Here is a 121757-nt window from a genome sequence, read left to right as displayed (position 1 = left end):
CTTTTAGAGTTCTGTGGCTCTCTCTTTCTCTCTCTCTCTCTCTATATATATATATATTTTTTTTTTTCTTGGCTGTGCCACGTGGCTTGTGGGATCTTATTTCCCCATCCAGATATTGAACCTGAGCCCTCAACAGTGAAAGTACAGAGTCCTAACCACTGGACTGCCAAGGAATTCCCTATATATATACTTTTTTTTAATTGTGGTAAGATACACATTACATAAAATTTACCAACTTAAATGTCTGTGGCTATATATTTTTGAAATAAATATATTTGTGAGGGTGCAAATTATTACATTAAATTTTTTATTTTTAATAATCATTTCATAATATATACATATATATCAAATTATTATGTTGTATACCTTAAACTAAAACGATGTTATACGTCAATTAAATCTCAATAAACCTAGAAATTTTTTTTTTGGCACGCCACACAGCATGCAGGATCTTAGTCCCCGACCAGGGATCAAATCTGCACCCCCTGCAGTGGATGCGTGGAGTCTTAGCCACTGGACCACCAGGGAAGTCCCAAACCTGGAAAATTTTTGTTTTAAAATAGGGAATTAACTGCATCAACTCCATTCACTTAACAGACAGTGATTAAGCATTTACTCTGATAAGCGATGATAAAGATTTAGATAAGAGATATTCTTACAGTCTAGTAAGGGAGACAAACAATTCCCGGATTATGTGATAAATACAATGATAGAGGTATACATAGTATACCATAGGTACATTCCTGCATTCAGCATATACTTTAGGCCCCAGTTATTCAACAGGGAACCAAACAGTAATGGTCCTTATTTTTAAAAGAGAAAGAGATGACAGTCAAACAGAGGATACAAATAAATGTATTATATGTTAAGTGTCAAAACAGCAAAAGCATGGGCTGCTATGGGGACACAGAGAATATCCATCTAAATCATATCAAACTGGCTTTTTTCACTCCCTGGCTGCCTGAGGACCAACTGCCATCATGAATGACACTGTAACTATCTGGACCAGGAAGTTCATAACCAAATGACTACTTTAGCAGAAACAACTGGTCACTGACGTCCTTCTTCCTGGGAACACAACAGTACCTAAGACAGAAATTCGAGAAAAACTAGCTAAAATGTACAAGACCACACCAGATGTCATCTTTGTATTTGGATTCAGAACCTATTTTGGTGGTAACAAGACAGCTGATTTACAGTTCCTTAGATTACTCCCCAAAAAATGAACGCAGACATAGACTTGCAAGACGTGGCCTGTATGAGAAGAAGTATACCTCAAGCAAACAGCAAAAGGAATGCAAGAACAGAATGAGGAAAAGTCAGGAGACTGTAAGGCCAATGTTAACGCTGGTATAATGTGAGCTGGAGATTGGACACAGGTGGAGTAGATTCTGCAGTGACTTTATCTGCAGCGATTGTGAAGATTTTTCACAAGAGGATTGATAAACTAAAAATTTTTTTAATCTAAATTTAAAAATAAATAAAATCAAACTGGGGAGTCAAAAAGGCTTTCCAGAGGAGGTACTGAAGTTTTGAAAAACAGGTAGACATGAGCTAGTTGAAGCGGGGGAGAACACATCCTATGCAGAGAGCAGAGAGCACACGTACCAAGGCACAGGGATGGGACTGATCAATGTGTGCACAGCTATTTAGAAGTTATTTGTTATGGCTGCAGGGAAGGAGGTTACTTGTGGTTAATGGATGAGAAATGAAGCTAAAAATGTAGGCAGGAGCCAGAACTTAGTGTCTCTTATGCTAAATCCTAGCGTCACTTCCTGAATAATCCTTACCTTTCACATAAAAATAAGTAATGTTCACTGAGCACTTACTATGTATGTGTCAGTATCTGCTCGACGTGCTTTACATGTATTAATTCATTTAACCCTCACAATAATTCAGGCAGTAGATACTATTATTATGCCTTATCTTACATGAGAGGAAACTGAGGAGCAGAAAGGTGAAAGAACTTGTCCCCAGTCACACAGCTGTATGACTGGCAGTCTAATTCCAGGGGCCAAACTATTAACCACTCTGCCTCTCATTAGTATGTGATGCTTCAAATATTTAAAACTTTAACTTTTTTCAAGGTTATTTGGAGGCTATAGATTCTGCAATATTTCTTTTTATTTATTCTTTTTGCAGACAATGCTCTTTAAATTGTTTTTTAATGTTTTTATATCTGAAGGTAGTAAACAGCTTCACTATTTTCTTTTTCAGTTTTTTTTTTTAGTGATTGCCTATTTATTCTTTAAGTGAGCTTCCACAATAATTTTGTTGAACTAAAATTTGGGATTAGAGGACTTTGGTTAAAAGTGCATTAAATGTATAAATTAAATTGGAAATGACTCAATGTTTCGACCCAAACAATTATTCAATGTTTCAGTGTTATATATTTCTTCGTTCATTTTTTTAATTTATAAAGACATTTTTATAATTTTCTTAAAATAGATAGCATTTAATAAGATTATTCTTAGATGTGTTGTAATTTTCGTGGAAGTGTAATATCTTATGTTTTTTAATTCTTTATTTTGGACATATAGGAATACTATTTATTTGTCCATAAGATTGTTTTTCCTGAAATGTGAAAAATAAAATTACCACTCAAAAACTATAAAAATAGAAAAGGTATACACTTTGCTCAATAATGTCCAAAACATTCAGAAGAAATTTGGATCCATATGAAAGGCTACAAAGAAACTATGGCATTTTATTCACTGTTGATGTGTGTTTGTTACACATTGGAACTATTGTCACATGCATTTCCATCTAATTTTTCCAATAATAAGAGAGAAGGTGACGTGTTGGTGAGTGTAATAGAGCCCCCTCCCACAAATTACGTTGTTCTCCATGACCCATCCTAAGTCTCACAGTTCAAGCTAATCATTGACAGAGCTTTACAATCACAAGCTTTTTTACTGAAGCGTTGATAAGACAGTCGAGCCGCTAGTGGCAAATGAAGCCAGGCTGTGAGGCATGATCTCCAGGGAATGAATGGATTTTCTTCAGCACCGATGAAAGAAACATACGCTATAGGAAAACAATGTCCAGCGGGGGACTGCAAAGATCTGTCATCCTGTCAGCATTTATTCTCCTTCGAGCTGTTACTGGATTCTCTGGAGACGGAAGAGCTATATGGTCTAAAAATCCTAATTTTAGTCCGGTAAATGAAAGTCAGCTGTTTCTCTATGACACTTTTCCTAAAAACTTTTTCTGGGGTGTTGGGACTGGAGCATTTCAAGTGGAAGGGAATTGGAAGACAGACGGAAAAGGACCCTCTATATGGGATCATTTCATCCATACACACCTTAAAAATGTCAACGGCACAAATAGTTCCAGTGACAGTTACATTTTTCTGAAAAAAGACTTATCAGCCCTTGATTTTTTAGGCGTTTCTTTTTATCAATTTTCAATTTCCTGGCCAAGGCTTTTCCCCGATGGAACAGTATCAGCTGCTAACGCAAAAGGTCTCCAGTACTATAATACTCTTCTCAACGCTCTGGTACTTAGAAACGTTGAACCTATAGTTACTTTATACCATTGGGATTTGCCTTTGGCACTGCAAGAAAAATATGGGGGGTGGAAAAATGAAACCATAATAGATATCTTCAATGACTATGCCACATACTGCTTCCAGACGTTTGGGGACCGAGTCAAATATTGGATTACAATTCACAACCCATATCTAGTCGCTTGGCATGGGTATGGGACAGGTATCCATGCCCCTGGAGAGAAGGGAAATTTAGCAGCTGTCTACACCGTGGGACACAACCTGATCAAGGTACTGTACAGATGACTTCTTATTATAGCTTCAGAGGATAAAGAGCAGGAGTTTAAAAGAAACTCTAAGAAGTGTATCTTCCATTTAAATAACTCTTTTTATTGAAATCAACTCTATCAATTTTAGTCTAATTCACAAGTTCTATCCTCAAATTTCATTCTTAGTGTATGTTTTATCTATCTAAGCTATTTTTAATGTGTTAATCCAATTATTTTCCTTAAATATTGCACTTCTTAAATTAACTATTTTAAAATCTACTGTTACACATCAGAGCATGAGAATGTGAGTTTCCTTTCATTCTGTGGAAGACCAGTCCTTTATAAATTTAATTGTTGAAACCCTTTTCTGACCACATGCAACAATTTCAAAATTTTATGTTAAGGCATGACCAGTTCAAATATGTATTTGTTGTTAGTCTTGCTATTCTTAGTGATATTTAGAAATAGTGAGCTAAATAAATGTTAGCTAACTGATGATACACATTAAATGCAGGCATTGAAATAAATGTATTTCACAGTTGGTTTTATTTGTATTACATGGCAGGAAAGATGAGATTATTTGTTCTAGGAGCTAAAATTAAACTAGTAGCATAAAAACTGGGAAGAATATGCTTTAAGTGTTCTAAAGGAGCATATTTCAAAAGCTAGAGTTTATGCTGGGAAATGCTAAAATGATTAAAACAATAGTGAAAATGTAAGCAAAATAATAGCTAATATTTATTGAGTGCTTACTATTTACCACAGACGACATTAAGCATATTACATGCATTATCACATTTAATCCTCATGATAACCTTATGAACTGGGTCCTATTATTATCCCCATTTTAAAGATGAGCAAACTGAAGCTTAGTGAGATTAAATAACTTGCCCAAGTTTACAGAGTAAAATGAGCTGTTGTCAACATGGAATTTATAAATTACAGCATTAGTAAACATTGGATGCCTCTATTAAGAATATTTTTAAAAGAGCAATCTTTCAGGAATTTTCAAGAGATTTCATCTCACATTGAGGCTAATATCTAGAATCAGACTTCACTTTTTGAGCTAAATAGTTTGCCTGGGAAAAATAAATTACCCTGGACACCTGCTACCTTTTGAAAATGAAAAAAGCTTTCCTAGTAGGGTTTCATAATGTGCTACGAGACATAATTTGATTTTTTAATAATCAAATGTTAAATATATAGAAACAGAAAAATGTATAGGAACATAAAATTACCCCATGTCTAAATTTGCACATACAAAATATGTTAATCCTTCTTTTCTTTTTGAACTTTCTGGATTATTATACGTGTGGTTCAGTCACATCTGCCCTTGCAGTTAACAGATTGCATTACAATCTCAAGGTCATTTACATAGCTTTGAATATAGCTGTATATAGAACATATTATTAATATGTGTGTATACTGTGATTTGGCAAATAGGCCTCAAGGGGAGAAAAATTATAGCTATTAACTATGAAGGTTATGGTATACATTTTAGAAAAAATATTCCTTTTATTTAGTTCTTTCAATTATTAAAACAATACATGCTTGTGTAAACGGAGAAACATCAGATTGTACCAAAGGGTACACAATGAAAAGGTTTAATTTCTCCCTCCCTCTCCACCTGATAATCCCAACCTCAAGAAAACTAGTATTAGTAATATTTTATATAGTCTTTTTAAAGTTGTCTATGCAAATACATGCACATATATGATTATTCAACTTTTGTGTAAAGAAAAATATTCTAAATTGTTAAAAAGTTTTTGGTTACCTGGAAAAATGTTCACAAGTAGAATTATCATGAAGAATATGTTTCAGTGATTCATTTAAAGCCTTATAAACTGACTGATAAAAATACACAAGAAAAAGTTATAACTAACAAATAGATACTGCTTCCGAACCTATCCTATCAAAGCTATATTTTCAGATGTTTGTCATTTTCCTCTAATTTAAGATAAACTCTGCCTCTAACACAAGATTAACACTCTCTGATAGTAGGATAAATTTTATAGTTTTAAATTGATGGATTACATTTTAAAATTATTATGTTTTCCAAATAATTTCTTTCATCCCTTTAAAGTTTCTAAATCACAAACCTACATAAGGAGCATGAGGGGTCCCTTGTAATTAGTCAGAAAGTGAACTCTGCTGCATAACCCAGTGGCTTACAGCACCAGAGAGAAATCTTGCAATAGTCTGGCTGCCTGAGGTGAACTAGATTTTCTCACTTGCTCCCTCTCTGTCCTCCTTCTGACATAGAAAAGATTAATTTGATATTTTATGCTGCAATGAAGTATTTCTTCCTTATTATGCCACCTTGTGACCCAGAAGAAGCATTCTTTAGGACTAGTTTTTTGTCCAAGAATATTTATTGAGTTAAAAAAACTAATATAAAACTAAATTCATGGGTGGTTTATAGACCACTTTATTCCCCAATCCTCAGATATTGAAAAGATTTCACAGCAGCTATTGCAATGTTTCTAGTTCCAGGATGATGCTGAAAACGCCATCTCAGTCTGAAATGTCCTGGTTTGCAGGAAACCTAAATGGTCTAGGCAGTCCTGAGACTGACCTGGAATCTAGACTCCACTTTATGCAGACTTGGTGGCACCTAGAGCAAGTCTCTCAGGTAGAAATTTACCATAATCACCCCTACTAATAGATGCTCCACTCTGAGTTTTTTACAATATTTGGAACAGAAAGAGGGTGACTTTTTTGGCCTTAACCAACTCTAAGCACTGTAATCATAGCTTAATATACTATCTATAATTTTTTTTCTTTTTTTTTTTTTGCGGTACGCGGGCCTCTCACTGTTGTGCCCTCTCCCGTTGCGGAGCACAGGCTCCGGATGTGCAGGCAGGCTCCGGACGCGCAGGCTCAGCGGCCATGGCTCACGGGCCCAGCCGCTCCGCGGCATGTGGGATCTTCCCGGACGGGGGCACGAACCCATGTCCCCTGCATCGGCAGGCGGACTCTCAACCACTGCACTACCAGGGAAGCCCTATCTATAATCTTTACAACAACCTTGCCAGGTACCTATTATTATCTCCATTTACAGAGTGACATTTCTACCAAGCATCATGTCACTCCCTTGCATAAAATCCATTAGTGGCTTCCCAAAGTTTTAGGGATAAAGTCCCAAGTTTTCAGCAAGATCTTCAAGACACAACCCTGGCCTCCATTCCCTCCTTCCTGACCATCCCCATCCCTCTCCCATCCCCATCACTAATGCTGACCCCTTGTACCCTACACCCCACAATAATGCACGACTAGGAGTGCCTTAATTTTACCTTACTATTCCTCTCCACTCAGCCTCTACTAACTCTCTATCCAGCTAGAACACCCTCCTTACCCCATGCTTTATCCATCTACTGTCCTTCAATACTCAGTTTAGGCGGTCACCAGCTCTAAGTTCTCCTTAACTCATTAGGGTTAGTGTCCCTCCTGAGGGCTCCCATAATAAAATGTGCTTGCTTTTATCATAGCAGTCTTTTCATATGGTACTTTTCCATCTCCCCCAACTAGCCTGAGAGTTCTTTGCAAGGAGAGACTATTTTTCATGTGTTTTATGTTTCCAGCACCTAGCACAGAATATTAGGTACATGATAGGTATTAAGATTTGTGGAATGAGTGGTTTAGGATTTCTATCTTAAACCTTGTAATGAAAGAACCAATCTCAAGTTCAAAATTCATATTTCATTGCATTCTTGCTAATTCTTGAAATATTGCTTATATTAATCCAGTGGTGTGTTTATAAGTTAGGACTCTTGGTTGCAAGAGACACAAACCTAATTCAAGTTGGCTTAAGCAAAAATGAGCATTTTCCTGTAACCAGATCACAGGGATGAATGGACCCAGTAACCAGGACACTCTCAGAAGCCCTTTATCTCAGTCTCTCACGTCCATTCCTTCTTGTGGGTTCTCCTCATTCTCTCCTTTGTAGAGGAGAGTTCTCTCTCCCAAGTCCAGTTTTTAAAACCCCAGAGACAGATCCTAGCCTGTTTGGCCTATGCACTCATGCCTCAGAGCAGCAGAGCCACAAGTTTTCACATTAGTAAAGGCAGTAATGGTGTCAGTTTTCATTCTATTTTTAAAGCAGTAAATATGCATAATAACTGAAATTTATAGATTCCATCCCCTCCTCCTTAAAATGAAATATCTGAGAGCCTCTGAGTAAACATGCAGGGAGGTTGGAGGATATGAGATTGCTCATAAGATGGTAACTCATTCAGTTTATTACTCCAGTAAATACTGCCAGCTTCCATGATAGTTCTGACCACTTCATGGCTTTAAATTATTATCTTTCATAGATGTGAACTGTTTACATAGTACCAGGATTTCTCAACCTGGGCACTATTGACATATTGGGCCAAATAATTCTTTCTTGTCGTGAGTTGTCCTGTGCATTACACGACGTTTAGCAGCATCCCTGGCCTCTGCCCCCTAGATGACAGTGGCACCCTCCTCCACAGGGTTACAACAACCAAAATTGTCTCCAGACTTTGCCAAATGTCCCCTGGAGTTGGAGGCGGGGGGCGGGACAAAATTTCTCCCCCTTCCCTCCCATGAAAACCACTGACTTAAACCTATAAATTGGCAACTGGTTAAAGACATGAAGCATAAAAAATAAGATGTTTGAAATAGAATCAGTATGAGGGACATAAAATTGTCTCAGTTTTACAAAATTGCCTCAAGGAGATTTTCACCAGACCTGTAAGTCACATACATAGACTCTAATTTATGCCATATCAGGATGTTTTTAGAGAACAAACAATTCTTTAAAAAATGTTAAATGAGGAAATAATGTTGATTGTATCTAATTTGGCTTTTCACACTTTGGGAATAAAGACTGTTCCTACTAACTTTGTGTTATTTGTAAAATACTTGAAAGAGTTGCCGCAAACTATTTCTCTTATATAGTTATTTATGAACAAAACAGTAAACGTACTTTTTGAAAGCTTGTACTTTTTTTAGAGCAAAATTCAAGAATTCAAACAGAATGTTATAGAAGCAATATTATAAATATATAAATATTTATCCATTTTTGATGCCATAACACTGTGTTTCACAAAGTTTGGATATTTTGTGCATCACTTCATGCTGGCTTTTTTGCTGGCTTTTTTGTTTGTTTGTATATCCAAGTACCACATGCACTATTATTTATTAAAACATTTTTCTTTAAAAATGTTTATTTTGGGCTTCCCTGGTGGCACAGTGGTTGGGAGTCCGTCTGCCGATGCAGGGGACATGGGTTCGTGCCCCGGTCCGGGAAGATCCCACATGCCGCGGAGCGGCTGGGCCCGTGAGCCATGGCCACTGAGCCTGCGCGTCCGGAGCCTGGGCTCCGCAACAGGAGAGGCCACAACAGTGAGAGACCCGCGTACTGCAAAAAAAAAAAAAAAAAAAAAAATGTTTATTTTGAGGGTAGTTCCCTGGTGGTCTAGTAGTTAGGATTCAGTGCTTTCACTTCTGTGGCCCGGGGTTCAATCCCTGCTCAGGGAACCCACAAACCGTGTGGCCAAAAAAAAAAAAATGTTTATTTTGAAAGGAATTTTTATATCCTATTATACACGAAATACCAGTATTTTCTAATATCCTTAAAATAAATATTTAAAATAAAAAAATGTTCAACTTTGTTCTGCCCAATGTCATGTCCCATACAAAAAGAGGTAGGTGTACCAGGCTTGGAAAAGACCACTGAATATGTAAATTTTATTCTGCATTTTAGTATATATTCAGTCGTAAAACCAAACACATTGTGTCATTTAAAAATGTGTCATAAAATGCTTTTTCTTATGTAATTAAAATAATTTTAAAAATGGGCTTCCCTGGTGGCGCAGTGGTTGAGAGTCCGCCTGCCGATGCAGGGGACACGGGTTCGTGCCCCGGTCCGGGAAGATCCCACATGCCGCAGAGTGGCTGGGCCCGTGAGCCATGGCCGCTGAGTCTGCGCATCCGGAGCCTGTGCTCCGCAACAACGGGAGAGGCCACAACAGTGAGAGGCCCTCAAAAAAAAAAATAAATAAATAAATAAAAATAAAAATAAAAATGTAAAAATATTTATTAAATGGGGAAATGCCAATACTTATGTTTATGTATATGAGTATTTTATATATGAGTATTTTATTTTCTGAATATTTTAAACTTTTCAGTACAATCTTTAAAGAAATAGACTTATATAAAACAAAATATATGTCAACACTTGTTTGTATACCACACACAAATAATGCAATGATTTTTTAAATTCCTCAGGGGCTCAAGAGATTGCTTAATACTGTGAAAGAGGGTTTCAGGACAAGAAATGTTGGGAAACTCTACTCTAGGTCAAGGCCTCATCCATTTGTTCCTGAGCCTAGAATAAGACTTGATTTATTCCCTATTTTTCCACCTCTTTGAGGAACTCTGTCTTAGTATTTACTGGCGTCATTCTCTCAGAGAAGGTCACACGAGTCTGCATATGTATTAGGTGTTCAATAAATGATATTAATTATTTTCTATTTAAGGGAGGTCTGCCTTGCCCCAGAAAGTATTTAAAATTGTAATTGAATAAAAGTGGACTTCAGACACACACACACACACACACACACACACACACACACACCAACCCAGATACTGGCATAAATATATAGTCTTTTCAGAACATGCAAATCAATTTCTGTGTATACCAGCTTCTATTAAAAAGTTTACATTGAAAGCCCATCTTGAAACAAGGTGCAGAATGTTGATCATCATTAAAGCTGAGAGATGTATTTTGAGGGGTCATCATACTATTCTTTCTATTTTTACATGTTGTGACAAAAGCAAAAAAAAAATAAGATAAGAAAGTAATGAGAATATTTTGTATTTTTAAAAGAAAAGAAAACAATCATCTTTATATAGTACGTTTCTTAAAGACTTGTCGAAATTCTTAACCAAAATTTAGTGCTAAAACTGCAAAAACAGCTGTGAAAAAGCCACCATTCAAATGATTTATAGCTAAGCCTTCTTTGGCAACAGACAGCTGCAGCTGCTTTCTTTTTTCTTTTTTATAAATTTATTTATTTTTTATTTACTTATTTTTTGGCCGCATTGGGTCTTCATTGCTGCACGTGGGCTTTCTCTAGCTGCAGCCAGGGAGGGTTACTCTTCATTGCAGTGCAGGGGCTTCTCATTGCGGTGGCTTCTCTTTTTGTGGAGCATGGGCTCTAGGCGCTCGGGCTTCAGTAGTTGTGGCACGTGGGCTCAGTAGTTGTGGCTCACCGGCTTAGAGTCGCTCCACGTCATGTGGAATCTTCCCAGACCAGGGCTCAAACCCTTGTCCCCTGCATTGGCAGGCGGATTCTTAACCACTGCACCACCAGGGAAGTCCCTGCTTTCTTGAACAAGAAGGCTGCAGTGTTTCACAGGCACATTTAAATAGATTAAATGTCATTTTTAAACCTCTTTGACCCAACCCCCCTACCAATATCTTTAAGACTAAGTGTAATATTTTGAAATGGAGTTTCTAGCTGGAGCATTTTTAGCTTGCCTTGGTTAGACAGAAGCAAAATCTTCAAGGATCGTCTGAAACTTTCTTTTTCCATGAAAAAAAGAGGAATTTTAAAAAACTCCCTTATTAAAGTTGGGTTGCAAGACAATAACATATTAAAATTAATTTTTGCTAAATCTTGTAGCTAAAAAACTAGCCCAAGCTTTTCTGTCAGTGAGAAAGTTAAAAAAAAACTTATGGGCTTCCCTGGTGGCGCAGCGGTTGAGAGTCTGCCTGCTGATGCAGGGGACACGGGTTCGTGCCCCGGTCCGGGAAGATCCCACATGCCACGGAGCGGCTGGGCCCGTGAGCCATGGCCGCTGAGCATGCGCGTCCAGAGCCTGTGCTCCGCGATGGGAGAGGCCACAGCAGTGAGAGGCCCGCGTACCACAAAAAAAAAAAAAAAAAAAAAACTTACTTGCTACCTTCCACCATGTCCCCGCCAACACCAAAAACAAGCAAAAAATGAAAAAGAACACAGAAATGGGGAGCATAAAGGACAGAGATTGGTCTTAAGTCTTAAAATGGAGACGAGACAATTATTACAGATAACTTTTTGACATTCTATCATACTATTCTTAATAACTATTATTATAAGTAGAATTTTTTTTCACACACCTAATATATTGTCAGAAAGTGTACTAGGTACTTTTCATATGTTAGCTCATTCAATTCTCACATCAACCCTGCCAGGTAGATATTCTTATAGGCATTTTATAGTTGATGAAACTGAAGCCCACAGAAATTTGCCTGAGGTTACAAAGCTGTACAAGTGTGGGTTTTTTACTCATAATAAGTGTCAGATCCAAAATTTAAATTTCATCTGTCTGAATCCAAGCTAGCAAGGTTTAATGACATGAATCAGCTACCTAGCCTCAGTGAAAAACAATTTACAGCCTACAACTCCATTGCAGCCACTTGTGTTGATGCAGACTCAATAGATATTTGACTCATATTCCCTATTTAAAGACCAAAACAATCTATGTATATCCATTCATCTGTCAATGGACATTTAGGTTGCTTCCATGTCCTGGCTATTGTAAATAGTGCTGCAATGAACAGTGTGGTACATCTCTTTTTGAATTACGGTTTTCTCAGGGTATATGTCCAGTAGTGGGACTGCTGGGTCACATGGTAGTTGTAGCACATATATATGATGGAATATTACTCAGCCATAAAAAGAAACGAAATTGAGTTATTTGTAGTGAGGTGGATGGACCTGGAGTCTGTCATAGAGAGTGAAGTAAGTCAGAAAGAGAAAGACAAATACCATATGCTAATGCATATATATGGAATCTAAAAAAAAAAAATGGTACTGACGAACCTAGTGGCAGGGCAGGAATAAAGACATAGACATAGAGAATGGACTTGAGGACACTGGGAGGGGGAGGGGTAAGCTGGAAGGAAGTGAGGGAGTACCACTGACATATATACACTACCAAAGGTAAAATAGGTAGCTAGTGGGAAGCAGCAGCATAGCACAGGGAGATCATCTCAGTGTCTTGAGATGACCTAGAGGGGTGGGATAAGGCGGGTGGGAGGGAGACGCAAGAGGGAGGGGATATGGAGACATATGTATGCACATAGTTGACTCGCTTTGTTATACAGCAGAAACTAACACAGTACTGTGAAGCAATTATACTCCAATAAAGATCTATTTTTAAAAATCTATCTACATGTTTTATTTGTCCACAAAACCTGTGAACAATTTATCACTGACCCATACATTAACCATTAGTTTTTTCCTTTGTCCCCATGATTTTACTTTTTATTTGCTCAAAACTTTAGCGTCCCATTAAAGTGCTGTTAAATCACATACGTGTGCCCTTGGCAATACCATCTAAAGTTTAAAAATGTTAAAACAATCATTCATTTAATTAGCTAATGCATAGTACATATATATATATAAAAATACATATATATATATATATATATTTTTTTTTTTTTTTTTTTTTTTTTTTTTTTTTGCCACGCCACACAGCTTATGGAATCTCAGTTCCCTGACCAGGGATTGAACCCGGGCCACAACAGTGAAAGCCCAGAATCCTAACCACTAGGCCACCAGGGAACTCCCCGTCGTACCTATATTATTATCCCAACTCATCTTCATTAGGACCTAAGACACCTCTAACAAAATATAGGAAATAATGATCAAACAAGTTAACACTAGTATTCTTATAGATGTTCCTAATCAAATTTGAATAAAAGGTAAAAACAGCTTTTGGATAAGAATTGCTAAAAAGTTTCAATAACCAGAATACCATTGTTAGATAGAAGAGTCATGTAAAAAAAAACTATTTGTAGATGGCAATTGGTATTTTATAACCTTCAAGAGAGCAGTATTTACCTTTTCTAATCATTAAGTAGAAAAAGTTATACTTCAGTGAATGATTAACAGGTTTAAATAAATGTAATTATAAATGTTCAGAGAATAACATTATGATCGTATTTAAACAGCTTAATTTGATATGAACACTCTCATACATGGAAAATTAGGCCCAACTGGAGAACAGAAAATATTGTAAGTAGTGGAAACAGTGCTAGATATGACGAAATTATGAACTGAGCGAAACTTCACACTTGTTTATAATATAATACATGTATCATTTAATTGCATGTAAAAAATCTTACTGAGAAAACTCAATATTAGAAAATAGTCTATGTTAAAAAGGAGTAATTAAAATTATTGAACATTAACAGCAATTCTGTTGCTGAAAAGTAGAGGGATGCTGAGAATAGATCACAACCTTCTAACTTACTAACCAATAAACAGTGAATCACAGAAGTAATTATAGTGATTTCCTGGATGATCTAATAGTGCTACTTGTTTGGGGGAGCCTTAAGGCTGATGAAAACCAGGATCTTTTAGTATTTGGAGGATTCCATTCATTGGTTCTTTATAGCATCATATCTTGACCAGAGATTATGTGACTGAATCTTAAATAAAGAGCTGGGTTTACTGTTATCAGTTCTTCTTCCGTGTTAATCACGTGTGTATTGTACGCCTCCTCCTTTTACCTTTGAATCTCAACGTATTATTCCGGAGTAAAAATATATAATGAAATCCAGAATAACAGAACTTTTATTTTTTTTGCGGTACGCGGGCCTCTCACTGCTGTGGCCTCTCCCGTTGCGGAGCACAGGCTCCGGACGCGCAGGCTCAGTGGCCATGGCTCACGGGCCCAGCCGCTCCGCGGCATGTGGGATCTTCCCGGACCGGGGCATGAACCCGCGTTCCCTGCATGGGCAGGCGGACTCTCAACCACTGCGCCACCAGGGAAGCCCCCAGAATAACAGAACTTTTAAATTAAGTTTCTTTTTTTTCCTTTGAGATTTTTGGAACTTCAGAGAACGTGAAGAGTGATAGCATAGAGCAATTAAAGTCACGGACAGAAACCATCTGTTTCCACCAATTCTCGCGACTTTTTTAAATTTCAAAGATAATGCATTTTTACTGCAAAACATTCAGACAACACAGAAAGACATAACGTTAAAACGGAAAGCTCTCCTCTTCTCTCCCTCCCTAATCCCATACCCCAGAAGTAACGACTGCTAGCAGCTCGTTCAATGTCCAGATAGTTTTCTATGTATATATAAGCATATACATATAGTCATTGTTTTACAAATTTGAATCATATTACTACCTTGAGCTTTTGTTATCATTTCTAATTAATTGAAATGTAGACGTATACTGTTTTTCTTCTACTTATTTCTATACTTCTCTCTCCTACTAGAGGTCAGAGTTCATCTGAAGGCAGGAGGTGTCTTGTTAATATTTTTTCTAAGTGCCTCCTAAGGTGACTTGCTTTTTTGTTTTTAAGCAGTCTCCATAGAGACTCTCAAAAATTGCCAACGCCAACTATATTTCAAGTCTTCATGGCAGGGTATTAGGAAATTTTTCAATTAGCAATAATCATGCCTCGGATAAACCTCATTGGCTATGATACTGCCACTGCACAAAGCTGCCTTGTATTTGCTAAATAAGTGTTTGTAGACTTGAATTTAAGCAATCAATCAACATAAATGAATGAAGAGTGAAGAAAAGGATAAAATAATAGCCATGGGTTGAGGCCTTCCCTGGTGGCACAGTGGTTAAGAATCCGCCTGCTGGGGCTTCCCTGGTGGCGCAGTGGTTGAGAATCTGCCTGCTAATGCAGGGGACACGGGTTCGAGCCTTGGTCTGGGAGGATCCCACATGCCACGAAGCAACTGGGCCCATGAGCCACAACTACTGAGCCTGTGTGTCTGGAGCCTGTGCTCCGCAACAAAAGAGGCTGGGATAGTGAGAGGCCCGTGCACTACAATGAAGAGTGGCCCCCGCTTGCCACAACTAGAGAAAGCCCTCGCACAGAAACAAAGACCCAACACAGCAAAAATAAATAAATTAATTAATAAAAACTCCTACCTCCAACAAAAAAAGAAACGCCTGCCAATGCAGGGGGCGTGGGTTCAAGCCCAGGTCCAGGAAGATCCCACATGCCCCAGAGCAACTAAGCCTGTGCGCCACAAATACTGAGCCTGAGCTCTAGAGCCCACGAGCCCCAACTACTGAGCCCGTGTGCCACAACTACTGAGCCTGCGTGCCACAACTACTGAAGCCCGTGCACCTAGAGCCTGTCCTCTGCAGGAAGAGAAGTCAGCGCAATGAGAAGCCCACACACAGCAACAAAGAGTAGCCCCCGCTCGCCACAACTAGAGAAAGCCCATGTGCAGCAAAGAAGACCCAACGCAGACAAAATAAATAAATTAATTAATTAAAAAAAATAGCCATGGGTTGAAGGAAAGAGATAAGTAAGAATGATTTCTCTAAACTTGATTTTGCTGATGTGTATAATTTCTTGAAGGGGAAAAATAATTAAGCAGAACAGAAGGTAATGCTGATGAACTGTTTGACTGGGGACTGAGGGGGTTGGATAAAGGCGTAATCAAAACCATGACTCTTAGATTGTCTCTTAGAGTGTTCCTGGAACCCAAACACTGTCAGATGGCTTTCTCAATGTACTGGCCCTTGTTTTTGTGCCATGTCTGTTACATACCCTTGCATTTGCACAGCCTGTTCAATCACCTTTGAGTCTAAGATGTAAAAGTCTGTTTCAAAAGCTCATAATTTAATTTGCATCATGTCCAGAAATCACAGTGATCTAGAAGCTGAAGGATTTAGTTCTAATTCTGGCTTTGCACTAACTGAGACCTTGGGCAAGTCACTTCTTATTCTTTTTTTTTTTTTTTTGGCCGTGCCATGCGGCTTGTGGGATCTTAGTTCCCTGACCAGGGATCGAACCCTGGGACCCTGCAGTGGAAGCGCAGAGTCCCAACCACTGGACTGCCAGGGAATTCCCAAGTCACTTATTTCTTTTGCTTCAGCATCTTATCTATAATAGAGAGTTTTTAAGAATTGGACCAAATGATCTCTAAAGTCCATCTTCTACCTCTAATTAGCAAGCAAGAACACAGAACTTGGAGCAATACAGCCTGGGCTTGACTTAGCTTATGAACAAGCTACCTAACCTCTCTTCCCTCTCCTATAAAACGGGAATAATAATAGTACCTACCTCTCAAGATTTAAATGAGGATTAAATGAGATGGTACATGGAAAGTGCTTAGAATAGTGCTCAGCACATTTAGCACTAAATATATGTTCATTCTTATTACTGTTTATATTGTAAATTTTCTATGGTTCTGTAATTTAACCACTTCTGTTTTATTTGATCATGAAAGTCACTCATCTTTAAGGACCATTTAATTATGATTTGTTCAAAGGTGATGCTGAGCTAACTGCTATGCAACCACAGCGTCCCTGCCCTTTCAGTCTAATATTGACAATGGTGTAAACATCACCATCCTTGGTCAAGACAGTCAAGTGTAGAAATGGTTCCTAAGGGACTCATTTAGCCTCTGACACCAGTAAGGACAATATCCAATGTCAACATCGCTGGTTCTAGGAAAGAGGTACAGGGAATTACACATAAATGTTACATGCTGTACTAGACACTTAGACAACTACATGGTTTTCTGAATACCTCAAATTTGCTGGCAGGTCCTCCATGAACTTTCTAGGTGATCCTAAATTCCAGACACGTATAGATATTTTGTTCTCAACAGGTGAGAGTGGGACCCTCAATCTAGGACTGTTTAGTTCTTTTAATAACCAAGTACAGCCTAAAGAAAATATAATTTTAAAACAGTATGCTGTGGTTCAAGTCAAATGGCCTTTCCCCAACATTCAAAATTTAGAACTGGTGGGACATACAGAAAGCACGATGGTTTAGTATAGTGATCAGAGAGGCCTGGATTCACATCCTATCTCCACAGCTACCTAGCCTCTGTGAACTTCAGTTTCTTCTCTAAAATGGGAAAAATAAAACCTGCTTTGCAGAGGCTGTATTATCAACAATGTATGTCAGGTCACCAACAAACTAGCTGATCCATAGTGGGCATTTATTCAACAAGTATTCTATGCCAGGCTCTTCCCTGGACATCTGTATGTATAACTGTGAACAAAAGAGATACAGTCCCTGCATTCAAGAAGCTCCTAGGCCAGGAGTGGATCTATGTTGCATGGGCCTGAGACTTACATAAGGAAAAAATTCAAAATTATGGACACAAAAGTTGGTACAAAAGTAAACATCTATTTAGAATGAGAAAAATATTACAACAAATTACTGTGGTCTTGGAGATTCAGATTCCTTATTTTCTGAGGTCTCTTCAAGGAATTTATCAGAAATATCGATACTTTCTTAGAAATGTTTCCAATCACTACCTGGCTCCCCACCCTCCCAGCACATTTCATGGGGACTCAGGCGAGTGAGGAGTACTGAAGTTTCAGCTTCCTTAGGTTCATGGTCAGTCTGCCTTTGTTGCAGGCCCCAAAATGGTAGGTCTTATTTTTGTTTCTGTACAAATTATATTGTTTGTAATTTTCAAAGTGGTTTCTATATTGACTATCTTTAACTTTTTATTCCTAAATCCTGAGGAAAGGCTTTAAGTCTCCAACCCAGGCCATGTTAGCTTCAATTATACTTGGAGATACAGTCTTTTTGCATTAAAAAAATTACTAATAGGATCACTATTGTTAATTTAGTACTAACAGAAAGCTTAAAATGTCATTTCACCTTCTGCAAAGTTGGCTTGCAAATGTTCTCCTTGGGTAAGGAACCTGAACTTCAGTAAGGTACCAATTTACTGATATTGATTTCTTCTAAGTGCCCTTCTAATATCTGGGGAAACCCACAGATGCTTCTTTTAATAAATTATGAACTTTATTCTAGACCTTTTTCCCATTGTGTTGCCAGGTTTAGATTCTGGCTCAGGCATTGGTTTAGTTTAGTAATATTATACTTGAAATTAGAATTCTATAACAATAATAGGACTTCTTTTAAGGAACAAATATATTAGGGTTTAGTTTTTACATGATTTCTATGTGGAAATCCTGACACTAGGCAAATTGATAATAATCGATGATTTGTTAGAATAAGTTGAAAATATAATGATTGAAAAGAAAATAGGAGGAAAACGAATTTTAATATGATCATTACTGAGTTAGTCCAACCATAGAAAATATGAATTCGAACCATTAAAAATAGAATGGGTAAATATTTTCTTTATGAAAGGTGGTAACTTTTGTTAATATTTAAATTCTCTCCTAAGAATAATGAGGGTAAAATATTGTTTCCAAGAGTTTCAAGATTGTCAAAAAAATAATAAGAAAATGACAATCACATAATTTTTTTTTAGCAATGAACAATAAAGTTCACATATCTTAAGCACCCAATAAATATTTGTGGAATGAATGAATGTTAAGTAATCTGGAAGAGCAGCAATTGTAACTAGTAGAAAACTTGATACTTAATATAAAGAAGTGCTGAGTAAATTAAATAATAAATCAAACTGAAATGAATCCTAGCCCAAATGAACAATGAATAATTTTGATCAGCAGCAAAAAAATAAATGAGGACAAAGCGGACAGCTGCAAGCCTTGAGAGGTCAGGGAGCACCATCTGTGAACACCCCTCATGCCTACACAACTCCCCACCATTCTGCACAGTAAGTTAAATAATTTTCAGCTCGCTCTTTCAAAGTCCTTAAAATTTAGGTTCATGTGGTTTTCATAGGGTCTTTACATGTATTACCTCATTCCATCTTCACAACGATTCTCTAGAGTGTTTATTTTTAGCTCAGTATAATGAAGGAGGGAACTGAGGCTGCTAAGAGGGAAATGACTGGTCCAAGACCGTAAAGCTAATTAGTAGGAGGGCCAGTACTAGAGCCTGGGTGTCCTGCTTTCAAGACCCGGGACCTGTCCCCTGTGGTACCAAGTAGGTGAGTAGCACTTTTATATCATTCCTGATGGCCAGTTATCCCCCAAAAGAGCAATCAATGATTCCAAGCAGGTGGTCAGAAAACACTCTCAGTGAAGGACAAAATGTATGGAAATCAATTTGGAAACGTGCAAAACAATTCAAAAAATAGGTAGCTCATTCCTGGGATTAAAAAAAGGAAAGGATTTAAACAAATTAAAGGCTATAAGACCAAAGTTAGTTACTACATTATTTATGACAGGAAAGAAGGAAGGCATGAGGAGAGAGAAAGAGAGAGAGAGGAAGGAGGGAGGGAGGGAGGGTAAGTAAAGGGAGGGAAGAAGGAAGGGAAGATGGCAGGAAAAGAAAAACAAGCTAATTTTTATCAAAAGAGGGAGATGACTAAGTAAATCATATTTCATCAGATTGATGAATCGTTATACTAAGATTATTATGAAAACTAAAAATAACATGGAAAATGTTAGAGTGACTTTAGCTGGGAAATATATTTGGAAAAGTTGGGGGGAACACAGAAATATGAAAACAGTTTGCTCTGTGGAGTTTTAAAGTATATTTTCTTTAATGATTTTCATTTAATACTTTATTAAATAGCTTTAGCAATAAACAAGTTTATAGTTCACATGAAAATATTTCAGCCAAAACGTGGCTTTAATTCATGCAGATTTGAAAATTTAACAAAAATTTAATTTTTGACAAATGATTGGGTGTTCCTTAAATACAGACACGTGTAATGCGCTAGGTTTCTTCAACGTACGCCTTCCAAAGCACTGCCTTCCACCCGTGTCCCTTCCACCACGTCTCCCTGACCTCTGACCCCTTCTTCATCTTTGTTTCTAAAGTTGTCCAGCTATCTTATTTGCCTCCTATCATCCACAGAACTTATCTGAGTCTGGACTTCCAGGGGCATCAAAGAACTGCTACGTTAGATTAGAGGAGGGAACAGAATGAGATATTAGGCCCCTGGCTGTCTCTCAGTGACATTAGGTCCTGCTATCTGCCTCAAAAAGAAAAAGCTGACTTCCCCTTTAAGCTACTGAATCTAAAGAACAAAGGTTGAAGCTCCCTTAAATCAATCATTCCAAAGGTAGACGGCCTTGTACAAGATAGAGGGTAACCTTGGAAAATCACAGAATGACTGTTGTGTAAGGTTGCAGGGCCCAGGTTGCACTCCCCCGCCAACCCCAGTTCAGTTTCCCTAACAGACCTCCTTTATGAGCGTTGGACCAAAGCACACACATAGATACCCCAGTTTCATCAGGAGTTATGTCAAACTCACTGCCTCAGAGCCATAGTTTTTACCTTGTTACCTGGCGAACAGATCAGGTTATAACTACAAGTGCTGCACAAAGAACCTCCCCCACATTCTCCACATGAGGATGGAGAGGCTGTCTTCAGCCCAGAGCAAAGATAACCCTAGATACCTTGATAGCCTATGCAAATAGCAGCAAAGGTGAAAGAGACACTGTGAAACACCAAGGTCAACTTGGGGCATAACAACACATGTATATATAGATATATGGAGAGATACATATCTCCAGAAAACTCGGTTGGAAAGCTATTGCAAAGGTACATGTCTGTCATCACAGCTTAGGTCATCTTTCATATAGTTACAGAAATATGCAATAGAATATCTATTTCAAAGAAAAGCCCCCCTGCTTTTTTTCCCTATTAGAACCGGTTAACAGCTATTAGGACTGGTTTAATACATTTATACTAATTTCATCTCACTCTCCCTTTAGTGTCTGATGGCATCATATTCACAAGGCAGCTAGTTTATGGCTCAGAATCTTACGTGTGTTTAGTGCTTCACAGTTTACACATAAGAGGTGCACACCCACCCTAAAGAGGTGTACTGATCACTCACTGCGGCTTTTATGGTTGAAAGTGCTGAGGCTACCAAGGGATTAAGTGACTGCTTAGAATAAAGCAAAGAATGCCTCCCTGTGAATTCTAGTAATGCATGATTGCTTTTGTTTCAAATCAGGAAAAATGCAGTTAAGAGTTTCTGCTGTGTATACACTACCAAATGTAAAATAGATAGTTAGTGGGAAGCAGCCGCATAGCACAGGGAGATCAGCTCAGTGCTTTGTGACCACCTAGAGGGGTGGGATAGGGAGGGTGGGAGGGAGACGCAAGAGGGAGGGGATATGGGGATGTATGTATATGTATAGCTGATACACTTTGTTATACAGCAGCAACTAACACACCATTGTAAAGCAATTATACTCTAATAAATGTGTTTAAAAAAAAAAAAGACTTTCTGCTGTGATTCCAGCCCCAGAAAAGTCCAGAAAGAGCTGCTGAGACCACTTAAGGTGGAATCTGCCCTGGGCGGCCCTGAGATTCCTTTCAGAAGCTGAAACCTAGGGGTGGAGGCAGGGGAGAAGGCTACAGCCTGAACACTTTTCTGAGAAGGATATTCTTAAGGATGTTTGGGAACGTTTGGGTGCTAAGTGGTTCCAGGATCTTCCGATGAAAATGGAGTAAGAACAGGTAGATAGAGGTAATACCTTGAGTCATGTACTTCTTCAGAAAATCTTTCATGGAGTTATTTAAATTAGCTATTCTTGCATAAAGCAAGGAGACACCAGTTTTGAAATCCTCAGCCCTTACATTAATGTCTATCTTTCCCCACTTAACAGAGTTTATGGAACGTTTTTAATGTCCACAGGATCTATTAGGTTTGAGCCATTGCTCGTATTTTTTTGTTTTTGACCTTCAAAAAGGCACTTTTAGATAATTCAGCCCAATATAAAACATCTCCAATGAGCAAAAGGAAAGCTAAAGAACAAGACTGAAAGCAGACTTTGTGGGTTACAAACAGTAAGGGTTTGTGCCCTTGTTTTAGAAACACCCAATTAGAGGAGAAATTGGCAGACCTGGGAAGAGCCATTAAGAGACAAGCAAGTCAGGTGCTGAGAGGAGGAGAGGCGGATACGTAAAGGAACAAGCTCTGGCTGGCCAGGCAGGAAGGAGACCTTGCACATTTAACTGGCCTTTAGTCCTTAACTGGAGTCCTCAAGTTAAGAACCATACAGCTAGCTCATGGTTCTTTATTGAACCATGCCTCTGCCTTAATTTAGTGTCTTATTTTATTCAGTTTTATATGTTTCTCTTTCATACATTTTAGTCTTATTTTCCCATTAAGATTATTGGCTCCTGAGAGCAAATCCCTGCACCATTTATTTCAGCCTCTCAGGGCAGGGCAAGACAGGCAATGAGTCAGCGCTCAGTAAGTACCCATTAAATAGACTGGAAACTGATCGCGAGGCTCTGTTTTAAGTGAACACAACAGGAAATGTAAATTCCAGGGGGACCAATAATAATAACATCCATCTTTAGGCAGTAGCTCCTAGGTGCTCTATTCTATGCTACATATTTAATATGTACATAATGCTCTACATCTAACAACAACTTTACAAAGGGTATTATTATTTTTAACTTCATTTTACAGCTGAGGATATGAAGAGATTTCACACAAGTTAAGTGCCTTATCTAAGGCTACTATAGTTAGTACCTGAACTTCAAGCCCAACTGTGCTGACGCCAAATCCTACACTATTTCCACTGGTTTTCTGAGTTGTGCCATGCCTGCCACCCTTTTATAATAATAGTAATAATAGCTAAGGCTTATATAGAGCTATACTGTGTGCCAGCCACTATTCTAGAGTGCATTAATTCATTCAATCCTTACAACAAGCCTAGGAGGTGAGCTCTATTATTATCGATTTACAGAATATAGAAATTGTATTATCCTGGACTTCTAAGTTAGGGCCAAAAGAAGACTCTGTAGAACAATGAAAGCGCACTGCTCTGAGTCTTTCTATGTAGAGGAAGAAACCCTATAATCCACATAGTGTCTCACCTGTACCCAGCCCCGAGAGAGCCTGGAAGGGAGCCAGGGAGAGGAGAAGTAAGATGGAGCTGGGACAAGAGCTCTCTGCCTGCCTCTCGGTAATCCTATAAGGGAGGCTTTAGGATGGAAGCACAGGGGAAGTGAACAGAGAGCAGACTTTGCGGTCGTCAGGGTTCCCTGGCAGCTTTCCCCTGCAGCACCCGACGCTTCACTAATTTGTCCATGAGAAGACCTTCTATCAGCCAAGTCACAACCCCGTGAGTAAGGACAGTAAAGATTAATAATATTTTCTTGTTCTTAGGCTCATTCAAAAGTTTGGCATAACTACAATAGAAATTTCCGCCCACATCAGAAGGGTCAGTTATCAATCACGCTGGGATCCCACTGGATTGAACCAAACAGATCAGAAAACACAATGGATATACTCAAGTGCCAACAATCCATGGTTTCTGTGCTCGGGTGGTTTGCCAACCCTATCCACGGGGATGGTAACTATCCAGAGGTGATGAAAAAGAAGTTGTTCTCCATTCTACCCCTTTTCTCTGAAGCAGAGAAGAATGAGGTGAGGGGCACAGCTGACTTCTTTGCCTTTTCCTTTGGACCCAACAATTTCAAGCCCTACAACACCATGGCTAAAATGGGACAAAATGTGTCCCTCAATTTAAGAGATGTGCTGAACTGGATTAAACTGGAATATGGCAATCCCCGAATCCTGATCACTGAGAATGGCTGGTTCACAGACAGTCATGTGAAAACAGAGGATACCACAGCCATCTACATGATGAAGAACTTCCTCAACCAGGTTCTCCAAGGTTGGTTGCACATTAGCTCAAAACAACTGTCTTGAATACTTATGCTATAGGGTATTTAAAGTCACCTTTGAATATATGATTATTGTTGTTACGGTCATTGCTGGACTTCTCTATTTTCCAATGTTGACAGAATTTTTTAACGTTACTCTCGTCCTTTTTTCTTTATAAATGTATTTATTTATTTATTTCTGGCTGCGTCGGGTCTTCATTGCTGTGCATGGGCTTTTCCCTAGCTGCAGTGAGCGGGGGCTACTCCTCGTTGCGGCACGCGGGCTTCTCATCGCGGTGGCTTCTCTTGCTGCAGAGCACAGGCCCTAGGCGCGCCGGCTTCAGTAGTTGTGGCACGGTGGCACGTGGGCTCAGTAGTTGTGGCTCACGGGCTCTAGAGCGCAGGCTCAGTAGTTGTGGCGCACGGGCTTAGTTGCTCTGTGGCATGTGGCATCCTCCCGGACCAGGGATCAAACCCACATCCCCTGCATTGGCAGGCGGATTCTTAACCACTGCGCCCCCAGAGAAGTCCCACTCTCGTGTCCTTTTAAATAAAGGTCTGAAAACAATAATTTTAGACTGTAGATACATCCTTAATTGGCAACAAGATGCTGTTTCATTCCTTTTAAAAGGACATAATGCTAAAGGAGACATGTCAAAAGTTTTCTAACAGTAGTACTTTAGTCTAAGATGCTGAAAGCTTTTTTTGATTGTGCTCCTTTTACTCTACTACATGACTCAATGACAAAAAGTCTGAAGACAAAGAATGAGCCATGAATGGCTAAGGTGAGCAACTTCTATTGTTCTTGGATATTTCTCTAACCCCTGCCCATCCCCTCATTCCTTTTCCTTTACTCAGGTAGTGACATCTGCAGGTGGCTGACTGAAACGATGGAGCAGAGGACAAGCTCGAATTATGACGTTCTGTCCCCTACAGAGTTGGGCTCCATTTCTCTCCTATGTAAAGGAATTCTCAGTGGATCTTTCTACAACTCTGTAGCTCTCTTTAGAAGTCACAAGCTTGGAGGGAACTCCCTGGAGGTCCAGTGGTTAGGACTCGTGGCTTTCACTGCTGAGGGCCCGGGTTCTATCCCTGGTCAGGGAACTAAGATCCCAAAAGTGGTACAGCATGGCCAAAAGAAAAAAAAATGTCACAAGCTTGGAGAAAAATTCCTGGTTCTGCAGAAGAGAGTGTTCAGGGAGGGTCCTCAGGGAGAGCAAGACGTACTGTCCCAACTTGCAGGAGGAGCACATGGAACAGAGCCTTGCCCAGCCACGGGGCACATGCACATGGGGGCCTCCAGAGCAGAGAACTCTGCCCACAGGGCCTGGGCCAAATGCCAAGCACTTTGGCAAAAGTGGTGTCATTCCCCAGGCGTTACCATTCCACCACTCCTCAGGACCCTACGACAGCAGAGAGACTAGAACCAGGGCCTGCTGAAACATACTTATTTCATCGGAACCCCTTTTTTTAGGCTGTGCCATGCGGCATACAGGACCCCAATTCCCCGACCAGGGATGGAACCCACGCCCCCTGCGATGGAAGCACAGAGTCCCAACCACTGGACCACCAGGGAAGTCCCACATCAGAATCTCTTGACATCAATTCCCTTGACATTGACTCCACCTTTTAGGAAAAGAATATCAGTGATAAAACCCCGAAAGTGCAGAAATGAGACATTACCATGAGAAAATGAAAGTTTTTAAGAAAAATGGTTCATGATTGATTGGGGTATTTGTTGTTTTTATTGCATATTTCATTTTTATCTAGTTCCTAAAAGTAATTGAATTTAAAGTTAGAAAAGTCCTGAGAGATCATCTTTTCCAAACTTCTATATTTACAAATGAGGAAACAGAGATCAAGAAACTTGCCCAATAGCCCCGTCCCAGGAGCACAGGAGAGCAAGCCCTCTCCCCTCCTGCCCCTCGGCCCAGTCAGTTCTTGTTCTCTTACATCACTGTGCTTCTTTCTCCTCCTTAAATCTACATTCACATATGCTCATTCTCAAAGCTGATATTTCAGTCCCTGAGGATTGTTTCACAGAAGATGGTTTGTCCACAAATGGGAACCAACCCAAGGTTGAAATGAGAAACTCTTGGTCATGAGCAGACATCTACATTGGTCCCAAAGGGCTCTGGAAATTATCATGCCCTCTGACACAGATTTTTTTTTTAACTATTTCAATTCAGTATTTTACTTTTTTTTTTCTTCTTATAAATCCTCAACTGCTTTTTATTTATTTATTTGTTTATTTTTGGCTGCGTTGGGCCTTCGTTGCTGCATGCGGGCTTTTTCTAGTTGCTGCGAGCGGGAGCTACTCTTCTTTGTGGTGCACAGGCTTCTCACTGCAGTGGTTTCTCTTGTTGCAGAGCACGGGCTCTAGGCACACGGGCTTCAGCAGTTGTGGCTTGCGGGCTCTAGAGCACAGGCTCAGTAGTTGTGGTGCACAGGCTTAGTTGCTCCGCAGCATGTGGGATCTTCCCGGACCAGGGATCGAACCCACGTCCCCTGCATTGGCAGGCAGATTCTTAACCACTGTACCACCAGGGAAGTCCTCTGACACAGATTTGCACACTAAGCCTCAGGAATATTTTAAATTTTATCCTTTAACTGTGTCATTCACTTGGGAAGACCACTCTAGATGAAAATAATTGCCCCTTTTCAAATATAAAAATAAATTTTCTGTTTGATATATTGGGCCTGCGAATTAGGAAAAAGGTTGGTTTCACAATATGTTGCCCCTGGCATGTCATTAGTGAAGTCGTAAACATGAACCAGAGTGTGTAGTCCTCTGAACATCTCTGCTTTTTTCCTTCTGTGCAGCAATCAAGTTTGATGAAATACGAGTGTTTGGTTACACTGCCTGGTCCCTCCTGGATGGCTTCGAATGGCAGGATGCTTACACCACTCGCCGAGGATTATTTTATGTGGATTTTAATAGTAAACAAAAAGAAAGAAAGCCCAAGTCTTCAGCACGTTACTATAAACAGATCATACAAGACAATGGTTTCACTTTGAAAGAGTCCACACCAGATGTGCAGGGTCAGTTTCCCTGTGATTTCTCCTGGGGCGTTACTGAATCTGTCCTTAAGGTAAGTGGCTACTTACAAATTAACTATAAAGTGGTGCAAATAGTACACAATATTTTCTTTCACTTTACTCAGTGACATCTAGGAGATAACTGTCAGACAATATCAAATACCATGATCACCTGGAGGTTATGAGGGGAAGTTGGGGAAAGAGGAAGGAAGAGGAAGAATTCATGCTTACTGAGAGCTTTTCATACTGCCCTCAAGTTGTATACAGTCTAGAGTGAACTTACAGTCATTTTTGTGAGAGGCATTTGTTAGTACTGTCAAAATTAAAGGAAAATAATTTTATAGATTTTTAAAAAAATTTTTTTGGCTGGGCTGCACGGCTTGCAGGATTTTAGTCCAGGGAATGAACCCTCAGCAGTGAAAGCACGGAGTCCTAACCACTGGAATGCCAAGAATTCCCTAGATTTTTGTTTTGTCAAAAGCAAATTGTTAGTGGCCTTTTATTTCAGTGATTCCTCTTATTTGATAAATTTGGGTTATTTGCCTTATGAAGTCTTTATACCCCAGTGGGGCCTCCTGACTTGTCTCATTCCTCACCTTCTTCAGATGTTTAATCAGATGTCACCTTCTCAATAAGGCTTCCCTCCACTCCAAAAAGCATAACTCCATCACTATCAGTGCACATTCCCCCTTCCTGCTCTATTTTCCTATATAGCATTCATCACTCTCTAGCATACTATGTACATTACACATTTCCCTTTTTTCTCCAGCTGTACTGAGATACAATTGACATACGATATTGTGTAAATTTGAGGAGTATGACGTGTTGATTTGACACATTTATATATTACAAAATTGTTACCACTGTGGCATTAGCTATCACTTCCATACCATCACACGCAATTCCCAGTTCTTTTTTTGTGGTAAGAAAATTTAAGATCTACTCTCTTAGCAACTTTCAAGTATATAATACAATATTATTAACTATAGTAACCATACTGTACAACAGACCCCCAGAACATGTTAACCTTTTTTTAAAAAATGTTTTCTACATACAACAGTTTTCTTTTATTAATTAACTTATTTATTTTTGCTGTGTTGGGTCCTCGTTTCTGTGCGAGGGCTATCTCTAGTTGTGGCAAGTGGGAGCCACTCTTCATCGCGGTGCATGGGCCTCTCACTGTCGTGGCCTCTCTTGTTGAAGAGCACAAGCTCCAGACACGCAGGCTCAGTAGTTGTGGCTCACGGGCTTAGTTGCTCCGTGGCATGTGGGAACCTCCCAGACCAGGGCTCGAACCTGTGTCCCCTGCATTGGCAGGCAGATTCTCAACCACTGCACCACCAGGGAAGCCCCGAACATGTTAATCTTATAACTGGAAGTTTGTGCCCTTCAACCGGCATCTCCCCATTTCCCCCACCCCCAGCCCCTGATAACCATTTTACACATTTTTCTTACTGATCACCTGTCTTCCCCTACTAGAATGCAAACTTTCTCCTCAAGAGGGTGGAGAGGTTTGAGGCTTTGTTGCCTGCTGTATGCCTTACTAGAGCAATGTCAGGCACATGGCAGGTGCTCAATGCATAGTGCATGAATAAGGTCAACTTTTAGAGCCAGGTGAGCCCTTCGAAACCTCTTACTCCAAATCCTTCATTTTACAGCTGAGGAAAGTAAGACCCATCAATTAATAATTGAGCCCTGGGCTTCCCTGGTGGTGCAGTGGTTGAGAGTCCGCCTGCCGATGCAGGGAGCACGGGTTCGTGCCCCGGTCTGGGAGGATCCCACGTGCCACGGAGTGGCTGGGCCCGTGAGCCATGGCCGCTGAGCCTGCGCGCGTCCAGAGCCTGTGCTCCGCAGTGGGAGAGGCCACGGCAGTGAGAGGCCTGCGTACCGCAAAAAGAAAAAAAAATAATAATAATTCAGCCCTAAGTGACTTGCCCAAGGTAACACAAATAGCGGCAGAACTGTAGCAGGCAAACTTCAAGCCCCCAGATGCACAATGCTCTTTCCAAAATAATAACTATTTTTTGAAGCTCCTACTATGTACCAAGCACTTAACCGCTGTATGTATGTGCATTCTGTCTACTTAATCTTTTTTTTTAATTTATTTATTTTTGGTTGTGTTGTGTCTTTGTTGCTGCGTGCAGGCTTTCTCTAGTTGCGGCGAGCGGGGGCTACTCTTCGTTGTGGTGTGCGGGCTTCTCACTGCGGTGGCTTCTCTTTGTTGCAAAGCACAGGCTCTAGGCGTGCAGGCTCAGTAGTTGTGGCGCAGGGGCTTAGTTGCTCCGCGGCATGTGGGATCTTCCTGGACCAGGGCTCGAACCCAGGTCCCCTACCTTGGCAGGCAGATTCTTAACCACTGCACCACCAGGGAAGTCCCTGTCTACTTAATCTTAAAACCCTCATTTTAAGGGACACAGATGTAGAGAACAAATGTATGGACACCAACGGAGGAAAGTGGCAGGGGGGTTGGTGGTGATGGGATGAATTGGGAGATTGGGATTGACATGTATACACTAATATGTATAAAATAGATAACTAATAAGAACCTGCTGTATAAAAAATAAATAAAATTAAATTAAAAAAAAAAAAAAAACCTCTTTTTTTTTTTTTGCGGTACGCGGGCCTCTCACTGTTGTGGCCTCTCCCGCTGCGGAGCATAGGCTCCGGACGCGCAGGCCCAGCGGCCATGGCTCACGGGCCCAGCCGCTCCGCGGCATGTGGGATCTTCCCGCACCAGGGCACGAACCCGTGTCCCCTGCATCGGCAGGCAGACTCTCAACAACTGCTCCACCAGGGAAGCCCCAAACCTCATTTTATAGGCAAGGAAACTGAAGTTTAGAGAGGTTACATAACTTGTCCGGGTTACCCAGATTTGTCTGTCCCCTGACCATTATGCTATAAGACCCCACAATACCACACTATTACCTGTATTCTAGAAGCATATGGAAAAACAAGATGTGCAAGTGATAGAACCAGACAAAAGGGCCCAAACCATGAGTGGGCAAAGTTATGAATCTCAACCCCTATCGATATTTAAATAAGACTTTAGTAAAGGCTCAGAGGTGATAAAAGGGGGAAAGATACAGAGAGTAATATAAACACAGTGACTCACCTTCAGTTTGTGTTCCCTGGAGAGCCACCTACTTACCCAGTGTCTGTCTCCTCCTCCACATGGCACAAGCAGGCCATCTTTTCCATACCACTTCAAGTAGGTTTATATTTTCCAAAATTCCAGACCCAGCAAAGAGAGGCCTCAGGGGAGACAAGAGTTCCAGCCTATACATGACCCAACCTGTAAGTTCCTGCTTCCTCTGAAGACCCATCTGTTCCCCAGTGTTTGACACTGTGAATGTCTGCCCCCTCTGAGGACCCTACTCCTATTACTCAGAGCAAGAGCTGATCACTTGGGTCAGGGGAAAGTAATTCTGTGATCCATCAGGCCTGGGTTGCTTGCTCACACCTGGAGCCCATCAAGGAGTCAGCGTCCCTTGAACTTAAACCAGGAGTGAGGATGAGTGGTTTGCCAAGAAAAATTAGGGTGCGTTTTGAAAACTCAGCCAGATGATGGGTAGGCAAAAGAGTAGATGTTCTCTATAGGAAGACTTATAAAGTGAAAGTAACATTTTAAAAATATTGCTATGCCTACCCACACACATCTTATTTTCCTCCAACCTTTTTTTCCTTCAATATTTTTTTTTCTTTGGCGGTACGCGGGCCTCTCACTGTTGTGGCCTCTCCCGTTGCGGAGCACAGGCTCCGAACGCGCAGGCTCAGCGGCCACGGCTCATGGGACCAGCCGCTCTGCGGCATATGGGATCTTCCCGGACCGGGGCACGAACCCGTGTCCCCTGCATCAGCAGGCGGACTCTCAACCACTGCGCCACCAGGGAAGCCCATCCTTCAATATTCTTCTCCAACATTTTGTTTTGAAAAATTTCAAACTAGTACAATAAACACCCATAGTCCCTTGATCAAGATTGGCTGATTGTTAACATGTTGCCATGTTTGGTTTATCTCTCTCTCTTTTAGAACCATTAAAATGTTGCAGACATCACTATACTTTACCCCAAAGTATTTCAGCATGTGTCTTCTAAGAACAGTGACATTCTCCTATCTCATACTATTATCATACTCAGGAAATTTAATATTTATTCAATATCATCCAACATACAATCCATATTCAAATTTTCCTAAATGTCCCCAAAATGTCCTTTATAGATTAAAAAAATTTTTTTTAAATCATGAACAAGGAACACATATTTGTTGTTGTGTATCTTTAGCCATTTAATTCAGAGCAATCCCCCTAATCTCTTGGTATTGACATTTTTGAAGAGTTCAGGCCAGATGCTTGTAGAGTGTTTCATGGATTTCTCTGTTTCTTTATTAGATTAGTTAACCATTTCTGGAAATAATACTACATAGATGATGTTGTGTATTTCCCATACATCAAATTAGGAGGCACATAAAATCAGTTTGTTTCATTACTGAAGACATTAGTTGAAGTAATAGTCACCAGATTTCTTGGTTCAGGTGGCATTTGCCAGATCTCTTAACTGAAAAGTACCTTTTCCATTTGTAATTAAGAATTAATCTGATGGTGATACTTTGAGACCGTATAAATATCCTGTTCCCCAACAACATTTAACCAATGGTCTTAACATTGATACAATAACCTTGCCTGAATTAATGATTACTTTGTAGATTGCAAAATGGTGAATTTCTAATTAGATTATTCCTCCTATATTTATTAGGTGAATTCTTTAAATTCAATGTGTTATAATTCATTGTTGTCATTGTTTCATTGGGCCTTTTGATACTCAAATTTTCTCAAATTTGGCCAATGGGACTCTTTCAAGCTGCTCCTGTGTCTTTTTGACATTTGCCTTTTAGGTTTTAAGCACTTCCTTATTTTTCTGGCACAAGATGTACCACCATCACTTCATTCTTTTCCTGCCTCAGACCTGGAAAAAGCCATTACTCCAAAAATCCCAGGATCCTTTTAGTGGAAAATAGAACTTTAGAACCAAGCTCTGGGAGCCAGGGTTGAGATCAGGGTGCAATACTTTAACTATACCTATTGGCAGATTAATCACACACTGGCTAAGACTAATGCTTTCTGGAGATTTTTTAAAGTAAGACAGATTTGGGGAATTCCCTGGCAGTCCAGTGGTTAGGAGTCAGTGCTTTCACTGCTGTGGCCCGGTTCAATCCCACATCAGGGAACTAAGATCCTGCAAACCGCGCCTCCGCCAAAAAAAAAAGAAAGAGATTTTTCATTTGATCTTGCCTTACCTTATGGCAAGATTTCCCTTTGTAAATACCCTTTCAATATCATGATGCTCTACGATTTCAAAACACTGAAACTGACCATCTAGGCTAGGAGGGTTTTACTCAAATAATTATATACAGATTTACCTTAATGCTCACATGATCAATGTTCTCTCAGTTTAATGTTCTAGATAACTGGCTGGCAGATGGCAAGTGGGAATGATATGATTTTGTAATTAGACTATGAAAGATGACACACGAGAAAACAATTAGAGGGAAAATATTTACCAAAGGTTAATTACCCATTTATTCCAGGTGTATTTAAATTCAGTCATGGGAAGAAAAAGCACTTTAAAACAAGTTCAGAACTTTTACTTTTTTTAAATTAAGCTTGAATTTGGATATGTTTTTCTTAAGCCCTTTTCTGTTTTAATTTAGACTCAAGGGGCTAGCAGGCAATTATTGCAAGGAAAACTAAACCCAAGTTATAAGTACCTTATGTTTGTAGAGTGCTTTAGAGTTGACAGAGCAGTTGCCCAGATCACACCTGTGAGGTGCGTGAGATTGCTCTGTCACTATACAGAGTTGCCAAGCCTTGAGTTTTAAAGGGACAGAATTAGAACAGGAATCCAGGGCTCTCTCCCTGGTGGAGGGGCAGGGAATGGGATGCCATCAGATGGAAGAGTCAACTTGGGAGTTTCTGATGGTTATTTTAGGGTCCTCTCTTTTCATAGTTCAAGTACCTTATGTAAGGAGGGTGTGGAGTATTCTCCCTTTAGATGAATAAGTGCTTTGTTCTCACAGGCACATGGGTGGGGGAGAAACAGAATGATGCACATGCGATATCACTTGGACTTTTCAAATAAGGTGCGTTAGAGAGATGCCTTCAGCAAATGCAAGGGGTCATTCCCCACCCTGTCCCACTGTCCTCTTTTAGGAACCGTGGCTGGGGTCAACCAGCCCCCTCTAACCCCAAGTGCCTATCTCAGTGAAATCCTCGACAACTGGAATGTTAACTTCACCTTCAATTTATGGCAGGGTTTGGAAGGTCCATCTTTTGTGACTCCTTTTAACTGAGAGGACTAAGCCAATTTCCTGATGCATTTGAACAGAATCACATGAGAGACCCCCACTACATTACTGGGTTTTTAGGACCGACATACTGGAAAACAGCTTCTCAGTGTTTTCTTTTTTTAAAAATTAATTAATTAATTATGGCTGTGTTGGGTCTTTGTTGCTGCACACGGGCTTTCTCTAGTTGCGGCGAGCGGGGGCTACCCTTTGTTGCAGTCAGTGTGCGGGCTTCTCATTGTGGTGGCTTCTCTTATTGCAGAGCACGGGCTGTAGGTGAGCAGGCTCAGTAGTTGTGGCGCACAGGCTAAGTTGCTCCGCGGCGTGTGGGATCTTCCCAGACAAGGGCTCGAACCCATGTCCCCTGCCTTGGCAGGCAGATTCTTAACCTCTGTGCCACCAGCAAAGTCCCTTCTCAGTGTTCTCTGAAAGACAACTTGTTTTCCAAGGCAAGCCCTGGGTGTAGTTCCTTCTCTACATTTTCTGGTCTCCCCAGTAAATTTCAAGGGCTGAGAGGGAGGATAACTCATCAGGCCTTTTTTCTGACATCACCAGAATAGCAGGAAGACATATGTTGTTATGAAGGACATGTGCATCATTTATTTTCTCTGTTGTCAGTGAGAGGCAAAATAAGATCAGGCTCTTCTTCTCAGAGGATGTATGCCGAGTCTGTCTGCCAGGGTGTGCTTTACCTGAATGTGCTTGTTTTTCACAGCCAGAGTCGGTGGCTTCCTCCCCACAGTTCAGCGATCCTCACCTGTATGTGTGGAATGTGACGGGCAACAGACTGTTGCATCGAGTGGAAGGAGTGAGGCTGAAAACACGACCAGCTCAATGCACGGATTTTGTCAGTGTCAAAAGACAGCTTGAGATGTTGGCAAGAATGAAAGTCACCCACTACAGGTTTGCTCTGGACTGGCCCTCAATCCTTCCCACTGGCAACCTGTCCACGGTTAACCGACAGGCTCTGAGGTACTACAGGTGTGTGGTCAGTGAGGGACTAAAGCTCAACATCTCCTCAATGGTCACGTTGTACTATCCAACCCACGCCCACCTAGGCCTCCCCGCACCTCTGCTGCACAGCGGAGGGTGGCTGAACCGGTCAACGACCAAGGCCTTCCAGGACTATGCCGACCTGTGCTTCCAGGAGCTGGGGGACCTCGTGAAGCTCTGGATCACCATTAACGAGCCTAACCGGCTGAGTGACATCTACGACCGCTCTAGTAACGACACCTACTGGGCAGCCCACCACCTGATGATCGCCCACGCCCTGGCCTGGCACCTCTACGACCAGCAGTACAGGCCTGCGCAGCGTGGGGTTGTGTCGCTGTCTCTGCACTCGGACTGGGCCGAACCCGCCAATCCCTATGCGGACTCGCACTGGAAGGCAGCCGAGCGCTTCCTCCAGTTCGAAATCGCCTGGTTCGCAGAACCCCTCTTCAAGACCGGGGACTACCCGTTGGCCATGAGGGAGTACATCACCTCCAAGAACAGGCAAGGGCTCACGCGCTCCGCACTGCCTCAGTTCACCGAGGAGGAAAGGAGGCTGGTCAAGGGCACTGCAGACTTCTACGCCCTGAACCACTTCACCACCAGGTTCGTGATGCACGAGCGGCAGAACGGCAGCAACTACGACGCGGACAGGGACATCCAGTTTCTGCAGGACATCACCTGCCTGAGCTCCCCCACCCGCCTGGCCGTGATACCCTGGGGAGAGCGCAAGGTGCTGAAGTGGATCCGGAGGAACTATGGAGACGTGGATGTTTACATCACGGCCAGTGGCATCGACGACCAGTCTCTGGAAAATGATGAACTCCGAAAATACTACTTAGAGAAATACATTCAGGAGGCTTTGAAAGGTGAGGTTTGGGGGCTGTTTCACATACAGTGAAGTATGACATTCCCAGATAATACGAACAGAAGAATGAGGGGAACAGGCTCATTAATGACAGACAGTGTCAGCTCATTATGGGAAATTTGGCAGAGAAAAATATTTTTAAAAACCTGAAATCCAGGGAGATCAGCTCGGTGCTTTGTGACCGCCTGGAGGGGTGGGATAGGGAGGGTGGGAGGGAGACGCAAAAGGGAGGGGATATGGAAACATATGTATATGTATAACTGATCAAATTTGTTATTAAAAAAAAAAACCTGAAATCTTACACCCCCCAAAAAGTGCCTAGATTCGTGCTGACTAGATATCATTAATACAATTGAGCTCATACTATAATATAGTCTTGTAGCCAACTTTCTTAATATCACATTATAAATGTGTTGTCATTAAAAGTTCCTTGTTAACATTTTAATGGTTGCTTAATATCTCATTATAGGGACATACCTGTGTACTTAGCCACCCCTCTAATGTTTGATACTTAGGTGTTTTTTTAACTACTAAAAAATAGGTATCTTTGTATAAATTTTTGTCTTTATTTCTAATGATCTCCTTGGGATGGATTCTCCAACATGGAATTATTGGATCATATATTATAAACAGCAGTGTTTGAGAGTGCTTATCTCACATACTCCTCCCAGCATTGGTTAATATCACATTTCTAAAAAATATTATTTTTAAATGTTCATGATCAATTTGTTAAAGCTGCAAAAAGTTCCTAGAAATTTATTCATTTATCTGACAAATATTTGAGTACCTAGTATGGGCAAAAACTGTTCTGGGCACTATGCCACCACTGAACAAAAATAAAGATTACCGTCCTTTATGGAGCCTATATTTTTCTGGAATAAGTCAACAAACAAGTGTAACATATAGCATGTCAGGGGTGAAAAGGTCTGTGGAGAAAAAACAGCAGAGAAGAGGGTGCCTCAAGGTGGGAGACAGGAGTGGTTACAATTCTAAATAGAGTGGCTAGGGAACCTCAAAGATCCTCAAAGACAAGTGAGGCAGCAAATCGATAGTTACTTAAAATGTTCCAGGTAAGAGCAAATGCAAAAGCCCTGATGTTGGAGCATGCCTGGCCTATGTGAGGATCAGGAAAGAGGTCAGGCTAGTTAGAAAATAATGAGCAAGGGGGAAAGTAATTGAAGATGAGGTCAAGGAGGTAAGGGAAGAGGCAAATCAGGTAGGGCTTAGTAGGCCATTGTAAGAACTGTGGCTCTTTGAGTGAAATAGGAAGATTCTAGGAGGCTTTAAACAGAAGGGTGACATGCTTCAACTCACACTTTAGAAGAATTACTCTGGTTACTCTTTGTGAGTACACTGTAAAGGAGCAAGAATTGAAACAGGGAGAATTGCACTGGTCAGGGTAAGGGTAACAGTGGATTGGATCAGGCTATTAAGAGTGGAAATGGTGAGAAGTGGCCAGGTTCTGGATGTATTTTGAAGGCAGTCAAACAGGATTGGATGTGGGTATGAGAAGATTCCAACATTTTGGCTTGAGTAACTAAAAGGATGAATGGCCATTTATCAGGATGGGGAACAGGTTTTCGGAGATGAGTTGTTTGTCGTGCACAGGTTAAGTCTGAGATGTCTTTTAGACGTCCAATTAGAGATGTCAAGTAGGCTAACAGATATGAACCTCAGGTTCAGAGGAGAGGTCTGGGGCTGAGACACAAATTTGGGAATCAAGAGCAAATGGATGTATTTGAAACAATAAAGCTGACAGAGATCATTAAGATAGCAAGCATAGAGAAGAGGGCTGAGCCCTGAGAAACCAGTTAAAAAAAAAAACAGACTGAACAGGAACCAATGCGGTAAAAGATAACTAGAGGAAGATGTGCAACCAAGGGAGGTTGTTTTTGCTTATTAAGATACCAAAGTTATAGCATATTTATATGGAAATGATCCAGTAGTGAGGGAGAATACATGAGAAAAGAGAAAGAACACTGGAGCGATGTTCTTGAGTAGACAAGAGAGAATAAACTTAGTGAATGTGTAAGTGGAGAAGTCAGCTTCCTCCAGGAGCATGAATAGGTCATCCATAGTAACAGGAGAGAAAGCAGAATACCAGTGCAGATGCCAGTAGGTGGGTAGATGTGATTATAGGAGACTGAAGTTCTCCCCTGAGAGCTTTAGTTCAGCGTAAGTAGGGAGGAAGGTCATCACTTCAAAGCAAGGATGACAGAGTAGGGTCTATCAGTTTGAGGACAGAAATACGGTGTGGAAAAGTTGAGGAGAGGGCTTCCCTGGTGGCGCAGTGGTTAAGAATCCACCTGCCAATGCAGGAGAGACGGGTACAAGCCCTGGTCCGGGAAGATCCCACATGCCGCGGACCAACTAAGCCCGTGCACAACTACTGCGCCTGTGCTCTAGAGCCCGCGAGCCACAACTACCGAAGCCCGCCCTAGAGCTCGTGCTCCACAAGAAAAGTCACCGCCGTGAGCACAGGCACCGCACAGGCACCACAATGAAGAGTAGCCCCCACTCACCGCAACTAGAGAAAGCCCACATGCAGCAAAGAAGACCCAACACAGCCAAAAATAAAAATAAATTTATTAAAAAAAAGTTGAGGAGAGCTAGAGTCAGTGGCTGGGGAAACCAAGTGTAGTTATTAGGCAGCACGAAGGGCACATGTGAGATTTAAAACCAGGCCAAATAGGCAAGATTTTTCTGCTTTTGACACCAGGAACAAAAGTGACAGTAAGTCCTTTGAGCTTCATGGCTCCAATTCTTAAATCTGCTTTTCCTCCAGGTGTTTTTGTATTATAGATCAAAGTTTTACTTCAAATTTCTTTTTAAAGTTATAGCATTACACATATTTTCATCTTCTTAAGATCATAGAAGAATGTCGGGCTTCCCTGGTGGCGCAGTGGTTGAGAGTCCGCCTGCCGATGCAGGGGACACGGGTTCGTGCCCCGGTCCGGGAAGATCCCACATGCCACGGAGCGGATGGGCCCGTGAGCCATGGCCGCTGAGCCTGCGCGTCCGGACCCTGTGCTCCGCAACGGGAGAGGCCACAACAGTGAGAGGCCCGCGTACCGCAAAAAAAAAAAAAAAGTCAAAAAAACCTTTAATGAAAATCACATTTTATGGGCACGAGTTTCAGACTGTTTCAGTGAAAACTAAATTCTTATTCAAAGATATTTTATAGTCCACTTGTGATTAATAATGTTCATTTCTGATATTTTTCAGCATACTTGATCGATAAAATCAAAATCAAAGGCTATTATGTATTCAAACTGACTGAAGAAAAATCTAGACCCAGATTTGGATTCTTCACATCTGATTTCAAAGCTAAATCCTCAATCCAGTTTTACAACGAACTGATCAGCAACAATGGCTTCCCTTCTGAGAACAGCAGTCCTAGATGCAGTCAGACTCAAAGAAATACAGAGTGTATTGTCTGCTTCCTTCTTGTGCAGAAGAAACCGCTGATATTCTTTGGATGTTGTTTCTTCTCCACCCTGGTTCTACTTTTATCAATTATCGTTCTTCATAAGCGAAAGAGAAGAAAATTTTGGAAAGCAAAGAACTTACAACACATACCATTAAAAAAAGGCCATGAGAGCTCTTAGTTAAGCTGATCCTACAATATTTCTGTCTGCATGATGTAAAAGTTTAAAAATTCACTCCAGTTCCATATACTGGTAACTTACAGAAGATACGCCTATATTGTAGAAAAACGACAGTTTTGAGATATTAGTGATAGCCAAGGTAATGACAATAGATGTCTCCACTGTGTGGTTCAAATTTTCCCTTATGTGTTAACTTCAATGAATTTAGTTCTTGGATCTAAGGTAAAGGCTTCCCTAGAAGGTAAGGTATGAGGATTATCTGATACATTGCTTCATGGAGTTTGATGAGCTGTTTCCTATCATTACTCTACAGTTTTTTTCTACTAATACCAATAGCTTCTTATGATAAAAGAAATTGTTTTGAAAATAGTGCAACTTTGTTAAGACTCCATACCAGAGATTTAACTCAACACGGGATAGTCAGTGATAAATTCTGTCACTTCTAACAAGGTGCTTTCCCCTTTGGTCAGGGTGTTTCTCAAATGCAAAGAAAAAATAGGGTAAATAGTGCTTGTCTATAGCCAGTTACAGTATAGACTAGCACATCAATCCCTTAGTTTTTCTCAATAAAAATTAAATTAAGCACTCACAAAACATCTAATCTTGTGAGGTCTTTTCCAGATGATTTTTAAAAAATAACATTTAATTTCCAAAACTCATCTCATGTTAAAGATCAGATGACTAACATTAAAGAGAGCTAGACCCAACTGCCTGTGATGACAGGGAAGTCACTCAACCTCACCGTACACATACAGCAACTTCTTTAGACAAACTGACATTATTCTTCACTTGAATTTTCTGAGGTGACAAGATGTAGCATACTTAGGAAAACTAAAACATTCTAAAAAGACGAAAAGTTTTAAATTATCAAGTTACCAAGGGACCATTTATCCCATAAGACTTGCTCTCTCCCCTGAAGTGCTTCACTGTTCTGACACATGCACACAGAGACCTCTCAAGGGGTAGACTGCAGCCATATCTGGACCTCTCAACCGTGTCTCTTTGGACACAATTCAGAATGTTGGTGGTCTGCATGAGTTGACACTATTCTTACACTGCAACTTTTTTTTTTTTTTTTTTTTTGCAGTACGCGGGCCTCTCACTGTTGTGGCCTCTCCCGTTGCGGAGCACAAGCTCCGGACGCGCAGGCTCAGCGGCCATGGCTCACAGGCCCAGCCGCTCCGCAGCATGTGGGATCTTCCCGGACCGGGGCACGAACCCGCGTCCCCTGCATCGGCAGGCGGACTCCCAACCACTGCGCCACCAAGGAAGCCCTACACTGCAACTTTTGAAACTAGGATTAAGTAAATTCTTAGACCTGAATTTGCAGTTTGACTTTCTTGAACTCTATGCTTAATATTCATTCACTGTATTCTCAATGTTGGAAGAAAACCTGAATCTAAACCCATTTTTTTTTTTTTTTCTTTTTGCGGTATGCGGGCCTCTCACTGTTGTGGCCTCTCCCGTTGCGGAGCACAGGCTCCGGATGCGCAGGCCCAGCGGCCATGGCTCACGGGCCCAGCCGCTCCGCGGCATATGGGATCCTCCCAGACCGGGGCACGAACCCGTATCCCCTGCATCGGCAGGCGGACTCTCAACCACTGCGCCACCAGGGAGGCCCCTAAACCCATTTTTATACACATTCTTTCTTTAGGTGAGTCAGTATTTAAATAACTAACCATTGTCTACTCTCCTGGAATTTTGACTTTAAGAGTCAAAGGAGGGACCTCCCTGGTGGTGCAGTGGTGAAGAATCCACCTGCCAATGCAGGGGACACAGGCTCAAGCCCTGGTCTGGGAAGATCCCACATGCTGCAGAGCAACTAAGCCCGTGTGCCACAACTACTGAGCCTGCCTTCTAAAGCCCGCGTGCCTAGAGCCTGTGCTCCGCAACAAGAGAAGCCACTGCAATGAGAAGCCCCTGCTTGCCACAACTAGAGAAAGCCCGTGCACAACAAAGACCCAACGCAGCCAAAAAATAAATTAATTTTAAAAAAAGGAGCAAACACTCATTAAAAAAAAAAAAAAAAAACGAAGACCAAACGCAGCCCAAAATAAGTAAATATAAATAAATAAATCTAAAAAAAAAGTCAAAGGAAAGCTCTTACTTCCTACATAACTGAGATACTAATTGGTAACAGCATTACGTTTCAAAGATACAAATAACTGGTCAATTCAAACAAATGCAAAAGTGATGAGACATCAATTTGCTATCTCTGGCTGGCCAAACTCAAATAGTAAAATTTGGCAGATGTGTTCTTCTATATTCTCCTTGCTCCAACTGCACCCCTCCTTCAAACTTAGCAGATTTTAGGTTATGCTTTCCAAGGAATTTTTTGTATTTTCTTTTTGAGAACCACTTAGTTATTGGGCTTGAGGCTATACACAATTACTAGTCAATTATTTTAATTTTATGGATTATCAGTTGAGCAATTCATCAACTCTTTAACCTCTAACGTCCAAGGTTTTGAAAAACAAATGCATATCCAGTCATAGGAATAACAAAGCTTTAGAATTAAGATCTTGCTTTTATGGTCCCTACTTTGTGTTTTGACTAAAGTATCTTGTATTGTTTGTAACTCCACTAAACAGCATTATTTTGTCTTTACATTTAGTGCTTAAGACTTATGACCCCCTTTTTTAAACTTGTTGCCTTGCCATAAATTCTTGCAAATAGTAAAGTCCCTAACCCAATGCTTACCTCCTTCCCTTTTTTTTTGCCACTTGGTAATTATTTTACTTTTGGCCACACCATATGGGAATTAGTTCCCCAACCAGGGATCAAACCCACCACCCCCTGAAGTGGAAGTGCAGTCTTAACCACTGGTTTAAGCCACCATCCTAGGTAAACATTTAAATCTGGCTCATGATCAATTATATTTACTATTCAGGTTTTTCTTAAACTCATTTTAAAATCATAAAGGGTCAATTAGGAACTGTTGATAGCTTTTGACAGGGTAAGATCTTTAAATTTAAGCTTTTCTGAGACTTGGAAGAAAATCATCTTAAAATGTAGCTTGTGTTACTTTATATATTGTTACATTACTGTTGTATTCAATGTAACAAACCTTTCACTAAAAAGTCTGATATATATGGAAATATCACAACTATGGTGTTTAAAGAGCCTCTGGAAAATGAGGTCAGTACATTGTGACTAGGGGTTTAATCCTCGATGTAATTTATTCCAAATAAACTGGTTTATGCTGATTATTTATATTCAACTAACAATCTGGTCAGTTTTAAGAACTGTGGAATGTGAATGGGTTTGGTGTTGTAACTGGGTTCTGCCCCAACAATGCCTCCCCCATCCTCCCAAACTGTGTGCCAACTGGGTAACTTACTCCTGAGTATGTTTTCTGATTATACAACATGGACTCCTACACCTCAAAATTGAAAAAACACACACGTGCTTATCCATAGTAAACAGAAAACGTGGAGGTCTTCCCTGGGGAGAACTAGACTTTCATTTACCACACCCAAGTTACTGAATGGAAATAACTCCTTAGCTACAACCAGACTGCAATAGTTATGCTGTGAAGGTCTCACACCACCCACTTCACTCTTGGAGAGCATCACACTTACTCCCACAGCTGCTACTACTGCCTATATGCTGACACCCTTCAACAGTAACACCTCTCTATCCCTCTGCAATATTGCCACTTGGAGATTACTTTCCTCAACCCTCAAATTCTGTCAACACCTTCCAAAACATCTTTCTAGTCCCATTACTATTACTGAATCTGCATAACTTGAATCTCCCTGGCAATCTGGGAACCATTCACTCAGCAAACAACTAAATGCCAGACATTTTTCCAGGTTCTTTACTTGGAATATCCCAGTGTAGAAAAGACCACATCCTCATGAAGGTCAGACTCCAGCAGGAAAAAAGCATACAATCAATACACAACAAAGTAAACTATTAATATTACATTATAAATACTATGGACAAGAACAAGTGAAGCAGGGTAAGGGTATGCTAGGATGGACATGAGGAATGAGCACAATTAATAGGATGGTCAACGTAGGCTTCACTGAAAACACTGGACTATAGACTTGAAGATAACCTGTCACTCCAAAGGGAAAGACAACTTGAAGGCTTTAAGGCAGTGGTATGGAGGAGCAGGAAGGTCAGCTCAGTCAGTGTGGTCAGAAAGGTTACGAGGGAGTTTGAAAAATGCATTCTGGCTACTGCTGAGAACAGATGGGGGAGGGAGGAGCAAGGGTGGATCAGTTTAAAAGGTTTTGGCTTCATCTTCTAATAGTGAAAAATTTCAAAACATTCTGCAAATAGGAATAGTATAATGAATCCCCATCATTCAGCTTCAACAAATATCAATGTATTGAAACCCTAGACCTAGAACCCCAATGCCTACCCCAAACTTCACCTAAAATATTTCAAAGCAAAACTTGCATTTACAATTTCATCCATTTCTTAAATACTTAACCATTGTTATCAAACCAAAGATTAACTCAATATAAAAATTCATTTCATTTATCTAAATGAAGATCTTCTAAGATCCTTATGTTCCAAATGGGTTTTATTTTTCCTTGCTTAGTCCCTGAACATACCTTACTTTGAAGGCACAGCCCACAGATTTTTCTAACAGACTAGACACACAGGATGTTAGAGAAATCAAACTTGAATGTTAAGTTTTGCCTGAGAAATCATGAAGTTGGAGTTTCTATCAAGGAAGAGATTTAGAGGCGATCCTATTGAGTTAAGATAATCTAGTATGGTAGTGTATCTAAAGCATGACACATGGAATGAAGAGACTATGGAAGGGTTATAAGTTTTTTTTTAGATATCAAGGACTAGGACATAGGAGTAAATGGCTGAAATTATGCTAAAACAGAGAACCTTGGGCCACAGCAACCATGTTTATCATGAATATAAATTAACTCTATCTTCTAATTCTTACTAAGACTGTATCACTAATCAGCTGCTTTTTCACACACAGTTACTGTGACTCAGGCACTTGCCCTCACAAATATTCAAATTCGTGCCTCTGCGAAATTACACATACCTTCAGGACATCTCCCAAAGTTCTTCATCCAATAATGAACAACCACAGTGTCGCCAGTCACTGGTACCCATATTCCTCTTGCCTGAAATACCCTTGCTATTCCTTCAAACCACTTCTCCCATTAAGTCTTACTAAAAAAACCCTCCTATTCCTTCTGTTATTGTCCTTAGCACACTAGAATTTACCTAGCTGCTTACTGGCCAAATAGTTGGAAAGGATAATCAATTTAAGAAAAAGTCCCAAGTCAAAAGAGCTTTTATTCATTTTTAAAATATTACATGAGCCTGGCCTCTTGCAGTTTCTGTAACTGGATCACTGTAAAAAGAAATGAAAATGTCAGTAAATCTCCATCAATATCCTTGCCCAGAAAAGTTCTACTCTGAATCATCTCAAACATACTTTAAGATTATGACTTACTGGTTCATAGTAAAAATGTGTCAATTCTATCTCTTATTCTGCCAAATTTACTGTTCCAGAATGCAGCTCTCCATTTTCTACCTTTGCTACACCTCCAGTTTAAGTCTCTTAATCAATTAAGACCCCCAACTAAAGCAGTTAATGAAATTTATATGGACATTACAAGAACCTACCTCAGATCTTATTCATCAGCCTGCTGAACTGTTCCTTTTTCAGAAACATAGATACCATCCAAAAATTTTCTGATATCCTTATTTTTAACTGTTGTGGCTTGCTGAATCAAAGCAGCTGTAAGAGTGAGAAAGATAAGGCAATTATTTTATCAGCCAAACCCAAATCATAAGTATTTTATTATATGCTATATACTTAAAACCCAAGTATCCTTGGGATAGTTTATTAGAGTCCCACAATTAAAAAAAACTCACCAATCTTTTTGTCTATCTCATTGTTTTGCTTTCTCTCTCCTTCCCCGCAATTTTTTTTATTTACAGTTACTTATGTTTGATTGCTCTATTAGAGGTATAACAAATTAAACTTGAGTCTTTTTGTCCCTATTAATATCCAATGTACTTAAGAGTCTTTTCTTTTGTGCCTTCACATGTCTAATTGTTTTTCTGTACAGAGTTCCTAGGTCTGTTTTTAATTGACTGACCAGTGTCTTTACAAACTCCCCATGGAACACTGTAAGTAAAATAAACGGATGAAAAAAAAAGAAAAAAGCTCACTAAAAGAACATATACCATGTATTCAACTACAAGATTTAGGTAAGATTTTATGGGTTCAATCAGGCACAGTAAACACACAAACCTGAATTTGACACAAGTTCAATGTCATTTCCTTCAAGAATCAACTCATCTTTCTGGGCTTGAGATACTGAACAAGCAACACCTAAAAAGGTAAGAGAGCATGTGCATAGTGTCAACATAAGATTTGTAGCATATTTAAAATATTTAAATTAAGTAGCAATTTATTCCATTTAAAATTCCACACACCAAAAGAAATTGTTTTGTAAAAGAATCTGTATTATCTGGGCCAATCTTGTATTCCTGCTTGAATGAATCTGTCCCAGACTGATTATAGACTCCGATTCAATTAAGGAGTACAAGAAAAAGGTATTCAGCTAGGATTTAGCTGTACAAAGATTTGTATCCAGTCTTACTTCTATTGTATATTTGGTATCCCTTAAAGCTCATTTTTCACCTAAGGGCTCTCATTAAGTATTGCTGACCATAGCAACTATCATGTAATATTATTGTAGAGCCATTAATTGGTACAATCCCTTCTTCCCACACCCCCAATTCAACGGCATCAAAAAGCATCGAGAGCACTAAGTTTTAAAACTTTCTAATGCTTCGGTGTTAACTATGCATCAGACAAGAACTATTTTTAAAACGCATTTCAATTTGAAGTCATTTAATCATGAGATGTTCCCAATTTTCCAGATGAGTAAAATGAGCTACATAGAGGTAATCTGCCCAAGGTTGCCAGTGAGAGCTGAGACTTGAAACTAGGAAATCTAGGTATTAACCTCTATTCAAATGGTCTTTTTTTGGATTTCACTTTGCAAAACCAATCAAAGCTCCCATGGCCTGCAAACTACCCCAAATGCAAGTCTTCAGGAACCACAACTGGTATAAATATGATACAAAGCCATAATCAAACTGGATAATTCTGAAATAAATCTGGTCTTATTTTTAGTTAACCCAAAATACCAGCCTTCACAAGTAGAAAGAAAATTTCTAAACCATACCTGGCCTCATCCGAACCCTGCGGATGTATTTTTCACCCAAAAAATTTCGGATTTCAACAAGAGAACCATTCTCCTGAATAACAACGTTGATGGGGAAGTGAGCATACACAGACCTCATCTTGTAACGGAAGCCCTAGGTTAAATAAACAAACTATTAGCAATGCTGAGAAATTTGAAAGATAGGATTTCCAGTTTTTCTCTGAAAACCAAGTAAGAGTTGCCCTTTTATAGGGAACATTTACATATTTCTCAAGGCTGTCTCCCTCCCTGCACCTAGAAAAAGATGACCAAATCTCTAGAAATTACCAATGGAGACTTTAGAGGAAAATTTCCTCCTTCCTGACAAAAGAAACTGAAACAGTTCTCACGCAGCACTCATTGTCAAGGTTTTGTAAAATGTATCACCTATACCAAGCCTTACAACAATTTTACATACAAACATGTGTTTGTGTCTCCTCACTGGACTGTGAAGCTCCTTAAGGAAGCATGTATTTTACCACCTGCTATGCCCACAGTAAACAATGCTAGTTTCCCAGTAAAGGAGAACCCCAAAGCCCTTCATCTTGGACATCAAGCTAACATACTGAGTTACTAAGGTACGCCAGATCGCAAGAACTGATGACACCAAGACAGGCCTCCCGCCCTCAAGGAACCTAACCTGGTATGTTTTTAAGGAAATGGACAGGGAGCTCAGAAATTAGACCCACCTTTTTCTATCCCTAAAAGAGGTCCTGGTGGTGACAAGCATAAAATAAGAAACCAAAGCCTACCCTGTATGTTACATTTTTTATGTAAAAAAAAATGCACCCCAAAGGTGAGTCCTATTTTGTGTGGAAAAAACACCATCAGCATACTGTGAAGACCATCTGGTCTTTACTCTTATCTATCACTCAATCTTTACTCACATCACTTAATCCTAAGACCCAGGAATGCCTATTAAACACATTTGCCAAGATCACTTTTTCCCAAGTACTTAATAAGTACACATAACTCACTAAGTTACATGCATAATCTATTCTCTGCGGCAGACATTTATGTTGCATACATAAGTCACAGCTGAGAAACCTCCCCTTCCAAAACAAAGTAGTCTGGTTAACCTGCTTACCAGTGTAACACCCTTGATCATGTTCTGTACATGACTACAGATAGTGCGAACAGTGGCCAGTTCCTTCCTATTCCCCCACCATTTGTCAACCCGGAGCTGTAACAGAACAAAAACTTTAGAAAATTCTTTCCAGTAGTAAGTAGGCTTGGAAAAAAGTCCATTTATGCACAGTAAGTACTCTAGATTCTAGTATTTGCCCAAATTAAAGCACACGATTTTCAAGGAAAAATTAAACCACAAAGCCCTCAATTAACATTTTCGTTACTGTACATTACAGGTACACTACTACTTCACAAAGGAATGACAACCCAGAACACACGTTTTGTACAAGCTACATCAAACTTCACTCCTGGAAAACTAAAATACCAGGTTTAAAAGACCTACTTCTGCGTTCCTAAGATTCTTACAAAACAATCAGAAGAAAAATAAACTTAACTTGTAACAGCATTAACACCTGATACGAATGACAACTACTAGTACTGATCTTTTATAACCCACTCTGTTCAGAATCTCGTTTTCCAATTTCACTGAAGCAACAACACCGAAACTAGTTACGCTTCTGGACACCAAATTTTAAGTTAAAACACTTAAAAATTCCATAATTTTAAAAGCAACCCAATTTGATGCTCTTAAATCACAACCTTCCAAACAAGTAACTGAAGTGTCAAAAAACAAGAACAAAAACTCACCCTCTTCTTTTTCTTCCCAAGGAGACTGAGTTCTACATTGATGTGATTGAAGTCCCTCCGCAGGGTGCCTCTGGGGCCCTTCACAATAACTGTGCGTCCCTTCAGAGTAATGTCGACTAGGAGAGAACATATTCGTGAGGCCTCGGAACAAGGTATAGAGCATGTAGTAAAGATGTAAGAAAAATGCAAGTACCAAGTCTCGTACCATTTTCTGGAATGTCGACAGTCTGATTGCTGAGAATGGTCTTCATTCTGAAACACAAACACTTGGGGTAAGAAGGCCGCAGAGGACCTGTTTTCGACCAAACTACGATGCACGGAGCTCCACTCCTACCGGAGACCGCAGGCAAAAATCCCGGGAAGGATACGGGAGGACCAGCACGGAGAACGGCCCCCACTACGCCCTGGCCTGGAAGGAGCAGCTCCTCGGCGGATGTTATAAGCCCAACGGGCCAACTCCCGCTCATTGCAACCCTGGGACTCCCCATCAAGCCGGCGCCATCCCGGCAAAGCTGAGGAGCGGGAGTAGGCCTAAAAGCCCAGCACAAGGCTCGAATCCCATCGCCACCAAATTCATACGGCGTTCGCCGCGTGGGGAGACAACCAAAATAAGATTTCCGAGGGCCAGACTCGCGCCGCTCGCTTTCCCTGAGCCGATGGCTTCAGATTCCCAAGGCCCACCGATTACAGTAACCAAACTCACCTCGCAGTAGATGCGGCAAAGAGAGAGCGTCTTTCGTCATCACGCTCTTATAGGCCGTAAGAGTACTGCGTATGGCGTCATAAGCGCGCGACGCTACTAGGCTAAAGCAGCCAATCGCGGAGCAGCGCAGGTTCCGCAGGGTCAGGTGTGGCTCGGGTAGTCGGTCGTAAATCGAATGACGGTTTTTCCATCTTTCTTTTCCCGGGAATTAGTGGTCGCTCGGCCCTGCTAGAAAAAAAAGAGAGGGATGTCTCTACGCTGCAGGGGCGTGGTCCGCACCGTGGGCCCCCGGGTGAGCTGCGGGGCGAGCAGGGTGCGGGCGTGGGGTGGAGGGGGCTCCCATCCCTTAAGAGCGCCCAATAATGCCAGCACTTACTGAGTGTTTAATTCGAGCCAGGTACTGTTCTAAACATTTTTCTTGTGGTATCTCATTTAATTCTTCCGACACCCCCACGAGGTTAAGTCTCTGGTACTGGTTTGTTTGTAGGTCTCTCTGGCTGGCACTGAGAGCTTTTTTTCTGCGTATCAGTGATTTGTACTTTGTATTTATTGGAGCGTTATAGGAGCACTGCGGTGAGCACTCCAGATTACTACTTTGTGTTGAGCTCTTGTGTACTAGACACCAGTTTGGGCAATTAGAACCCAAATCTATGCTCTAGACTCGAGCGGGAGACCTGGGCAAGTACAATAGCAATCGTGCAGCATTAATAGGCACTGTATATATATATTTTTAATTCTTGAAGGTTCTTTTGCTTTATAAGTACTGACTCTTGAATTTTATAGTGTTTTGGCTGTCTTGTCCGTGTGTGTTCAGATCTAGAAGCCAATAGCTTCTTATGGTCAAATACATATTGAGTGACTTCCTTCTTTAAACACAGAATGTAACCTAGAAAATTAAAGCATTAGGTTTGGTTTCCCTTCTTCAAGTTCTGTGAAACTAGTTGAGCACTTACCTCTACGTTTTAACACGTATGCTTCTCCAAAGTGCAAAGCAGAGAGATTTACTTCAAATTTCATTTAAACGTCCTTGACTCAAGTCAGGAATAGAAAATTCAAAGCTGTAGCGTCTTCTCACTTACTGCAATTTAAACCTGAAAAACAGACTTTTAGTACCTAAATGGGTTACATGAAAAGTGTGGCATGTTAGCCAGTTCCAATGGTTTCCAAATCTATTCTAAATCCAGCAGGAAATGGTCAGCTCCCATTCTCCTTTAGGTTTAGTTTGTTCCCCTTGGGTCCTCCTTAATCTTAGATTCTCAGCTCCTACACAGAGCTTGTAAATAGTTTGACATAATTTCTGACTCAGTTCTCTGGGCTTTACCCTTCCTTTTAGGTATTAAAATAGGTTAAAACTAAGTTATTCCAAACCCCACTAAATAAATGTCATAATGAACCCTTTGTTTAGGTATTTGGAAGATATTTATGCAGTCCAGTCAGAGAAGTAAGTTCCTTGCCAGATAAAAAAAAGAAATTTTTACAGAATGGACCAGACCTTCAAGATTTTGTATCTGGTGATCTAGCAGACAAGAGCACCTGGGATGAATATAAAGGAGACTTAAAACGTCAGAAAGGAGAAAGGTAATTGAAAATTTGAGGTAATTTTAATGTCCCATTTCTTCATAGTGCATCATTTTCAGATATAACCAAGTCCTAGGATATATTTTTAATCAGCTTGTTAAATTTAGCTAAAAATCATTAGAAAGAAGTGATAACAAACATAGAATAGGTGAATAGGTGAGATTGTTGGAATCTATTTCTTTTCTCTCTGCCCTCTGACAGTTTTTCTGCAACCTTCCTAGGACTTAGCCATCCTACACCACCATCTCCCATTTTCCATCCAGAAATAAATTTCTTCAGAGAGCAAAGATTATCACCTTGTTACTAGTCTATTACACTTTAAAGTTTTTCATTGTTACTGGGTGTCGGTGATCTAACTTGTTGCTTCGCCTAGTCAATGTACATATGATCTATGGATAGCATGCCTTAGTTTAAAAGAATTGTAAGGGAATTTAGTGCAGAGAGCAAATTGTATTGGGAGATAGTTTACCTAGCAACTTCTAGATCACAAGTGGGTGGAAGTCAAAGGGAACCTGAGGAAATGTAGTCTTCACTCCAAATTTTAGATTTTTTTCCACTTAATAACTATCAAAATCTAGAATGTAGAGTAGAAAGTTCACTTGTGGGGTCTCTCCTTAATCTGAACAAATATAGAACTTTTTGTCAGTATTATTTTTTAGGGAATGAGATGTTCAAAAGCTTCTTCATTTTTTTAGTGGGATGGTGTTACTCTGTGCCTTTGCAAGAGTAGACATGAGCACAGTGCCCTGCTAGACACAGTTATAGATGTTTTCTAAAGTGGTTTGAGCAAATCTAAATTTCATTCTCTGTTATTACTCCTATGGCAGAATTTAAAAGAGTTAATCCAGGATTATGGGGGGAAAATTCCTAACTAGGAATTGTAATAGAGCAGAGTAACTTCAAAGCTGTGTGATTATTTGGGAACATACTTGTTAATGTATAGTTATATTTGGCTTTCCTCAGGTTAAGACTACCTCCATGGCTAAAGACAGAGATTCCCATGGGGAAAAATTACAATAAACTGAAAAATACATTGCGGAATTTAAATCTTCACACAGTAAGTTATCAGAGGGTTAAATATCCCTCTTTACCAGAAGCCGTAATTTTTCCATATATATATAACTTAAAAATTAATAAAATACATATCAAAAATAGCAAGGAAAGTAAATAAAGATGTTTAGTGATACATTACTCTCAGTAATGGAAATACATTTAAAGATTATTTTCCCTGCAAAAGAAACAAAAAGTAATTGTATTTTTTAAACTTTCATTTAATAGTGCAAACAAAAATATTTTTTTCTGCAATTTCGGGAATGAGGGTTTTTGTGTGTTTTATATTACAAATTAAGTACATGCTTGTTGGAAAGGGTATATTAAATGTGAAGCATCCTATATGCAATCTCAAATGTTTAACTGTTACACCACTTTAACTGTTCAACATATACCCTTGCAGACCTTTGTATTTGCACATGTAAAATATATACATTCATATAGGTTTTTTTTTTTTTTGGTTTTTTTAAATTTACTTACTTATTTATTTATTTATTTATGGCTGCGTTGGGTCTCCGCTTCTACGTGTGGGCTTTCTCTACTTGTGGCGAGCAGGGGCTCCTCTTCGTTGTGGTGCGCGGGCTTCTCATTGCAGTGGCGGGGTTCGGGGCTCTAGGCGCCCGGGCTCAGTAGTTGTTGCGCACGGGCTCAGTTGCTCCGCGGCATGTGGGATCTTCCAGGACCAGGGCTCGAACCCGTGTCCCCTGCATTGGCAGGCAGATTCTTAACCACTGCGCCACCAGGGAAGTTCCTTCATATAGTTGTTTTTTGTTTTTGTTTTTGTTTTGCGGTACACGGGCCTCTCACTGTTGTGGCCTCTCCCGTTGCGGAGCACAGGCTCCGGACGTGCAGGCTCAGTGGCCATGGCTCACGGGCCCAGCCGCTCCGTGGCATGTGGGATCTTCCCGGACCGGGGCACGAACCCGTGTCCCCTGCATCGGCAGGCAGACTCTCAACAACTGCTCCACCAGGGAAGCCCCCTTCATATAGTTTTTAATTTAAAAATGGAATCCTAATATCTATATACTTTGACAGTTTTAACAGCATTTTTGAATAGTGAATTTCTTCATAAATAGGCTGTGAAGAATGGATAGTGTAAACATGCCTGATGACTAATTTGCTCAACTGGTAAGTATTTTCAACCTGACTGTATTCAGTTCCCTTTTACCCACAGGTGTGTGAGGAAGCTCGATGTCCCAATATTGGAGAGTGTTGGGGGGGTGGAGAACATGCCACTGCCACTGCCACAATCATGGTAAGCCCAGCCTCAAATTCTAAAGTCTAGAGACTGAAAGGAAACGTTTTGTGTCTTTCTCCTACAAATGTACTTTATGAATCTCTGATCAGATTTCTTGTTACATATGAGTTTATGAGAAATGTGGGAAAAAACCCAACAGAATAATCCAGCCTGTTATGATCTCACCCTTCTCTGAATAAGTCTATTATTGATTCTTCCATCTACCTGATGGTTAATCATGTGCTGCCTTGAGAAATCTCTTCTATTAATTTTTGGAAATGTTCTTCATGTTGGCTTAACTTGTTATTCATTTTGCCCCTTAAATAATAAGCATTTATTTTTCTCCCTCATGGGACTTTCAGTTGGCCCGTGTTCATCTGTTCTTGACTGGGCTAAGTTGGACTCCAGGAAGTTAGGCTGGGTTCAGGTCTGCTCTAGAGAGCTTTATTCATGGACCGGTGGCTTTCCAAGGCATATTCTTATCATGGAGGATGGAAGGAGCACAAGAGGGCAAGCCAACCATTCATGCACATTTGAGGCTTCTGCTTCGTCATGGCTGCTGTCATTCTATTGGCCAAAATAAGCCACGTGGCCAAGCCAAGCATGAGTGGGAGTAGAGACATAACTTCCTCCCCAAGTAGGCAGGCCCTGCAAGTTACATGGCAGTGGCTGAGATGTATAATCTTAATATGATAGAGTAAGAAATGGGATTAACAATGCAATCTACCATATTATTTATACAGAGGATTTTGGAGATTGAAGTATTGGGTTAAATATAAATTATGTGCAACTGAAAGTTCATACTTGTCTGGGGAATGTCTGATAAACTGTTGAGTTATATCAGCAAGAGACTATTTAGACGAGGAGCTGGGGATTCTTATGAGATAGAGCTCCTTCTGGAATAATACAGAGCCAACCAGAGAGCTTATCTAAGTTATGCAATGTCAACTCTTGAAGGAAGGAGTGATTCTGAATACTCCATGATGGAACTCTGGTTTTATCCCTTGCCTTTCCTTTTCTTTAGTTTTACCATATATGTTTGTATTCCTTAACTGTATTGTTTAGCTTTGAATGTTTTAAATTTCTTAAAAACAGAATCGAAGTTTATACATTCATTGCAGTTTTATTCCCTTAACATTACATTCTCTAAGTCATCTGTTTATTTGATTTAAATTGTAACATCTCTATTCTAGTTGATGGGTGACACATGTACAAGAGGTTGTAGATTTTGTTCCGTTAAGACTGCAAGAAATCCACCTCCACTGGATGTCAATGAGCCCTACAATACTGCAAAGGCAATTGCCGAGTGGGGTCTGGATTATGTAGTCCTGACGTCTGTGGATCGAGATGGTTAGTGCATCATCATTACCTCTTCCAGAAATTGGCTCTTATTAAGTTATGACATCATCTTAAGCAGTGGACTCTTGTTTTTAGATATGCCTGATGGAGGAGCTGAGCACTTTGCAAAGACTGTGTCTTGCTTAAAGGAAAGGTACTTACTTGTGTTTGCATTTGCTTGTGTAATTTAAGGACTTTTGTTGATCCATGTAAATTCAGTTTATTTTAGGTCTTTACCTTAAAGCAGTGGTTATTAACCTTTTGTGGGGATTATAAACCTGTCTCATAATCTGCTGGAAATTATGTGGTCTTTTCTCCGGAAAAGTCATATTCAAACAGATACACGTTCGCAGAAATTTTAGGGATGTAGGGACACAAACTTATTCATGGACCTTTAGTCCATAGAACCCCTCCTTCATATTTGAGTATCAGTTTAAACTTTGAGTAATTTTATGAGAAGTATAAAACTAGTCTTCCTGGCACTGATTTAAATAAACCATCATCTAGAAGAAGTTAGGATGAGATAAACTCCCACACTGTTAAAATATGTAATCTTGATATAAATTTTATCACTATTGATATGCCCTGGGAATTTTACCCATAACTCACATTTTATTAACATGTAAATTCTATGTATTTAAAAAGCATTTAAAAAGGAGTTTGTTTCTTTTTAATTTATTTATTTATTTTATTTATTTTTGGCTGCATTGGGTCTTCATTGCTGCACGGGCTTTCTCTAGTCGTGGCGAGCGGGGGCTACTCTTCATTGCGGTGCGTGGGCTTCTCATTGCGGTGGCTCCTCTTGTTGCGGAGCACGGGCTCTAGGTGCGCGGGCTTCAGTAGTTGTGGCACACAGGCTCAGTAGTTGTGGCTCACGGGCTCTAGAGCGCAGGCTCAGTAGTTGTGGTGCACGGGCTTAGCTGCTCCACGGCATGTGGAATCTTCCTGGACCAGGGCTCGAACCCATGTCCCCTGCATTGGCAGGCGGATTCTTAACCACTGCGCCACCAGGGAAGCCCTATGCTTATCTTCTACAGCTCAGTACTAGTCTAGCACCCTCAGTAAATGTTTTTTCAGTGATTCCCCCAATATTTTCTATTTTATTTTTTTATAGTTCATTTAAAAAAAGTTTTGTTTGCCACCCCCAAAATTGATCTCACAAACTACTAATGAGTCTCAACTTGCAGTTAAAAAAACAGTGAGTTATAAGATGTGTTCTTTGAACATCTCTTGTATCCATGGGAGAGTGTGTATGTGGTCCTTTCTACATCTGTTCTCGCATGAAACAGCTCCAAAAAAACTTTGCAGTTGGGTTTGTGAAAAAGTTTTAGTTTCCCAGTCATTTCTACTACTTGTCAAAGGGAACAGCTTTATGACCTAGTTCATATTTTAATGCTTGAATGCATAAATATAGCCAGAATATAAATAGGAGGATTAATGTTTAGCTTGTATTTCATTTAAGCAAAGCTCATGACTCAGCAACTCAGAAGATAGTTTTTAAAGGTCAGAGCACTTGTGAAATATTTGTCTAGAGGACGGGAGGAGAATTCATGAATTTTAAAAGAATGCAAAATTAAAGGAATTAATATTTGCATTCACATAAGAGATATCCCAATTTATTTTCTAAAAAAAATACAAAGGTTATTTTATATTTAATGTTTTATATTTGTATTTTAATTCCTTTAAACAATTTTTAAATACCTACTTAATTAAAATTCTATATAATCCCAAAATTTATTCTGATCATTATTTACATGCAGATGTGTTTAAACCACAGTGTGCATATTATTTGATGTTATAGATTTGTTTGTTTTTTTGGGGGGTTTTTTTGTTTGTTTTTCATTTAACAGTTCATATATAAACATTTGTGTGTTCTTGCTATTCTTGGCAAGGTTCTAAAGCTTACCATGTTGAAACTGATACTGAATGAGTACTGGTGACTTCTATTTTGAGCAACAGTTATGTCAGTTCTTTTCCTCAGTTTGATACTTATCTCTTTTTCACCCTAGGAATCCAAAAATCCTTGTGGAATGTCTCACCCCTGATTTCCGAGGAGATCTTAAAGCAATAGAAAAAGTTGCTCTGTCAGGATTAGATGTGTATGCACATAATGTAGAAACAGTTCCAGAATTACAGAGGTGATTTCATATACAGAGTAATGTTGGGAAGTTTGGAGGGTCAGAATCTGCTATATTTTCTCACTTGTTTCAGGGGAGAACTTTGTAATTTGCTTTTATAAAGTGAACTCTTTTTAAACAAAAACAACATATGTCTACTGCAGAAAAATTTAAAAATGTAGCCAACAAAAAGAGTGTAAACATCACCCATAATATTTCCACCTAGTAGTATCAATTACTAACATCTAAGTGTAATATATATACTTATATATTTATATATGTGTATATATGTCTTGGTACACACACACATAATCAGCATCTTTTTTTTCTTTCTTTTTGTTTTTGTAAAGTATCATTGCAGGTGCCAATGAGCTGTTTTTTTCAAAGAACAGTTTTCAAAAAAAAACTTACTGAAGAGCAATTGCTTTGATTGTAGTTATAAAAAAAGACTTTTAACCATCCATTTGGCAATAATATATGCAGTAAATGATGCTGAAGAAAAACCTAGTACACTCAGATGTATTTCAAATCTCTTTTAAAAAGTAGATACTATGCTGTCTTACTTTTCCTAATAATTTTAGTAGTTAGGAATAATTACAGATTGTTATTCTGCATCAATAAGTACATTCATATTTCAGAAAAATGAAAAAATTTGGGCAAGATTAATAATTCATTTTCATTATTTTAGTAAAGCATTTGATAGTGATTTTATTAGGTTCTACACATTATTCTGTGTTAAAGAAAGAAGTAGGATAAACAATAACCAGGATTTCCACTAAATTATAAATATATTAGGGAGCATGACTTGAATTCAGTGGAGAAATAACTTCCAAAAAGTAATTCCCTTATTATCAAGTGTGTGTGTGTGTGTGTGTGTGTGTGTGTTTTAATATTTATTTATTTATCTTGGCTGTGCCTGGTCTTAGTTGCTGCATGAGGGGTCTTCATTGCGGCATGCATGTGGGATCTAGTTCCCCGACCGGGGATCAAACTTGGGCCCCCTGCATGGGGAGTATGGAGTCCTACCCACTGGACCACCAGAGAAGTCGCAGTGATTATTTTTAAATTCATTAATTTGTTTCCTCTGTTCCCTGTGAACTGGTCACTGATTAAAAACAACAACCATAACAACAAATCAATTACACAAAATAAAGGTACATTAGAATTCAAATGAAGGCTGATTTAACATCACCAACTTTGTGTCCTTTGGGCCTTATCCATTTAAGCCATGGTGGTTTAGCCCCTGTTGAAGTCTAGCACACAGCCTGTTCCAACCCTGTCATATCTCATGATACCACCACCAGTGGGTGCCAGTTTCTCTGTTTTCATTTAAAAAACATTATCCGGGACTTCCTGGTGGTACAGTGGTTAAGAATCCACTTACCAATGCAGGGGACACGTGTTCAAGCCCTGGTCCCAGAAGATACAACATGGCTGCGGAGCAACTAAGCCCGTGCGCCACAACTACTGAACCTGTGCTCTAGAGCCCATGCTCCGCAACAAGAGAAGCCACTGCAATGAGAAGCCCATGCACTGCAACAAAGAGTAGCCCCCACTCCCCACAACTAGAAAAAGCCCACGCACAGCAACGAAGACCCAACACAGCCAAAAATTTAATTAATTAATTAATTTTTTAAAATAATAAATAAATAACATTATCCTTTGCAGTGAAATTTCCAGAATGTATTTGGATGTATTTTTTTACCTAAGAGATGTCAAGCTATATACTTACCAGCAGAGGGCAGCTTAGTCTTTAGAAATGAACATAAAAGTTTGATTCCTCTGAAATGGTTCATGTTAAATAGTTTTTTCTTTGTTCAGTATCGAGATTTTCTTCCACTTTTTTCCCCTTCTCTCTTGACTACTCTTCTAATCACTTATTCTCAGCTTCGGAATCCTGGTTTCTCAATGAGTAATTCATAAAATGAATTACTTCATTCATTACTTCCATTCTCATTTTCTCTGCCTCATGCTTGAAAGGCCTGAAAAGTCAACATAGTTGGGGGCCTAGTGAAGCTTGATTTTCTTTCCTAAAGGAGCACTTAGACATTTATGCAAAAATGCTACCATTGAACCATATGATGTAGCATGATGTCCAGAATGTACTTTTCTGGTCTTTCAGGTTGCTTGCATAATTATGTACTTAGTTGAGCTTGTGGTTCTTGCTGACAACAGCTTTGCTGTTTTCAAGGAAGGTTCGTGATCCCCGGGCCAATTTTGACCAGTCTCTACGCGTACTGAAACATGCCAAGGAAGTTCAACCTGATGTTATTTCTAAAACATCTATAATGTTGGGTTTAGGTGAGAGTGACGAGCAAGTATATGCAATGATGAAAGGTAAAGAAATTGAAAATGAAAACTCTTTTCCATTTAATTTGAGTAATAGCAGGAATCCCACTTTGAAGGACCTGTTATGTTTTCTCCATTGTCTCAGTGAAAGTGCCAGTGAGAACAAACATATAGTATATGTTGTAAACAGCAGCATAGAAAGGAAAGGAAGTATGTTTTCTTAAAACTTTATGGAATGATGTACAGGATGCTCAGGATATGAAATTTGCATCCCATTTTATCTCTTACCCTTTCATCAGCTAAAAACATGATTTTGTCCACTTTTCTTATTCACTCATTAGACAGTCTTTGAGTCCAGCCAGGTACCAGGAGCTCTGTCAAGCACTGACAATCCAAAGATGACTAGGATGAATTCAGGCCTTTGAGGAAGTGCTTACTTATAGAATTGTTACATAACATGGTGTGCTTTGGACTTCGCTGAACCTTAGTCCATTAAATCCATTTGCTTTGTGATTCTTGTGCTTCTTAAATTTTAAAATATAAAAGCTTTTATTTTACCTGAAGATCCTTGGCTAACTTACAGTTATTTATTGGTTCAAAGAGTAATAAGTTCAAATAATAATTAAAAGCTGCTCTTTACAACAATGCATGCAGTTAGCATTGTAAAAACATCTGCTAATGTAATGTGTGCTTTTTTTCCTGTAGTACTTCGTGAAGCAGATGTGGACTGTTTGACTTTAGGACAATATATGCAGCCAACAAAGCGCCACCTTAAGGTACAGCTACCATAAATTGCCAAATGTTTAATGGTAATTTGAATTAAATCTTTATTTTCTTTAGGTAAAATTAAGAAGCTACTGGCTTTTTAGTGTAGTGTTCTATGTATATTTCTAGGTTCCAGTTTCCATTTTATAATCTGCATAAAGCAGCTACACTGGCACTTATTTGCTACCCCCAAAATTGTATAACTTAAGTGACCTACAGGAAAAAAATTTTTAAGTTGGGAAGTTGTGTTCATTCACACTTGGTGATCTTGTGATTTGTTTTAGAATTATATGAGAGCCAGAGGTGAAGTAAGAAAGAAAAGTAGGTCTCCCTATTTCTATATTGGACATTTATTCATTCATTTAAAAAACATTTCTTGAGTAGTGACCATGTGCCAGACACAGTGCCGAGCAGAAGATACAAGATGAGTAACACAGTCTTGTCCTTAGGAATCTTTTTTTTTTTCTGTCAGGAATCTTATAGAAATAGGTGTGATTAATTTTTGATTGTACTTGTTGGTCAATAAAGGAATGATACAGATACATAATCTCTACAAATAATCTCATTTTTTTTCCCTTTTGGAATAGCTAATATAATTCCAACTTGATATGTTTCCCCTCCTCTCTAATTTTACTATAATTACGTTCTGACCGAGTAGCCAACAAGTAGATTTTTGTATAGAACAGAAATGATTTAGGAAAATTCTATAATCTAGAATTAATTCTTTAAATCTAGGTTGAAGAATACATTACTCCTGAAAAGTTCAAATACTGGGAAAAAGTAGGAAATGAACTTGGATTTCATTATACTGCAAGTGGCCCTCTGGTGCGTTCTTCATATAAAGCAGGTAAGTTAGACTGCAGAGCATGGTTCTATTTAGTCCGTAATTTTCCACATTAAAATGATAATAGCTGTGGTTGTCTTTTGTGGGGAAGAAAAAAAAATTTTTTTTTCTGAAATATCTTTAGGAACTTTGCTCCATAAGTGTAAGTATCTATTTGACAACATTGCTGCTTGCATTAATATCTTTGTGTTTTTCCTCCCAGAAGCAACAGGGGAAAAAATCCATAAGGTTATTTACCCTATGGAAATGTTTAGTGTAATTTTACTATCTACAGTGCAATTATTTATTTTAACTTATTAATTAATTTATTTATTTTTGGCTGCATTGGGTCTTCGTTGCTGCACATGGGCTTTCTCTAGTTGGGGTGAGTGGAGGCTACTCTTCCTTGCGGTGCATGGGCTTCTTACTGCTGTGGCTTCTCTTGTTGTGGAGCACGGGCTCTAGGTGCACAGGCTTCAGTAGTTGTGGCGCACGGGCTTAGTTGCTCCGCGGCATGTGGGATCTTCCCCGACCAGGGATTGAACCCTGTCCCCTGCATTGGCAGATGGATTTTTAACCACTGCGCCACCAGGGAAGTCCTACAATGCAATTTTTTAACCTCTGTAATTTCAGCTCTTATTTTGATCAGTAGCTTGAGCTGACTTATAAAAATAAAAGCCAGTTTCTTTTTTTCTTTTTTTAATTTATTTATTCATTTTTGGCCGCGTTGGGTCTTCATCCCTGCACATGGGCTTTCTCTAGTTGCAGCGAGCGGGGGCTACTCTTCATTGTGGTACACGGCCTTCTCATTACGGTGGCTTCTCTTGTAGCGGAGCACAGGCTCTAGGCACACAGGCTTCAATAGTTGTGGCACGCAGGCTCAGCAGTTGTGGCTCACAGGCTCTAGAGCACAGGCTCAGCAGTTGTGGCTCATGGGCCCTAGAGCACAGGCTCAGTAGCTGTGGAGCATGGGCTTAGTTGCTCCGCAGCATGTGGGATCTTCCCGGACCAGGGATCAAACCCGTGTACCCTGCACTGGCAGGCGGATTCTTAACCGCCGCACCACCAGGGAAGTCCTGAAAGCCTTTTTCAAGAGATAAAGTCATGTGGTAATGGCCATTACAAGAATCAACAGCTAGTTATATTTTGGGTATGTCCAAACCATGTTATACTATTAATGATCTTTTAAATGACTGTTACATAGTGGAGTCTAAATCCTAGATATGTTAAAAGTAGGCATAAATTCTATTTGTAAAAATTAATGTTCAGATGTTAGTAATATTCATTGTGTTCCTGTAAAGAAACTGAAGACATTTTAATGAACTAACAACAGCTTATCTTAGTTATAAAATCCAAGAATTTGATTCAGCACTGACTGACAGGATGTGGGAATTTTGGAAACCAATAATGATAAGTGATTTATTCTTTAAGGAGCACTACTGGCAAGCTAAAAATATATATAAAGGATAGGACCAACATCAGCTTCCAGGGTGGTCAAAGTAGAATAATGTCATTTGAAAGGACTTTTTATTTTGTTGGTTTGGGTTTTTTTGTTTGCTTTTTGTTTTGTTTTGTTTGTTTTTGTTTTTGGTAAGGAAAATTTCTAACAATTATGAGGAAGTGAACTATAAACTTTTTAATTCCTTTAAAATTACCAGTAAAAGGTCAAAGTCTTAGATTCAGATGATGGATTAGGATCTGATAATATGGTTCTACTCTTACCAGATCTAGATGAGGCATGGGGCAGCACGGATTATTCTCTCCATTACTTGGCAAGGTTATGAGCCTTAGGATTCTTGGTGATTGTGTACAGATACAATCATCACAATTCTACTCATGTATTAAGATGACAGAGAAGTTCATCAGACTCCTCATAAAGTCGGGCCTGCAGTGCAGAACTCTGCCAATAAGCTTTGAGCCGTGCTATAACAGTGATAGACTAAGTGGAACCTAATGACCTGAAAAGTGAAAGTGCCCCCTCTAAGCAGCTAACTTAGTACACAGGCACATCTTAGGGGATGGAGAGAAAGCAAGCCCATTATAGATGAGAGCTCTTGCTTCCCTAGAGGGGAATAAGCTAAAGAGATGCCATCAAATGAATCTGCTCAACTGCAGCAAGGTCTGTTTTATAAACATCAGATCCAGGCTAATAATGTAGCAGAATTAATCTCTGAAATGAATTGTGCCAACAGCAATACTTTGTCGGTAATGAGGAATAGATTGTGCACATGAAGTGGAATAAATGCACAGAAGCAGCCCACAGATACAGTAGGGTCACCCTTTATAATATTTCTTTACTAGAAAGAGTAATGGTAAAAATTGTAGTGATAGAAAAAGTTTTTTAAGAATAATGACTAGGGACTTCCCTGGTGGCGCAGTGGTTAAGAATCCTCCTCCCAATGCAGGGGACACGGTTTCAAGCCCTGGTCCAGGAAGATCCCACATGCTGCAGAGCAACTAAGCCCATGCATCACAACTACTGAGCCTGCGCTCCGGAGCCCGCGAGCCACAATTACTGAAGCCCGGGTGCCTAGAGCCCGTGCTCCGCAATAAGAGAAGCCACTGCAATGAGAAGCCAGCGCACCGCAACGAAGAGTATCCCCCACTCGCTGCAACTAGAGAAAGCCTGCGCGCAGCCACAAAGACCCAACACAACCAAAAATAAATAAACTAAATAAATAATTAAAAAAAAAAGAATCCATCTGCCAATACAGGGGATGCAGGTTTGAGCCCTGGTCTGGGAAGATCCCACATGCCGCGGAGCAACTAAGCCCATGCGCCACAACTACTGAGCCCGCATGCTGCGACTACTGAAGCCCACGTACCTAGAGCCCGTGCTTCGCAACAAGAGAAGCCACCGCAGTGAGAAGCCTGCGCACCACAACAAAGAGTAGCCCCCGGTCGCCACAACTAGAGAAAGCCTGCGCACAGCAACAAAGGCCCAATGCAGCCAAAAACGAATAATAAATAAATTTATGGGAAAAAAAGCTCTTTTAAAAGAAAAAGAATAATGACTAAGCATTATGGTTGAGGAAAGGACCAAAGATATGGGGGATATGTGAAGTTAGAAAATTATTGCCATTGAGATTTGAGAAGAGAAAAACACCAATAAATACAAAAGTCTTCTTTAAAGGGAAACACTGAAGTATAATTATTCTGAAATTTACTTTAAATTGCTATTAATGTATTTTTATTTTTCCTAAATAGGTGAATTTTTCCTGAAAAATCTAGTGGCTAAAAGAAAAACAAAAGCCCTCTAACACTTAACAAGACATTCAAGATCACAGGAATTTTAAAACTTTGACTCCAGTTGGTAACAGAAGTGATGGCAGAATGCCTAGACTTCAGTGGATATATCCCAGTCTTTTTGTTTTACGAAAAATATCAGTAAGCTGTGCATATTTAATTATAATAATTAATTTGTCTTTTAGCATATCTTCTTTGTCCCAGTAAACAATTGCTTGTTATGATGTAATCATGAAACATCTTTGTAAGAGTTTACTGTTAATAGTGTAGTTTAAACAATACATTAAAAACTTCTAGAAAATCTTTTAAGCCTCTATACATCATTGTCACGTTTCATTTCTGAAAAATGACATACTGTGATGAAACAGTCAAAATAGATTGGGATTGCATCTGTTTACTTATAAGTAGCATATGTCCTTTGCATAATAGCGTAACATCGTTGGAATAATGTAGAAAGGCTTAAGAGTTTCAGTGTTGACTCTTCACATTGATATGACTACTTTAGACCTACAGAAGAGTTTTATGCTGATTGCTTATTTAGGACCTCTATTAAATCAAGACCATGATGTTGTCCAAGATGGGGAAATATAACCTAAAAATAAAATATTAACTCTCATTTTATAATAGTTTGCTACATCACATGCACTATCCATTTGTTCCTTTCATTCCTCACACCACTCTGGTGAGGTGGCTGTGTTCTATCATAGTAATGACCTGAATGAGGCATTTCTTTCCTAAGTACTAGAACTCAAATTCATCTTTTGACTCTGAATCCTGTTTTTCTACTACATCTCACAAAGGAAGTACTTAGATGGCAATATTGTAAAATATGTAATTTAGATAGCCGATTCTGTTTTGAAGTTTTAAATATGTGAACTAATTTTTTTTATAAAATGCATAACTTTGAAAATTAGTTACATTTTAATTTAACTCAGGGAGCCATATATACTTTGAATCACTTTCCTTATAGATCCTAACAAATTTTGCTGTGTAAAATAAACCCCATCAACTTTCCATTTTAACATCTCTGGCAACTACCCTCCTTCAAAATCTATTATTTCACCGGAAAAATGGATTACTTTTCAGACTCTGATTTTGTAACATAATCTAATGTTTCCTAATTTTGCACAGTGTAGGCAGTTGGTAATGAAACATTTTAGCAGAAGAGTCATTTTGTCAAATGAAATGTTTGGTATCCCAACGTAAAATAATTTAAATGGCATTTTATTAGCACAAATGTATGTTAAGGTTTTAGATTTGTAACAACTACACATAAAAATAGTGAATGATAAGATGAAGCTGTTTTGATACATATGTGGAATTGGGAGTCATGGATGACGTTTGCAGTCTTTGTCAGACCTCAACAGTCTACTTCTTTGTTTTATTTTGGTTATATAGTATTGAGAAAAATCCTGACTGATACAGCTAAATAATGATAAATTATTTTAAAAATTTAAAACATCTTGCAATCTCAGCATACTCTCCAGTTAAATTTAATCCAAAAACCTGAAAGATAATTAGCAGGAAATGTTTGTTTCAAAGTGGAATCAAAAATAGTATCTTCTGAATTTGTTATTCATTCACTCATTAGAATATGTGACCAAATGCCTGGATCTTGCTGGACATTTGAGTGTAGAGAGTGGGTGCTGTAAAGGTGTAGTCCCTTGCATAAATATACAAGAATGGACAGGCTTGAATTTTAAAAGGCCAAGGCAGAGTTTTGACCTTCCTAAACAATGATGCATTAAAAGAAGTGTATTTAAATGCACAGACATGGCAGGTGGCCTATACAAAATTTCTTGATCGCGCAGCACAAGTTAATGCATCAGTGGTCTCCAATGTGTTAAAATCTGATACGTGCCCATTTCAGTATGTCTGATCTTTTTCTTTCTGTAGCACCAATAGTATTTTTAAGAAAGTGAAAGTGACAAATGCACATGGTTTTTAAGAAATCAATTAGTACAGGGGTCACAGTCCCCTTTCCAGCCACTGAATCAGCCAACCCCAATTCCCTGAAAACCCAATTCCTGTTTAGTGAGATATCTTTATTATTATTATTATTATTTTTGACCGTACCATGCAGCTTGGGGGATCTTTGTTCCCTGACCAGGGATAGAACCCAGGCCCCAGCAGTGAAAGTGCCGAGTCCTAACCACTGGACTGCCAGGGAATTCCCTGAAAACATCTTCACTTTAGAGATATTATTTGTATTACTGCATTAAGAAGCATGAGCTCCAGTGTACTTAGGCAGAAAAATGGGAATAACACCCCAAAGAAAGATTCAGAGTATGAGTAGAGCAAAACAGCAGGAGCAGCCACTGAGAGAGATTTGAGTACATGCCCTTCATCCTTGTGGGGACTCCCAGCTACTCAGAAGCCACACATACATTTTAACATACATTTGTGCTAATAAAATACCATTTAATCTATTTTGTACTGGATTTCCATGAAATTTTAATTTGATGATGATTCTCTTGCTAAAATTTTGGCCACCACATTTTAATTTTCAAGAGCAGCTCTCTGATTTTTTTCCCCCCGTTTAAATAGCATTCTGTTCTTGTTTCCTACTAAAAGCTACAAGTTCTTCCATTTTTCTCTCTGAGGATAGTGTCATTCTCTGCATTGAGCATTGTCTCTCTTTCCTTTTTTTGTTTGGTCTCTGCCTTTTGTTTGTTTTGGTCTCTGCCTTTTGTGTTAAAGGCTCTCCTTCATCTCCTTGGCTGTACAGACATACTGAGTGATGAGCCACTCTAAAGCTATTTGGAAGCTGGGGTGGGGGAAGCTGTCTAATTGATAGAGCTCCACTGGAGCGTGTTTGGGGCATGAGCTAGATTTCTCAATGAGTGACTCCCAAATGTCAGGATTGAAAATAATAATTATAATCCTCAAGTCTTCTGCCTTGAGGGTTATAAACTTGGCTGCCTGCTTACTCAGAGCCAGATGAGTAAAAGCAAGCTGGTTAGGGGAGCGTGGGTCTCTGTTCCATAGGCAGGCTTTTATTTAGTTTCCTCGTTTCCAGTCTGGCAACTTACTAACACCCTCCCCAAGACTGAAACTTTCTAATTCTATTCCTCCTGAAAATAAACCTCTAATATCCCATGAGAGTAAGGGGTGGGAAAGGGAGTTTCTTGGTGTGGGTAGGGTAGAGACTTGGGTGCAGTCAACTCTTCCTTATACAGCCTTCCATCAAAGTCCCCTGTTTTTAGCCCCACACCTAAACCCCACCTGTTGTGGTAATGTGGTGCCTCTAATTCTTGTGATCTTCTAAGGGACCAGTTACCTACATCTAGAAGGCAGTCCCTTATGTGGGCATTGAAGTTTCTGCTTGCTCTTTATAGTAAGTTACTTAGCCTCCCGTGGTCCACCTTCTAAAAATTGTTTGACATCTCTCATCTACTGGTGCCTCCTTTCTCATTCTTTGTCCTTATCTATTATTTACAGCTTTCTTATTTCTTTACTGCCGTTTTAGTGAGATTTCAGAAGAGAATGAAAATAGTGCATGTGGTTAATTCAACGCACGTAACCCAAAAGTCCAGACAGTGCTTTGACTTGCTGGCTTTGCTTTAGGGCAAACTTGCAGACAGCTGGTATTGGACTTAGGGTTTGTTCTGGTGGAGAACAGTACTCATTGTTATAGTTTTCCCCAGGCAGTCGAATCAATTTCTTTAGAGAAGAAACTTCACCCTGCCTCCACCTACCTTTTTTTTTCTTTCCCCTTGACCCTGGGGGCTGGAAGATGTAATCACATGGGTGTAAATGCCAGGCTGCCTGTCATTGTGCCTCTAGAGGTGGATGAGATGAGAAGGTTGACTGTTCAAGTTAAAGACCTACAGTTAAGGCCCTGGTGGGTGCCCCTCTCTCTCCCACCTCCTTTTGGGTAGAGCCTCTGCTGTTCTGCTGGGCAGGGCCTCCTCCTCTGGCCCTCACATCAGTATTCCAGGAAGCAACTCTTCTCTTTAGTCCGTATACATCTATCCACTCAAGGCTTTTCAGAAATTATTAAATTTCTTGACCACTGATGGCCCCCTCCTATTCTCTTTGCTTTATTGGATTATGCCTTTTCCCCCTCACTGTAATTTTAATGGTGTCCTTAGAAGGGAGTGGATATAAATGTGTGCTCAGTTTGCCATCTTGACCAAGAACTCTACTTGCTGTCTTTTTAATAGTAGCTTTGTAGATAATTTTACATATATAATTATCTATGTGTGTATATATGTATTTATGTTTATATTTAAATCAATCATTTGCTGAATCCCTGAAGCATCTCTATAGAGATGCTTGGGTCAGTCATGGTTTGAAAATCATTGGTAGAGAACAAGTAACATTTAATATTCACTTTACATCTATATGTTTTCCATTATGTATGCTTGCTCATTAGTGTTAGAAAAACTAACAAACACTATGTTTAGTGTTACTAATTAAAATACATCACCTACCACTGTTTCCTAAACTCCAGTCATTCATGTAAAACCGTCACAAATTTTTGCCCTACTGGATGGGAACTATAGTATTATACATATATATATATTTTTTACAATTGACTAAATTTCTAAACTTAAATTCCTTTAAAATGAAACTTCATGTAGAATATTTAGCTGGCGCATGGTTGATTATCCTACTAAAAATTATATTTCCCAGAGTCCTTTGCAGCCGGTTGTGGATATGTGACTAAGTTGGGACCGATGGTATGTGAGAATAAATGATTTGTGCTACTTCTGAATGTGCTGTTAAAGGGTGGGTCCTACTTTTCCCTTCTCTTTCCCCTTCCCTGCTGGCTGGAATGAGAACATGATGTTGTAGCTGGAGCAGCCATCTTGAACCATGAGATAGGAGACTTGTGTAGAGGGTGGCAGAGCCCAGGTAAAGAAGTCTGAGCCTCTGATGACTATGGAAGTGCTCTCTCTGCCAGCCGTGGACCACTGACGTGGACTTCCATGTCTGAGAGAAATAAGTTTCCCTTCTGTTTAAAACACTTATCATTTTTGGTCTCTGTTAGAGCAGTCAAGTTTATGTACTAACTAATATAATTTGTAAGTCATGTTTATTCTAATGCCTTTAAAATAAATGCCTATTAAGAAAAATGTATGTTCACCTAAAATAATCTGCCTTGTTACTAGTGGTATATTGTAAAATGCAAATCTACAATGAGGGATCTTTTGGACTATATTCAGGAAAAGGAAGGGAGGAAGACAGCAAGAGGTCACTGTATCCAACTTATCCTCTGAAGTTTAAAGGTCCCTTGTAAGTATTATTTTGCAAGTCTGGCACTAATGATATATTCATGCCTGGGTTTTGGTCTAAAACTTTAATACAGTGTCAATGTATGAATAAACTAGATGGTAACATCTAGTTTGGGGCTGCAACTCTGGAAAGCAAGTTTGAGTCTGTCCTTTAGTGTGACTAACAAACATCTTTTTTTTTTTTAAGAAAATGACTGCATTTTAAAAAAAACCTTTGGTGATTCCATTTATCATTTTTTAAATTTTTTATTTATTTATTTGGCTGCGTTGGGTCTTAGTTGCGGCACACAGGATCTTTGTTGTGGCGTGCAGGCTTCTCTCTAGTTGTGGCGCACAGGCTCTAGAGCGCACGGGCTCAGTAGTTGCAGCATACGGGATCTCTAGTTGTGGCGCAGACTCAGTAGCTGCGGCGCGGACTTAGTTGCCCCACGGCATGTGGGATCTTAGTTCCCTGACATGGGATCGAACCCACGTCCCCTGCATTAGGAAGGCGGATTCTTAACCACTGGACCACCAGGGAAGTCCTCCATTTATCATTTTAACAATTCTAAAGTTTACACTTCAGTGGCGTTAAGTACATTCACAATGTTGTGTAACCACTGGTGTCTCCATTTTGACTATTAAGTGAAGCCCAAACTCAGCCTGAAGTTCAAGGCTTTCTACAATCTGTCCTTAGTCTAAACTTCCAGTCTTCTCCAGCTGTTCCTCTTCATGCTCCCTTCAACCCCAAACAAAAAGCAACTTGCTTTCCCTAGAACCAGTCTGAATTTTCCTGCAGGCGTCTTTTTGCTCCCATTGCTTTTGCCACTGACGTGGTCATTTGACCCACTTTCCGTATCAAGATCATGTTTGTCTGTTAAGGCCCACTTCAAGTGCCCAGATAGCATTTCGTTTTTTTTTTGTTTTTTTTTTTTGCGGTACGCGGGCCTCTCACTGTTGTGGCCTCTCCCACTGCGGAGCACAGGCTCCGGACACGCAGGCCCAGCGGCCATGGCTCACGGGCCCAGCCGCTCCGCGGCATGTGGGATCTTCCCGGACCGGGGCACGAACCCGTGTCCCCTGCATCGGCAGGCGGACTCTCAACCACTGCGCCACCAGGGAAGCCCAGCATTTCGTTTTTATCATTTATGGCTATTTTCATATTTGGTCAGTTATTTCTGCATGTGTCTTAGTTTCTCCACAAAATTGCTCTCATTCATCTGTGCCCTCCATTTCTTAGCACCTCACAGTATCTGCCTTACAGTGGGTACACAGACACCCAATTTGAAATAGTTTAAATAGGGTTACTCAAATGTGAGTACAAATGAACTTACATAGAAAACGAGACCTTAACTTCAGTAGTTTGTCTTACTGAACCTCGCTGCTCTTCCCCATCCCTACCCCCTGCAGAACCTCAGACCCTTTTCTAGTAGTTGGGAGTCCCTGGGGGGGGGAAAGGCAAGTATTTACATCCTTCTCTGCTGCCGCTCATGCCGTTTTGCCCTCTACCCATCATCTGTTTCTTCCCTTGGGATGCTATCCCATCAGTCTGCTTAAGGTCACAAGTGCCCACTCTTAACAATAATACCTCTGAAATTAGGATGCTTCCAACTTCAAGTAAGAAAAGCTCCTATTCAAATGGTTGTGACTGTGAGCAAGTTACTTAATCTTTCTAGCCTTCTGCCCTCCATCTGAAATGGGATGGAACTTACCTCAAAGGCCTTACATGAGGAATAGATGAGAAAATGCACCTAAAGCGCTCAGTGTAGTGCCTGCCCTGTAAGGCTGTGTCAATTACTGTACTCTTAGTGACTCCAGAGCCTACATGTGGCTCTGGGTCAGTGGGTCTAACAGGAGTGCCCATCACCTGCCGGCCACTGCCAGTAAGATCTCTGTGTAGACTTTGATCTCATGTAATCCGCGTTAACAGCTCTGAGTTAGAGATGAATTATCTCTACTTTACGGATGAGGAAAATAATGCAGTCAGGATTTAAAGCTGGAAGTCTTAAGTGGAATAACATATGATTTCTGGAGAACATATTGTGGGAGACAGATTTTACTTTTTCATATATTCTTTTCTATCTATTTGAACTTTTTTTTTTTTTTTTTTTTTTTTTTTGTGGTACGTGGGCCTCTCACTGTTGTGGCCTCTCCCATTGCGGAGCACAGGCTCCGGACGCGCAGGCTCAGCGGCCATGGCTCACGGGCCCAGCCGCTCCGCGGCATGTGGGATCTTCCCAGACCGGGGCACGAACCCGTGTCCCCTGCATCGGCAGGCAGACTCTCAACCACTGCACCACCAGGGAAGCCCTATCTATTTGAACTTTTAAAAATCATGTCCATGTATTATTTTCAATTTTAATTACTAGTTAATAATCTCACATAAAGTACTAGCTAATAAAAATAGAAATCTTTTTTTTTCTTTTTTTTACCACACCTGTACAGTTTGTGGGCTCTCAGTTCCCCAACCAGGGATTGAACGCAGGCCACGGCAGCGAAATCCTGGAATCCTAACCACTAGGCCACCAGGGAATTCGCCTAAAAATAGAAATCTTGTATCAGTTTTTAAAATACACATGGTCTTTAATTTTCTTAATAGGGGAGAACAAGGCTAACCATCTTCTTCCAACTTTTCACACAAAGGCCTCAAATAGCTGTAAGTTACCTGCCCAGTCACTGGGGGATTTTTCCCCATTACAAAGAGCCAATTTACATGGCTCTATGAACGGTCTTTTGTATTTTCTTCCACTTACCAGTTCTCCTACCTTCTAATCACTGACTATATTTTACATGTTTACTTATCAATTTACTTATCAATCCTAGGCATTGAAGCATCCTGCAACTTGAAACCAGTGCCAAATTCTATCTGTTTTAGCAAGACATCTTTGGGTTATAATCCCTTTACTAGAATATAAGATTATTAAGCACAATACAAAAATATTTTCAAGCAAAAATGTAAAGCAAATTCTAATTAATAAGCTCATCCTCACTTCAAAGTCTTATGAGCAAGGGATCATCTTATGTTCAAATACTCTGGCATTTATCTCTTTTTGGTGTTTTGTTTCTTTCACTCTGGTCTGCAAACTTTTTCTTAAAGGACCAGATAGCAATTTATATAACCATTTAAAATGTAATCATGTAAAAATGTAAAAGACATTCTTAGCTCACATGTGGCTGGCCAGATTTGCCCAATGGGATTTAGTTTGCCGATACCTGGTCTATTTGCTAAATTCCCTTGCTTTCTTGCATCATTTGAAAGAACAATATAATTCCCCTTTCTCAAAAAAGTAAGGAGTGTTGTTTTCCTGTCTAATGTCATACTGTCATGACTTATTAGTTACTTGCACTAGACAAAAAATAACCCACACAGTGGCTTATGCAGAATATTTTATTTATGTATTTGATATCTGTATAGGTGTCTCTGTCCTCATCTTTGTCTCTGTATCCTTATTGAACCGCAAAATTCCTAAAGGATGAGACTTGTATCGTTTAACTCAATTTGTATACTCTCAGCAGAGCACAAGCATCAAATGGACATCTGACATATTTCAATAATGATAAACACAAGAGAAAATCAAATATAAGTCAAAGAGACATAAGAAAAAAAGTAGTTGAAGACACAAAATTCCTTATTTTAGGATTATGCTATACATAACCTGTAAAACCTACTACTTTAAGTTTATATATGAGATTATATTGGTTTTATTACTTAAAGAAAAAGGGAGAAATTGCAATGAGTTACAGGAAGAAAATGCAAAGTAAAAGTAACAAATATTGGACTAAAAAAACGTAGTGATCAGTGAGGAAAAACAAGAAGTGGAGTGAAATAGATTTTCATTTCACTACACTGATTTTCTCTTCATGTTAAAAAAAATATTGCCTTTTAGTCTTATTTGGATTGATTGGAAATGGGCAGTGATGATCTTTTTGGACTAGAAAACCAACAACACAGCTCATTAAAACAAAAGGAACAAAAGAACAATAACCAAACCATACTTGTAGGGTTACTTCTAACATGGAAGCATAGGAAAAAAAAAAAGCTCAAAGGCCACATTCTGTCCATTGCACCCTCCTCAGTTCAGAGAGACAAGAAATGGCATGGAAAACATCTTACCCAATTAATCCAGAAACCTCTAAACTTCCATGACACTTTTGGAAAGGTTAACAGGTTTAGCCCAATATTTAGCATAGCCATTTCATGGTTTAAAATACATACTTAAGGACAAGTAGATAAACCAATGATCAGAAAAACTGAAGCGTGCCATTCCCATTACGATGTGATATTAAAGTGCTGCCTAAAGACATTTTATAAAGTAAAAAGTGTTTGAAGTTTAATTTTACAAAAATTGACACCATTAAAACCAACACAATTACTTGCTATGCATCCAATCACTGAGGTAACAGTATTATAAAAATATGTAAAAAATATTCTAGTTTCATAATTACCAGATATGCTAATTCCCATACAGCTAATATAAATTTGATTATTAAAAAAATAGTTTTGTTTCCTTAAAAGCACTTGATTCATTTACCATTTAATATCAGATAGATGTTTGCTATCCTGAAGTACCAAAAAAATTACAAATAAAAATGGCAATGTCTATACTCTGGGTTTCTTGTTGGGTAGATCCTGAAGACTAAACTTTGGAATTTCACCAGAAGGAGCATATGGAATTCTCTTTGAAGACACCTTTTTGCCAATTGTTTCAATCTAGAGGGGAAAAAAAGATTTTAGAAAGAAAATTATTAACAATTACAATACTTAAATGTAAAAACTCTGTAATGTAGTATAATAAGGGCTAAAAGCTAGATGCTTTTTTTCTTTTTAAAGGCAGAAAAAGTTTCTCAAGTCGTCTGGGCTGCTATGAAAGATCTTTGGTTCCTTCCACACTGTTTATGTTTCTAGAGTCAGTCTGCACTCCCCTTTTCATATTCATAAGAGGGCACACTGACTCCTGTCATTCTCAACACCAGACCCCCTCAAACAGAATAGGGAACCACCTGCCACGATTGTTTCAGTAGCACATGTGAAAGCAATAAATAGACCGGATTCCAGTTAATTCACATTCTTTCAAACTCTATTCTAATGTCTGTTTCCCTCATTCTAAAAAGCTTGCATAAGCTATAACAGCATAGCTTTTTAGAAGTTCAGGCTTCAGAGTCTGAAAGGATCCAGCTGGAATCCTGACTGATAAGTGCTGTTACCTAAACCCTCGAAGGTCTTTCTTCCTCATCGTAAATGGTGTTACCCATCTACCTCAAAGAGCTGTGGTAAGGATTCAATTAGATAAAGTGCTCAGCACAGTATCTGGCATGCGAGCCAACCTTCAATAAATCAACGGTAGTCAATTTTCATTTTGCATATTACATTAAAAATTTCCCCCCTCTATCCAAAATAATCAATCTTATCTTTAAAGACACTGTTTCTTTAATAGTCATAAGTTTATCTCCTCTCCACACAGCACAGATAAATATACTAAACAATCTTCATAAATGTCTTTTTAATTAAAAATTAATATTTAATGCTGACTCGTACCACAAAGGGCTTCTGCTTTATATTCATCAATTGTCTTATTTAGTGGCTTATAAATTCCCTTTATTTAGTAATTCCAGTCTAATTTTTTTTTAATCCTTACTTGGAAAAGTTAATTTTATAAGAACTCAAACTCATTTTAAATATATATACCTCTACATATCTTCTCCTTTAGATGAGTAACACAGGAATGAGAGAAAATGTGTCTGTGCCTGCAAATAATCTTTAAAAAATAACATTGCTGAGTTTCAGTCATGACTGTGAAAAACAGTCACATTACTCACTAAGGAGGGGTAGGATAAAAGGGCCCCCAGGGGGACTTCCCTGGTGGCAGAGTGGTTAAGAATCCGCCTGCCTGGGGAGGGTGGGAGGGAGGGAGATGCATGAGGGAAGGGATGTGGGAACAGATGTATATGTATGACTGATTCACTTTGTTATAAAGCAGAAACTAAAAAAAAAATAAAAAAAAAAAGAATCCGCCTGCCGATGTAGGGGACACGGGCTCGATCCCTGGTCCAGGAAGATCCCACATGCTGTGGAGCAACTAAGCCTGTGTGCCACAACTACTGAGCCCGTGTGCCATAGCTACTGAAGCCCACATGCCTAGAGCCCGTGCTCCGCAACAAGAGAAGCCACCGCAATGAGAAGCCCGCACACCACAACAAAGAGTAGCCCCCGCTCGCCACAACTAGAGAAAGCCCACATGCAGCAACGAAGACCCAATGCAGCCATAAATTAATTAATTAATTAATTTTTTTAAAAAAAGGTCCCCAGGGTCTTTGATGGAGTGTGAACAGACAAGGATGTCATCTGATTCTTCTTGCAAGTTAATCTCTCATGAATGAGACATGGGCACTGAATTCTAAATAAGAAGGATCTTCAACAAGTCAGTGACAGGTTAAGAGAACCAGATCAGATATTTTCAACAGTGGATGAAGCCTTATCAGTACCTCTCCAAGACAGCTGGTGCCGAGCAGACGCACACAGCCAGCTCTAAACACAGCTGCACTCTGCTCTGCTTCGGGACTATGCTGACCGCAATCTCCCGGCAGATTTCTTTATCCTCCCAACCACCCCCCAAGCCTCCCACCCCATTTCTGCTCCTGCTCTGAGGAAATGGAAAGTAGCTCCCTCTTATTAATACTTTTGGGGCCCCTGGTAGAATTGAAATGGATGCAACATAAAATGTACTGTGCAGGTTTGTGTCAGCTCTCTAAACGTTCCATAATTAACTGACAAACTCTGAATTAAAAGAGCCAGCACCACTGCAGCTCCCATACTTTTCCTTCAGACCTCTCACAGCACCAGCACAGTGCTGAGCACCCAGAGGCACAGGATCCTATACCAACATGTGACAACTATATTGCATATTGCAGTTTTCAAAACATTCATATAGGAATAAGTGACCTGGCCTCAGAGTGGGTCAGTGTGATGCAGACAGTGCAGCAGAGTAGCTTTGGAGGCTCCAGGAAAAAAAAAAAATTTTTATGTGTATATTTTCTTACTTGATGTTTATATGAGGTGAGGCAAGGCATATCTTGGCCCCATATGATAGGCAACTGATATTATGTAAGAAAGACCAACACTGAATGACCTTTAGATCACAGTTTTAAGGAGGGAGTGGAGTACTTCACAAATATCACAGAACTTCCCAGAGAATTGACTGACATGTTGCCCAGAGTTATGCTATTGCTAAATGAAAAAAATTTTTAATTCTAAAACTCAAAGCCTTTAAAAAGGAAATGACCAAACAAATGAAACAAAACCAATCCAGGATCATGCTTACCTGGAAGCCAATGGTTTGTAGTTCATTGTGGAGCCCATCCAGGACACGTCGTCCATCAAAGATAAAGGCTGGCTTCAGCATTTTTTTATGAATGCGTTCATAGTCCAGTTCCTGTAAAGACAGAACCAAAGAAACAAGTAGAGCATATATGGGAACCCACACTCAACCCCAAATGGCACTAGAACACCTCTAAAATTTTCCTTAATCCCACTACTGTCACCTCACCTTAAACATGTCCCATTCAGTGCAAATCACAACAGCATGGGCACCATCACATGCTTCATAGGGGTCCTTGGAAATGGTCACAAGCCGGGCCACTATAACAACCCAACAGAAAGTTGGAATAAGAAAGGAGTGATTTGAAATTATGCATTTTAACACTAAGATTGCTGGAGGAGTTGACGGTCTGACAGAAGTGGAATGGTCTGGTTGAAGTGTGAGTAGGGGTAACGGTGGGGGGCCCTGGAGTACTCCCAATTTTGCCCCAGAAGCAACTCCTGGGAATCTCCGGGACTTTTTAGAATATGTCGGAAAAATCACTAGACTAACCCATAGCTGATTACTTCAAATCAAAGTTGATGAAGCAATGTCTGAGAGTTTAATTTTAGAGAAATAAGGTTGAAAAGACGGGCCTACCAATGATATAAATGATAAATACTGAGCAACCAAAGGTTTCTAGAGGACAAAGTCTGGGGGCCCAAACTCAAAGTGATACATGAGACTCAAAGCCTACTTACCTTGGTCATCCTCTGAAACTCCTGGATGAGAAAGATCCACAACTATTTGTTCCCTTGGTACTTTTGGATCATATATATGGAGGTGTGCGCCTTCATCCATCAAATATTTGCTAATATATATACTAGACGACTCTCTGAAGGAAAAAAAAAATCAGTATTGCTGCACTTTTAAATGGCATATATTCTAAATTTTTTTTTTAATTATTTTTTTTTGGCCATGCCGCATGCAGGTGGGATCCTAGTTCCCCGACCAGGGATCGAACCCACAGCCCCTGCACTGGCAGCACAGAGTCTTAACCACTGGACCACCAGGGAAGTCCCATAAATGGCATATATTCTAATACCTAAGGGGTTTAATATACAGGTGAGATTCTATTCCTTGTGAAGATATTGATGTCCACTTTATTTTTATTCTTTATACTATATACATACATGTATTTCACATATACAACCACCATCAAAAAATCAGGATAAGGCCTTTCTCGCCTTCTGAGATGACCCACACTCTGTCTGTGGAGTGTGTTTCTCTCTAAATAAATCCACTTCTTACCTAAAAAAAAAAAAAAAAAAAAAAAAAATCAGGATAAGATGAGGAGTTAACATTCTCAAAAAGGTTGAAATATTTCAAACAACTGGTACCTCGTATCACCGGTGTCCTTTTTGAATGCAAACCCCAAAATAGCTATCTTCTTATCAGTCACTGTATTAAACAGACTGTCTATAATCCGGGAAGCAAACCTCCTTCTCTGGTAGTCATTCATGTCTATGACCTGAAATGACAAGGACAATTATGCAAGGATCAGTTAGAAGAGGTGCAGCCTGTACCACACACTGCTCACAGCTTTATGGTGAGTACTCTTGTATGAATACAAGCCTTATAAATTAACAGGAGGCAAAGATTAACAACCTCTTTAGTATCTGCAGACTGAAAAACATAAAGAATTACCCACCCCCCACTCCTTATAGCCAGCCTGAAAATTTTCATTTTCATTTGGCTTAACTTTCCATGCATCGGGCTGGGATGGATGTTAAGGTGGGGAGCACAGTTAAATTTCAACCCCATTTGAGGTCCAGCCATGAGTCCACCTAAAAAAAGGCAGCTAGCCAACTTCTCCAAACCCTGTGGAAGCAAATAAACCCCAAAGTATTCCTTCATATGCTTACTCCCAACCCCTCACCAAAACTGAGTGTGAGTAGAAAGTGGACAGAGAACAGTCAAACTATGTAGAGTTATAGCTGCCTCTGGATGAACCATAACAGCACAAACATCTGGCAAAATTTTTAACTAAATGTTACGAGTAAAACATAACATAGTCTCTGATCACCTAATCTGTTACTCTCCTAAGAATTTACAAACAAGACATCATATTGGTGACCAGAGGGATATAAGGAAAGACTTTTTTTTAAGGCTCTAAGCTTCTAGAAGCCATCTCAGAGCCTGAGAGCTTGGGAAATGAGCCAAAGTTTTGGAAAATCAAGCCTTTATCTAGATTTCCCCCACAATGGACAGTAATATAAAGCCATCATACTGGATTGACTGAAATGAACCTAAAAGTGTACATTTCCCTAAAAATGTTAATTTCCTCCCATTCCTACTCACTGCTGAAATCTGAAAAACTGTGAACTTGGGGAAAAAATATTTGGGAAAGTTACATACACTGGCTGTTATCTTGAACAAACTACTTAACATTGCTAAGCCTCAGCTTCCTCATCTATATATGAGGGATAATATTAACGATGAGGACTAAGATACTACATGTAATTAACGATGAGGACTAAGATACTACATGTAAAGTGCTTAAAAGAGTGCCTGGCACAGAGTAAGCATGCAATAAATGTTAACTCTATTTCCACTTTGAGAAGGGCCTCTAATTTTAGCTCTGTGAATCTCAAAGGGACAAAACAAATATCAACATATGCAAACCACTTGGAAGCATGACAGTAGAGGTTCTTTTGCCTTTACTTTTATCGTACGCCTTTTAAGATAAAGAAGAATTATAATTAGAAGTAATATTTCTTGCTTTACTCAGGGAGCAAATTTAGTTATTAAAATTAGAAGGAAGGGCCTCCCTGGTGGCGCAGTGGTTGAGAGTCCGCCTGCCGATGCAGGGGATGCGGGTTCGTGCCCCGGTCTGGGAGGATCCCATATGCCGCGGAGCGGCTGGGCCCGTGAGCCGTGGCCGCTGGGCCTGCGCGTCCAGAGCCTGTGCTCCGCAACGGGAGAGGCCACAACAGTGAGAGGCCCGCATACCACAAAAAGAAAAAAAAAAAAATTAGAAGGAATACTGGTTTCTCATAAACTTCCATCATAGATGATTACCAAAAAAGACAAATTATAAACACAGAACCCCAACAAATAAACCTAAAATGAATATATTGAATATAATAATAATTGAGTTCCTGGAAAAAATTAATCCTATCAAAAACATTTGACAGAAAAAGGTGACATGTTTTAATTAGAAGTTAATCATAACCTGTTGACTATAAAGATTAATACCTGCTGCCAATAACGAGCTACTTCGGGCAAATTTAGAGCCTCACAGAGATAAACCAAATTCAGAACATCCTTTTGAAAGCAACTGCCACCAAAACCTGAAGAAAGGAAAAAAAAAAAAGATAATATTTTCATTTAGGAACCAAACAACTAAATCATATTACAAATTTCTTTGTCATATTAATCAGAGGGCCTATGCTTGGATTTTTAATAATAAAATTTGAATGTTGGAAAATTAATGGGTTTATAACTTGTATGAAATTTGCAAGCAACTAATCAACTCTATAAATAATTTCCTAATAATTATAAATAATCTTAAATAATTACAAATAATTATAAATCACTTTCTAGCTTAAGTTTTATTGTGGCTATGTTTTCTTTTTTTTCCCCTCATTCAGCTGGTATCACTGCCCTGCATCTCTAACTCTAACATAGAGCTGGCAAACTTTTACAGGCCAGGTAAAAAATATTTTAGCATTTGTGGGCCAGATATTCAACTCTGCCTTTGTAGCTCAAAAGCAGTCATAGACAATATGTAATCAAATGGGCACAGCTATTTTCTAATAAAACTTATTTACAAAAACAAGCTGTGAGCCGCATTTTGGCCTGGGGGCTGTAGTTTGCCCACTCCTGTTTTAATGCAATGCAGTACACAATGAGGGCTGGCGTGGGCTTTGGAGTCAGAAACATCTAGCCACTCATTAGTTTTATGACTTTGAGCAAGTTACAAAAATTCCCCCAATCTTTAATCATCTCTAGAAATACCAACACCTTTGTAAAAGGTTATAAGGATTTTTTTTTTTTTTTTTTTTGGCTGTGTTGGGTCTTCGTTGCTGCGCGCGGGCTTTCCCTAGTTGAGGCAAGCAGGGGCTACTCTTCGTTGCGGTGCGCGGGCTTCTTATTGCAGTGGTTTCTCTTGTCACTGAGCACAGGCTCTAGGCACGCGGGCTTCAGTAGTTGCAGCATGCGGGCTCAGTAGTTGTGGCATGCAGGCCCTGGAGGGCGCAGGCTCAGTAGTCCTGCCACGCAGGCACTAGGGTGTGTAGGCTTCAGTAGTTGTGGCTCACAGCCTTAGCTGCTTCATGGCATGTGGGATCTTCCCGGACCAGGGATCAAACTTATGTCCCCTGCACTGGCAGGCGGATTCTTTTTTTTTTTTTTTTTTTAACATCTTTATTGGAGTATAATTGCTTTACAGTGTTGTGTTAGTTTCTGCTGTATAACAAAGGCAGGTGGATTCTTAACCACTGCACCACCAGGGAAGTCCTGGTTATAAGGATCAATAATTAAGATATATAAAGTTCAGAACTTGGTGCATAATACACCTTCAGTAAATAGGAGCTATTTTTATTAAATGGCCACTAGGAGAAAATATCAAAAAGATACAAAAGGCCAGGGAAATCAGTACTGAGAAATGGCATAAAGCCCCAGAAATACAGGAAAGGCTGTCTATGGCCCCATCTGTAAAAGACTCTATTTACCTTTACATCAATCTTATTAACTTATATGCAAAAGAAACATCGTCAGTTCTTATTAAACTCAGTAATTATGTTCTACAGATTTGCCACAAACGCTGAATTAGCAAATACTGAAGCACTGCTCCTAGGCGAAATACAGCATTAGGTTCCTGTGAGCTTCTGGTCACATTTTTGCCAACTGATCAACATAATCTTGTTTTATGTGTATTTCTGTTTAAAGGCACCTTATTTAAAAATATTGTTGATTCATTAACATTGAACTCACAGCCAATAGCACTATAACTCATGCCTGAATGAATGAAGCTTATCAAACCACATGTATTTTCTCTGTAAGGCACATCATAGCTTGCTGATGCTTTGGAACACTAGACAAAACTTCAGCAATATGCTTGGGGGCCATTTTAAACAGTGAAATCACAGGAAAAAAAGCACAAAAATGCAGCACTAAATAGACCACAAAAAGAGCACAAATTTGCAGTATGAGAGCTAAAATAAGAAGAAATGAGTATTGCCTTATTCACCTTCAGCTGGGAATATATGTGTTGGGTGACTCAAATTTTTTGCTGCTCTGTTCATGTCTGCAAATGACCACATGAGTATTGATGTTGGGTTACAAATACATTTTATCAAGTAGGCTAATTCACAAATATGGAATCCACAAATCATGAGGATTGACTGTAGTTCACCAAGGTCACATTTCCATAATTGTATTAGTAGGAAAAGCAAATGATAAGGAATTTTTTCCTATTTGCTTCAATAAAGTGTTACATGATTTCCTATGTGGTATCCCAAACTTATTCTACCTAAATGTTCTAACAAAATACTAACATATTCCTCCTAAAACATTGAACTATGTTTATCTACCAATCAGTCAGTAATTATTAAACAATATAAGTAACAGTTGCCTCACTTAGAAAGTCCCTAATAGGCTGAAGCCTACATGTATAATGGAATCATTGTTTTAAGGGCATTTAAATTAAGCAAAGGCTTCCTTAAAGTTAGAGACCTAGCTAAATGAACCTACTTTATGTACAGAAAAATTTCAGCTTACCAACACTGGCTTTCAGAAACTTATTTCCAATTCTCTGGTCCATTCCAATGGCTGTTGCCACCTCTTCTATATCAGCTCCTGTTGCTTCACAGAGGGCACTTATAGAGTTAATGCTGCTGATTCTCTGTGCTAGAAAAGCATTTGCTGCCTTAAAAGAAAAAAAAGGAAGAATACGATGAGCTAAAATAAAAATTTTATATATCCGTATTATATTTCATTGAGTTGATCCAAATTACTGAGGGAGATATAGAAGTTACTGACGGGCTCAATTTGCGTAGGCAATGGGTGGGTTGGTAAGGGAAATTTTTTTTTTTTTTTTTTGCAGTACGCGGGCCTCTCACTGTTGTGGCCTCTCCCATTGCGGAGCACAGGCTCCGGACGCGCAAGCTCAGCGGCCATGGCTCACGGGCCCAGCCGCTCCGCGGCATGTGGGATCTTCCCGGACCAGGGCACGAACCCATGTCCCCTGCATCGGCAGGCGGACTCTCAACCACTGCGCCACCAGGGAAGCCCGGAAAATGTTTTAAATTAGAGAAGAAGATGAAGAAAGGGTAAAAGAAGGGAAAGAGTGATTTTTTACATTACTATTTTAATTAATTACATTAATAGTAATGTAATTACTATTTTCTTTTACATATTCCAGAATATTTTATACCCAAATATTTGATCCCCTTGTGAATATTATTTCATAATATACAAGAATATTATCTTCAAAAGCATATCTTTTTATTAATGTTAAGAAAGTACCTGTGTAGCTTATCAGGGTTAAGAGAAATAAGTCCTTGGCTTTAAATTTAATAGAGAGTTGAGTGCTGTGTACCAACCAGTTTGGAAAGTTCTGAAGACCAAGTATTAGTGGTGAGGATCTTTTCTCTGGGAACCCAGTGCTCATACACAGCACACAGTGCCTGCACAGCTCTCTGACCCTCTGGGGTTTCATCCCCTCCAATCAGTACTCTGTCTGGGTTCTTCAGGTCCTTGATGGCTGTTCCCTCTGCCAAGAACTCAGGGTTGGACAGCACCTAGATTCCCAACACAAAGGAAAGTTTTAAGCTAGAATTAATTACGGACAACTTTAAAGCATTGATATTTACATAAGAAGAGCCAGATTCCAATGCTTCCTTTTTTTATACCTGTAAATTCAAGTTGGGTTTTGTGTTTGCATCAAATATTCGACGAATACTCTCTGCTGCCCGCACTGGGACTGTGCTTTTCTCAGTCACAATTTTATACCCATATGAGTTTTGCACAATGCGTCTAGCACAAGCTTCAATGTACTTCAGATCTGCTGCGCGGCCTTTCCCCATTCCGTAGGTTTTGGTTGGAGTGTTCACCTGATGAAAGTATACGGGATTAAGAAGAGAGTATGAGATATTCACTGATTACAAGATATGCCCTGGACCATCAACTGACTAGTCAACTGGGCAGTTAACATCATTAGGAGCCCTGGTTTCACCCTCTATTAGTTCCATGGAAATAATATTTTATGAGAACTCATTCAGTACATTTCTGTTGAGAAGCTACTATATATGTGTCAGAATCAGGGCAGGCAGGTTCCAAGCTAAGCCTGCAGATATAAAGATGAAAGAGACTCCAAAAGGAGTTCACAGTCTGAAATGAAATGTAAGTTTTCTCTTTCTTTCTCTCTTGATGGTATGTAATATACTATCCTGGTCTTTAAAACTAAACTTTAAACTCCTTTTTATTCTCCTTTTTTATAGACCTATATCAATAGGTTTTTTTAAATGTCTGCAGTATCATTCACAAATGCTTTCTTGGCTCATTAGAGCTAGAAATTATCTAGCGCCTTCAGGATACAGAATACTATGTGGACAAAGACTATCATATAGAAAGAAAAATAAATCATGAGTCCAGAGTCCACGCATTTAGTTTTGGCTTAGCTGTATCATGTAAACTTGGAGAAGTGTGGCTGCCTTTGTCTCAATGACCTCATTGGAAAATGAGAATAACACACTCTCTAAAATCTAACACACAAGTTTTATAACACTCTCGTAAAAATGAAAGTACTCTGAAAAGTCTAAAATTCTATGTAGGAATAATTTTTGAACCAGTAAGTAGCACCAACTGTCTTCTCTTGACAAGCTTATAACTTAATGGGAGACTAAATAAAGGAATCAAGCCAAAATAAATCAAAACGTGAAGATTGGGTTGAGGTGTAAAAAGCAGGAGGAAAAAGTGGTTTATACGCATGGAACAACTTAGGAAAAGACCTAGACGTGGAAGTAAGGGTGCAGTGGAACACAGAAGGGCAAAAATGGTTAATGGGGTAATGTGAAACATGTCAGAGATGGGGATGATCAGATGGCTTCCCTGGGAAAGGAGCTCTGAAGATAACAGTTGAAAACTGATTCAATAGTATAAAACTATTTCTACCTGGAATTTGCCTAAAAATAATTTGGGTAATCTGGGGTGGGAGGAAAGGGAGAGAAGTAGTAAATAAATCAAGATCAGCCATGAAAACTGTTGACAATGGGGTTCACTATATTGTTGGTTTCATTTTTTGTATAAGTTTGGTGTTTTCCACAATGAAAAGTATACAACAAGCACATTAAAAAAAAAAAAAAAAACGGATGCAGAGAATAATGGGAACTAGGTAGGAGTTATACTACAATAAATTACCCTAACAGGCACACAAAGTAATAGCTTGGAAAGATTTAAGGCAGCTCAGGCTAGATCGGCAGAGAAGCAAGCGTAAAATCAGCTATCTGTGCCAGACCACACTAAGGTGAACTCTATTGCCTTAAGAATAGATACTTAAAAAAATTTTTTTTTCATATAGAAAAGTCCCCTATTCCTATTCCAGGCTATGGTTATCCAAATGTCAGACTAAGGTAACTTCTTGATTTTCTCCAAGCATCTAGCTACTCCAAAATAATTTCTCCTTTTCTATGCCTCTAACCTAACCTCCTGCAAGCTTAAGTAGAAGATTGGGTAGGTGAGTCATAGAAGTGGCACCAATTTCTCTGAAGCAATTTTAAAAAAGAGAGACTGAATTCATAACACAGTTTTACCAAGGGTTTCATTACTACTTTCTTCTGGAGTTCCTATTTCTTCACAATACTGCTTTTGTCTCAACACACAATCAATTCAAGATCATCTCTGCTCTATGGGCCCCATGGTGTTTATCTCATGGAACCCAGTCAAAGCTCACAACACTGGCTTTCCCTTTATTCCTTAAGGCTGTACAGGTCTTGAGTCATATAACACCTTAGCTCAGCCACCAATTAGTGATAACTATACCATTACACACAGAATATTTGAGTAGATGGTTACCAGGACAGCAAGAAAAAAGTTACCTTGGTTCAAATATTGAATTATCAGAGTGTATTCCCAAGCATTCATTCTACTTGTTTCATCACAAAGGTACAACAGTTAAGCCCTATTATGAGCTGAAGGTGTCTGTGGACTAGCCTAATAACCTAACAAACATGTGCCAAGTTCTAAACAATTAATTTAAAATGACTTTTGGAACATAAACTCATCTAAATAGGAGATGCCTGTAAGTTTGCAGCAAACTTTACCTGATTCTTTTTATCTCACTTCCACCGCTGCAGGAAGTGAGCAATTAATTTTAAATTAATTGTTTAGAACTTGGCACATGTTTGTTAGGTTATTAGGCTAGTCCACAGACACCTTCAGCTCATAATAGGGCTTAACTGTTGTACCTTTGTGATGAAACAAGTAGAATGAATGCTTGGGAATACACTCTGATAATTCAATATTTGAACCAAGGTAACTTTTTTCTTGCTGTCCTGGTAACCATCTACTCAAATATTCTGTGTGTAATGAGTTTATGTTCCAAAAGTCATTTTAAATTAATTGTTTAGAACTTGGCATATGTTTGTTAGGCGCAGTGGAAACAAGAAATGATGAAATACATATACTATCACCATATGTGCTCACACATGCTCACATGTTACCAGCACTTCCTAATTCTAGATCTCATATTAGAAACTTTCTCTGAACTTATTTGTTCAATGACCTGAAATGATCAGATGATTATAGAGTTTGGTGAAGTGTTGGATAAAGTTAGTGACAATCAAAATTCAACTGGACAAGTCTATACTAAGTAATGCTGTGGCTTAATACCAATGGCTTTACTATTAAAATACAATGAAACTTCTATATAGACAAGAATACATTAAAACTCACACAGCAAAGGAAAATACTTACAGAAATAAATACAAGATCAGCTTCTTTAATGGCATCATCAATATTGGTAGAAAAAAATAGATTTTTTCCTCGACAGGATTCTACCACTTCTTTTAGTCCTGGCTAAAAAGAAAAAAGAAAAGAAGTTGTACATACATTTTACCAGTCATATGAGATAACCCAATAGTATAGAATTACATTCATTAAGGGGAAGGTCATGTGTAATTTAAAGGTCTAGATTTGCTCTCAAATAACACCTCTGTAGAAAAATCAAAGATTATACTGGTACTGAAGGCCATCAGGTGTACATTATGTAACAAATAAAGCAAACCTGAACTTGCCACAATTAAAGCAGCAGATTAATTTAATGCATGTCATTCTTTACCATGTTCCGGACTTCTTCATAAGAGTTAACAATTAACTCCAAGTATCAACACAATCATCAGAAAAGTCAAGTCTTTGTGGTTTCAAGCAAACATTTGATTTTGCATTGTCACTAGAATACAGGTTTTTACTCCCAAGAATTCAGGCCATAGAATACAGGCCATTCAGAGTGGCTGTGAAATAGTCTTTACTCTACACATACATAAATATATATTTTTTCTAAGTCCCATTATAAGAAACACTTCTATTAAAAAATTTGTTACTTTTCCCATACAATTTAACAGGAGATGTAATTAAGAATTTTGAGCTGTACACCACCACCTAACAAGTATTCTTGACTCCACCCCCCAAAAAAATCAGGTCTAAATCTGATCAGACCAGTCCAATCAGCAAAATCTGTTTATCTACAGGATAAACAACCTGGTTTCTTCAATAAACAAACTGAAGAGAAAAACAAAGAGAGAAAAAGAGAGATTAAAATATTGTGGTCTTGGGACTTCCCTGGTGGCACAGTGGCTAAGACTCCATGCTCTCAATGCATGGGGCCTGGGTTCAATCCCTGGTCAGGGAACTAGATCCCACATGCATGCCGCAACTAAAAGTTTGCATGCTGCAACTAAGGCACCAGCGAGACACAACTAAGGAGCCCTGGAGCCACAACTAAGGAGCCCTGGAGCCACAACTATGGAGCCCACGTGCTGCAACTAAGACCCGGCACGACCAAATAAATAAATTTTAAAAATATATATATTGTGGTCTTAGGGAATTCCCTGGCGGTCCAGTGGTTAGGACTCTGTGCTTCCACTGCAGGGGGCACAGGTTTGATCCATGGTCAGGGAACTAAGATCCCACATGTTGTGCAGTGAGGCCAAAAAAAAATGTATATATATATATATATATATATATATATATATATATATATATATATATATATATAATATATATGTATATAGTGATCTTAAAAGACACTTAAGTGATACAAATCTATTGCAATATATGGCTCTTACTTGGATTCTGATTCAAATAAACCATGGAGGGGAAGGACATGTTTAAGAATTCTTAAAAACCAAAGCAAAACAGACCTTTTCTCCTGGGAGAGAAGGTTCAAATAATATCCAAAATATTATGAATGTATAGAAAACTATATAGCAAAGTAAAAAGTCAATTCAGGGGCATAGGTCTAGAATTATATCCAGAGGTAATTCACTTTTCTTCATGGTTCTGTGAACTTTTAACATAAGCAATCAGAGAAAGTGTAAAATGTAAATTCAAAATTTCTATTAGTTTGGCTAAAATGTATAACAGGACCAGCAAAATATATGAACCACTGCACCATGAATATAGTGTCACTAATTATGGCAACTGGTTCCTTAGTTATTTTGACTAGTTTCTAGAAAATAAGAGTAAAAGGTTATGGAGTTGGAATTTTACAGAGAAGATTTAATTCAATCCTATATAATCTCCTAACATTTAAATTAAAGTAACCTAAAATCACAGCAACACAGAATTTATACTAAGTCTTAATAGGACCTCAAAATGAACAACTACATTACTCCGTTAAAATCAATGGGATATTTGTAGATAACCAAAATGGATGCAGAAGCAGTTGATAATATATGTTCTACCTCTTATTAGATTCATTATGTAATTTTCATAACTAGTATTTAGAATTTATATGGCACTTTTTATGGAAGTAAAATCCTTTCACAGGATAAAATTAGCTTTCATTTTACTCAGAAAAAGCAAAGCAAATTATCCATTTTGGCTTTTTAGAAGTAGTTATTACATTGTTTTTTTAATGAACAAAGTTAACAAAAAAGCAATGACTATTCAATAAATATGGCAACACAAAACAGAATGTTTTCATTGTTTTTTTTTGTTTGTTTGGGTTTTTTTGGCCACACCGTGCAGCTTGTGGGACCTTAGTTCCCCAACCAGGGATTAAACCCATGCCCTCGGCAGTGAAAGTGCGGAGTCCTAACCACTGGACCACCAGGGAATTCCCTTCATTGTTAAATATTAAGAGTTTCTATTATGCTGTTCCCTGAGTAAAAACTTGAATATCTTATTACCATATTTCATCTGATAGTCATTACTATTTACTTCTCAGGTGGTAAAAATGACTACTTTTTTATTAACATAGTTTTGACCCATAAAATATAAGCCTATAAGACTAGAAAGAACCACAATGAACACATAAATTCATGGACCCTAAGTACATTTAGCTGGGTTTTTTCAATGTAGCCCGGTAATCTTTTTACTTGTCCTCTCATTCTGAGATTACTGCTCCAACCTCCACTACATCATCTTCGGAGTAGCTGGCATCCCACCTTCAATTGAGATGACCAACATTTCAGTCACTTTTATTTCCTGTTCCCACCAACAAAACAGTATCTTCATCCACCCTTGTTTACTTCCCTCCAGTCTGAGAAAGAGGCTTTCAAGGCCAATTCCTCTTCTTGTGTTTTTGATACCATCATCTTTGCTATTTTTCTAGACTTTATTCCATCAATTAGCCCCTTTCTTCTTATACTTTTTTTCTTATACTTTTGACCTTTCCTTCTCTATGTGATTTGTCTACCTTAGTTTATTAACATGCTTGATTCTTTATCAACCATAGGAAAAAATATAATTTTTAAAAATCACTGCTTTTGTGCTTCTCTGGTGGCACAGTGGTTAAGAATCCGCCTGCCAATGCAGGGGACACAGGTTCGAGCCCTGGTCCGGGAAGATCCCACATACCATGGAGCAACTATGCCCATGTGCCACAACTACTGAGCCTGTGCGCCTAGAGCCTGGGCTCCACAAGAGAAGCCACCACAATGAGAAGTCGGCACATCGCAACGAAGACCCAATGCAACCAAAAATAAATTAAAAAAAAAAATCACTGCTTTTACCCTGTGTCCCTCTCCAGTGACCACCCCCTTTATTTCCTTCTAGTTAAACCTTTTAAAAGAAGAGTCTTACTCCTTTTCTACACTCTCTCACTTCTTCAATCTCCTACCTTTTGCAATTGTTCTTGTAAAAGTTACAATGGCCCCCATAATACCGAATTTCATGAGTATGTCTCTGTTCTTATTTCTCCTGTGTTTGGCAGAATTGACAGCTTACTCATTCATTCAGCAAATATTGATATTTGTTGAGCACTTACTAAGTACTGGTCACTGTGTTCATCACTCATAATCAAAACATATACATCTTTATGGAGCTTGCGCTACTAAAACTCTTCTGGTCTTTGGTTCACCTTCTCTGAACTACTCTTCAGTGCTTCTCTAAGGCATTTCTTCCTCCACCCCTCATCAAACATTAGCATTTTGACCCCATGCTCTGTTCTCTCTACAGGCTCTTCTTGGGAGAGCTCAACTACTCTGACTTTAACTACTGCCTGCATAATTTATTTTTTTAACTTCCTGCATAATCTTAAGTTTACATCTTCAGCCCTGAATTTCTTTTTTTTTGGCCATGCTGCACGGCTTGTGGGATCTTAGTTCCCTGACCAGGGTCTGAACCCAGGCCATGGCAGTGAAGGTGCTAAGTCCTAACCACTGGACCGCCAGGAAATTCCCCAGCCCTGAATTCTTGAATATCATTCTAGATTCCTTCCTCTACTTCATCCTTCTTGAATCAACAATCAAGTCTGATCATTTTTCCTTCTAAATATTTCTCTTGGGAATTCCTTGGTCATATACCAGAAGCCGCGGGGTAAGGCCAAAAAAAAAATATCTCCAATTAGTCTAGTGAGTTTCAGACTGAATGGAGCCAGGGTGGAACAACTATCAACGAGGCTGTGTACTCAAAAGAGTTCATTAAATATTATAATTACATATTAGTTATCTTTTCTTTATCAGTGACCAGGAGTTAAACATTAGTCACCAAAAGAGACTCTCTGATATTAAAAATTGGTATTTACAATGTAAAATCAATGCCATAGATTTTTATAATATCACTGAAAACAAATATCTGCTTGGTTGTGTTTTTTTTTTAATTTTATTTATGTATGTATGTATGTATTTGGCTGCGTTGGGTCTTCATTGCTGCTTGCTGGCTTTCTCTAGTTGCGGCGAGCGGGGGCTACTCTGTTGTGGTGCGCGGGCTTCTCACTGCAGTGGTTTCTCTTGTTGCGGAGCACGGGCTCTAGGCGCGTGGGCTTTAGTAGTTGTGGCGCGCGGCGTTCGGTAGTTGTGGCTCACGGGCTCCACAGGCTCAGTAGTTGTGGCGCATGGGCTTAGTTGCTCCCTGGCATGTGGGATCTTCCCAGACCAGGGCTCGAACCCGTGTCCCCTGCATCGGCAGGCAGATTCTTAACCACTGCGCCACCAGGGAAGTCCCTTGTTTGTGTGTTTTTTAATGCATAATAGAATATACAAATTTAAGGAGGAGGTTGACTGCAAAGGTATCTAAGGTTACTCTGGAAATAAAAATATTTCTTTGCCTTGTCCAAGGTAGATCAGTATAAAATCACAAGTAGTAACAATATCTATAAGCTACTCAATAAAGGAATTCAGAAAGCAGCATAAATTCTGGTTAAACCTGCCATTTGTTTTTCTTCTTTTATAGTTCTTCCTGTTTGACATTTCACATAACATTTTACATCTCCTATACGGCCAAGGAAATGTGCAGGAATAGTTACAGTTTTACAACATAAAATAAACAAAAAATGGAACAAAGGCCTAACGTATCTTTGAAAATGGATAATTGGGACACACAGTTTTGTTTTGTTTTGTCTTTTTAAATACACGCTACAGAAATCATTTATTTTCTTCTGATTTATAAATTTCTTAAGCAGGTGTCTTTTAACAATTGATGTGTAAGAAAGACACATGAAAATTATAAGACTAAAGTCATTTACTTGCTAAGAGGAAAATCATTCTACTTGTTAAAAAGATTCCTTCTAGAATTTTAAAGTAGCAGTGCCATGTTTTTAACCTCCAAAGTCAGCTGGGTTTTTTTTTTTTTAAGATTCCATTTCCTTTGCAGGATACAACTAAATAGTGCAGAAGTAAAACAGCTGCTTCGGTTGTCATCATCTAATTTTGTGGAGTAGACAGATTAAAAATGAGATAAAAATAAGACTTTAAAGACCAAATAATTACAACCATTAAATAAAGCCAATACAATTATGGGACATTAGAGTTCTGAGAACTCAGAAGTTGCTTCTAATGAGCACAGTGCTAGCTAGACTTTGAAATCTTTTATATTCTATTTAAAGAGATTTAAAGAAGAAAAAATTTATTCATGAAATAAAACTGTGAAACAACAAGAAATACTTTTGTTTGTTTATAAAAGCTAGGTTATTGAGAAAAACAAGTAAGATGTGGAAAAAAAATCATCTTAGATCTTAACTCTTTTAATCTAACTATATATCCCACCTGGATTCAATATCAATGTAGAACACACTATTTTCTTTTTTGGAGGAATTTAACTTTTAATTTTTAAAAAAGTAACAAGAGTATAACATGGCAAATTCAGATCATCTCACTTCTTTTGTGGCTTACTATTGTTTTTATTTGGGGTTTTTTGGTTGTTATTTATTTATTTTTATTGAAGTATAGTTGATTTACAACATTGTGTTAGTTTCAGGTCTATAGCATAGTGACTCAGTATATTTGCAGACTGTACTCCATTATAGGTTATTACAAGATGATGGGTAAAATTCCCTGTGCTATACAGTATATCCTTCTTGCTTATCTATTTTATATACAGTAGTTTGTACCTGTTAACCCCTTACCCCTAATTTGTCCCTCCTCCCTTCCTTCTCCCCTTTAGTAGCCACAGGTTTGTTTTCTATATCTGTAGAACACACTATTTTTTTCCCCCATTTATTTATTTATTTATGGCTGTGTTGGGTCTTTGTTGCTGCGTGCAGGCTTTCTCTAATTGCCTTGAGCGGGGGCTACTCTTCGCTGCAGTGCGCGGGCTTCTTATTGTGGTGGCTTCTCTTGTTGCGGTGGCTTCTCTTGTTGCAGAGCACGGGCTCTAGGCTCATGGGCTTCAGTAGTTGTGGCACATGGGCTCAGTAGCTGTGGCATGCAGGCTTCAGTAGTTGTGGCTCGCAGGCTCTAGAGCGCAGGCTCAGTAGTTGTGGCACACGGGCTTAGTTGCTCCGCAGCATGTGGGATCTTCCCATATCAGGGCTCGAACCCATGTCCCCTGCAGTGGCAGGCAGATCCTTAACCACTGTGCCACCAGGGAAGTCCAAACACACTATTTTTAATTTAAAGCACTGAAGTCTTAGGAAAAAGAGTTTCAGATTTCAAATAATAGAAATAGTACTAATAATAAGAATCTGGCCAGGGAATGTGCCTGGCCAACTAATTTTTTTGTTTTCTTCAAGAAAAACATCTAAATCCAATATATTATAGATAGTTTATACTTTTTTCTAGCTCAAGATAACCTTTTTATTTTGTTTTTATGTAAAATTTTTATTGAAGTAAAACAAAAATACAGAAAAGTGCATAGATTTTAGTACAGAAAAGTGTATAGCTCAATTTTCACACGTGAACACACTTGTGTAACCATTATCCATACCAGAACTAAAAGAACATTAACAGGGAGTTCCCTGCTGGCTAGTGGTTAAAATTCTGGGCTTTCACTGCCAAGGCCTGGATTCAGTCCCTGGTTGGGGAACTGAGATCCCACAAGCTGTGCAGCATGGCCAAAAAAACCCCAAAACAACATAAACAGTAAATCAGAGCCTGCAGTATGCCCTCTCCTAGTCTCTACAGCCCCTCAAACTACCATCATGCTGAATACTATCACCAGAAATTAGTTTGCCTATATTTGAACTTTATACAAATGGGATTATATAGCATGGACTACTTTGTGTCTGACAACACATTACTTTTGTGAGAATTTAAACATATGCTTGCATGCAGGAGTAGTTCCATGGATTTTAAATACAGTATAGTATTTTACTGCAGGATTATACTACAATTTATGTATCAATTCTATTGCTAATTAACATCTAGGTTGTTTCCCATCTGGGGTCATTATGAATTACACTGTTAATACCTGTCTTTTGGTGCATAAATGTATGCCTTTCTGTTGGATATACACCTACAGGTGGAATTTCTGGGTCAGATATTCACATTTTCAGCTTTAGTAAATACTGTTGCACAGTTTTGCAAAATGGCTGTACCAGTTTACGTTCTGACCAGCTGTGTATAAAATTCCAGTTGCCCTAAATCCTTGTCAGCACTTGGTATTATCGGTAGTGATAATTTTAGCCATTCTGGTACATTTTGTGTTTGAAAAGTAGAGTATACTGCTGGCATAATTAATTGCTGAATGACTGGATATAAATATGGCTCACAAGGTTTCAGATGACTTGCAGCCCTTTTATGGATATCAGAATTATAAAACTCTTAAGTTACCTTTCCAAAATGTTTTTTAAAATGTTTTTAAAAATTCCCCACGACCTAATATAGTAGTAATGTTATGTTTATATAACAGGAAAAGAAATGCTATAACACTGAGATATTTAAATAACTATTATGGGAAGTTAATCTGGTAGAGGAAGAAAGGGTAAAGTACAAACAGAAGCTACCACACACACAGAGGGCTTTTTTTTTTTTTAATTCTAAGTCTGATTCAGATATTGGTTAATCTGTGATGTTAAGTGGCTACTACTCTATAGGTACTTTTTCATGGATTTCTATTCATAGGCCTATAAATAGCAGGCAGATTTATCTTACAGAGACTTCCCCTTCTAAAGATCACTTAAAGACTATGGTTGATAAGAGTCTTATAAATAATAAAACTTTTCAGAAAAAAAAAAGAAAAGAATATATTAATGTTGGAGAGAAAATGCTACCCTCAAATTTTCAAGTGCTTCTCTGTATGTCAAAAGCATAATATCATGAACTCATTTTACAGTGAAAATTTTAAAAAATGGAACCCTGCTTAATAAAATAGAGGCATATTTTCCTAACTATGAGTTCTCTAAATTCACAGAAATTTTGAAATTCCAATTTAAACAAATTTGTGGTACTAAACACTGAATATGAAAGATACCATTTATTCATCCAAGGTTTACCTGATATAATAAAGACAATCACCCAAAAATATAATACTTAACATGAATTAATATTATAAACATCCACAGTTTTTTAATTTTTACAGATGTCACTTTTTTTTTTTTTTTTTTTTTGCGGTACGTGGGCCTCTCACTGCTGTGGCCTCTTGCATTGCGGAGCACAGGCTCCGGACGCGCAGGCTCAACGGCCATGGCTCACGGGCCCAGCCGCTCCGCGGCATGTGGGATCTTCCCGGACCGGGGCATGAATCCGTGTGCCCTGCATTGGCAGGCAGACTCTCAACCACTGCGCCACCAGGGAAGCCCCAGATGTCACTTTTTAATTGTACTATTACCATATGGTAACCATACTAACAAACAAAATTAGAAAATAGAGAAGATAAGAAAATTACCCATAATCTCACTCCACTAATATAACCATTATTAATATTCAATATACTTTTTCCTAGGCATTTTCCCTGAGCATATTTGACATAATTATAATTGTAATGTCCATAACATTGTGTATTTATGTTTTTTCATTTAATTTCTTATCAGTTGAAGTCATAGAATTTTATATTAAAAGTAAATTACTTAGCAAAAAGAGTAAGAAAACAAAGAGCATAAGAACAAAGCATTGTTTAATATGGTTTACCTCATAAATAGGAAGTGTAGGAGAGTTCCATGCATTGATTCTTGATTCATTGACATCAACAACCGTTACCCTGATTTCAGGGCACATATGAGCAATGACACTACATGTGGGTCCTCCAACATAGCCTGCACCGATGCAGCAGATCTTCTTAATTTCAAACATGATTGTACTAGAAGGGAAACAGTAAGACCATCCAACTATTGAGAACAGAAAATTTAAAGAAGTCACACTGCACATTCATCACCCTTTATAAAAACTGTCAAGGTGACAGATACTGGAAAGATTTCCTACATTCACACTCATTAAGAATTATGAAAACAATGATAATAAAAAAATAACATTCCAGTTGGATGACCTAGCCTGTTCTCAGCTGTACCAGCATGAAATAGGGAAAAAATTATAGCTACTGATATTACTAAAGAAGTGTCACAAAGATTATAATGACCTAATATAGAAAGTCAAGAAGCAAAATAAAACCATACTTAATCTTCTAACACTCTAGGGTAACTTTGATTGCTGAGGGAAAATTCAAGGGTGAACACACCAGTGCAATTCTTGCTTAACTAAATGCTGGTGTACAAAGGTCAGCTTTACAACAGGTTTAGACTAAAATGACAGATATTAAGATTAGTTCCTAAATCCAGAATTGGCCTCTGAGATTATATTCCCTGCACAATTTGGTTTCAGCAATTCATTTTTAGGTACTAGACAATGATCTTAAACTCTATTTCAACTTTAATCAGAAACCAGGAGATGGTTAAAAGAAAATAATTTCTGTAGTTAGCAAAGCTGTTACACAGATTTTGATGGGTTTTTCAAAAACCAGTGAATTGATTCACTCAAATCAAAATGACAAGGGACTGAGTTATATGTAAGAATTTCAGTTTATTCAGTAATGAGAACGAGAACGGTCAAACTGATAAGATTCTTAGAATTTTTGTCCTAGAGAGTTTAAGCATTTGTTAGTATATTCCTGCATGGATCAGAGAAGGTACTCTGGAAGGCTGATCTAATTACAATGCCTGGCAAGTATATCTCTATTATGAAAAAAGATACACAAAGCACATAATTAAGATGATCCAATTCCCTTTGGTCTGAATCTGTATTAATCAAACAATGCTCTAATCTTCGTTGGTTCTCTGGGTAGACTTCCCAACTGGAAGAGAATGAGCTGACAACCCAAACAAGTATCCTGGTCTGTATTAATAAGCAAGTAATCTGGCTTATAAATTGATCTTTAGTAGTTATGATTAGCAGATATCAACTCATAGAGTCTGATCTCTAATGACTTTTTTTTTTTTGGCTGCATGGCTTGTGGGATCCTAGGTCCATGACCAGGGATGGAGATCAGGAGTCGAAAAATAGCCCCCCACCCCCACCCCCACCCCACCCCCACCCCACCCCCACCCCACCCCACCCCACCCCACCCCACCCCACCCCACCCCACCCCACCCCACCCTCACTGGCAGTGGAATAGCGGAGTCTTAATCACTGGATTGCCAGGGAATTCCCTCTAATGACTTTTTTTTTTTTTTTTGCAGTAAGCGGGACTCTCACTGTTGTGGCCTCTCCCATTGCGGAGCACAGGCTCCAGACGCACAGGCTCCAGACGCACAGGCTCAGCGGCCATGGCTCAGGGGCCCAGCCGCTCCGCGGCATGTGGGATCTTCCCAGACTGGGGCACGAACCTGTGTCCCCTGCATCGGCAGGCGGACTCTCAACCACTGCGCCACCAGGGAAGCCCCCCCCTCTAATGACTTTTTAATAACCTAAAAGAAATGGAATTTTAGTAAACCAGTAAATATGAACAGAATTTGGAATCTAATGATTCCCCAAAAGAAAGAAATATTCTTAGCAATATACATACAAAGAAATATTTTAAATGTATTTTTATTTTGAATAGGTAATAATTCATATGATTCAAACATTAAATCTGGGGAATTCCCTGGCGGCCCAGTGGTTAAGACTCAGCGCTTTCACTGCCATGGGCCCGGGTTTGATACCTGGTCAAGGAACTAAGATCCCACAAGCCAGGCTGTGCGGCCAAAAAAAAAAAAAAGAAAAAAAAAATTCATTAAATCTCTATAACAAGGTAAACACTCAGAAGCCACACACTACTCTATCCACATCTACTTTGCTACCCTCTACTTTGCTTCTACAAACAACCTCTTTATTAGTATTCCAAGATTCACCTTAGCAAAAACACTGAGCCTAGAAAAATTTACGTTTAGCAACCATATATCTTTCTTCACCCTTCTGCTTTTCAGTTCTGCCCTTCACACTCTCCAGGCCTCAAGGGCCCTATACATGAGGAGAATGCATGGGGAGATAGACTGCACTGGGATTGCTAAGTGGCTAAGACTGAGCTGGATGTTCTGAAAAGCTCCCACCTGTGGGAGGGACAGCTGGCCTGGAGCAGGCTTACCAAAGATGTGTCTCCAGCATTCACTGCTGCTGTCCCCACCTCTACACCAGAAAAGTCTTGGCATCTGGTTTCAGAAAAATTGCTTCAAATGGCTTCAGGCTTATTCCCTTCCTCTCATTCATGAAAAATTAATATTCCCAATTTAAGGATTTACTGTGTGGGCACAGCAGAGAATTTGGCCATAGAATAACATAGGTCCTGACACTCCAGTACTTAACAATTTATTCAGCAAATAATTCAATTGAAAAATGTTTATTAAAGACCCCACTATGTAACAGCCACTATTGTTCTATGTACTATAGATACAATAGTGAACATGACAGATACAGCTCCTACCTTTACATAGTTATATTCTAGTAGGAAAGCACACAAACAAAATTATGGCAGTTGTGGTAAATTCCACATAAAGGAAATAAACATGTAGCTAAAAGAGAAAGATTGTATATGGGGAAAGGACTATTTTAGTTAGGGTAGTTAAAGAAGGACTCTCTGAGAAGGTGACTTTTAAACTGACTTAGGGGCTTCCCTGGTGGCGCAGTGGTTGAGAGTCCGCCTGCCGATGCCGGGAACACGGGTTCGTGCCCTGGTTCGGGAAGATCCTACATGCCGCAGAGCGGCTGGGCCCGTGAGCCATGGCCGCTGAGCCTGCGCATCCGGAGCCTGTGCTCCACAATGGGAGAGGCCACAACAGTGAGAGGCCGGCGTACCGCAAAAAAAACAAAAAACAAACAAATAAACTGACTTAAAAGATAAAATGGCAGTCGGAGCGCAGGGAGAGGACTGGGGCTGGCGGCAGGAAGAGAGCCTGAAGGGGTTAGTGCACCACGGCTAGCCCGGAGGGAGTCCGGGGAAAGGGTCTGGAGCTGCTGAAGAGGCAAGAGACTTTTTTCCCTTTTGTTTCCTGGTGCGCGAGGAGAGGGCATTAAGAGGGCTGCTTGGGGAAGCGCCGGAGACAGGCACGAGCCGCGGGTAAGGCGCGGACCTCGGAGACGGGCGTGGGCCGCCGCCGCCGCCGCGGGGCCTGTGTGCGAGCGCGGGTCACTGTCCGCCCCGCCTTCCGGGGGGCCTGTGCACCCCGCCACTGCCGGGGTCCCGGGACCCGGGGACGGCTTTCCCGGGAAAGCGCACGGAGCGCCACGGGCTGCTGCAACGTCACGCCGGCCTCTGCCGCCACAGGCCCGCCCCACACTGCGCGCCCCTCCCTCCCCTCTGCCTGAGTGAGCCAGAGCCCCCGAATCAGCGGCTCCTTTAAACCCGTCCTGTCTGAGCGAAGAACGGACGCCCTCCGGCGACCTACGCGCAGAGGCGGGGCCGGGTCCAAGGCTGAGACCCGGGAGCTGTGAGAGCAGAGACAGGGAAATCTCTCTGTGCAGCCTCGGAGGCAGCGGATTAAAGCTCCACGGTCCATTTGATGTGCCCTGCGTCTGTGGAGTGCATGAATGGACAGCGAATCATCCCAAATTGAGGAAGTGGACTTTGAGGACAAGATTTAAGACTTTCCCCCCTTTTCATCTTTTTACAACGAATTATTCCAAATTAAGGAGGTGGACTTAGAGAGAAAGATTTCAGACTTCTCGCCCTTTTCCTCTTTTTACAACGAATTATCCCAAATTGAGGAGGTGGACTTGGAGAGCAAGATTTTTGATTTTTCCCCCTGCTCTCTTTTTGTGAATGTGTATGTGTAATCTTCTGTGTAAGATTCTCTCTGTATAGCTTTGCTTCCACCATATGTCCCAGGGTTCTATCGGTCCGGGTTTTTTTTTTTCAATAATTACTTTCTAATTTTAATAACGCTACTATATTTCATACTTTATTCTATTTTACTTTACCTGCTCTTTCTTTTTTTCCTACTCTCCCTTCCTCCCTCCCTCCCTCCGCTCCTCCTTTCCTTCTTTCTTTTTCTTTCCTCCCTCTCACCCTTCTTCTTTCCACTTTCTTTTTCTTTTCTTCCTCCCTCCCTCCTGTCTTTCTTCCTTTCCTTCCTCCCTCCCTCCCTCCTTTCTTTCCATCCTTCCTCCCTCCCTCCCTCCTTTCTTTCTTCCTTCCTTCCTTCCTTTCTTCCCTTCTTCCTTTCTTTCCCTCTCTCTTTCTTTCTTCTACTAATTCTTTCTTTCTACTTTTTCTCCCTGTTATTCTGAGCCGGGTGGATGAAAGGCTCTTGGTGCTGCAGCCAGGAGCCAGTGCTGTGCCTCTGAAGTGGGAGAGCCAACTTCAGGACACGGGTCCACAAGAGACCTCCCAGCTCCACATAATATCAAGCAGCGAAAATCTCCCAGAGATCTCCATCCCAACACCAGCACCCAGCTTCAGTCAACGACCAGCAAGCTACAGTGCGGGTCACCCTATGCCAAGCAACTAGCAAGGCAGGAACACAACCCCACCCATTAGCAGAGAGGCTACCTAAAAACATAATAAGGCCATAGGCACCCCAAAACACACCACCAGACGTGGACCTGTCCACCAGAAAGACAAGATCGAGCCTCAACCACCAGAGCACAGGAATTAGTCCCCCCCACCAGGAAGCCTACACAACCTACTGAAACAACCTTAGCCACTGGGGTCAGACACCAAAAACAACGGGAACTACGAATCTGCAGCCGGCAAAAAGGAGACCCCAAACACAGTAACATAAGCAAAATGAGAAGGCAGAAAAACACACAGCAGGTGAAGGAGCAAGATAAACACCTACCAGACCTAACAAATGAAGAGGTAATAGGCAGTCTACCTGAAAAAGAATTCAGAATAATGATAGTAAAGCTGATCCAAGATTCTATTTCCAAGATCCATAATCTTGGAAATAGAATAGACAAAATGCAAGAAACAGTTAACAAGGACCTAGAAGAACTAAAGATGAATCAAGCATCGATTAAAAACACAATAAATGAAATGAAAAATACTCTAGATGGGATCAATAGCAGAATAACTGAGGCAGAAGAACGGATAAGTGAGGTGGAAGATAAAATAGTGGAAATAACTGATGCAGAGCAAAATAAAGAAAAAAGAATGAAAAGAACAGAGGACAGTCTCAGAGACCTCTGGGACAACATTAAACGCACCAACATTCGAATTATAGGGGTTCCAGAAGAAGAAGAGAAAAAGAAAGGGACTGAGAAAATATTTGAAGAGATTATAGTTGAAAACTTCCCCAATATGGGAAAGGAAATAGTTAATCAAGTCCAGGAGGCACAGAGAGTCCCATACAGAATAAATCCAAGGAGAAATACGCCAAGACACTTATTAATCAAACTGTCAAAAATTAAACACAAAGAAATCATATTAAAAGCAGCAAGGCAAAAACAACAAATAACACACAAGGGAATCCCCATCAGGTTAACAGCTGATCTCTCAGCAGAAACCCTACAAGCCAGAAGGGAGTGGCAGGACATAATTAAAGTGATGAAGGAGAGAAACCTGCAACCAAGATTACTCTACCCAGCAAGGATCTCATTCAGATTTGATGGAGAAATTAAAACCTTTACAGACAAGCAAAAGCTGAGAGAGTTCAGCACCACCAAACCAGCTTTACAACAAATGCTAAAGGAACTTCTCTAGGCAAGAAACACAACAGAAGGAATATACCTACAATAACGAACCCAAAGCAATTAAGGAAATGGGAATAGGAACATACATATCAATAATTACCTTAAATGTAAATGGACTAAATGCTCCCACCAAAAGACACAGAGTGGCTGAATGGATACAAAAACAAGACCCATTTATATGCTGTCTACAAGAGACCCACTTCAGACCTAGAGACACATACAGATTGAAAGTAAAGGGATGGAAAAAGATATTCCATGCAAATGGAAATCAAAAGAAAGCTGGAGTAGCAATTCTTATATCAGACAAAATAGACTTTAAAATAAAGACTATTAGAAGAGACAAGGAAGGACACTACATAACGATAAAGGGATCGATCCAAGAAGAAGATATAACAATTGTAAATATTTATGCACCCAACATAGGAGCACCTCAATACATAAGGCAAATACTAACAGCCATAAAAGGGGAAATCGACAGTAACACAATCATAGTAGGGGACTTTAACACCCCACTTTCACCAATGGACAGATCATCCAAAATGAAAATAAATAAGGAAACACAAGCTTTAAATGATACATTAAACGAGATGGACTTAGTTGATATTTATAGGACATTCCATCCAAAAACAACAGAATACACATTTTTCTCAAGTGCTCATGGAACATTCTCCAGGATAGATCATATCTTGGGTCACAAATCAAGCCTCGGTAAATTTAAGAAAATTGAAATTGTATCAAGTATCTTCTCCGACCACAATGCTATGAGACTAGACATCAATTACAGGAAAAGATGTGTAAAAAATACAAACACATGGAGGCTAAACAATACACTACTCAATAACGAAGTGATCACTGAAGAAATCAAAGAGGAAATTAAAAAATACCTAGAAACAAATGACAATGGAGACACGACGACCCAAAACCTATGGGACGCAGCAAAAGCAGTTCTAAGGGGGAAGTTTATAGCAATACAATCCCACCTTAAGAAACAGGAAGCATTTCGAGTAAACAACCTGACCCTGCACCTAAAGCAATTAGAGAAAGAAGAACAAAAAAACCCCAAAGCTAGCAGAAGGAAAGAAATCGTAAAGATCAGATCAGAAATAAATGAAAAAGAAAGGAAGAAAACGATAGCAAAGATCAACCAAACTAAAAGCTGGTTCTTTGAGAAGATAAACAAAATTGACAAACCATTAGCCAGACTCATCAAGAAAAAAAGGGAGAAGACTCAAATCAATAGAATTAGAAATGAAAAAGGAGAAGTAACAACTGACACTGCAGAAATACAAAAGATCATGAGAGATTACTATAAGCAACTCTATTCCAATAAAATGGACAACCTGGAAGAAATGGACACATTCTTAGAAATGCACAACCTGCCAAGACTGACTCAGGAAGAAATAGAAAATATGAATAGACCAATCACAAGCACTGAAATTGAAACTGTGATTAAAAATCTTCCATCAAACAAAAGCCCAGGACCAGATGGCTTCACAGGTGAATTCTATCAAACATTTAGAGAAGAGCTAACACCTATCCTTCTCAAACTCTTCCAAAATATAGCAGAGGGAGGAACACTCCCAAACTCATTCTACGAGGCCGACATCACCTTGATACCAAAACCAGGCAAGGATGTCACAAAGAAAGAAAACTACAGGCCAATATCACTGATGAACATAGATGCAAAAATCCTCAACAAAATACTAGCAAACAGAATCCAACAGCACATTAAAAGGATCATACACCATGATCAAGTGGGGTTTATCCCAGGAATGCAAGGATTCTTCAATATACGCAAATCAATCAATGTAATACACCATATTAACAAGTTGAAGGAGAAAAACCATATGATCATCTCAATAGATGCAGAGAAAGCTTTCGACAAAATTCAACACCCATTTATGATAAAAACCCTGCAGAAAGTAGGTATAGAGGGATCTTTCCTCAACATAATAAAGGCCATATATGACAAACCCACAGCCAACATTGTCCTCAATGGTGAAAAACTGAAACCATTTCCACTAAGATCAGGAACAAGACAAGGCTGCCCACTCTCACCACTCTTATTCAACATAGTTTTGGAAGTTTTAGCCACAGCAATCAGAGAAGAAAAGGAAATAAAAGGAATCCAAATTGGAAAAGAAGAAGTAAAGCTGTCACTGTTTGCAGATGACATGATACTATACATAGAGAATCCTAAAGATGCTACCGAAAAACTACTAGAGCTAATCAATGAATTTGGTAAAGTAGCAGGATATAAAATTAATGTACAGAAATCTCTGGCATTCCTGTACACTAATGATGAAAAATCTGAAAATGAAATCAAGAAAACACTCCCATTTACCATCGCAACAAAAAGAATAAAATATCTAGGAATAAACCTACCTAAGGAGACAAAAGACCTGTATGCAGAAAATTATAAGACACTGATGAAAGAAATTAAAGATGATACAAATAGATGGAGAGATATACCATGCTCCTGGATTGGAAGAATCAATATTGTGAAAATGACTCTACTACCCAAAGCAATCTACAGATTCAATGCAATCCCTATCAAACTACCAATGGCATTTTTCACAGAACTAGAACAAAAAATTTCAAAATTTGTTTGGAAAAACAAAAGGCCCCGAATAGCTAAAGCAATCTTGAGAACGAAAAACGGAGCTGGAGGAATCAGGCTCCCTGACTTCAGACTATACTACAAAGCTACAGTAATTAAGACAGTCTGGTACTGGCATAAAAACAGAAAGATAGATCAGTGGATCAGGATAGAAAGCCCAGAGATAAACCCACGCACATATGGCCAACTTATCTTTGATAAAGGAGGCAGGAATGTACAGTGGAGAAAGGACAGCCTCTTCAATAAGTGGTGCTGGGAAAACTGGACAGGGACATGTAAAAGTTTGAGATTAGATCATTCCCTAGCACCATACACAAAAATAAGCTCAAAATGGATTAAAGACTTAAATGTAAGGCCAGAAACTATCAAACTCTTAGAGGAAAACATAGGTAGAACACTCTATGACATAAATCACAGCAAGATCCTTTTGGACCCACCTCCTAGAGAAATGGAAATAAAAACAAAGATAAACAAATGGGACCTAATGAAACTTCAAAGCTTTTGCACAGCAAAGGAAACCATAAAGAAGACCAAAAGACAACCCTCAGAATGGGAGAAAATATTTGCAAATGAAGCAACTGACAAAGGATTAATCTCCAAAATTTATAAACAGCTCATGCAGCTCAATAGCAAAAAAACAAACAACCCAATCCAAAAATGGGCAGAAGACTTAAATAGGCATTTCTCCACAGAAGATATACAGACTGCCAACAAACACATGAAAGAATGCTCAACATCATTAATCATTAGAGAAATGCAAATCAAAACTACAATGAGATATCATCTCACACCAGTCAGAATGGCCATCATCAAGAAATCTAGAAACAATAAATGCTGGAGAGGGTGTGGAGAAAAGGGAACACTCTTGCACTGCTGGTGGGAATGTGAATTGGTACAGCCACTATGGAGAACGGTATGGAGGTTCCTTAAAAAACTACAAATAGAACTACCATATGACCCAGCAATCCCACTACTGGGCATATACCCTGAGAAAACCATAATTCAAAAAGAGACATGTACCAAAATGTTCATTGCAGCTCTATTCACAATAGCCCGGAGCTGGAAACAACCTAAGTGTCCATCATCGGATGAATGGATAAAGAAGATGTGGCACATATATACAATGGAATATTACTCAGCCATAAAAAGAAACGAAACTGAGCTATTTGTAATGAGGTGGATAGACCTAGAGTCTGTCATACAGAGTGAAGTTAGTCAGAAAGAGAAAGACAAATACCGTATGCTAACACATATATACGGAATTTTAAAAAAAAAATGTCATGAAGAACCTAGGGGCAAAACGGGAATGAAGACGCAGACCTACTTGAGAATGGACTTGAGGATATGGGGAGGGGGAAGGGTGGGCTGTGACAAGGCGAAAGAGAGGCATGGACATATATACACTACCAAAGGTAAGGTAGATAGATAGTGGGAAGCAGCCGCAGAGCACAGGGAGATCAGCTCGGTGCTTTGTGACCGCCTGGAGGGGTGGGATGGGGAGGGTGGGAGGGAGGGAGATGCATGAGGGAAGGGATGTGGGAACAGATGTATATGTATGACTGATTCACTTTGTTATAAAGCAGAAACTAATTAAAAAAATAAATAAATAAACTTAAAAAAAAAATGGAAAAAAAAAAAAAAACAAAAAGAGACATGTACCAAAATGTTCATTGCAGCTCTATTCACAATAGCCCGGAGCTGGAAACAACCTAAGTGTCCATCATCGGATGAATGGATAAAGAAGATGTGGCACATATATACAATGGAATATTACTCAGCCATAAAAAGAAACGAAACTGAGCTATTTGTAATGAGGTGGATAGACCTAGAGTCTGTCATACAGAGTGAAGTTAGTCAGAAAGAGAAAGACAAATACCGTATGTTAACACATATATACGGAATTAAAAAAAAAAATGTCATGAAGAACCTAGGGGCAAAACGGGAATGAAGACGCAGACCTACTTGAGAATGGACTTGAGGATATGGGGAGGGGGAAGGGTGGGCTGTGACAAGGCGAAAGAGAGGCATGGACATATATACACTACCAAAGGTAAGGTAGATAGATAGTGGGAAGCAGCCGCAGAGCACAGGGAGATCAGCTCGGTGCTTTGTGACCGCCTGGAGGGGTGGGATGGGGAGGGTGGGAGGGAGGGAGATGCATGAGGGAAGGGATGTGGGAACAGATGTATATGTATGACTGATTCACTTTGTTATAAAGCAGAAACTAATTAAAAAAATATATATCCTTCCATGGGAAAAAAAAAAAAAAGATAAAATGGAGTTAGTTGCATCCAGGTAACATGGTTAAATTACACAAGGCAGTATAATCAATTAAACGACAAAATGAGGGTTAAAGTCCAGGGGGGGGAAAAATCGAAATAAGAAAGTACCTATATCAAGGCAAATGTAAAATCTAAGCTTGACCTAAAGAATGAGTAGGATTTAAAAGGAAAGATAAGTGGGGAAGGCATTCCAGATGACAGGAAGGAAATAAATAAGGACTTGAAAGACATAAATAAGGACTTATAGACAGAAATGAGTCCAGGCTTCCCTGGTGGTGCAGTGGTTAAGAATCCGCCTGCCAATGCAGGGGACGCGGGTTCAAGCCCTGGTCCGGGAAGATCCCACATGCCACGGAGCAACTAAGCCCGTGCGCCACAACTACTGAGCCTGCGCTCTAGAGCCCGTGAGCCACAACTACTGAGCCCCCGTGCCACAACTACTGAAGCCTGCACACCAGAACAAAGAGTAGCCCCCGCTTGCCGCAACTAGAGAAAAGCCCACATAGAGCAACGAGGACCCAACACAGCCAAAAATAAAATAAATAAATTAAAAAAAAAAAGAAATAAATGAGTCCAAAGAAGTGAGATCTGCCTAGTTGCACAAAAACGTGGGTGTTAAGAAGTAGTGAGAGGTAAAAATTGTCTCAGGGTGGAAATGAATTGGAAGTGGGTCTTGAATGCCCCTTTCAGGAAAGCATGACCATAAAAATCCATGAGGCTATAATTTAATAACTTAAGGTAACACAGCTGAAAGTAACCATAACAACCAAGGCATTAATATATTAGCTAAAATCTAATAAACTCCACTGAAGAAAAAAGTGGGGAGGGGGCAAAGGGAATGATCAGCTTGGAGCCTGGAAAAGGGGCATTAAGAATAAGAATGATGGAAAAAATCTTTAGGAAAAAAAAAAAAGAATAAGAATGATGGGCTTCCCTGGTGGTGCAGTGGTTAAGAATCTGCCAGCCAACGCAGGAGACACGGGTTTGAGCCCTAGTCCAGGAAGATCCCACATGCCACGGAGCAACTAAGCCCGTGCGCCACAACTACTGAGCCTGCGCTCTAGAGCCCGTGAGCCACAACTACTGAGCCCCCGTGCCACAACTACTGAAGCCCACGTGCCTAGAGCCCGTGCTCTGCAACAAGAGATGACACCGCAATGAGAAGCCCACGCACCACAATGAAAGAGTAGCCCCTGCTCACCGCAACTAGAGAAAGCCCACGCACAGCAACAAAGACCCAATGCAGCCAAAAATAAATTAATTTTTTAAAAAAAGAATATGAATAAGAATGACACAGTGTTTATTTCAGCGCTTCTAAAGAGTGACACAGAATCTGGAAGTCAGAAGTGTTCTGGTTTCACAGAGGTGGGGCAAGAAAAAAGCTTTCCGAATGCTTGGATGGCACATTCCCCCCAAATTCTTTGTTCTGATTCCACTAGGCCTTATGAGTTCAGATTGCCAGGAATCATAATACTAGAAAGGGATGGCCTGGATTTGAGACATAAGTATTCCAGACACTGGAATAAAGTTTCCCTACTGTAATAGCAAGTTTCCATTCTAGAGTATCCATCAGTCTCTTATGAGCTTAGTAATCATAAGTTACCTAAAGCCTCATTAACTCTTAGGTTTGTGGGAGGAAGAAAAAAAAAATCAACCTTCCAGATCTGCAAGGCTGAAGATCAAGTCCTGAACTGTGATGAACCTGGACTACCACTCACAGTAACCCCTTACTGGATAGGTGGCCTCTCTAATCAAAACCAGTATATCTGGAACACCGAAAAAGCAAAATCTCAAAGGATTTTTGGACCAGAGGATCTTGTGGTGTTACCACTTAATCCATAGCCAAGAGGTTATAAGGGCAGCCTATGCCCTCAGTCTCAACCAGAACATGGTTGAACCAGAACATGGGTTGAGCCCATGATGAACTCTTGGGCTCAAGAGTTTTATAAGGTACTCCCAGGCTAACACTTCTCTGCTGCTGTTCACCTCAGCACCTAGAACAGTAGGCTCTCAATAAATATTAATTGCATGAGTAATTCAATAAGGGCCTATCTTTTTGAGATGAAGACTGGTATTTGAATATCTTTATCTCAGATGCTCGATCAGAGTATTTTTGCAGATTGTCCACAATCCTATCAATCTTTCTTCTTTAGGTAGAACTTCAGCATGTCTTCTCAGAGCTACTTCTTATCTACCTTGGTTGCCAAGCCATATTCAGCTTGCCTTTCAGACAGCAGCTGGGGTAAATTATTGATGGCAAGTGGGTCTGTATTACAGAACTGCACGTGTTTTAGGGTATCCCTGCGTTGCTCTTTCATATGAAGTATGAAGTATGGCTCGCAGATGACAATGGGAAAATTACTGAAGAAGATAGATGTACAATCTGTGCAAGTCCAAATAAATTACCACTTGGAAGTTTCAACAAAATCTTCAATAAGCTTTAATACGGAGCTTGATACAGTGTTAGTGATATACTTTGCCTGACACAGATATCTTCTGATTCCATTTTCTATTTCTACTTTTATTTACCTTCTGACCCTCTACTGTGCTGTCAGGAAAATGAGAATGTTTGCTTACTGAATGAGTCAGTTTGAAATGAGTTTTTACCTCCGTATTTTGGGAAAGTCACAGCAAACCAGGCCATTCCAAAACTACTTTTCATCTAAAATTTTACAAATTCAGATCAATATTTCAGCCTAAAAGATGTGGCTAACAAATAGCGAAGCTCCTATTACAATCTAAACTGAATATAATCCCTCCACCTCCACCACTCTTCAGTATACTCTGTATAATTACCCAGTATCTAAGGCAATGGACGTTATAGCTGGATACATCAACTTCACACATCATCTTAGACATTTCCAAAAATTAAATACTAACAGATGCCTGACCCGGGAAAAATATTTAATCAGTGAGAAAGACTGTTAACCTCATATCTAAAGAGTATCATGTAAAACTGTGGAAACAGCAAGAGAGAAGATGGAGTATGTTTATTGGTTACAGGTTTTATGTTGGAGAGAGGAGTAGTACAGCAATAGGCAAAGAAATGAGATCCTTTCAATCAGGGTTGTCTATCCCTTACCTTAAACTAGATGCTAGGCACTAACAAGCACATATCAGAGCAGACAGTAACCTCTTTCATTTCCAGAACCACCCTCCGCTCCCCGCATCCCCCAAGAAACAGACCACTGTTGTCCATTTCATAGGGGATTTGAAGAAACTCAAAGACTCACTGTGTCTTTGAGGGCAGGCAGTCAGTGAACAGCTACTCCTCTGTATATCCCTGAAAAGTTCCCTACCAGTGAATCCCTCTTTTCTATATACCAAAATTCTCGACCTTACTCAATTATTTTCCTATATATAAAGAGGCATCATTTTTCAAGGTCTCACACAAACGCAATCTCCTGAAGCACCCAAGAAAGGCCTTCCCTAATATGAAATAAAGCCATTATATAGTGTGGCGGCCAACAATGGATTCCAGGACAGTCCATACAGATGTCACGACAGAATGAATGTCTTAGGATTTCGCCTTCAGAAGGACTCCCTGGTTCGTTTTCTCTTTAGTTTCTTAAGAAGGGCGACCAGCGACGTGAGGAAATCAGCAGCCCTCCATGTGAGCAGATTCTAAACACAAACAAAAGACTATGATTCTGAGACCAAAATGGGGTCCCTGACCAGAGGACCACTTCCTTTGGTGGACGTTCGGCTTTCAGAGGCGCCAGGGAAATCTCATTTAAGTCGGAAAGTGGGGAAAAGCAGAAAGAGAAGCGGTTGGAAGACTCGCGAGTCTTGAATTAAAAGCCCAAGCTCTCCCTCTTCCAGGGCAGCAGATCCAAAAGACTCTTCCCGCCCAGAGCCCAAAAGAGGAGACGGGGGGTCGTGACACTGGGAGACTGGGACCGAGCGCAGGGAGCGACTGGAAGCAGCGCGCACACCCCGCCAGGCTCCTTCCACATCCCGCCGGGACCCGGGAGCATCCCCACGGGGTGGCGGAGCCAGCCCGGGAAAGGCGCTTACCCACTTCCAGGCAGAAAGCGGTAACTGCTCCAAACCCGACCGCTCGGACAGCTCCTCGCTCTGGGCCGCGCAGCCGCAGCTTCAGCACTCCCGCCCTGCTCCGTCTGATCTCCCCTCACCGCACACCCCTCTCGGGCTGCCAAGCGCCGCACCCCGCGTCCCGGGCCCGAGCCTGTATTTAAAGGTCTCCACCCGAGAAGGCGGAGGCTTCATTCCCCCGCAGCCAAGCCCTCCCGGACTTTTCCCTCCGCTGCATCCCTGCTCCCCCTCCCGCCACTGTAGGCCGGGGCCCGCCCCTATTTCCTGCGGGCCCCAGGGGCGGTGGATACGGGGGCGTGACTAGTCGTCGCTGGGAGGGGCAGACCCCAACCCCCCCGCCGAGCCTGGGCAAATCCGCTCAGGCCAGCTCAGCGGCCCCGCCCCTGCCGCGAGCGGCGCTGGGGAGGGCTGCGTGCGCCGCAGGTCGGCCAAGGACCGAGGGCTAGGCTCCCTGTTACGCCTAGGTCAGGTTCTATTTTCCCGGTAGTCCAAAACCCGCTCTTGCCGTCTGGCCCCCGCTTCCCTCCCTGTGTCCCCATCCTGCCTCACAGCGCTGAGGTGGTGCCGCGTGCGCGCCAGGTCAGCCATACTCTGGGGCTGAGGCCCAGGGGGACCGGAAGGTCCAGGCCCCCTTTCCGGTCTCCCCAGCAGCCTAGAGGGCCTGCCTCGTCTTTCGGCCCCCTAGACCCTGTGGATTAGACGTGGCCAGCGGCTTACTCCACTCCCACGCCTTCCGGTCCCATGGGTCCGCCGCACCCTCCGGGCCCGCGGCCCAGGGTTTAGTCAGATTACCAACGACCCACCGTTTCTGGGAAGGAGGCGCCTCACGTCAGAAGGATGCTGAGTCCCGTCATGACTGGACCAGTTAGTGATCCCCGTTCTGATCCCTGGGTAGAGAAGTGGGACAGCCCTCTTGCCACATTTTCCAAATACTCCTGCCAAATTCGGGATCTGAGATGTCTGTGCATGATATATAGCAGAGAGCATGCAAGATGTAAATGCCGCCTAAGAGGAAGTGAAATTAACGTATGGAGTCTCCCACTTTTAGTGAGAGTAGTTCTGTCCCTGTTTCCCCACTCCAAGGTCATCTTAAACGTCAAATTTAAAGAAAGAAAGCACAGTCATGACTTTTTATTTCCTCTCATTGGATTAAGAATTACATCATCTAGATGGACCTACAGATTATCATGCCAAGTGAAGTAAATCAGACAAATATATGATATTGCTTATATGTGGAGTTTAAAACAAAAGTGATACAAATGAACTTATTGACAAAATAGAAGTAGACTCACAGACATAGAAAACAAACTTATGGTTACCAAAGGGGAAAGGGGAGGGAGGGATAAATTAGGAGTTTGGGATTAACATATACACACAACTGTATATAATGTAAATAACCGACAAGGACCTACTGTATAACATAGGGAACTATACTCAAGATCTTGTAATAACCTATAATGGAAAAGAATCTGTAAAATTATATATATATATATGAATAACTGAATCACTTTGCTATACACCTGAAACTAACACAACATTGTAAATCAACTATACTTCAATAAAAAATTAAAAAAAAAAAGAATTACAGGGACTTCCCTGGTGGCACAGTGGTTAAGAATCCGCCTGACAATGCAGGGGACACAGGTTCCAGCCCTGGTCCAGGAAGATGCCACATGCCGTGGAGCAACTAAGCCTATGAGCCACAACTACTGAGCCTGCCCTCTAGGGCCCGCGAGCCACAACTACTGAGCCCACGTGCCACAACTACTGAATAGAGCCTGTGCTCCACAACAAGAGAGGCCACCACAATGAGAAGCCCATGCACCGCAACGAAGAGTAGCCCCCACTCGCCACAACTAGAGAAAACCCATGCGCAGCAACGAAGACCCAACACAGCCATAAATAAATAAATAAATAAATAAATATTTTTTAAAAAGGGAAAAGCTTTAAAAAAAAAGAAAAAGAACGATACATTCCCTGCCTTTGTAAATTTTACTCTCTATGGGGAACATCAATCACACAGCTACATGTAAAATTATAACTTTATTAAGGAGAGACACATAGTCTTGTGGGAATACACAATAGAAGTATCTAACATAGTAGGTCAGGGATGCTTCTTCAAGTTTTGATAATTAAGCTCCTAAAGGAAACATAGGTATTAACTAGAGGAAACAAAGAGGGTGGTTAGAGGAATAAAAAGGATGAATGTAGGGAGAGCAATTCAGAGCTAATTATACTCATCAAGAATTAGAAGCAGCATGTCCAGGGTAGTAGTCATGGAGATTTAGAGCAAAGAACAGACTCAAGAGATGATCAGGGAATAAAAGTTATACCCCTCACCCATCTCATACCAAGGATGACACTATCTTGGCTTGACAGTAAAGGTTATTTTTGCCTTGCACAGATATATTTAAGGGAATGAATTTCTAGCTCAACTTCCACAGGTATTCTTTCCCAAAATTGATCTGCCCAAGAACAGTCCATTTTACAAAAGAAAGACTTACCTTTTACTCAAACAAAACGTACTATGATTCATTATCCGGGGTAAAATTCTGGGTGCCAAACAAAGGGATGAAGTGAATTCTAATTTGGGGGAAGTCTCTTATAGTGATTAACCAAGACACTTCAGATCTCTTTCCTTGGGCTTCCCTGGTGGCGCAGTGGTTGAGAGTCCGCCTGCCGATGCAGGGGATACGGGTTCGTGCCCCAGTCCGGGAAGATCCCACGTCCCACATGCCATGGAGCGGCTAGGCCCGTGAGCCATGGCCGCTGAGCCTGTGCTCTGCAACGGGAGAGGCCACAGCAGTGCCAGGAGAGGCCACAGCAGTGCCAGGCCCGTGTGCCAAAAAAATTAAAGTCTTTTTCCTCATTTTATATTTATTTTAAGGCTGAAGTTCAGAGTTAGAAACAGGACACTTTGGACATTTTCTGAATTCCAAACACAAGGTGCCATATAAATTTGTAACCTTGATTATTTTAAAAGCAATTTAAGTGTTTTGCAGGACTACGAAAATTTTCAAGAGATACTGGATAAAATTGACATGGATAAAATTGACAGGATTTATTCAGTAAAGTATTTCAACTTAGTTATATCAAATCTTAAAATATTTTTTCCACTTGTAGTTTTCATCATATATAATGTTTAATATTTTTATTAACAAAATTATACCCACTTATATATAAAAACATATTAAATGTCAACTTAAAATGTGCTAAGCATTGACCAAAATCAGAGCCATTCTCCATAATTTCGAAGGTGTTTAATCACACTGATTCTGGCACTAAGGACAGCAGCTGGAATTGTAGTTTTCTTAACCCTTTGAAACTATCCATTTTTGTCTGCAAGTCTTACAAAATCTCTTGTATTTTTTCCATTATAATCTTGCTGTTACTAGTGGCTTTACCCAACAATTGTATTAAAATAAATGAAGACAGTTTTGAATCTGGAGAAGAGATTTTGTTTGGTTTGCTCACAGATGGAACCAAGTAAGTTTAGGTGAAAAGTTACAAATCAAGGCTTAGACCCCCTTCTGCCTCTGTGTGTATTTTGGCCAGATAGAGAAAAAAGAATTAAATGCCATCAACAGTATGGTTATTGAAGTGGGAGGGACACATATGAACCTATGTTAAGGGAGAGCATCAAAATTGCTTTGCATTGTACTTCTAAAAGGAAAAAAAAATTTAAGATAGTATGACATTTTTCAAAGTTCTCTTAGGAATATACAAGCAATAAAGTTAGAAATTATAGGTCTAGGATTTGCCAATGGGAGTGGATGGCTCTAGTTGTGTGGAAAACAAGATTACTAGAGGAGACATTATGGGACTGAGTATTGGAAGGGTGGTTTACTTGGATATTGATATTGGAATCACCATAGGAAGAGTGTCAAAAAGACAAGCAGAAAGTCCAGTGCTAAAATCTTCAAGGAATGAGGAGTAATCCAGAGGTCTACAAATGACTATGAAAGATAGGTTATCAAGTGGAATACTCTGACAACATGAGCTTCAAAAGAGTTGGTGAGTTTTAGGGAGGAGAGAGTGATAACCTGTCAGCCAAAACAAGGAACTGGGAAGAAGTTCAGTCTACATTCTTTGGTTACATAGTCTGGAAAAGAAAATAGCTCCCACTTGAGAGGGCAACAGGAGAGTCAATGCCCTTAGGAGATGCCATGTTTTGGTGAAGGGAATGTTCAGAGAAAAGGTTGAAGATATGGAGCTTTTGCTGATCATGACCCTTGAGTTTAGGAGTCTTGGGGCATGAGGAAGGGTATGAGATTGAATCAGCTGAGGGGGAATGGCTGAGTGATGGCCTGGGAGTCTTGGACTTATGGATGCCAATACAAACAGGGGTATAGGACATGATAGGATTAATCAAGATGGTCTCTAAGGCCAATTATCACAGCCAGGCCATGAGTACAGGGAGAGAGTAGGAAGGTAGGCTTGAGGGAGCCTTGGCAAAAACATGTAGATCTCAGTGGGTCTTCCTGTCAGACATGATACTGGTGCTCAGGCCAATAAAGGTGGGATATCACTGTGGAGGGGGCTCTGTGGGTATCCCCTGACTACTCTGCTCATACTCTTATCTTCCATCTTAAAACAACAGTAAAAACCTCTCCCTCTCTCCCTAGACCCTTATCCCACTCAAGTCACTACTGCATTTCTCTGTTCCCATTCATTGTAAGCCCCCTCCAAAGAGTTGCTTATACTTTGTCTCTCCTTCTGTACTCCCATTTCTTTCCTTAACTACTCTGGCTGGGTTTCCATCATCATCACTCCAACAAAACATCTTTTATCAAGTTCACCATGAATCCTTTCTGTCAAAATGTTCAATTCTCCATCCCATGCTTTTTCTCAGTAGAATTTGACACCATTGAGCCCTCCACCCTCTAGAGATTTACTTTCTTTTCAGGCTTCCAAGACAGTACACTCACAGGGTTTTCTTCTTTCACTGGGTGCTCCTTCTCAGTCTACTTTGCCAGCTCCTCTTTCTCAACCAGAGCTCAAAATATTGCAGTACTCCAAGTCCCAGTCCTGGTATTTCTTCTCTTCTCTTTCTTTTTTTCTTTTTTAATTGAAATATAGTTGACATACAACATTATGTTAGTTTCAGGTGTACTACATAATGATTTGACATTTACATACATTATAAAATGATCACAAGTCTAGTAACCATCTGTTCCCATACAAAGTTACTACAATATTATTGACCATAGTCCTTATCCTGTATATTACATCCCTGTGGCTTATTTATAACTGGAGAGCTGTGCCTCTTAATCTCCTTCACCTATTTTGCTCCCCCTGCTTCCCCTCCCTGCCCCCACCCCGCTCTCTCCTTTCTGGCAACCACCCATTTGTTCTGTGTATCTGTAACTCTATTTTCATTTTGTTTTGTTTTGTTATTTATATTTCACATATCAATGAGATCATATGTATTTGTCTCTCTGACTCATTCATTTCATTTAGCATAATATCCTCTAGATTCATCCATGTCACAAATGGCAAGATTCCCTTTTGTTTCTTTGAATGACTTAGTAAAGTTCTATTGTATGTATACCACATCTTCTTTATCCATTCATCTATCAATGGACACTTAGGTTGCTTGCATATCTTGACTACTGAAAATAACGCTACAATGAACATTGGTGTGTGTATATCTTTTCAAATTAGTGTTTTGTTTTCTTCAGGTAAATACCTAGAAGTGAAATTGCTGGATCATATGGCAGTTCTAATTTTTTTGAGGAACCTCCATACTGTTTTCCATAGTGGCTGCACCAATCTACAATCCCACCAACAGTGCATGAGGGTTCCCGTTTCTCCGCATCCTTGCCAACAGTTGTTATTTCTTGCCTTTTGATGATAGTAATTCTGAGGGGTGTGAGGTGGTATCTCATTGTGGTTATGAATTGCATTTCCCTGATGTCTAGTGATACTGAGCATCTTCATGTGCCTGTTGGCCATCTGTATGTCTTTGGAAAAATATCTATTCGGGTCCTCTGTCCATTTTTTAATCGGGTTGTTTGGGGGTTTTTTTTTGATATTGACTTGTATAAATGTTTTGTATAATTTGGATATTAATCCCTTATCATATATATATTTTGCAAATGTCTTCTCCCATTCAGCAGGCTGCCCTTTTGGCAGTTTCCTAATTTTCCAAAAGCTTGGAAATTTTGATGTAGTCCAATTTATTCTTGCTTTTGTTTCCCTTGCCTGAGGAAACAGATCCAAAAAATTTTTGCTAAGACCAGTGTCAAAGATCATACTGCCTATGTTTTCTTCTAGGAGTTTTATATTTTCAGATCTTACATTTAAGTCTTTAATCCATTTTGAGTTAATTTTTGTATATGGTGTGAGAAAGCAATTCAGTTTGATTCTTTTGCATTTAGCTATCCAGTTTTCCCAACACCATTTTTTGAAGAGGCTTTTCACCATTGTGTATTCTTGCCTCCTTTGCTGTAGATTAATTGACCATATAAGCATGGGTTTACTTCTGGGCTTTCTATCCTGTTCCATTGATCCATTTTGCTCGTCTCTTGTCTTTATTGTCTCTTTAGGTGATTTTATCCAGTCCCAAAGACTCAAATACTATCTGTATTTCGTTGGCTTTTAATATATCTCCCTTTATCATGGAAACTTAGCTCCACACATCTCTATCCAACTACCTACTCAAGATCTCCACTTGAATGTCTAGCACTCAAAATCATCATAGCCAACACTGAAGTGTTGTTTTTCCTCTGTGGCAGTGACTGCCAGCTGACCCCAAGAGCCACACTTTTCTTATTTAGTAATAGAATTCCCAAATTTTAGCTAGGCAGATATTTCCCATAATGAAGACTACATTGTCTAGCCTGCTTTGGGTATGGTCATATGATGAAGTTCTGGCTAAGGGGATATGAGCGGAAGGGATATGTACAACATTCAGAACAAACCCTTAAATAGGCAGGCCCTCCATATTTCCTTCCCCGTCTTCCCTCTGGCTGGAGCACTGACCCAATGGGTGTTGTTTTGGAACTATCTTCGACCATGCAGAGAAGGACAACATTGGGTGGACTACAGACCAGGAGTTTGAGAAGCTCCACTGCTCTAGAGGTCAGTGGAGCAACAAGATAGAAAGAGTCTGTGTTCTGAATACCTGAAGCAAATACATCAGCCCTAGACTGCTCATATCTTTGAGCTGTTACATGAAAGACAACTTAAGTCTATCTGGTTTAAGCCACTGGAGTCTCTTTATTCCAGCAAGTTAACCTGTATCCAAACTAATATTTGCTTCCAATCTGTTCCTTCTCACCCTTCATTTCCCTTACCATAAACCCTTCTCATCTCAATCTGTTATCATCAATCACCCAGTTGCTCAAGCCCCCAAACTAGATGCCATTCTTGTTTTCTCTCTTCCCTCCCATTCATTGCTGGCCATCACTGTGACCTACGGGCTCTACCTCCAAAATATATCCCAAATCTGATCCTTTCTTATAATCGCACTGCCACAACCTTACTCAAAGCCACTAGCATCTCTTACCTGGACTCCAGTGGCTTCCTGCCTCATTCTTGATGCACAGTTCATCTTCCACACAGCAGCCAGAGTGAGATTATAAATCATAAATCAGATCATTTATCCCCCACCCCCTGCCCTAATGGCTTTTATACTCATAATAAAATCCAAAGTCCTCAGTTTGTTTTGAGTTTTTTTTTTTTTTTTTTTGGCTGCATCACGCGGCTTGTGCAATCCCAGTTCCTCACCCAGGGACTGTACCCAGCCCCCAGTAGTGAAAGCATGGAGTCCTAACCACTGGACTGTCAGGGAATTCCCCGAAGTTTTGGATTCCAAGATCCTACAAGATGTAGACCTTACTTCTGATCTCATGCCGTACCAGTCATTTGGCCTTATTCTGGTCCCTTGAAAATGTCACGTCTGTTTCAGTCTCAGGGCCTTTGTACTTGTTGTTTCTCTTGGAAGACTGCCCAGATCTTCTTAGCATAGCTGCATCATTCAGTTCTCAACTCAAATATCATCTCTTCAGAAAGCTCTTTTACCTTGATTGTATTTTAACTTCCTTTTAGCAATTAGCAGTCCTTGAAATAATATCGTTAGCTTTTGTATTTGTCTGCCCCCTGTAAATAGAGTATAAACTTCTTGATGACAGGGACTAAAAACAAATGATCTTACCACCATGAGAATTCATTTTTTCTGAAGATCACAAATTCTAGTTATGTGAAGAATGAATTATTTACCCTATTAACATAATTTTGACCCAATGCCTTACAAAGTAATAATCCTACTTTTATTCCTTTTTATGACAGTGGTGTTTTTGTTTCATGGCTTTTTAAAAACAAAAAACACAGAATCTTCACATTAACTGAACAGGCCTCTGTTATGGCCATCCATGAAGGATGACATCTCCCTTTCTCACCCTCATGAAAAAAAATATTGACAAAATACAGAAGCATTATTTTTAGGCATCAGGAAAAACTGTTAAATATCACTATAAAATACAATTCTACTGCAGTGGAATTCAGGGTTTCAGTGAATTCCCTGCCCATACATAGAAATCAATTAGAATGAAGGAAATGATTAATTTTCATTTCATTTCATCTCTAGAACTAAGCACAAGGTTTAACATTCTTTATGGTCAGTGGTTCTCACCCTTAGCTGCCATTGGAGTCACTTGTAGATTCTTAGGCCAAACTTCATACCAATTAACCCCATTCTAGAATCTCTGAGGTCAAGGCATCAGTGGTTTTTAACGCTCTCTAGGTGAATGCAGCATGCAGCCAAAGTTGAGAACTACTGCTCTAATAGTTTGCTCTTTAACTTTTCTTGCAATGGATTTGTTCACTTATTAGTCAAAATTTGCTTTCCAGTTTATGTTCCAAGGATTTTAAACTATTGATTGGAAACTGTGATATTATATTTAATATTTACTGTTTTTCACATTCCATATTCCTAAAGGTGCCATTTTTTAGTCCTAGTAGGGTGAATTCCTTCCAATGGAAATTCAGTGGAAGTGTCTGAAATCCATAGTTTCCATACAAAGGTTTTGAAAAGGAAGAGTTGTGTGTATGTGTGTGTGTCGGGATGGTGAAGGCCCTTACATAACAATATTTAAGGCTTTACAAAGCATTTTTACACACATTTCATTTCTCACTTCAGTTTGGTGTAAAGTAGTATTATATCTGATAAATAGACGAGGAAAGTGATGCTCCAAATTAAGTAGGCTGACCAAGGGTCACATAGCTTGTATTCCTTAGTCAAGGCATAGGCTGCTTAAAATGCCATTAGTCTTTTAGTTACTGAAAGCTAACATTTATAGTTTCATAAGAAGGGAACTTATTGCAACAGATTGAATGCAGAAGTAGAAATGATAACCCAGCTTTCTTCTATTAAGCCAGACATTAAAGAGATTTGCAAAATTGTAAAACAGTGCCACTCTTTTCATTAAATTTTCATTGTAGAAAATGGTTATTGTCACTGACAATATTTTTAACATGTATTGGGTGTATTGTTGTTTTAAAATACTTAATACTTTTAAGTGTTCTCAGTTTTAATTTTAGACATAGTATGTATTGATAGATATAACCCATATAAACAAAACCTCTTTGGGGTCCCCAAACCAGAAAGTTTGAGAATCTCTACAAGCTATCACTATATACTTTGGCCTCTGGCATATTTTTTTTAGTTGTGAGAAAAACTAAAAGTCTGAATAAATTGTTTACCATGCCCGGTTCACACAAAGCTAGCTTATTTAGCATTTTCCCCCAAGTCTAAACACTATCAACAATACTAAATATTTTTACTGTACATGAGAAGATTGCTACAATGAAAATAGAAGTTTGAGAACTGAATGCAAACATGTGATAAAGAAGATCAATGTAGGACTTCCCTGGTGGCACAGTGGTTAAGAATCCGCCTGCCAATGCAGGGGACGCGGGTTCAATCCCTGGTCGCGGGTTCAATCCCTGGTCGGGGAAGATCCCATATGCCGCGGAGCAACTAAGCCCTTGCGCCACAACTACTGAGCCTGTGCTCTAGAGCCCGTTCTCCACAACAAGAGAAGCCACCACAATGAGAAGCCCACGCACCACAATGAAGAGTATCTTAGCCCACGCTCACCGCAACTAGAGAAAGCCTGAGCTTAGCAATGAAGACCCAACGCAACCAACGATAAATAAATAAATAAAATTCATTTTTCAAAAAAAAAAAAGAAAGAAGATCAAGTCAGGTATCTTTCTTCAACAGAAATACCCTTTGAATATCTTTGATGCTTTCAGAGATTGGCATCAGAAACTATTAATACAAGAGAGCACAAGTTATTCAAACTTAATTGTTGCCAATTTACGTCCATCTATGTGACTGAGTTCTCAAACTATTGTGACACAATGAAAAAATTCCTTAGATGTTGTGGAGGGAGAAAATTATAAGCCCCACTCATCCTTTACTGGAGAAACTATTTTCAGTATTACTTTATTTAGCCCAAGATTTCCTTAAGCCTTCTATTTTCTTATTTAGTTCTGGTTAGCAGAATCATGTTTTAAGCCTGACACAGCCAACTTTCAACAGGCATTTGTTAGTGAAATTCTGGGAAGGTAAGAGGATGTTGTCAAAGCAGCAGTGTGAGATAAAACAGGGTGAAATCTACTCTTTAAAAAAGGTTGTTGGGGGCTTCCCTGGTGGCGCAGTGGTTGAGAGTCCGCCTGCCGATGCAGGGCACACGGGTTCGTGCCCCTATCCCGGAAGATCCCACATGCCGCGCAGCGGCTGGGCCCGCAAGCCATGGCCGCGGAGCCTGTGTGTCCGGAGCCTGTGCTCCGCAACGGGAGAGGCCACAGCAGTGAGAGGCCCGCGTACAGCAAAAAAAAAAAAAAAAAAAAAAAAAAAAAAAGGTTGTTGGATAAACATGAAGGTTAAGAACATTTGGAAGGACAGAAATCTTAATCCATTTGTTACGGTGGCTCTGGTGTCCTGGTGTCAAGATTCACATCTGTTCTGTATGGTTTTTTTGTTTTCTTTTTTTTTTTTTTTAAGATTTTTTGATGTGGAACATTTTTTTAAAGTCTTTATTGAATTTGTTACAACATTGCTTCTGTTTTATGTTTTGATTTTTTGGCCACCAAGGCATGTAGGACCTTAGCTCCCCAACCAGGGATCGAGCCCGCACCCCGTGCATTGGAAGGCAAAGTCTTAACCACTGGACCGCCAGGGAAGTTCCCATCCTGTATGTTTTAACCACAAACTTGTACTTACTGGATTGTGAGGAATCCCCCTTATGACATCCAGACTTCCAAAGTTTAATGTTTACATACTAATTAGTCAGGGAAAGCTGCATTCAGTCTAGGGTAATGCCTTTTGTATGTATTATAAAAGCATCTCTTCCTTTGGCACTGAATTGAGTGACTATATAACAGATATATTTCTTTAAAAACAACACAGATTTTTCCACAATGCTGAGTCTGCTATGTGGTACTTATGTTCTTTAATTCTGCTCAGTTTTTCAAAGTGAATAAAAACAATGCAATTTAAATCCTTTCATTATCAAGACATAGCCTGAGTTTAGCTTATGAGCAGTGTAGAGTGTAGGACCATATATTTAAGAGGTCAGACCTCTGGCATCACAGGGATTGTAAATAACTTTTTTCTCATTCCTAAATCTTCTAGAAATAAGCAGAGTTTTGTATAAGGGAATAATTAAGTCTTACTTGATATGAAAGTTGCTTTATTCTTAAAACTACACGTATTGTTGTGCACCCCTACATTTTCCCTGCCTCCAGACATCTCCCTCCTCCCTATCAACAGACATCTCAATTTAGCATCTAATGGCTTAAAATGGTTTCTATAATCTAGTCCTGAATAACACCCATTTTAAAGCATAAACAGTTAAGCAATAAAAATAAACTTGTTGAAATGTTTATTGAACAAACGTAATCAATTTGTTTGAGAAAAGATATGCAAGGTTAAGTTCCTTGTGAGGAAAAATCACATTGATAACTTCAGTTTTTAAAAAACCTAAACATGGGAGATAATCATGGTTGGTGTTTACAGAACATTTTGGGGGTGGGGGAGAACCAATTTTATAAATTGAGATTCTGAGTTGAGAAAACTATCAGA

At 39.7% G+C, this 121757-nt stretch overlaps 4 protein-coding genes and 1 pseudogene across 10 annotated transcripts; 3 read left to right on the top strand and 2 right to left on the bottom strand.

Annotated features, from left to right (window-relative positions):
• Nucleotides 1-980: 980 nt before the first annotated feature.
• On the top strand, nucleotides 981-1361 carry LOC308628426 (small ribosomal subunit protein eS24-like; annotated as a pseudogene). The gene has a single exon. The product of its transcript is annotated as a small ribosomal subunit protein eS24-like (transcript).
• A 1592-nt stretch (nucleotides 1362-2953) lies between these two features.
• On the top strand, nucleotides 2954-40491 carry KLB (klotho beta; the record flags this gene model as incomplete). The annotated part of the gene is given in 6 exon segments (XM_081237499.1): nucleotides 2954-2974; nucleotides 2978-3778; nucleotides 23741-24251; nucleotides 27064-27332; nucleotides 34334-35477; nucleotides 38702-40491. Coding segments are annotated over 6 exon segments (3129 nt in total). The 3' UTR covers nucleotides 39085-40491.
• Nucleotides 40492-43398: 2907 nt separating this feature from the next.
• RPL9 (ribosomal protein L9) lies at nucleotides 43399-48592 on the bottom strand. Its single transcript, XM_081238022.1, has 7 exons — nucleotides 48274-48592; nucleotides 48069-48184; nucleotides 47380-47475; nucleotides 46275-46407; nucleotides 45332-45412; nucleotides 44698-44812; nucleotides 43399-44422 (listed from the first exon to the last, which is right to left on the bottom strand). Exons 1-6 carry the CDS (start codon nucleotides 48554-48556, stop codon nucleotides 44706-44708), a joined length of 816 nt encoding a protein of 271 aa, XP_081094148.1. The 5' UTR covers nucleotides 48557-48592; the 3' UTR covers nucleotides 43399-44422; nucleotides 44698-44705.
• Nucleotides 48593-48911: 319 nt separating this feature from the next.
• On the top strand, nucleotides 48912-63523 carry LIAS (lipoic acid synthetase). Of its 5 annotated transcripts, none has more exons than XM_081237617.1 (11): nucleotides 48912-49063; nucleotides 50177-50349; nucleotides 51313-51406; nucleotides 52574-52654; nucleotides 53830-53986; nucleotides 54071-54128; nucleotides 55984-56112; nucleotides 58283-58428; nucleotides 59086-59156; nucleotides 59881-59992; nucleotides 63176-63523. In XM_081237617.1, the coding sequence occupies exons 1-11, from the start codon at nucleotides 49019-49021 to the stop codon at nucleotides 63226-63228; spliced, it is 1119 nt and encodes a 372-aa protein (XP_081093743.1). In that variant the 5' UTR covers nucleotides 48912-49018; the 3' UTR covers nucleotides 63229-63523. The 5 variants fall into 5 exon arrangements, with proteins under 5 accessions (XP_081093743.1, XP_081093742.1, XP_081093745.1 ...); XM_081237616.1 differs by lacking the exon at nucleotides 63176-63523 and adding an exon at nucleotides 62683-63100; XM_081237619.1 differs by lacking the exon at nucleotides 55984-56112.
• Nucleotides 63524-71807: 8284 nt separating this feature from the next.
• UGDH (UDP-glucose 6-dehydrogenase) lies at nucleotides 71808-109885 on the bottom strand. Of its 2 annotated transcripts, XM_081248430.1 has the most exons (12): nucleotides 109625-109885; nucleotides 94739-94907; nucleotides 85707-85808; nucleotides 82646-82846; nucleotides 82337-82534; nucleotides 81513-81660; nucleotides 78987-79081; nucleotides 77129-77259; nucleotides 76490-76623; nucleotides 75978-76069; nucleotides 75753-75863; nucleotides 71808-73144 (listed from the first exon to the last, which is right to left on the bottom strand). In XM_081248430.1, the coding sequence occupies exons 2-12, from the start codon at nucleotides 94898-94900 to the stop codon at nucleotides 73034-73036; spliced, it is 1485 nt and encodes a 494-aa protein (XP_081104556.1). In that variant the 5' UTR covers nucleotides 94901-94907; nucleotides 109625-109885; the 3' UTR covers nucleotides 71808-73033. The 2 variants fall into 2 exon arrangements, with proteins under 2 accessions (XP_081104556.1, XP_081104557.1); XM_081248431.1 differs by lacking the exon at nucleotides 94739-94907 and having other exon boundaries at nucleotides 109625-109884.
• Between the last annotated feature and the right edge of the window lie 11872 nt (nucleotides 109886-121757).

This window comes from Mesoplodon bidens, assembly GCF_964165515.1.
Source record: "Mesoplodon bidens genome assembly, chromosome: 1".
Lineage (NCBI taxonomy): Eukaryota > Metazoa > Chordata > Mammalia > Artiodactyla > Ziphiidae > Mesoplodon > Mesoplodon bidens.
This window is presented reverse-complemented; position numbering and strand designations above follow the sequence as displayed.

Bases quoted from the DNA above. Each gene is read 5' to 3' on its own strand.
- RPL9 (XM_081238022.1), bottom strand. From the start codon at position 48,556: ATGGGGAGTCCCAGGGTTGCAATGAGCGGGAGTTGGCCCGTTGGGCTT. The intron at 47,476-48,068 runs GTGAGTTTTTGT...GTTCTGTTACAG, and splicing joins TTGGGAAGAAAAAGAAGAGG to CTCCGGGTTGACAAATGGTG. The intron at 46,408-47,379 runs GTAAGCAGGTTA...TATTTAACCTAG, and splicing joins TGATCAAGGGTGTTACACTG to GGCTTCCGTTACAAGATGAG.
- LIAS (XM_081237616.1), top strand. From the start codon at position 49,019: ATGTCTCTACGCTGCAGGGGCGTGGTCCGCACCGTGGGCCCCCGG. The intron at 51,407-52,573 runs GTAAGTTATCAG...TTTTACCCACAG, and splicing joins GGAATTTAAATCTTCACACA to GTGTGTGAGGAAGCTCGATG. The intron at 53,987-54,070 runs GTTAGTGCATCA...TCTTGTTTTTAG, and splicing joins GACGTCTGTGGATCGAGATG to ATATGCCTGATGGAGGAGCT.
- UGDH (XM_081248430.1), bottom strand. From the start codon at position 94,900: ATGTTTGAAATTAAGAAGATCTGCTGCATCGGTGCAGGCTATGTTGGA. The intron at 82,847-85,706 runs GTAAGTATTTTC...TACTTTCATCAG, and splicing joins CTGATCTTGTATTTATTTCT to GTGAACACTCCAACCAAAAC. The intron at 77,260-78,986 runs GTATTAATCTTT...TTGTCATTTCAG, and splicing joins TAGCTCGTTATTGGCAGCAG to GTCATAGACATGAATGACTA.